Source organism: Zalophus californianus, chromosome 4 (assembly GCF_009762305.2).
Source record: "Zalophus californianus isolate mZalCal1 chromosome 4, mZalCal1.pri.v2, whole genome shotgun sequence".
Taxonomy (NCBI): Eukaryota; Metazoa; Chordata; class Mammalia; order Carnivora; family Otariidae; genus Zalophus; species Zalophus californianus.
In genome coordinates this window covers 190,672,440-190,783,653 of record NC_045598.1, presented here as the reverse complement: position 1 = coordinate 190,783,653, position 111,214 = coordinate 190,672,440, and the positions used below count along the sequence as shown (strand labels likewise).

Sequence of the window (111,214 nt, the reverse complement as noted above, 5' to 3'; positions counted from 1 at the left end):
TCACCACTCGGCGCATGCAAGTGCGTGCAGTGCAGGAAGCCCACGATGGGGCGCCCGTCCAGGATGCCCACCTGCGCCTGCAACAGGTGATCCCAGGCCTGGGAGTGGGGAGGGCAGAGAGGCAGGGAGCTCCTGGGCACACCCCCCAACCCTCTCCTTCCTGCATTCCTCGCCGGTTGCTGATATGATTCCTCTGTTCCCTCAGAGTCCTCTGGCTGGCACGCACTGGTGCTCCAGGAGCTTCCTCTGCTGGGCTCATCGTTCCCACCTCCTCAGCCCACCCTCTGCCTCCCATTGCAGCTCCAGCCTCCTTCCCTTCCTCAGGCAGGTCCTCTTCTGTTCCCCTGTGGGCCAGAGGCCACTCTGTGGGCTGCCCCCCCCCCCCCGCCCTTCTCTTGTCTCGCACACACACCCTCCCAAGGACAAGCATCCTGCCTACACTGCTTGGTTTCCTGCGCTGTCCACAGGCCCACCCTCATCCATTCTACAGGTTCCCCCTGCCGGTGTCCCTGGGTCCCGTCTTACAGCCCCCACCCCCACCCCATCTCTTTCCCATCCTGCCTGCGCCCCGCCCCTGCAGCAGGTAGGCTCTGCCCCTCCCGCTCAGCCTCAGAGCCCTGTGGAGCAGCTCTCTTCTTGCTGGGCCAGCAGTGCCTTAGGAATTGGCCCCATCTCCCTGGGCTGCCCCTGGGCTCAGGTTTAGGTGAGGCTACTTTCTCCTGGTTCCTTCCCTCCATCTAACATCCTCTTGCCTTCAAGGAGGGTCCAAAGCCCTCCCTGCCCCCTCTCCCACTCCCCTCCTCCCAGCTAGTACAGAGGGAAGGATTCCCCCATCCACATCCTGTCTCCTTCCCACTTCTGCCTTCCATTCTGCGCCCAGGCTTCAGCTCCGGGCACTAATGCTGCTGGAACAGCGCTTCCTGCTCTTCCCCCTCCAAGACTCGGGGCTTATGCTGCTCCCACTGCCAGGTGAGGGGAGCCTTGGGACCTTTGAACAGGACCCCCCCCCGCCCCCGCCCTTAGCCAAACAGCTGCCAAGCTTCGGTCTTGGGGCTCTCACCAAGGGCCCTGGGGTGGGCATGGAGCCCCAGAGCAGGCAGGATCGAAGGGGTGCAGGGGAGTGAGGAGCTGGCCAGCCACCCCGGAGGCCAGGCGGCAGCACTACCGAGTCCGGGCCCAGCGGCCAGCGTCTGTCGGAAGCTTTAATGGCCCTGCACCCGGTGGGGGGCGGGGCGGACCCAGGCCACAAGCCGGTGTCACCAGATGAACATGGGCTTGCCGTCGTCGTGTGCCAGCTGGCTGAGGCAGGAGAGTAGCAGCAGTGCGTCCGAGAGCATGCTGGGGTGCACCGTCTCCACCAGCACGCGCTGCAGGAAATCCATGGTGCAGGAGCCGCCTTCCGAGGCAGCCAGCTCTGGCCTCTCACGCAGGATGCCGTAGGCGTTCACGAGCTGCTCAGTCAGCGCCGGGTGCACCCGCCCATTGTAGCCCAGGCTTTGTAGCCGGTTCATGATGCTCACATAGCGCTGTGTGAGTGTCTGGCACAGCTCCTCATCCAGCTTGTGGTCGCCGGGGTTCAGGGAGGCCTGAGGGGAGAGCGGCTGTCAGGGTGTCTCTGCCCTGCACTGGCACACAGCCAGGAGAGGGGCAAATGTGGCTGAGGGCTGTGGCTGTGGGTGGGGGCAGGTGTCCTGGACCTCCTGGGGGAGAGGCTCCAAGGTGTCTAGGGGAGGGGGAAATTAGTGGGTTGAGCTGGAGGGGGGAGTTCCCCAGACCCCATCCCTGTCGCCTGCTCCAGCCCCCGGCAGGGAATTTGGACTGAGCTGAGGCTATATGAAATGCTGACAGAGAGCGTGGCTGGGAGTCTGGAGGTGAAGGAAAGAGGAGGGGGTCCCTGATGGCCATGGGGGTGCCTGGCCCATACCACTCAGGGGCTTTCCCAGGTGCCCTCCTGGCTCCCTGCCCTGAGACCTCCACCTCCTCTCCAGGTCCCTTCTCTGCCACCCCGCGCTGCATTCTCAGCACCCACCACTTGCACCCCTCCTTCAGAGAGGCCCTGTCCTCCCCTCATCCTGAACTGACCACCCCAGGCCCTGAGCCAAGCACCCTTGGTCTCGGCACTGGGGGTCCTGTTGCCCCTCTGGTGACCCCTCCTGGTACCTGGACCTGGGGACTGGCAGCAACCGGGTGAGTGTCCACCCACTTCTTCATGCCTGTGCCCCCCAACCAGGCAGTGACTGCATTTCTCAGCGTCCACTCCTGCCATTTCCTCTTGGGCATGTGACCTGTACATTCACTCAGGGCCCCCTGTTCAGAAGGACCCACACCCAGCTAATGCTCTGCTGAGCAAGGAGCCCATATTTTCATTTGCACGGAGTCCTTCAAATGATGTAGCTGTCACAGGTGCAGCTGTGCCCAGACCCACGGATTGACAGGTCTGAAGTGGTTGGAGGGGGTCTCTCCCTGCCTGAGCCCTCCTGCACTTCCCACTGCCCCACCTCTTGGGGCCAGGGCCTGATTTGGCCCTGCTCCCCTGCTTCCAACCATTCCCTGGATGCCCACCAGGCTGCTTCCTAAGCTGCTAGAACAAGCTGCTTAGTCTCACCTTCTCCAGGAAAATCCTCTGTCCTCCTCTCTGGTCATGTGAACAGAGCACTGGACTCATGGCTGGGCTCAGCTAAAGTGACCCCTGACCTCTGGCAGATGCACCCAGAGCCTTATGCTCAGCACTTTGGGTGCACAGTCAACACTAGAACAAGCCTGTCTCCTTGATTCTAGGCTCCTCTTGGCTCCTAAGCCCTCTCCCTCCATTTGCCTGTTCCCGTGCCCCCTGTCAGCCAGACTGCAGGAGCTCAGCCAGCACTTGTGGGTAAGCAGGTGAGCCTTCATGCTGCTGAATGGCACGAGGGCAGCGGGTGGATAGCTTTAAGCGTCGGCCCCCTGTGAGGCTGTCAGGACCCATCGTCTGCTCACCATGGGGCTGTGGCTGAGCTGCTGTGTGCTACACTGGGTGAATGGAGCTCCAGACAGGAGCAGAAGTCCTCCAGGGGGCACACTGCACCCACCCTGCCAGGGCGCTGGACTGGGGAGGGGAGTGCGGGTGCATTTACACTAAGAGACAAGGCCAGGCCTGCCCCAAAGAGGTAACCCCTTGAGAGAGGAGGGACAGGCGAGGAGATTGAGTGAGGAAGAGCAGGAAGGCACCCCACTGAAGCCAGGGAGCCATGGGCATGGGTCCCTACCACACCTTCCAGGCACTGAGAAGCCGGCAGGGCTGAGCAGAGAGCATGGCAGAGGGTCCTGTCCTAAAGGGTCAGAGATTTCTGGTCCATTGGCATTGTGGTTCTAAAAGATCATGCTGGGGCGCCTGGGTGGCTCAGTCGGTTGGGCGACTGCCTTCGGCTCAGGTCATGATCCTGGAGTCCCGGGATCGAGTCCCGCATCAGGCTCCCTGCTCAGCGAGGAGTCGGCTTCTCCCTCTGACCCTCTTCCCTCTCGTGCTCTCTATCTCTCATTCTCTCTCTCTCAAATAAATAAATAAAATCTTTTAAAAAAATAAAAAAATAAAAAATAAATAAAAGATCATGCTGACCATATAAGGGGGTGGATAGAAGCTGGGAAGAGAGGGTGAGGGTTCTGTGCATCCATCCCACAGATAGTCTCAGCCCCCCCCGCCCCCCCGTGTGGGGCACTGTAGCAGGTGATGGGATTCAAGTGTGAGCAAAGCCCTCTGGGTTTACAGTGATGACCAGGCTGAGCAGGAGTGCTGTGAGTGCTGCCATGGGGAGCAACCAGGCGGCCTGGGGGGGGCATTCTGGAGGGGAGAGGATGGCAGGGCTGACATCTGAAGGATGAGGGCAACAGGAGCAAAGGCACTTCCAGGACAAAGAACAGCACACACGGCATGGAAGGTGCCAGGAGGCAGAGTGCAGAGCAAGGGGCCCACACAGGGAGCCGGTTTCAATGGCTGCTTCTGTCATCATACTGGGTCTGAGCCTGTTTCCCTACTATGATATGAAGGAAACCAGACAGCCTGACAGCTATTTTGAAGTTGAAAGGAAATGTCTCTAGGGGGTGCTAAGCACAGCATCTGTGCTGGTCTGCACCACCACGAGGGGCCACCATTTCCACAGGACACATCAATGGGCTCTCACATTGAGCAGAATTGTGTTTCAAAGGAATAGAGGAGGGAGGGGCTTTCCCAGGATGTTGGAGTTGGCCAGAGTATAGGTGTGTGGGGGTGGGGGGGGGTGGGGGTGTGGAGACAGCAAGGCCAACTCAGTGCCTAGCTCCCACCCTCAAACTCTCCTGCCCCTCATAGCATGTATCACCCCCTGAACCTCTAGCACAAATATTTACTGAAGGCCTCCGGGGAATGGGTGAGCTCCCCGAGGGCAGAGATTGTCTATTTTGTATGAACTTGGCATGCACTGAATGCCCCATAATAGGAGTGAATTGATGGAGGGGGAGGGTAGCTGTGGACCAGTAAAGTGGCAGCAATTTGGTCCAGGGGTAGGCGACTGTAGATGCAGATGTGTACATGGGAAACATCTGTAGAGGGAGAATCAGCAGGGGAACCTGTGTTGGATCAGCTGTGGAGCACAGAACAGGTGTGACCAAATATGCACGCACCTCCAAGAGACGGAGCACAGGTGCGCACCACCCCGTCTTTCCATCCTGGAACACCCACGACATTGGCCACGTGTTCAGTGATAGGGAAATGGCGGCAAATGTAACAATCGGTGTGGTTCAGCCCTCGTTCTTAGAGCACAGGGCAAGTGCGTTAGACATCTGAACTAAAGAGACAGCTGAATGTCCCTCCGATGATGGAGACTGGAGATTCACCCTAACGGACTCGGGGGTTAGAGAGGAACTCCAACGCAGTTTGTGAAATATGTGGACCTGGACAGCTCCCCGTCCACCTCGGGAGCGCAGCCCGAGCGCCGCGGGGAGCCGGGCGGGGTCGGCGGCGGACGCCCGGGGGCGCTGCCGCATTTCCGCGCCCGCGCGCGAACAGCAGCGCCCTCTCCCTCTGCCAGCATCCACCCCGACTGGGATTCCCGACGCACCGCTGGTTAAATATTTTGCATATCTCCGCGACCTGAGGGAACTTCCTGGCCCCAAACGTACTTACCAACAAAAAACATGTAAAGTAAAATAGCTTAAGTGCTCAGCCCAAGAAAGAGAAATAAAGCCAATCTAAAGCAAGCAGAAGGAAAGACATAAGCAGAAAGGAGGAAACAGTATCCTAAGGCTCAAAAAAATCCTAAGACTCCACAAAAGGGCTCGTTCAGACCAGATGGAGGATAGGCCTCGCACTCGGCCTTCCTCTGCGCGGGCAGCTCCGGGCGGAGACCGCGCCCCCGCCCTCCTGCCCAGAGGCCTGACGTCACTACGGTCCAGCCAATGGAGTAAGAGTGAGGCTGTGAGCTCCGCCCCTGGGCTGAGTCCCGAACTCCCGACCCCCACGCGGCTAGGGGTTGGGCCGCAGAGTCCGACGGCCCGATGGGAAAGACACCTGGTTGCCTTTCTGTCACAGCTTCTGGGCGTGTTCTCTAAAAAAAGTAGCGAAGTTGCAGAAGACATAAATAACCGCAAACAGCATCTCAGGGCATTAAAACCACCAGGGATGAATGTGGTTTATGACCTGTATCTCGAGATGTTAAGAGAGCAGGGAGGGAAAACTCATGTGATCTTTTCAATGAAAGAAAAAAAACATTCTAAAAAAAAAAAAAATCAGGGACGCCTGGGTGGCTCAGCTGTTAAGCGTCGGCCTTCGGCTCAGGTCATGGTCCCAGGGTCCTGGGATCAAGCCCCGCATCGGGCTCCCTGCTCCGCGGGAAGCCTGCTTCTCCCTCCCCCACTCCCCCTGCTTGTGTTCCCTCTCTCGCTGTGTCTCTCTCTGTCAAATAAATAAATAAAAAATCTTCAAAAAAAAAAAAAAATCAGCATTTCTTCACGGTTCAGAAGCGCCCCCCGCCAACTCTCCATAAATGAGGGTGAGGAAGAACTTCTTAACCTGATGTGGCAGATGCTGAAGCGGGTCATCTGGCTTCTGTCCTAGCGCCTCTTTCCCGAAGTCGAAAGCCTTTTCGACTCTCCTGTGGCTTCTGCCCAGGTGGAAGCCGATGCCTGGGGGCCAGGTGCCCTCGGGTTTTCGGCAGAGTGCAGTGGCTGTGACCCCGTACCAACTTTTGTACCCGGTTTTTTGTCCTCGCCTAAACATTTATAAGAAATCTCTTTCTGTTTACATCAGCTAGCGTGGTTTCTGTTATCTGCAGCCAAAAGCTGTGACTTGAAGATCTGGCAAAAAGCATGGAACACACATCATACTTAACGCAGATTTGAAGTGTGTATTCCTAGTCGAATCAGGAACAGGGTGAGGTTGCCCTTTTGTCTGCTTCTGTTAAATAGTATACAATATGATCATCTACATAGTAAAGCCAAGATGAAAGGGTTTGGCACGGTAGCTGCAAACAAACCGTTATAGGCAAAACCCAAAACCATTGTCGGCAGGCCAGTGAATGAGGCCCCAGAGAGCACCAGGGGCACCAGGACCCAGCTGGACACACCACCAGGTACCACCCTCACACTGGTGCAGCTGGACTCCTGGTCTGCCATGACTGGGAGCGAACGGAAGGCTGGGAGCACCCCCGATCCCCAGCAGAAGGCCTTTGCAACTGGGTAAAAGAGGTGACAGGTTGGGGCATTGGGACAACTTTTAGGTGAGCTTAAAAGATGGCATAGGTAACTGTGAACTTTTAAAAAAGATGGCCAGATTCAGTGAAAATAGTCAACAAGTCCTCATTCAGCAATGGGGCTCTATCAGAGCTTTTCAGTGATCAACCTATACAGCATTCACGAAGCCAACGAGCCAGGTTTGGATACCAGGTTTGAGCAGGTTTAGTGGGTTTGGACAGAATTGAGGGATTCTAGCAACAACCAATGCTGGGGTTCAACATGCAGAAAAACAAGATGTTCTGAGGAAGGGAAACAGAAATTTGGGCAAAGTAGAGTTGGATGCTGATAGGAACCAGCAAATGGGCCAGCAAAGCAGGCAGGATGGTTGGCCTTAGGAGCAGGATGCATCTTTATGCTCCTCAGGTGGAACCAGACATCATCAACCTGCAGTGGGCTCTACAGAGGGCAAGGCAGACGGTGTTTGCCCGGCCCCGAAGGCAACTTCTGTGCAGGTGGGCTGCAGTGGGGCCGCTTCTCAGGAGCTTGGGCGGCAAGTGTATGGCCCCTGGCAGCACTGGTCATTGCTGATGGAAGGTGAATGGGGCCAGTGGCTCTGGAAATGGTGATGGAGGCCATGGGGCAGAATGAGCAGATGAGTATTTGGTGAAAGCCACAGGCCCCTCCCCAACCCCCCAGGCTGCCAAGATGGCGGCCGAGGCACTGGCCAAGGGGGTGCCGAGCTCCTTGACTTCCTCAAGACGCCAGAAAAAATTGCCCTACATACATCCCGCTCTCACCTTCCTGCCTCTTGTCCAAGAGTTGCCGTTTAATGCTGTGACTGTTACATTCTGCAGCATAGACACCAGACCTCAGGGGAAGTGAACAGGAGCCTGGAGTCAGCAGACTTGGCCGGCCAACATCAGTGGTTGATGGGCCTTTATCACCTTCGAACGGGCATTCTCAAACAGTAGAAAACCTCTTTTACTCCTTAATATCTAATTTCTATGTGGGCAGCTAGACTTGTGCTTATAATTAAATGTAATCTCTGCCAATTGGATATTAGACGTAACATTTTAGAGACATAATATTGTGCTTCTACTGTGTGGTTTGCCAGTTTTTAAATAGCCATGGCCAATGTGTGCTGGTGACACAGCAGTGGTGGCAGAGGTCCCTGGTTGTGAGTCAAGGATCGTCAAACCAAACATGACCACGGTGGGCCTGCAGCATGAGCAACAGAAACGGCAGGTGCGTAGGAACAACCAACATTGTGAAGATGGGAAACTTCCCTGGCAATGCAAAACTACACATTTGAACTAGGTTTTTCCTGGAGCTTGACGGATGATCCTAAAATTCACAGTGAGGAGTGAAGGACCCAGAGGAGCAGAGACAGTCTGGAAGAAGAGAGGTGCCCAGGCTCTGTCGCCGTCCCATGCGGAGGACACCGTGGGCTGGGGAGGGTCAGAGGGGCAGTCCCAAGAGCCCGCAGACGTGGGCCCAGGAGCGAGGACCGAGGCAGGGCTGGGCAGCCCCCCTTTGCCCTCTACCATTCTAGCCTTCAGGGAGACATGAGAAGGACAAGCGATAAAGGAAAAGTGGGTAACTCTGACCACATTAAAATTAAAAACCCAACCAAAGGACACCCTAAGCAAAGGAAAAGGCAAGCTCAAACCTGGATACAAACGAGCCCACTCTAATAGAAGTTATTCCTGCGGATCATGCACCAGGTCTATAATCTATAGGTAAAGACGCCTGAGAGAAAGTGGCCGGGAGCACTGAGGGCTCTTTCCCAAAGAAAGCCCAGATGGCCCACCTCCTCCGCCCCAAGGCGTGGGGTCCCACCCGGAGTTGGCACCTTGGTGGCAGAGGGGCACACATGCCATCACTCTGGATGGCTGCTTCTGGGTATCCAGCCAAGCACAGCCCAAATCCTGTGACTGCCCGCTCCCCCCGCCCCCCGCCATTGCCTTGGAGAGCTTCACATGCATGGTGGCAAGGTAGATGCTCCCAAGCATCTTTGGGAAGCATTGTCCTCTGCGTCCCTCATCGGAAGCAAGCTCAGTGAATGGCATGCTAAGAATATACTGGAATGAGCCAGGGCCTCAGGCCCCTGGCCATGAGGCCACCAGCTGGTCAGAGGTTCTGGGACCTGCCTCCCCTTTGCCACCCCAGTGACCCTTGAGGGTACCAGCGGGGTGGGGAAAGCATCAGCTCTGCTAGTCTGGGGAGGGCCCCTGGGAGTGAGGGCTGGCCATATGGAGACCATCGCAGTGGCAGAGGAGGAGAGTGTAGGCCTGACCATGCTAAGGACTCTCCCTTGCCCTGTCCTCCGGGGAGGGCATGTGGCTAAGGCCACAGGCTCCTGATGCCAGATGCCCTGGACACCCCCTGGCCACTTGGACTGAACACCGTGCTTCCTCCGTCCTCGGGGGTCCTCAGATTCTGACGTGCTTGGCCAGGCTGGAGGGCAGGGTCCCTCAGCAGCTCCTCCGAGGCCAGCATGCTCCCCATCCCTGACAGGTGAAAGGGGCAGGCCCTCTGAGTGGGAGATGGGCACCACACACCTGGATGATCTTCTCTGGAATGTTGGAGACAGTGAAGCCGTAGAGACGCGCGCGCTCGGGGAAGATGCTGGACAAGATCCTGCGGTCCAGCTGGAAGGCGATCTCCCCCACCAGCCTCTCGCAGGCTAGCTGCTTTGACTCTGGGGAAAGCAAGGGGTGGAAGCAGTGGTCAGTGGCCATGGTCAGCAGCCCAGGCTAGTGCCGGCGAGGTCCACAAGGGCGTCAGGGGAGACGCCCCCGTGGCGTTGGCCTTGGGTCACTGACCTCGGGGGCTCTCAGGGAACTTGCTGGTCTTTCGGTGGGCCAGCTTCCGTTCCAGCTCTAGGATGCTCTTCCGAGATGCCTCTGCGCCACGTGGACCCCGGGTGTGGTTGACTGTAGCCGGGGAGGATGAGGTTCGGGGCGGGGAGTGGGGGTTTCGTGGAGGGGAGTGGGGGGTGGGCGAGGGCTGGGTGGGGGAGTGGTGCGCCCGGGCGGGAGACTGGGGGGGGCACTGGACGATGTGGGTGGCGCTCGAGGGGATGTCGTTGGTGGGAGCTTGGGGGGCGGGCGTAGGAACAGGGACAAGGACTGTGGCAGCTGGAGAGACAGGTGGAGTGCTGGGGACAGGTGCAGGGACTGCCTGTCCCTGAGGGGCGCTGGGCTGGGGCTGGGCGTCTGAGCTGCCGTAGGAAAAGGTGGTCATGGGGCCAGGCGTGCCCCTGGCCCCGACAGGGGTGGAGGCCTGGATGGGTGAGTCCACAAACGTCCTGCTGAAGGGCTCCAGGTCCTGGGTCGGCTGGGGATGCTCACTGCAGATCGGGACTAGTGACATGGCAGAAAGCAGAGAAGTAGGGCCAGAGCAGGACCAAGGCCTGGCCTGGTGGTGGGGCGGGAGGCTGTTGTCCCTCCCTCTGAGCCAGTTACCTTTGGTGGTGGCGGCAGGCCCTGCTCCAGCTGAGGGGTGGGGTCCGGAGGGGCATCCCCAGAGCGGCTCTGACAGCCGCACCCTTGGGGCCTCCAACAGCACCAGATTGCTCATGGGGTTGGCCAGAAGGTTCTGAGAAACACCTAGAGGAGCAGCCGTGGAGGTGAGCAGGGGGCTGTTCAGAGAGACGGCCACTGTGCCTGTCATAGGGGCCATGAGGGGGCTGCTTGGAGTCAGGGGGCCAGTTGAAGGCAGACCCAGGGAGCTGGTCAGTGTGCCTGCTGGAGGCACTGCCATGGAGCCAGTCAGGTGGCTGCTTGGAGTCAGGGGGCCAGTTGAGGGCAGGCCCAGGGAGCTGGTCAGTGTGCCCCCCGGGGACACTGCCATGGGGCCAGTCAGGTGGCTGCTCAGGGGGCCAGTTGAAGGCAGACCCAGGGAGCTGGTCAGTGTGCCTGCTGGAGGCACTGCCATGGGGCCAGTCAGGTGGCTGCTCAGGGGACTGCTCAGGAGGCTGGTGAGTGGGATGCTCTGTGACATGGACCCTGGGCCAGGCAGCAGTGTGTTGAGGGGGCCCATCAGGGGGTTCACGATGGGGCCTGCTGCGGGGCTGGGCTGTGGGCTGTTCAGCATGTCGGCCAGGGGCGCCAGAGTTATAATCCCCACTTCATCCAGGATAGGCTCATTTGCTGCTGCAGGGGACGGGGGCAGGAAGACACCTGGGGGGGACACAGAGAAAGCACTGAGACCCCAGGCAGGCCCATTGAGGAAAGGGCCTAGGCCAGGGTGCTTGTCTGCCTCTGAGGAGCTGACCAGCTCTGAGCCTCATCTCTTAGGTGGGCCAGACAATGGCTTTCTACCTTAGGGGGTTCTGAGGGGCCCCTCCGCAGACCCCCTTTTGTCTCTCCGTCTGCTCCTCCAGGCTCACTTCTCTGAACACCTGTCCCCGGGTCATAGGGACCTTCCACAGCGGCCCACCCCTCAGATGTGCCCGCTGCTCTGAGCAGCTGACCCCTCACTGAGGAGCGTCTTCTGGCGGCTGGCCCCCCAGGTTGCCAAGTTGACCCATCCATTCCCTGGTAGGGAGCAGTGGGTCCCGGCCTCCTGCCCACTGTTGTTGTGGGGATAGCCTCCCCAGGTGGGGGGCCCTCAGGGAGGCCAGGGCTAAAATAGGCACAGCATCTCTGGGAACAGTAAATGCGGGTTCAAGAGTGCGGGTTGGCCCAGACATGCGGCTTCACACTCCTGGATTCCTGTGTCGGGGCCTGAGAGCCCATTTCCCTTGGGTTCCTGAGGACGGTGCCCTTGAATGAGCACTGTTGTGGGGGAGAAGACCCCTAGGGCCGCAGAAGCTGGGGGGAGGGTGCGGGGAAGGTTTTAATCGAAAACTGCTACCCTTGTTGTTGTTCTAAGAGCCATACGTGCTCACTGCAGAGAAAGAACGGGGCTACAGAAAAGTGAATGTAAGATTAGAAACCTCTAGTCCTCTCACCGCACTGTTAGTCATAATACAAAGCTCCGTGTTGCCTTGAAGACTTTCTCCACACGTTTTATAAACCAGGGGTCAGCGAACCTTTTCTATTAAGGGCTGGTGGTACACATTTCCAGTTTTGCAGGCCGTGTCTCGTCTCCGTTGTAACAACTCAGCCCAGCCGCTGTGTGGGCAAAGCGGCCGCAGGCGACACGGAAACAAACGTGGATCCGCAGCAACCAAACTTTATTCACAGACACTCATATTTGAATTTCGTGTACTTTCGGCATGTCTGGAAACACTATTATTTGATTTTCTTTCAACCATTAAAGATGTAAAATCTGTTCTTAGCTCCAGGGCCACGTACCAACAGGTGGCAGCCTTATCCCTCCTTGTCCTTACGTGTCCCCCCCCCCCCCCCCCCCCCCCCCCCCCCCCCGGGTTCTTGCGGGATGGCCTCCGGCCACCCTTCTCCGAGAGCAGCGCTTGCTGTGGCTGCCAGGCTCGGGCTCAGGCCTGTGCCGCGGTTCCTTGAGCCTCTTCCAATCCTTGGGCATGCAAATTGATTCCAGTTTTCCCAATGACAAATAATTCTACTGCATAAGACTTTTTTTTTTATTAGGTTTTTAATTTTAATTCCAGTGTAGTTAACATACACCGCAATATTAGTTTCAGGGGTACAATAGAGTGAGTCAACACGTGCACACATCACCTGGTGCTCATCAGGACAAGCGCAGCCTTAACCCTAATCCCTATCACCTGTTCCCCCTCCCCCTGCACTGGCGACCATCAGTGTGTTCTCTAGAGTTAACATGCTGCTTCCTGGGTGGCTCAGTTGGTTAGGCGACTGCCTTCGGCTCAGGTCATGATCCTGGAGTCCCGGGATCGAGTCCCACATCGGGCTCCCCGCTCGGCGGGGAGTCTGCTTCTCCCTCTGACCCTCTTCCCTCTCGTGCTTTCTATCTCTCATTCTCTCTCTCTCTGAAATAAATGAAATCTTTAAAAAAAATTAAAAAAAGATTCTGCTTCCTGGTTTGCCTTTCTCTTTCTTTTTTCTTTTCTTTTCTTCTCTTCTTTTCTTCCTTCCTTCCTTTCTTTTTCCATTTGCTTGCTTCTTAAATTCCACATGTGAGTGAAATCATACGGTATTTGTCTTTCTCTGACTTATTTCGCTTAGCATAATACTCTCTAGTTCCATCCACGTCATTGTAAATGGCAAGATTTCATTCTTTTTTTATACCTGAGTAATAGTCCACTCTGTGTGTGTGTGTATTGCATCTTCTTTATCCGTTCATCTGTCGATGGACACTTGGGCTCCTTCCATATCTTTGCTATTGTAGATAATGTTGTTATAAACATAGGAGGGGCGTGTATCCCTTTGAATTAGTGTGTTTGTATTCTGTGGGGTAAACACCCAGTAGTGCAATTGCCCGGTCATAGGGTAGCTCTATTTTCATTCCACGCTGTTTTCCAGAGTGGCTGCACCAGCTTGCATTCCCACCAACAGTGTAGGAGGGTTCCCCTTTCTCCGCATCCCCGCCAACATCTGTCGTTTCCTGTGTTGTTGATTTTAGGCATTCTGACCGGTATGAGGTGATATCTCGTCATGGTTCTGATTTGTATTTCCCTGAAGATGAGTGATGTTGACCATGATACCTACAAAAATCTTTATTATTGATTCTTCTCCCTGAAAACAGACATTCTAGCGGTCCTTAATGCACACTGCTAAATCTACCTTCTGTAAGACCCCTCAGAAACATTCTGACATTCCTTCGGAAGTTCCTGGGCTTGTTGCTTAAATCTATGCCCCTGGAACACTCTACAGAATGTGTGGCAAGATGTCCTGAAACTTTACTTTTTAAGATTTTATTTATTTATTTGAGACAGAGAGAGAGAGTGAATGAGAGCACGAGCCGGGTGAGGGGCAGAGGAAGAAGCAGGCTCCCTGCTGAGCAGGGAGCTGGACATAGTGCTTGATCCCAGGACCCTGAGATCATGACCCGAGCTGAAGGCAGATGCTTAATCAACTGAGCCACCCAGGCGCCCCAAGAAAATGACAAACGCTCTTGAAAGAAATTAAAGAAGACCTAAATAAATGGAAAAGCATCACGGGGAGCAATACTCCCCAAGTTCACCTGCAGATTCTATACAATCGGTCAGAATCCAAACTGACTTCTCTGTAGGACTGACAAGCTGGTCCTAAATTTCACAAGGAATTGCAAGGACCCAGAATGGCCAAAGCCACATTTTAAAAGAGAGAAGCCGTTGTAACAGGTGCCACTTAGCCACCCTGCACTTCTCCCTTTTACACTACCTAAGCAAAAAAAGAGACAGAGAGGGAAGGAAGCAAGGGAGAAAGGAGAAAGTTGGAGGACTCAGTTTCAGGTTTCAAAAGTTACTAAAAGCTACAGTAATCAGGATTACGTGGCACGGGCATAGTGAGGGACATATAGATCAGTGGAATAGAATAGGGAGTCCAGAAATAAACCCGTGTATCTATGGTCTGATTTTCAACAAGGGGCCAAGACAATTCATTGGGGGAAAGAATAATCTTTTCAAAAAATGGTGATGGGCCCTACTGGAATCCACGTGTGAAAGAATGAAGTTGGATGCCTACTTCGCACCATATACAAAAGTTAAATGGATCAAAGGCCTAAATGTAAGAACTAAAACTATAAAATTCTTAGAAGAAACCACGGGGTAAATTTTCAGGACCCTGGATTTGGCCATGTATTCTTATATGTGGCCCCAAAACTGTGAACAGCAAAAGAAACAATAGATGAGATGGATTTCATCAAAATTAAAAGCTTCTGTGTTTCAAAAGACACCATCAAGAAAGTAAAAAGACAACCCATGGAATGGGAGAAAGTATTTGCGAGCCATACATTTGATAAGGGACCTGTACCCAGAATCTCTAAAGAACTCTTACAACTCAATAATAAAAAAATAAGTTGCCCAACTTTAAAACGGGCAAAGGGCATGAACATTCTCAAAGATGATATACAAATGGACAATTAGCACAGAAAAGATGCTCAGCATTATTACACATCAGGGAAACGCAAATCAGAACCACTTCACCCTCACTGGGATGGGCTATAATAAAAAAGTCAGATCATAAGTATGGGTGAGGGTGTGGAGAAACTGGAACACGCGTACATTGCTGGTGGGGATGAAGAATAGTGCAGCCACCTTGGGAAACAATCCGGCAGTTCCTCAAACAGTTACACATACAGTTACCATATGACCCAGCAATTCTACTCTTGGATATATACCCACAAGAAATGGAAACATAAATCCACCCAAAAACTCGTATATGGTTGTTTATCGCTGTGTTATTCATAATGGCCCAGAAGAGGAAACAACCCAAAAGTCCATCAACTGATGAATGAATAAAATGTGGTGTATCCATTAATGACACATTATCCATCCATGAAACAACAACAAAACCCTAATACCAACTGGAAGTAGTGGTTTACTCTACAGCCTGGATCAACCTTGAAAACACTGTGCTGGGTAAAAGAAACCAGACACAAAAGCCACATACTTATGATTCCATTTAAAAGAAATATTCAGAATAGGCAAATCCATAAAAACAGAAAGTAGATGAATGGTTGCTGAGAGTGGTAGAGGGGTAGGTGGTAGGAACCTCATAGCTAAAGGGTTTCTTTCTGGGGTGATGAACATGTTCTAAAACTGTCGTGATCTTTGTAAAAACCTGTGAGTATATGAAAAACTATTGAATCACACACTTTAAATCCGTGAATTGTATGGTGTGTGAATTATATCTCAAAAAGTTATTTTAAAAAGGATTCACTGGGGTCATAGGCATTTAGGTTTCCAGGAAAAACATTCACGGTTCAGGGGCCAACTAAATGCACTCACAGAGCATGGAGGAGTGTGTGTCCACTGCTCAGGGCCAAGACTGTGGTGGCTGCAGTCGTAGACACAGTCTTCACAGGGTTTGCAATCCATCAGGGTCACCAATGAGAATCTCAGAAGCCACCTGGCAGAAATATCTGGCTGCGAGATGGGGAAATGAGTTTGGGGAGCACCAGTAATACTTAAACCATGACATGAGGTGTGAACAGGAATGTTCTACCCGGGGTCTGCAACCAGCCTCTGTTTAAGAAATTTCAGTCTCAAATACCATCTGATTTCACTCATATGTGGAATTTAAGAAACAAATGAGCAAAGGGGAAAAAAGAAAAAGAGAAAGAGAAAGGCAAACCAAGAAACAGACTGTTAAGGATAGAGAACACCCTGATGGTGACCGGGGTGGGGTGGAGTGGGAGGGGGGAAATGGAGTTTCCCCCTTAAGGGGAAATTAAGGAGTGCATCTGTTGTGATGAGCACAGGGGGTTGAATGGAAGTGTTGAATCAGTATGTTCTACACCTAAGATTAATATGACACCGTATGTTAACTAACTGAAATCTAAATAACAACTCAACTAGACATTTCAGTCTCATAGCTTTGTGTTCTAATGCAAGTATACATGTGATGGTTTAATCTTTTTATAATTTGCATTTAATTGATTTATTTTTTAAAGATTTTATTTATTTATTTGACAGAGGGAGACAGCGCGCGCGCTCGAGAGAGAGAGAGAGAGAGAGAGAGAGAGAGAGAGAGAGCGCGCACAAGCAGGGGGAGTGGCAGGCAGAGGGAGAGGGAGAAGCAGGCTTCCAGCCGAGCAGGGAGCCCGATGCAGGGCTGATCCCAGGACCCGAGGCAAAGGCAGATGCTTAATGACTGAACCACCCAGGTGCCCCTAATTGATTGATTTTTTAAAAAATATTTTATTTATTTATTTATTGGAGAGAGAGAGAGAGAGAGCACCATGCACCGATGCAGGGAGGAGCAGAGGGAAAGAATTTCAAGGGGACTCCTCCCTGAGCACAGCCCCACACAGATCCCACCACCAGAGATCATGACCTGAGCAGAAACCTAGAGTCTGAGGCTTAACTGCCTGAGCCACCCAGGGGCCTGATGGATTTTTAAAAAAAAGACTTTATTTTTAATCTCTACATCCAACATGGGGCTTAAGCCCACAATCTCCAGATCAGTCATGTGCTCCACCACTGAGCCAGCCACCAGCCCCCTGCATCTTTTTATAATTTATATTTAATTGATTTAGATTTGTAAATCTAAATCTTGAAATCTTCCCAGGTTTAGATACAGTATTAGAACCTTAAAGAGAGTTTTAGATTCACTGCGTTTATATTTATTTTACATGTAACAATTATTTAGGGTCCAGGAAGGTGTGTTACACTGGACAATTAAAGTTAGACAAGCAAATGTCTTAGATTTACAAATGCCCTTTACAATGTCTTTTTTTAAGACTTATTTATTTATTATTTATTTGAGAGAGCGAGAATGAGAGAGAGTACATGGGGGGAGGGTCAGAGGGAGAAGCAGGCTCCCCGCTGAGCAGGGAGCCCCATGCGGGACTCGGTTCGGGGACTCCAGGATCATGACCTGAGCGGAAGGCAGTCTCTTAACCAACTGAGCCACCCAGGCCCCCGCACTTTACAATGTTTTTAAACTGCTTTACTGAACTGCTGACCACCCCCAACCTGCTCCTCCCAGCGGCAGCCCCTGCTTCGCGCAGCCGCCCCACTTCGGTCCCGGGCTGGTGGGGGCGTGGTGGTGGAGCGCCAGGCCCCCCACAGGCCTCCCGCCCACCGCCGCGGCCCTCCGCCTCGGACCCCGCCCCCGCCCCCGCCCCGCCCACCGCCGCGGCCCTCCGCCTCGGACCCCGCCCCCGCCCCGCCCCGCCTACCGCCGCGGCCCTCCGCCTCGGACCCCGCCCCCGCCCCGCCCCGCCTACCGCCACGGCCCTCCGCCTCGGACCCCGCCCCCGCCCCGCCCCGCCTACCGCCGCGGCCCTCCGCCTCGGACCCCGCCCCCGCCCCGCCCCGCCTACCGCCGCGGCCCTCCGCCTCGGACCCCGCCCCCGCCCCGCCCCGCCCACCGCCGCGGCCCTCCGCCTCGGACCCCGCCCCCGCCCCGCCCCCCGTCGCGGCCCCCCGCCTCGGACCCCGCCCCCGGCGTGCAGACAGCGGGCTCGCGGAGTCAGGTTCCCGCGGGAGACCGAGGCGGAGGCGGGGCTCCGCGTAGGGGCGGGGCTAGGGCCCCGGGGCTGTGAGTTTTGACCCGGGAGGGTGGAGTGGGTGGCTGGGTGCACAGAGGGGGGATCGGTGAGCGCAGGGGCGCTAGCTGAGGGTTCCAAGAGCGCTGAGGCGGCGGGAAGGGAGAAAGAGCGAGGGGGGTTGATGACTGGTCCTGAGAGAGGGGACCGGCCCTGAGGGGTGGTGGGTCCTGGAGCGCGGGTGGGGTACCGTCCCGAGGAGGAGGACGGGCCCGAGGGGCACAGGTCCCGAGGGGGACGGGTCCTGGGAGGATAGATCTAGGGTGCTGAGCGTCAGCTCCTGGGGTGGGTTTGCGTCCTGGGGACCCTGGACCTGAGAGGGAGAGGGGTGTGAGCAGAGTTTTGGGGGGCAGCTGGGGTTCTTACGGAGGAGGGATGGGCGAGGGTTGGGGACGTCGGAGAAGGCCCTGAGAGGATGGACAGACTTTGAGGCAGGAAGGAAGCCCCTGGTTTGGGGGAAGCGCAGGGGCAGGGAGGTGGGGAGCAGGGGTGGTGAGAGGCCCTTCCGGAAAGAGGAAGTGGGCTGTCCCCGTCTCAGGAAGCTTCCCGCAGCCTGCAGCCCCCAAGAGAGGACAGAGAGGGCAGCAGGCAGTGGGGGCTGGGGACCAGAACGGCCTTGGGTGAGGGAGGAGTGGGGGAAGGGGCCAGGCGGAAAGAGCAACGGAGCCCCCCACCCCCGGGAGCCTGAGGCCTGGAAGTCCTAATCCCAACCTGGCTCTTCGCGCCGCCTGCCACGTTCATGGGGCCAGGCCTGAACCTCTTGGCTCCTGTTTTTTCCCTGTGAGGTTCCTGCGGCCACAGCCATGATGTCATCAATGTCATCGCGGGCTGTTCCAATTACCCACAGCCAGCGAGTGAGCGTCCCCGCCGCCCCTCCCCCAGCCCCAGGCAGGGCTGCTGGGGCAGGTTGGTGGCCACTGCCTTTAGGGTCCACAAGACGCTAGCCGCAGCATCGAGCTCCCCACCCGGACCCACAGAGGTACTGGGGTCGCCCTCAGTTCCTTCCACCGGGCTCACTCCGTTTCAGCCCGTTCTCCTCTTCAGCTCTCAGAGAATGTCATTTTTACCGGGAAGATGGAAGCCACGGTTCTGGAGCTTCCTCAGCCTCCTGCCCTCCTCCCCTCTGGGAAGTGTCCCTGTTCTCTTCCGCACCTTCCAGCGTCTTTCTGGGCTTCTTCCCGCCTCAAGGTAACAAGCTCCGGTCTCTGCTGGCTTGCGCAGCTTGACTGCAGCTCCTGGTCTAGCTGCCGCCCGCCCGCGGCCACGCTTCGGAAGCGGGCACCGAGCCCCTATCTGTCCCCTCTGGCACGCGTCGCTCTTGCCCTCACGGCGTGGGCCTCTTGCGTCTGGTGGGGCTCAAGTCTAACCAGGCTCATTCCCACCGGGTCGTCAGAGGCCCCCCACGTCTTTAGCGCTTCTCCTGCCTGCCCCCCTCCGCAGCTCGCACCCTGCTGATGCCCCGTCCCCTCGAAGCTGTGCCTCCGTGACCTTACACATGGAGGTTTTGTCTCTGTGCTCCCCTGCTGGCTGGCCTCACCCCTCCTGTGGCTTCAGGGATCAACTCTTGAACCTTCTCCCTCTGGCCCTGACCTCTCCCGGAGCGTCAGATTTGTGGTTGCTCCACGCAGGTGTCATGTGGGTTCCCAGCCAGGGTGGTCCTGGGCCGCTTATGAGCACCCACAAGCCCAGGCTGTGTTTCCTCCTGCAGCCCTTCTGGGGGGGGGGCGCGGCCAGAGCTGGGAACCGCAGGGTTTAGGAGGACACAGAGCACAAGGGATCCCAGAAAGAGGAACTGGAGGCTGAGTTCACAAGAGCAAATCAAGAACGGAAGCCTGATTCCACGAGAGAGGCAAGTCACAAGGAGTGGGCAGGGGAGAAGGCAGCACAAGGAAGTAGCCAGAGAAAGTTCCTGTGAGGCCACTGCAGGGGTCCTCCTGGGCTGGTAAGGGGACGGAGACTTCTGCGGTCTCAGGAGGTCACAGCACCCGTCACCTGGCCACCTCTGCCGGAACTCCCTCTTCCATCCCTCACATCCAGGCACTTCATTTTCTTAAATAACTCAAGTTGATTTCTCCGCACCCCGCATTCCCACCATGGGCTCCCACCCGGATGACTGTGAGAGCCTCCGCAGGCTCCCTGTCTCGCCCTGGTCCCCTTCGAAGCCCGTTCCCACTGCAGCAGGAGTGATCTTTCTGAAGCATAAAGCTGGTCACTCTGCCAGGAACCTCCCGGCACTGCTTGCTGCCTTTAAGAGCAAGTCCCCTGTTGTCCTTGCTGATCTGACCTTTGCTGACCTCGTTACCACGCTGTTCACCTCTCACCGGCCCTGACACCCCCACACTCACAGGTACAACCACCACACGGACACTCACACTCACAGGTACAACCACACGGACACTCATACACAGTACACTCACACACACGCAGCCTGGGCTTTAACCACACCGCTGTTTCAGGTTCCTGCAGGCCCCTGGTCCTACCCTTTGCATGAGGTGCTCTTCATCCTGTAATGTCTTCCCGTCACTATGGGGCTCACCTTCAGAAAGCCTTCCTAACCGTCTAAGCTGGATCCTCCAGGAGGTGGAAAACCTGAAGTGGTCCAAGGATTCTTTTAAGAATCAAGCCTAAAAGGAGAAGACTTACTTTTTTCTTAAACTTTGAGATTTCTTAAATTTTGTTCCTCCCCCGGTCTTTATTTTTCTCAGCCTGTTGTCTCCGTCCTTATAGGAAAGCCTTTCAAAGGAGAGGGGCCTGTGTTCTTGTGGTCAGTATGGGGGGGTGTGAGGGTGGGTTGGATGAACAGCCAGGTTGAATAGCAGGGAAACCAGTGGGTAGGGATCCGAGGGAGGCAGCTTTCAAGAGTCAGGGGAAGGAGGCCTCGAGCCGGAAGTGGCACTGTAGGGGCAGGAGCACAGACCTGACAGCGTTTAGCATCCTGGTGGAAAGGCCAGTTCTTAGTCAGAAACATTGTGGTTTAGACTGAGCTGAGTGCCAGGGAGTCGCTGGGCCTGCCAGACCCTGTGCAGGGACCTCCACTTCTGGTAGGGGACTGAAGCCAGTGGTGATAGGAGGGCTGGCGGTGGAGGGCAGGCCTGAGCCAACCTGGGAGCAGTGGGGCCTGACGCGAGCGGGGGGTGGATGCCCTGGCCGCGGGTGCTCTCGGAACTCAGCAGGAGGGGCGTTATCAGTCCCGAATCCCATGCAGAGCTTTGGAAGGATGTGGCACTTAGGAAGCCACCCATGACCCTTCTAGAACCACTACCACTGAGTGTCGGGGTCCGCTGTCAAGCTGCAGGGGCCCAGTCGGCAGGGACAGCGAAAGAGCGGAGTCCTCCTTTCGGGGGACAAGGGTAGTTCCAGGCCTGCCTGGGGCCAGAGGGGCCTGCGGAGGGCGGGCTGCAGGGCCTGTGACAGGAACGGCGGGCGCTCGGCCTTCTCTGGCACAGGGAGGACGCTGTAGGGAGGGGAGGGTGTGCTGTGACAACCACAGGATTTTATCACCTGCTCGCCACCCAGTGTGACCTTGGCTGATGCAGTCAGCCACTGACTCCTACTGCCTTGCCCTGGGACACGGCCACCGCCAGAGTCTCCCTCCGTTATCTTCAGTGCCAGCCGGTTTCCGCCCCTGCTTTCCGTCCCTCCCGCACCTCCCTGTTCCTATCGCCGCACCCAGCTGTGCCGCGTCCCTGGCCTGCTGGCCTCTGGGAGCCGTCCTGGCTCAGGCCCCACGTCTCACTCGTGGCTTCCCTGCCTCTTCTGTGTCACCCTGACCTGTAGATGTTCTGCGGCCCCAGGGCTCGGTCACACACTAATGCCTCCCAGAGCTCAGCTCGCACCCTGGCCTCTGACCCTGGCTCCTGGACCTGGGCTGTTGTCCGCCTCCTGGCCACCTCTAGGCGCAGAGGAATGGGGGTGCTGAGGGCGGGGAGGCCGAAGGGAGTGACGTATTGGGCCCAGTGGCGCAGCACATTTGGATTCCAGAGCTAGGAAGTTCTCAGTCTTTGGGGCTGCCTGGAAGTCCGGCTGAGGGGAGCAGAGGCCGGGCTCCGGCCATCGGGGCGGGGGGGACTTCCACCCCTGTGGCCCGTGTGCCCCCCCCCCACCGCCCACCTGCTGGGGCCCCTGTCCCAGCAGGTGGCTCCTGTCTGTGCCCTCTCTCCGGGGCTTCCTGAGACCCACCCTCCCTCCTCACTGTCTTACAGTTTCCCGGGCGTTGAGGAGGGCTGGCCGCCGCCTCGCCAAGCCCCGAGCTGAACCCGCTGATGCCCAGGCCACCCGCTTGTGTCTTGATCGCCGACTTGAGCTCGTGATTCTCCCGAAGGAGCCGTACCAGCTTCTTCAGCTCCTCATTCTCCCTCACCAGCCTCTCGATCTGATGCCGAAGCCCCTCGTAATTGGTGAGTAGAGACATGCCCCGGGGCAGTGGGACGGGTGCCGCCCAAGGGAGGGCACTGCACCTGGAGACTGCCCAGGGCCCCGGGCCTTGCCCGGGTTGGAGGAGGGCACCAGCGTTTGCGAGTCGCAAGGCGGGCCCAGTGGGCTCTGGGTATTGTGAGGTCAGAGGCTGTGCCCCCCTCCTTGATCTCTCCGCTCTGCCTGCCTCCAGGCTGTGCCCAGGTCCTGCCCTGGCCTGGAATCACCGACGCTTCCTCTGTTGGGCCACATTCACTCTGCAGGTGCCTGTTCTGTCCAGCTTCCTGCCGCCCCAGCAAGCTCAGCCCTGCTCTCTAGGCTTCCCTGAGGCCATGTCTCTACTGTGGCACTTGCCCGGCTCTGTGCTGGTAGCTGCTGGCTCCGTTTGCCTCACTTCACGGTGAGGCTGGGGGTTGGGCACTTCCCCAGCAGCCCGCAAAGGGCCCAGGGGCACAACAGGTAGGTGACCAGTGAGTAGCTGTTGAATGAAAGCTCATCGCGCACCTTCCTGGCCAGGGGGCCCTTTCCTTGGGAGGTTGGGCACACCTGGATTTAGCCTGTCAGTCTTCTCCTGGGGACATTCTACCTTCCATACCTGGACGCTGGCCCCACTTTCTTCCAACCCGGGTGCTCAAAGCCTTTCTCTGACTGCCGGCCCAGGAGCTCCCTGGTCCAAGCACCTGGCTCTCTATAGCTTGGACTTTCCATTTCTGGCGACTCAGGCTCCCCTATTCCAAGTCCCCCATGGCAGCCCTCTGTGCCCACACCTCTGTTCTCTGACTCCTTGAATTTTCGTGCCTGTGGTCCTTCAAGAACCCAAGACATGCCCCTCGTCAGGTTGTCAGGTTCCGAGAATTCAGACCTATGAGTCCTCACCACGCTCTCTTTTTAAAAAGCTATCTACACAGCAATCCTGGGGGGCCTGACCTTGGGAGTTAAGCGAGGCGGTGTCCCAGGGGTCTCCACTGGCTCTGTAGCCATCTGTGCTCAGGCGGAGGGGACAGCGAAGCCCAGGTCTAAGCCTGAGGGCGTGCTCCTGGTGGGCAGGTGGGGCGAGGATGGGCTTGGAGGCAGCCTGAGTTGAACATTCTACCTGGACCTCACAGTGGGGGCCTGCCCCCACCCTCCTCCGACACCCTACGCTGTGATCCTGGCTGAGTCGCCCTGGCCCTGGAGGCCTGGCCGGACGTCTCTTCACCACCCTCTGCTGTTTGTAGGACATCCCATCCTCTGGCGTGGGAAAACGAGCCTCTCTCGGCCTTCCGGGTCGCCTGTACCATCCAGCCTGGCTTCACTGTTGGCCTCTCCTGGGGTTGATGCATCTGGGCTGGTTAAATTGATGGCTCAGCGTGGCTGGGTGCCCACGTGCTTGGTCAAACCTTGGTTCAGACATTGCTGTGAAAGTGTTTTGTAGTGTGATTAACATCCACAGTCGTTGATTTTAAGTCAAGGAGGTCACCTTCAATCGTGTGGGCAGACCTCATCTAATCAGCTGAAGGCCTTAAGAGCAGAAAGCTGGGGTTTTCCAGGAAAAGAGCATGTTGGCCTCAGTGCTGTCCCGGAGGCCCTGCCTCAGTGTCCAGGCCACTGGCCTGCAGGTATGGACAATTGTATGAACCAGTTCCTGAAAATAAATATCTTCATACCCGAGAAATCTGACTGACGTGCCATCTATATCGGGTACCAGCGCTTCCGTCCTCTCCCAAAACTGTGTTCGGAGCCCCGGCTAGTGGCAGGTCCTGTGCTGGAATCACAATATGGTACACCTGAAACTAGCAGCACACTGTATGGTAACCACACTGGAATTAAAATAAAAAATTTAAAAAATAGAACAGGAAAAAAAGAAATTGGGGATTTAGCGCTGGTCATACTCAGGCGCTGTCCATGCCTTATGGGCCTGGCCCGGAGTGGGGAGCAGCTGGGCATCGATCACCGCGCGGTGCGGGGAGAAAGCCTGGCAGGCAGCTGGCCGCAGTGGGCCCAGAGCGGCCTCCTCTGGGGAAGTGGACGCTGGTGGAGGAGGGGTCGGGGTGGGAAGAGCCCTCTGGCCCCGCAGGGCAGGGTGCTCCACGGAAGGAGCTGCAGGTGGGGCTGGAGACGGAGGGGCAGTATGTGCGGGGGCGGGGGGCAGGTCCTGGCTCTGGCATCGGAGTTCGTTTTCATCCTGAGGGTCTTGCTCAGTCCTGGACGGGCTGTAAGGGAGGCAGCGCGGGGATGGCTCGGTGGGGAAAGAGCTGCGGAGCAGGCAGGAAGGGGGCCACTGTGGTCACCCAAGCAGCCGCGGGCAGTGCCGCGGAGGCAGGGAGACTGGGCAGAGCTGAGGGAAATTCGCGGCCACTGGACGGAGGGATTTGGGGCGTGGGCAAAAGCAGGGACAGCCTCCAGGCTTCTGGTAAGCACGCTGCAGCTGCTGGTTACAACACCAGCTTGGTAGGGAGGAAGTGGAGCTTTGGGCAAAGGTCTTGTGTCAAGGCTTGGGTGTGTGCTGCTGAGACGGGGAGCAGGCGCCCCATCCCCTTCCCAGACTGCAGGCCCCACCACCCGGTCCCGGGCTCTGGCCCCAGGCCTCTGCCCTAAGCCTCTTTGAGTACAGCTGCGGCAGCAGACTTGGTGAGCCTAGGTTCCTCTCCTGGCTCTGCGCTCACCTGCCCCGGCCTCTCCTGCCCCAGACTCTCCTGCCCCGGCCTCTCCTGCCCCAGACTCACCTGCCCCTGGCCTCACCAGCTCCCGGCCTCACCTGCCCCGGCCTCTCCTGCTCCCGGCCTCACCTGCTCCTGGCCCTCTCATTTCCTCTTCATTCCAATTTTTTTTTTTAAGATTTTATTTATCTGTTAGAGAGAGAGCACAAGCAGGGGGAGCAAAGCTCCCCAAGGAGCAGGGAGCCCAGCATGGGGCTCGATCCCAGGACCCCAGGATCATGACCTGAGCTGAGGGTAGACGCTTCACCGATGGAGCCACCCAGGCGCCCTTGTTCCAGTTTTCTTTTCTTTTTTTTTTTTCAAGATTTTTTATTTATTTGAGAGAGAGAGAATGAGAGACAGAGAGCACGAGAGGGGGGAGGGTTAGAGGGAGAAGCAGACCCCCCGCTGAGCAGGGAGCCCGACGTGGGACTCGATCCCGGGACTCCAGGATCATGACCTGAGCCGAAGGCAGTCGCTTAACCAACTGAGCCACCCAGGCGCCCTCTTGTTCCAATTTTCTTACCTTTTGGTTGTTCTGTCGAGTATGCGAGTGTCCTTTGGTGCCCAGATCTATTGGGCTTGGGTTTGGGGCCAGAGCAAGAGTTTGCAGAGAGCAAGAGCTTCACTCAAAGCTTTATCCACGTGACCTTGGAGGACGCGTTTGGGGAGCGGGAGCTGGGGACTGAGAGATGACGGGCTGTCTCCCCTGCCCTCTCCCTGCTCTTCCGTCTGAGCAACGGGACAGCAGCCTCACTTCCTGACCCCACGCAGGGTTCGGTCTGCATCCCTCACGGGCTCGTTAGGAACTCACTGCACACACACCTTCAGTGTCCCCACTTGCTTATGCTGAGTCAGGAGTCCCCACTTCTGGTTTCAGGTCACTGGCTTTGCATACTTTGTTCCCATTTGCATTTGCTTCCTGAGATTCAGCTCAGCACACCAGCTTGGCAAGCCCTCTAGGGAGTAAAAGCCATGTTTTCAAGGCAAAAAGTTTTTAAAGAACAGGGACCTTTAACCTGGAACCCGCTGCCCACAACCCTTCTGCCTCCGTCCACACAGACAGGCTGTTGTGTGCTGCCCCTCGGGGTGTGGGAGACAGACCCTGGGCAGGAGCCACGCCGCCCCTGGCCAGCACCTGGCCTGGCAATCTTGGCTGCACCATCATGTCCACACTGCCCGCTGTGGCCATTTACAACGTCGGGCCGCATCCTGTCGCTGGCCAGGAGCTCCGGGAGGGATCTGCCCAGTCTGCTGCTGCGGGCGCCTCCCTTCCCTCTGGTCTCCTTCACTTCAGACAACGAAATGGCCGTGGCCGCTCTTCGTGGGTGCTCCCTGTGTGCCAAGCACTGTTGTAAGAGTCCCTGGGATGGTTCGAGCCACCACCTCCTACCGCCCTCCGTGTCCAGCGCCGGGTTTCTCCCCGGGGCCCCTGGGTCTCCGTGGTCAGTCCAGTCTTCCTACCTTTCCAGCTCTCAGGCTTGGAGCTTGGTGCAGGCAGCCTAGTGTCTGGCCTGCTCTTCCTGCCTCCAGCCTCACCCCTTCTAGTGCAGCCTCTACCACGGCGCCCCCCCCCCCGCCCCCACGGGATCTGGGCTCCGCTCAGAGAGGATGAGGGCCACAGCGTACTTTGCTCTGCATCCAGCATCCAGCACGGGCCCTGGCTCATCGTAGGTGCTCAGTAAATAAATGAATGCATTTTTATTCAACCTTTATAAAAACATTTTTTTCTAGAGGAATTCTCACGGGGAAGCTGCAGAAGATATGATGCCTAGCCGCAGAAACAGCCAGGTGCTGACTGGCCTGCTGAGTGTCTGAGGATGTGCCCCTGGGCTTGGGCGGGGCCGCTGTCCCCTCCTGATGGAGTCCCCTTAGGACTGCGGATGGCCCTGGGACAGAGCAGACACATCTGCTGGTGGCCCAGGGCCCTGCCAGCCGGAGCCGGGAGCAGGGGCCACAGGGAAAATGTCTCCAGGTCTTGGCTAGAGGCAGAGTCTTCTGGGATTGTGACTTGGTCACCAACCGCAGGGGTCCCTTAGTCACCTCATGGAGGGCTGAGGGGAGACCGAGAGGCCTCTGTCGGTCTGGAGCTTGTCAGTTACAAATATTATTTGGAAGGTGGCCAGGAGGGGAGAGTGGGGCCGGCCTGCTGGCTAGGAACTCAGAGGCCCAAAGCGGGGGGCGCTGGAGGCGTGTGGTGGGGTTGCAGACCCCAGACTCCAGGGCTCAACCGCAGAGCCCCCAGCCCTGACCCTCGGTTGATTCCTCCTTCTTCAGACCTTGGCTCTGAGCCACGCGTCAGGGGCCTCCCCTCAGCAGCACTGAGGGGTCACAGGCCCGCTTCTGGCTTTATGCGCTTCTGTGCATCTAGTCCTTCGTCTGCTCGATGGGGTGATGCGGCCCCTTCGCCCTCCTGCCATCTGAGGCCTAGGCGAGCAGCCTGTGTAGTTACGCCTGAGTCCAGTGCAAGCACTTTCCATCCTTGCGGGGCCCGCCAGTGCACCCCACCTGCTCCCTCAGCCCCCAGGAAGAGTCCAACCTCTGCCGGCCCCTCAACAGCGACCCCCCCCCCCCCGGGGGCTCTGTGCCTTTGTGGACCGCAGCCCCTCCCCAGGCGCTGCCCCACCCCTCACCGGTCTCCTTAGGGCACCGTGTTCCTTCCACGCCCTGGGACGCTAGTGCCCCACAGCCCAGGGCAGACCGGGCTCCTGAGCGGATGACTGAATCAGCCTTTGCCCCAGCCCTTACTTCGCTCAGCACAACGGAACTAGATACTTCAAAAGGAGTTTTCATCAGGATTCTCTGAGAACACAGAGGAAAGTGGGGAGGTGCCGAGGGCCCGGTCTTGGGCCCGCTCTGGAGCTTGCCTTCTCGTGGCTAGGTGGCACTGGGACTGTGTGGTCACTGCAGGCCAGGCCTTGTCATCTGTGGACTGGGAGTCATCACACCCACCCTTGAGGGTCTGATGATCCCTGAGCGTCAGTGCTGAGGTCAGAGCTTGCACGTGGCGTCCAACACCTGGTCACGGTTCCAGACTCCAGCTGCCTGAGCCCGGTGCTGCCGGAGGACAGGTGGCCCTAACCATGTGCAGGAGCGGGACGGTCTCAGGATGAGGGCACACACTGGCTTGTACTGGGAAGGTCACCAGGCCGAGTGTCGGATATCAGGCTCGGCAAGGGACAAGAGCCCAGCCCCTCTGTGGTGGCACTCACGCCTCCCTTCCCTGGGCCCAGGGGCCGCCCTGGCTCTGGGGCCTGCAGCCTAGTCCCCAGCTGGGCACCTGGGCTCTGGACTCGGGGTCAGCTTTTCCAGCCTGCCTGTCCGCTGCCTGGACTCCTGCCAGATCCCAGTGACAGGCTTGCCCCTGGGGAAGCGTCTTCTTCTGCTGACGCTGTTGGCGAGCCTTTCTGCCTGGCTTGACGGATTGTCTTCTCTTGTCTCTCCTTCAGCTGCGTCGAAAACACAGAACTTCTCAAACCCGGTCTCCTTCGAACGTCCCGTGGGGGCCTGGGTTTCCCGACACAAGACCTTCCTCGATTAAGCTCATTTGCTGGGTGGGGGTGGTGGACAACTGCTTCGCCCTGAGCCGTCTTCTCGTCAGCCTCTTCCGCCACCCCCCGTTGGCCGCTGCGGGGAGCCGTAGGGCCCCAGGAAACCCTCTTCAGCCTGGGTCCCTGGGCCTCGAGTGGACGAACATTGCGCTTCAGGCACAGGTGAGTGGAGGTGCTCTTGTCTGGTGCAGCTGGGACCCTTAGCTTGTCATGTTGTCAAGCAGCTGGTTGAACAAGACAATCCTCAACGAACAGGTGTGCATTGTTTCAGTGGGATGGATATATTTGGGAACAATTTGAGCATAAGGCAGGTTTGGTTTGTTTATGTGCAAATATGTCCAAGGGAAATGTGAAAACGGCAAAAATTGCACCCGCTGAACAGACCACAAAACACACTGGCCCCGGACGGCTGCGTCACTGCCTCCTGAGCCACACCTGCTCATGCCCTGCAGGGTGTCACAACTTCCTCAACTCCAACCACCTGCTGCACACAGCAGCAAGCCCCACCCCCGCCCCACCCCCACCCTCGAAGGGCAGGTCTTCCAGTAAACACCACTCCCACTGCACTGTCTGCACCTCTTAACCCCTTAGCACACCTGGGCCGTGCCGCCATCATGTGTATTCGGCTCCTGCCATCTGTGGCTGGGGAAGGTCTGCATGGCCACCTCCTCCGTGTTTCTCACCAGTCTTTGGTTTTATTGCCTGTTCAGCCCCGACTCCACCGCTGCATGGCTCTGGCTGGTCATTAAATGGCCACAAGTCGTCAATTCCTCCCCTCTGCCACAGCCCCCTTGATCAGGCTCCCCCATCTGCTCATCCGTCCATCCAGCAGCCCATGACCTGGGCCTGTTCCAGCTGTGGGCAGAGGTGCTCAAAACCCTAGGCACACAGTGTGGGCAAGACAGGAGGGGTGCCTGATCCAGCCGAGTGGTCTTGTCCCTTCCCAGAGCACGCAGGCTAAGGGGTAGCCTCGTGGGCCTGCTTTGGAAACCTGCAGGTAGGGGCACCTGAAGGAGAATGAAATCCTGAGGGGAGGTGCCTGCACCAGGGCCAGGACTGGGAGGGAAGAGACCCTGGAGGGAAGGGGCATGGGGCACTGAAGCCAGAAGGAAAAGGAAAGGAGGAGTACAGAGGCTGGGGGAGTGGGACCTTCCAGGGGGCACGGTGGAGAGGCGGGTGGGCAGACGGACAAGGGGAGATGCTGTTCGAAACGGCACACCCAGGAGGAGGCCAGACAGGTGCTTGGTCAGATGCTGGTGGGAGCGAGCGAGTGAGCATCAGGGCAGCTGGGGTCCCCTCCAGTGCCCCAGGCCTCCTCTCGGCCACTTCTCAGGCCAAGCACCCCGATCTGAGCAGCTCACGTGTCAAGGGCTAGGGACACATGCCCTCAGCTCACTGTCTTCAGAGGACAGAGTGGCCAGCCTCGGGAAAGCCATCGTGCGGCCGCCGGGTGAGTGCACGGGAGCCAGGCGTGGGCGAGGATGGCTGTGAGGTTGGAGGCAGGGCTGGCCCCGTGGGACCCCGTAGCAGCCACAGCTCAGACCGGTGCTGGCCGCTACCACGGGCAGTTCGTGGAGGGCTTGAAGCCGGGAGTGAGGTCGTCCCGTGTTTGTCTGCTTCAAGACTGGACATGGGAGGCCAGTGACTGAGAGGCTCCTGCGGGGGGTTCAGTGGGAGGTGATGTGGGTCTCAACCAGGGCGGTAGCGCCCTGAGTCCAAACGGGGGTGCAGAAAAAAACCACCATCTTTCACACAAGGCAAAACTCATCAGTGTCCGTGAGCGAGTCACCTGTGGGAGGGCTGCTTTGTCTTCTTTGGGTGTCGCAGACCCTTCGAGGGGTCTTCCCCGCTCCCGCATGTACCTCCACGTTGGACTCGGGAATGCTGTGTGCTCTGTAACTCGGAGGGGCGCACAACGAGCGCTAGATTCACTGAGCGCCAGGCATGTGCCGTATGCCGTCTGGGCATCGAGGTGGCAATGGTCGTACCCTGCACGCTACAGAGAATTACAATGGAGTCGGATGCACGGACCAACGGACAGGAAGCCACCATGAGGGGGGTGAGGGCTATGTGGGAGGGGGCCTGGCTGGTGGGGGTCGAGGAAGCCTCCCAGGGGGATGACTTCTCACTATCTCTCGATGTCATGGGTAAGGAGGAGCCATCCAGGTTAAAGGAAGGTCAGGTGGCAACAGGACGGGGGCCATGCCAGGACCTGGAGCAGAGGGAGTGGGGTGCAGCTAGTGTGTGTGAGTGGGAGGCCAGTGGGGGAGGCAGCAGAGGCCTTGGTGTCCTATCGGAATGTGGATCTCATCCCGAGTGGCGAGGGCTGTGGCAGGGCTTGGTTCTCACCAGGGGCGGCACATCTGGAAATCTGTGTGGGCTTTTCCTGTCGTCACAGGGACTTGGGACATCAGTGCAGAGATGCTAAGGCCGTGTGCTGAGCGGTTCGGGGCCACAATCGTTCTGCCCAGACAAGGGAGTGTCCCTGCTGAGAAACACCACACCTTCACTGTGCAGCCAGCAAACAGCATTTTAGTCTCCCAATGCATTTTTTATTACCTTATTGTTAATTTTTAAATTGAACTACCTTGTGGTCCGAGAACAAGGCCGAGGGACCCTTGTCTTCCGTGCATGTGCCACAATCTCACTGGCAGAAATCGAGGTTGTTTATAGGCTTTTGCAGCGATGAACGATGACACTGTGAATTGAGGTGGGGCTGGATCTCACCACCCCGAGATCACAACCTAACAATTTTATGAGTTTTGACAAATGTACGTACCATATGACCACTGCTACAAGGTATAAAACATTTCTGTTACCCTAAAAGTTTCCTTGTGCCCTTCTCTAGTGATTCCGAACTCCCACCCCGGAGTTCTAACAGTCTTTCCCGGAGTTTTCATCACAGGTATATATTCTTTTGTGTTTGGCTTCTTTTGCTCAGCACAGTGGTTTTGAGATCCGTTCATGTGGCTGTGTGTAGGGTTAGTGTGTTGCTTTTTATGGCTAAGTAGTATTCCATCACATGACTATCACAGTGGGTTTATCCGTTCACCTGCTGGTGGGCATTTCTGTCATTTCCATGTCTGGCTATTATGAATAAAGCTGCTATGAGCAACTGTGTACAAATCTTTGGATAAAAATCTAGGAGTGGAATTGCTAGATCCTTAACATTATAGGAAGCTGCCAAGTTGTTTTCCCAAATGGTTGTACCATTCTGCTTTTCCACCAGCTGCTCTACATCCTTGCCAGTGTTTGTTATCATAAATCTTTTAGTTTGAGCTTTTCTAGTGAATGTAGATTGGCATCTTATTGTAGTTTCACTTGCATTTCCTTGATGACAAAAGATGTTGAAAATATTCATGTGTGGGATGCCTGGGTGGCTCAGTAGGTTAAGCGTCTGCCTTCGGCTCAGGTCATGATCCCAGGGTCCTGGGATCGAGCCCTGCATCGGGCTCCTGGCTCAGCGGGAAGCCTGCTTCTCCCTCTCCGTCTGCCTCTCCCTCTGCTCGTGTTCTCTCTGTCTGTATCTCTGTGTCTCAAATGAATAAATAAAATCTGTAAAAAATAAATAAATAAATAAATAATAAAAGTTTTTACAGGGGCACCTGGGTGGCTCCGTCGTTAGGCATCTGCCTTTGTCTTGGGTCATGATCCCGGGGTCCTGGGATCAAGCCCCGTGTTGGGCTACCTGCTCCGCGGGAAGCCTGCTTCTCCCTCTCCCACTCCCCCTGCTTGTGTTCCCTCTCGTTGTGTCTCTCTCTGTCAAATAAATAAGTAAAATCTTTAAAAAAAAGTTTTTATAAATTTAGCTTTTACATTTAGGTCTAGGATCCATTCCAAGTTAATTTTTGTGTGTGATGTGAGGTAAGGGTCGGGGTTCTATCTTTTTCTTTAATCATGGTATCCAATTTTCCGTTACCATTTGTTTAAAAAACATATGCATAGGTTTATTTCTGGATTCTCTATTCTGTTCCACTGATCTATGTGTTCCTCCATAGAATTATTTTCGCTTTACAGTAAGTCACAAAATCAGGTGGTGTGGGTTCTCCAGCTTTGTTCTTTTTTTTTCCAAAATTGTTTTGACTTTTCTACATCGTTTGCATTTCCATATACATTTTAAGATGTTTGTCAATTTCTACGATAAAGCCTGCTGGGATTTTGATTGGGATTGTGTTGAATTTCTATATCAGTTTGGAGAGAATTGACATCTTGACATTATTAAGTCTTCTGATCCATGAACATGGTACATCTCACTATTTAGGGCTCTTCCCGCCTGCCCCACCAGGGCAATCCGTACTGATCTGCCTTTACTCAAACCACTCCCAGGCTCTTCTCTGGAGGATTCCAGACCCTGGAGCTCCTCGGTTTTCCACACCTGGCCTTGACCACTCATGACTCTCTGTGCGTCTTCTCTTTCTTCCACTTGGTTTCCCCAGATGTGCCTCCATGCATTCTCCTGGGCTTTGAGTTTTGCTGTCCACACTCCTGAAATGACTTCCCGCTAATGTTGATGCTGAGCCAAAGTCCTGAGGTCTAAAGCACTCTCTGTCCCTGGTCCTGGAACATGAAGTTCGTTCATTTACTCCACAGTTGACACCTATGGTGTGCCTGGGCCTGGACGGGGTGCTGGCCTGGGTGTTCAGCAAGCCGGGGTCCTGTGCCAGCCTCTCAGTACGGTTCTCCGTGGCCACGGGCAGTGTTGCTTGGCAAGGAGTGTGATGGAGGCGTGCACGCTTTGTGTCTTTTCACCTTGAAAATTAGGACGGATTTAATGATGGCCTATGGAGATAAACATTTCTGTTGAAGAATACATTAGCCCTCTTTGGCCTGAGTATAGTTAGTAGCCATTTCAGTGCCCTCCTGTGGAAGCCCACTGGACACGCCAGCAGGTGTGCGGGCCGGGCTTATCACTCACCGCAGTGAGGGGACCTCAGGCAACAGGCAGCCGGGGCATCACAGGACTCTGGGCCTAGAAAGGACCTACCGGAGGTTGGGCTCCCTTGGGTGAACTGGGGACAACTACAGAGGCAGGGCTTCACTCTGGGTCACGTGCTGTCGGGAAAGGGGCTGTCCTGTGCCTGGGCGTCTCAACACCTCTTCTTTGGAAGGAGGGCAGACCAGAGGGGTTAGCTGTCTGCAAGCAGCACAGTGCACCATTGGTCTTTACGCCTGGACGTTGCCCGTGTCTTGTCTATGTCCACACGTGATTACGGAGGGAACTTGTCTGATGCTGGTGTTGTGTGAAATTGTTTATAATCTGACCAGCAGAACACCAGTGCCTGGATCTGAGTGCCGGGCCTGCTCCTAGCAACACTGGGGCTTTGCTCATAGGACCAGGCCAGCCCCCAGAGGTTGGAGGCTGTTTCCTTCCTCGGCTGGAAAAGCAACAGTGCTTCACCCACAATTGCTCCCTGAGTCAGCGTGAGCACCTTCTACAGACTCTTCCACCTGGTCAGATTCATAGCTGCCCCTCCTTCTCTAACCTGGGAAGGATGCAGCAGCGAGCAGGCCACGTTCCACCGGCAGAAATGCCCTGCCGGGCACGCCTGTCGGCTGAGCGTCCGACTCTTGGTTTTGGCTCAGGTCGTGATCTCAGGGTCGTGGGATCGAGCCCCGTGTCGGGCTCCCTGCTCAGCGAGGAGTCTGCTCGAGATTCTCTCTGCCCTGCCCCGCCCGGCACTCTCTCTTTCTTTCAAATAAAATAATCTTTAAAAAAGAAAGAAAGAAAGAAAGGGCGCCTGGGTGGCTCAGTTGGTTGGGCGACTGCCTTCGGCTCAGGTCATGATCCTCGAGTCCCGGGATCGAGTCCCGCATCGGGCTCCCTGCTCGGCGGGGAGTCTGCTTCTCCCTCTGAACCTCTTCCCTCTCATGCTCTCTATCTCTCATTCTCTCTCTCTCAAATAAATAAAATCTTAAAAAAAAAAGAAAGAAAGAAAGAAAGAAAAATGCCCTGCCTGTCAGCCTTGCCCTGGGCCCAGCCTGGTCCTTCTGTGGCGCTACAGGCCACATCCTGATGCCCATGGCCCTGGGCTCTGCTGTGGCCACTCTGAGCTCCTCTCTGGCACACCTCCACGGCCCCTTTCCTGCTTGCTTCACCTGTTCATACCTCATGCCTTCTCCTGGACATTCTGTTGCTGGGCTCCTCTGGGGTCCCCTTTACCTACAGGGCCTTGGCTGTGTGCAGCCCTGGGCTTCCCTCTGGTGGCAGGTGCCTCTTCTATCTCCTGGCCTCCTGGCTGTCGCTGTGCCCCTGCACCACACCTGCAGACCCTCGCTGCCTCCAGGGGGCCTCCCCCCAGGGTTAGCTTAGCGGAGAGTCTGCATTCCCAGAGCTCCTCGAGAAAAACACTGTCCTTGCCTGTTGCACTCAGCGGTATTATTCCTGAGCTCCCTCCACCTCAACTGATGTTTTTGTTCACCATGTCAACACTCTGGGGTTCTTCTCAGTCTGAAACCCTGATGGGTCTGTGAGCTGACATGGAGCAGATTCCTGCATGCTTAGAGCGTGGGCAGGGCAGGGAGTCCTGACCAGGGAGCTGCACCTGCTCAAGGAGCCAGCCACTAAGGGGTGGGGTGGGGCTGCATTTCCTGCCTGGTGCTTAGCAGGTGGACACAGCTGAGGGGCACGGTGCCACAGGCAGCCACGGGGCAAGGCAAGGTGGACCCCAGGAAGGGCCCAGGGGTGCATGCATCCCTGCCCCAGGGCAGAGGGGCCTGCCTGGGTCTCAGGCTGTGCAAGGTCAGGCCCAGGGGTTGAGCGACGAGGGGACAGTGAGAGGTCAGCTAGGCAGCCAGCAGGCAGATGGCAGGGCCCACGGGCCAGGCAAGGATGTGCACTTCATCCACTGGCAACTTTCAGAGGGTTTGAAGCAGGCAGGTGGTGGGTTCTGTGTTTGGAAATAAACCTAGCAGGCAAAGGGCGGGTGGGTGTGAATGGACAGGTGAGCATGAGGCCTTCCATGCTGCTGAAGGCGGGCAGGGCAGAGAGAAGATAGCCCTGGTTCTGGCCGGGCGGCCGGGGTGGAGACCATGGATGGGAGAGGGCGCGGCAGCAGCAGGTTTGCGGGGAGAATGGACTTGGGGCAGGTGGGCCACAGCAGAGGTGCCCATAGACCTTGGCAGGGATGCTGGCTCGCCATGTGTGAGTCCCTTCACGGATGCTGGGGTGATAGACCAGCTACAAGGGTGGGGGGTGAGGGGCAAGGGGCAACCCTCTCCTCCCAGGACAGGGTTCTCAAGCCACACTAGATGGAGGGTCCTGCAGAGGGGAGGCTGCAGTGAGCCAAGGGCAGGGAGGTCCTCTGACAGATCTGGGCCCTGGACAGTGCAGGAGCCCCTCTGTGGGGAGGGGGAGGATGTGGACAGCTAGCTGACCTCTGAATGTACCTCCTAGAGCCGGGGTGGGTGAGGCAGCGGGGGCGGGGGGGCTGGCAGAAGGTGTTAGAGGCAGGCTGAGGGACCCAACGGGCCAAGCCCTCAAGAGTCTTTGTCCAACTTCCCTCCAGAGGCTCCAGTCTGCAGGTTTCTCATGGGGGGGGGCAGAGGGATCTGTGGGGCCTTGTCTGAGCCAGGCCCAGGTGGCACGTCAGGTGCCCACTGACGGGCAGAGCCAGGGAGTCTGCTCTGGGGCAGGTCCATGGCCTACGGCGTCCCCAGACCCAGGGCAAGATGGTAAGGGTCTCATAAGACCCTCCGCCATGCTATGCGGTTCCAGGATCGAGTGGCAAAGTCAGGCCGTCTATCACCCTGTGAACCAGGCACCAGGCTTAAGCTCCAGAGGCCTCCAGGTCCCTGTCCGTGTCCTTGCTCGGTGCGCGCGGTGCCTACGACGGGGCAGGGGAGGCGGCAGGGAGGGTGATGGCGTGCACACGAGGAGGCCCGGCTGCCCTCCCTTCCTTGAGCTCCCCTCCCGGCAGCCTAACCTGCTCCCGCTCCCTTTGCCCTGGTGGTGCCACAGCCTCCCCCCCACCCCCCAGGAAAAGCGGCCAGGAGCAGGATCACAACGCGGAGAGCACAAGGTCCCATTTATTGGAATTTTAAAGACAGCAAGACGAGAGGAAGGCCTCCTACCCCCCTGAAATAGTCTCATCCTCTCTGCCCTAAAGGCTCAGCACAGGGACAGGGCCCTCACCCCTCAGGCCCCCCAGAGGGCAGCACTCCGGGGGGGGGGGACTCTATGCCAGGCTGGGGGTGGGGGCTGGAACAGGAGGGGAGACGTGCACCCTCACCTCTTGGCTCGACCCCTCTCCCCTGGGACCTGGTGTTGCCCCCAGACCCTGGGGTGGGCTGGCAGACAGGGCTCATGCAACAGTGAGTGGGCAGGAGGTGGCCTGGAAACCGGGCCCCCGCTGCCCTTTGGCAGGGCCGGAGGGCGAGAGGGGGCCATGCTGGCCGCAGCGGGTCCACACAGAAGTATCCGCAGTGTACACACAGGAGGGTCGGGGGGGCCCCTTGGTCCCGGGCTAGGCCCGGGGGGGTGCAAGGGGAGGTGTGACGGCATTGCCCTAGCAGGGGCAGGGCCCAGGCCAGCCATGCCGCCCGAGTGGGGCCCCGAGCGCAAGCTACTCCTTGGCGCGGCCGATAATGGTGAGGATGTACAGGAAGATGTTGATGATGTCCGTGTACAGGTTCAGTGCGGCAAACACGTACTCCTCCGGGCTCAGGGACAGCTGCTTGTTTCCCAGCAGCAGCTGGGTGTCCACTGCCAGGAACTGGAGGCGACGGGCCGCGCTGGTGAGGGACAAACCTGCCCGCCCGGCCCCCCGGCCCAGCCCCGCCACCCGGCCGCCCACCCCTGCACTCACGCAGGTGAAGAGCAGGGCGCCTAGCGAGGCGTACACGATCTCCAGGATGCGGTTCCGGATGAAGATGCAGAGGATGGCGAAGATGACCAGCACCACCAGGCTCACCAGCAGCACGCCCATGCACGAGGTGAAGTCGTAGCGGGTCTGTGGGCACAGGGGCGACAGGAGGCCCTGGGTGCCGGGCCCCCGAAGGCGTTTGGGCCCTGGGGGCCAGCAGCCCCGCCTTCAGGGGCCCTCACCTGCATAGAGAAGATGACCACCGTGAAGCAGACCGTCGTCGTGATGCCCACAGCCATGATGACCGCCTCAGTGTTGTAGAAGCTGGCGATCATGCCCACCATGTAGGACAGGCTGACGGTCAGGATCGACTGTGGGGACACGGAGCCTCGTGTGGGGGGAGCCGCTGCCCACCCCCCCACCCCGTGGCTGCAAAGTGTGGTAGCAGGGGGGGGGGGGGGCTGCAGGGCCCAGGGGCTGGGGTTACCAGGGCAACGAGGTTCCAGGGATGCTTTCGCCGGAAGTCTCCACAGCAGCTGAGGACAATGAGGGAGATGAAGAAGACAGCATAGGAAACATAGTACGTCCACACGTTCTCCCGGACGAAGCCCTTCACCTTCCCAACAAAGGTGAACACGGCCACAGTGGACAGCGTCACAGACAGCTGCAGGGTCAGCACCAGGAACACCTAAGGCGGGAGCCAGCTCAGAGCCCTGCCCAGTGGGACCCCTGCCCCCCTCCCCCAGCCTCTTTTGCCCACCTTCCGGATGAAGGCCTGGCGGATGCTCTTGTCATCCCAGTTGGTGGCAGGGAAGTCCTGGTTGTCATAGTAGGACGGGGGACCCTCTTCATGGTAGTTTCCATGCTGAGGTGCTGAGGAGCAGCACAGGCTGGGTCAGCACCACGGGAGGGCATCTGGAGCCCCTTGCGCCCCACCCACTCCCTCCCCTCTACTACTCACAGCCAGGGTCCTGTGCCGGGAAGGCCTGTGGTTGTCCATAGGGGTTGGGGGGAAAGGGGCTCTGCGGATACGGCCCCTGAGGGTAGCCCCCTTGAGGGTAGGGGCCCTGAGGGTAGCCCCCTTGGGGGTAGGGGCCCTGAGGGTAGCCCCCTTGGGGGTAGGAGCTGGGGCCCTGGGGGTACCCTGGCTGGCCATATGGGGAAGGCTGGAAGGGGGCTTGTGGGTAAGGGGCTACAGGGTAGGGAGGCATGGAGGGCTGGGGTCCCCCAGGATATCCAGAGTTGGGGGGAGGATAACTGTCTCCAGACACCAGGAAACTCTTTTCATGGGGCATGGCCTCAGATTCTGTGGTCTCCCCCTAGAGGAGAGAGAGAGAAGTCAGCTCTGCAGCGGCTCCCCGGAACCAGCCACCGCCGCCCCGCCCCACCTGCTGCAGGGAACCAGGACACAAAGGGGGGCATACAGGACTCTTGCCCCCAGGGCCGTTGGCAACCCCAGAGCAGAAGGACCAGGAGAGCCAGCGGGGACCCGTCAGCTGGGCCTGGGGCTTCGGAAGGAGCCGTTCTAAGACGACCCCGTAAGTGGAGGAGGGCACAGGCAAAGACGATGACTTCCGTCAGCTTCGGGGTTTTTTGGTCTCGGTCGTTTCTTAGGAGCAACTGGGGAGGTTTATGACCGCTGCTGGCGTCTCCCGGGTCAGAGCGCAGCCCGGATCGTGCTGGGGGCGCGGCCAGGGAGGTGTGGGGGTGTGCCCGGACCCTCCCCTTAGCCACCCTCCCCTTAAGCAGCTTTAAGGGGCTAGAGCCGGCGGCTATTTCTATCCCGGGAAATCCCCAGGCCATCTGTGAGCAGCGAGAGCCCTGACCCTTGTCCGAAAGCAGGCCCGACTGCCCCTCGCTCCCAAGGCGGGGGGTAGCAGGCCTGGACCGGCTCTCTGGAGTGCCTGCTGGAGGGTACGCCAGGAACAGCGGGGTGCGGGGGTGTGTGGGGGGATGGAAGCGACCAGAGGGCGTGCGGGGGAACAAAGCAGGCGAGACAGCGAGGCGGGTGGGGGCGGCGGCCACGGAACCCGCACCGAGGGCGGATGGGCCCCGCTGCCCGGTCGGGGGACTCTCGGGACACGGGTCGCTGCCGCCCCCGCCCCCGCCCCCCGCCGGCCCGCCGGCCGCCCGCCAGCCGCCCGCCGCCGCGCCTGGCCCAAGCGGGCCGAGCGGGCCGTGAGCCCCGGCGGGACCTACCGACTAGCCCACCGCGACGCCGTGGGGCTGCGCAGGGCCCGCGCGGGGGCGGGCGGCCCAGCGGCCGAGCGGGTAGCCACGCTGCTGCGCTCGGGCCAGGGACTCACCACTCGCGGGGCGCCTCCGGAACGGTGCGCACGGTGTCCGGTGCGCGACCGTGCGGTCGATGGCCGCTGAGCCCGCACCCACGCCCGCACCCGCTCGGCGGCCGGCTCGACTGGGCCTGCGCCTGCGGCTCCGGAGTCGCTGCGGGGCCTTGTGACGGGGCGGGGCCTGGGGGCGGGGCAGGGGCGCGGGGTGGGCGGGGCAGGGGCGGGGCCTGCAGCCGGGGAGACGCCGCGGGGTCTTGCGTCTGGGCGGGGCCTGGGGCCGGGGGCGGGCCGGGGCTGGCCCGGGGTGGGGCGGGGCTGGCAGGAGGAGGAGCGGGGCTGCGGGACCGGGCTCTACCGGGAACTCCGGGGTTCCTGCGGTTGGGTCCTACCCGCTGTGGCCGCCTTGCTGGCTCCTTTCCGAGTCCCAGGCCGGCACCCTGCGTCCCGCACTGTCCGCCGAAGTGTCGGCTTGGGCCGTGGGGGCTGAAGATCCTAGAGGCAGAGGCCTGGCCTGGCTAATTTGGTTCAGGGAGTTAGGAATGTATTCCCTAAATCTAGGATGTGCTGAAGCTGCCAAGGATCCTCTATGCCTCCATGGTCTTGAAACATCACTTTCCCTTTTCTCTCGGCCTTTCATCCGACTCTATCCCAAATCAAGAGGCCTGGTGGATTTAGTAGGGAGGGTGATTGGCCATTTTGAGGTTCCCAGGGAGAGGCCAGTGGGTGTAGAGGACCACCAGCGGCCTCTCTCCACACCCTCGCAGCCTGTGAGCTGGAGCTGGTGTGCTGGACTGAGGGGTCAGGCTTGGCCAGCACCTCCCGGTCGGCTAGGGGCTCTTTGTAGGCTCAGGGGCTGGGGCTGGGGTGGAAAACTCTGCAGGAGGGGCCTGCCCGAAGGAAGGAAAGCAGCGAGGAAGTGGTCCCCTAGCCCCAGCTCTGCCGGCCCCACAGTATCACTTTGGTCTCCCTGTCCCAGGCCTTCTGGCTGCAGAGCAGGCTCAGGAGTCCTGGCTGAAGGTAGGGGCTCAGGGCCTGCAGGGTGTAAGTTCTGAATGTGCCCCTCCCCCACCGTGATGGGGGGACTGTGGTGCCACTACCCTCCCCACCTGTATAGGCCTCAGGGTTGCCCTGGCCAAGGTGGGCGTGGGGGGGCAGCAGTGGTGCTCAGTGGGCTGCCCCCTGACATCCTGGAGGGGCTGCTCACGCCCTACTTCGAGGACGGCCGTCGCTCTGGGGGAGGACCTGTGTTGAGCTGGCAGAGCTTGGCAGAGGGGGCACACTCACTTTTCAGAAGTCTGCAGGTGAGGGGGCTGGTGGAAGGGCAGCCTGAGGGCCCTCTGCTGGCTATGGGCCCTGATGCCCCACTCCACCCCTGCCTGCAGGTGCAGGGAGGGTCTCGGCCTAGGAGGGGCATCTACGGCGCTGGCTGAGCCTTAGGCCAGCCCCACCATGTGCCCCTGCAAGCCTGCTGCTCCCAGGACTGCCCCCCGACACCGCCCCCCCCAGCACCTAGAGCAGCACAGCCAGACCCTGCTGCGTGCCACGGGGCACCCAGCGCAGCCCTGCTGTGGCCCTGACAGTCCCCGACCAGACTGGGTCCTGGCCCAGCTGCCCCAGCCCCTTTCTGAGGCAGGTAAGATGCAGGATTGGGGCGGATGTGCCTGTTAGGGGGGACGCTCGGGGCCAACCTGCACCCTCCCCCACAGAAGTCTGAGTCCTGGAGGAACAGGCCTGGGCCCTGGGCCTGGAAGGGACTGAGGTGTCCCAGGCCCGAGTCGTGCGTGTGGTGGGGGGTATTCCCCCTGAGGGCCTGCTGCTGCAGGAGCTGTACCTGGAGACTGAGCTCCGCAGTGGCAGGGGACCCCTGGGGGGCCTTCGCAGCCTGCCTGGGCACCTGGGCATGGTTACATCCTTCCAGCAGCGGCAGGGTGAGGGGAGTGAGGTAGACTTGGTAGGCTACCCCTCCCTACCCCTCAGAGCCCTGACGGGCCTTCTGCCCTTTCCTTTCCTCCAAGTGGCCGAGTGAGTCCTACAGAGGACTCCCAGGGGCAGTGCTCAGAGCTGAGCCTGGTCCCCCACTATGACGTCCTGGAGCCTGAGCAGCTTGCCAAGAACACCGGTGGAGGGGACTACCTGGTCAAGTTGGGGCCAGGGACCACCGAGCATGTGCTCCTGGAGGCTGGAGGGCCAGTGAGGGCATTGAAGGGTGCAGGGCTGGTGACACTGCGGAGGCTCTGAAGAGGAACCAGGGCAGACAGTAGCCTCTCTGGGGACGGGTCCCCTTGGGTCTCTTGGACAGGCTGAGCCAGTCAGCTTGGGCCCATGGAGTCACTGGGACAGGGGGCTGGTGAGCCGGAGCCCATGGGGTCTCCAGGCCCAGTGGGCCCAGGGAGATGGCCGCAGGGTCTCTGGAACAGGTCTCCCACACACCCTGCAGCCCCCAGACCATACAGGCAGTGACCAGGAGAAGGTGAGGCTCCCTGGGGACCCCAGCATATCCTGGGGCCCTTCCCTGACCTCGCCTTCTACCCTGCCCTATACTTGCACCTGTTTTGTGGCCCTGTGCCCTTCACCTTCTCTCCATCTTTTGCCCTGACTTACTCTGTACCCTGGCTGGGCTTGGCCCGTGAACCCGCATCTCTCCCGGCCCCCAGAGGAGGTGTGAGCGCTGCGGGCCACCCCGGAGGGCCTGGGTGGGAGGGCTGGCTGGCTGTCTCCAGAGCTGGGGGCCGGGCAGAGGACTCTGAGGAGCAGCCAGAGCGGGAGTTGGCCTCCAGGGCTGGGAGGGCCGCAAGAGGAGCTGCACACTGCGGTGAGCCCTGCAGGAGGCAGAAGACGAGCTCGTGGGCAGGGGAGCTGGTGGCCTGGCTGGTGGTGCCCGTGGCCTTTGGGCAGGATGTGGCTGAGCCGGACCGGGCACTAGGGACTGCCTTGGAGGTGCACGTCCAGGAGGAGATGGTGGGGTCCTGGGGTCGCATGTGGCCTGCAGAGCTGGGAGCCCGTCTGCAGCCATGCCATGGTGTGAGTACTGCCCCTTGGGGTGACAGCACCGTTCTCCAGGACTCTGGGACCCAGCCACCTGGCAGTGCCGCTGGCTGGCCCCCCGCATCAGAGTTTGGCCTTTCTCTTGGCAGCTTCAGGCCCCACCTGTGAGCCTGCACCCCGGCTTGGGGAGGGTGGGGTAGGCCAGTGCCCTAGGCATGGCCCGGACCCCCTTTGTCTGCCGGTGCCTCAGCAGAGGCTGAAGGGTCCTGGGATGGGCTGGGGTCTGGCCAAGAGTGGCAGGAGTCCCGGGTGGTGCTGCGGGTCTGCTCTGACACCTGGCGGCTGCTCACGGCGGGATCTGCATCGTCCGGGTGAGTCCACACTGTCTTCCTCAGACAGAGCTCATGGCAAGAGCCTGCGGACTGTCACTCTAGCCTATGTCAGGGTTGGGGGGCGAGGCCCCGTGGGGCTCGCTAGCCCTGGTCCCTGCTCTGGAGGGTGGAGACAGAAGGGCCTAGACGGTAGGGGGGCCCGACGATCTGACAGGCCCGAGCAGGGGTCCCCGTTTTGCTGATTACAGCTCAGTGAGGACGGAGGGTGGGACTGCAGACCGGGGTCCTTGTCTGAAGCATGGGGTTGGGGCGCCATCTCGTGGCCACTTTGAGGATTACTCTTCCCGCAGGTAAGGTACCTGGCGCAGTCCTGGGGGGCCCCCCCGCAGCCGCTGCCCCAGCCTGGAGAGGGCTTGCTGCACTATTTTTATTTGCTAAATGTTGCAACTTTGAGCATGGGTGTGTTTCATTTTTTAAAAACGCTTTTTTGAGATTTTATTTATTTATTTATTTGACAGAGAGAGGGAGAGCGCAAGTAGGTAGAGTGGCAGGCAGAGGGAGAGGGAGAAGCAGGCTCCCCGCTGAGCAGGGAGCCCGATGCGGGGCTCGATCCCAGGACCCCGGGATCACGACCTGAGCCGAAGGCGGACGCTTCACCGACTGAGCCACCCGGGCGCCCCTGTGCGTGTGTTTCAGACAAACACTGGAGCCACAGCAGGGGTGTGGGTGGTGGGAGCTCAGAGTGAGCCCCCGCCTATCAGGCAGGGGGAGGGAGAGGCTGCGGAGGGCCTCAGGAGGCGATGGCGGCGTGGGGGGTGCGTGGCACGAGCAGAAGGAGGGGCGGAGGAGGGGCTCTGCTGGCGAGTGAGTGTGAGGGCACTGCCTGGAGCGGGCGCCGAGCGGGTCGAAGAGTGACCGCCAGGTGGGGACGGGGACCAGCGCAAATGAGCTGGTCAGGAGAGGAAGGAGGGCAGGTTGAGTGCTTGCCGTGTAGACAGGCAGGAGGAAGGGGCGGTGCAGAGCCCAGGCCAGCCAGGCACCCCTGACTCTGGACGCACAAAGCTGGGGGTGGGCCGGGCAGCGGCAGTGACCCCCGGCGGGCGGCGGCAGAACTTCCGGCCCTCCCCAGGCTGCCCACACCGCTCTTTGACTGCAGGTGGTCGCTCCAACTTCAGAGGGGGTCCCTTTCCTCCGGGTTTGGACTCAGCAGCTCTCACTTATGCTCCTCGGAGACAGAGGCACCGACGCGGGTCGCCCGCACTCGCCTGGCGGGTTTTGTTAGCTACACGCTCTTGATTCCCCCAGTCGTTGCCTGCGCGAGTTCAGATGGCACACGTGAACTTGCTTTTCATTCACAGCTTCGGAGACTGTCTCTCGACTTGCTCCACGGAGGATGGGGAGAACAGGTCCCCCTTCTCCTCTCCCTCACAGTTGCGTCGGTTGCATTATTTTTATTAATGTCATCAAGGTTGACAGGTGTCATTTTCTATTCTGTGATTACCCTGAGGCTACGCGCTTGGGCCGTACTTTGGTGGATATATAATGATAATGGAAAAGCATTTACCATTGAACCATAGAGGAAACAAGGAAATGAAATCCTAGTTATTAAAACCATGTTGCATGAAAGAGAATTATGCGAGAGTTCAAAGACCAATGGCTCTTTCTTTCTTTTTCTTTACATAGGCTCCACACCCAGTGTGTGAACCTTGAACTCATAACCCTGAGATCAGGAGTCACAGGGTCTACTGACCGAGCCAGCCAGGTGCCACAGGACCAATGGCTCTTAATATTGATTGATTGGTTGATTGATTTGACAGAGAGAGACACAGCAAGAGAGGGAACACAAACAGGGGGAGTGGGAGAGGGAGAAGGAGGCCTCCCGCTGAGCAGGGAGCCAGATGCGGGGCTCGATCCCAGGACCCTGGGATCACCTGAGCCAAAGGCAGATGCTTAATAACTGAGCCACTCAGGTGCCCCTTAATTTTTTTTTTTTACTTTCATTTTTTCCCCCTGTGTTGGTACTCTTTATGCTCCCTTGTCCCCTTCCTGCACAGATTCTTTATCTGTTTAGTAGTGGAATCTCCTTGAGTGGCTAGTCAATATCTTGGAGTTTCACATTTATTTTGCCTTTTACCATTAGAGGTAATTTGCAACTGTAACTGGTGTAAACTTATTTTCCAAATGAAAGTTGCTGTGTGTTTGAGACATTTCTTCTAAGTTAAATAAGCACAGTGAGATCTTGCATATCTTAATATGTCCTTATTTTGTCCTCATTAATAGTTTATGTGGATATAGTGTTCAGGATCAAACTATGTTTTCCTTCCAATCTCTGAAAGACATTACCCTTTCTCTTTCCTCTTCTAAAACGTTGTTTTTGGAAAGAAAAAAAAAATCCATTTATGGTCTCTTAGCATCCAGTAGTATTGGTGGTGAGCATGTGGAGTTTTTCCAAGATTTTTTCCCCATTTGCATACTGATTTAGGGGTGTGTGTGTGTGTGTGTGTGTGTGTGTGTGTGTATGTGCGTCTGGATACTTTCAGAGTTTTCTTTTGCTTTGAAAGTGGGAGTTTCCCCAGCAGGTAGGTGCCGGGGATGTATGTTTTGCCATTGTCCTTCTGGGCCTTTTATGGATCCTTCCCACCAGCAGACACCCCCCTCAGGGCAGGGAAACTGTGCTCCAGGGCTCCCTCACTGGCTGGGGCTGGCCACCTGTGCGCTGCCTTCCCAAGGAGGTCCTGCGGGCAGACCGGGCACCCCTGTGCCTCCAGCCTCCCCATGGGGTCCTCCCAGTCCCCATCCCCTTCCTTTAGCTCTGCGCTGGGGGCCAGTTCCCTAACTTCACCTCCTGACCTCATCATCCGGCATACCCACTGGACTCCACTCCGAGATTCCATTCCCAGTGTTTTCAGACTGGTTCTTCTCACACAGCAAGTCCTGCTGCATGGATGTAATTTCTTTTGCATCCCCCTGAAGAGATGAGTTAGAATTTCTTCAGAAACTATTTGAGCCGCTGAACTGGCTCCCTCGAGGCTGGCTGTTGGTCTTCTCAGTACTGAGAGGTCCAGGGCATCTCTTGGTGTTTCGAGGGAAGTCCTGTGGGCTGTATAGGCACCTAGCTCAGCTTTGCCCTGCAGAGGCCTGGCTGTGGGTGCTCAGTTCTGGTGAGTGCTTGGGTTTGTCCACCTGCAGGCCTCCCTGGAAGGACCAGACTTCTCTGGAGGGAGCAAGGCTTCCCTGAAGCTGTTCAGTGCCACTTGGGGCCCCATCCAGGTGGCTAATGTCTGCCCAACGTCTGCAGCTGGACAAAGCATGACTGGAGCTCTGCCATCTCCCCAGACCCTGAACTCCACCAAGAGAAGGCTCTTGGTTTCCAGGCTCAGGTCTGCAGCGGGGTGCCGAGGGGGTAGGAGGGTCTCCTGATAGGCTGGCCCTGAATGGCCTTCCGAGTGTGGAGCATGTGAGTGTCTGCTGCAGCAGCAGGTCCGAACCCCACGGGGAGCACCTGGAACAGCCCCCTGAGAGGCGCCTAGTGGAGCAGGTTCTGTACCATGGCCCATCAGCCTGGGCAGTCCCCGACATCTGTGCGCAGGGCTTTGACCATAGCTAAGGAGGCCTTAACAGTGAGGCCACGCGGTGGTCTAGGGCTCTGCCGACCCCGGACGACCTTGGCCCTCGTCTGTCCCCCTGCAGGCACACTCTATGGGCAGGAGCCGCCTCCCTGTCCCTGAAGGACCACTACTTGCCCCCCAACGCTGATGGCCACAAGGTGGTGTTCGGAGCATGGGTGCTGACCGGTGACTAGGGGCAGGGTCCTGGAGGCCTTTGGGAGCCCCCACCCCGCCCCAAACTGCGGGCCCCTGGCCACGTGTTCCCGCGCCAACAGCGCAGTGGACTGCCTCCGCCAGGCCAGCATCTTTGCCATCTTTCATGAAACTGAGGCGCTGCCCACCCACCTCATTACTTGCAAGCACGTGCCCCGGGCTTCCCCAGGGGACTCCTCTGGGCACTTGGGCCACTTCCCAGCCTCCTAACCTCCCCTCCCCCCCACCTCGGCCCAGTCCCTGGCTGCCGGCTCCCTGGGCTCCCGCTGCGCACAGCCTTACCGCCCCCTCGGCTGCCTGAGTTGCCCCTGGGGGCGCCCCTTGCCTCTGGCTGCGGTGCGTGGACAGGCGGGTGCGGACCTGGAGGACCAGGGCTGTGTCCGTGCTCGGGGCCGGTACCCGCCGGAGCCGGCCCAGCCACCAGAGGTCAGCAGAGCCCGGGAGGAGGGTGGGCCCGCTCGACTCCGCCCGCCTCGGCCGGACCCAGACCGAGCGCGAGTCTGTTGTTTGAATAAACGTCTACGTGAAACTAGGTGGCGGGGCCTACGGGACCTCTGGGTCCGACCTCTGCTTGGGAGGTGGGGTACCTCGGCGTGGCTAGGGGCGAGCGCCGGCGGGCAGAGTCCGTGGCTCCTTTGCGGCAGCCTTGAGCAGCGGGCCGAGGCCGGACCCAGCGCGCACCCCTGCGACCCCACGTCGCCTTAGTGACACGCACGCTCCCCAACAACGTCTCCTTGCCGACCGGCCCGCCCTGTACACGCCGGGAGGGCTGCGCCTGGCGAGAGCTGCGAGCACTAGTCGGGCGCTGCCGGCCGAGCGGAAGGCGCGCTCCAGCCGGTTGCCTCGGAGAGGCCCCGGCCCGGCGCGCACCCGGGCGCTGCGACCGAACGGGCGGCGCTCGGTGGGGACCGGGGCGGGGCTCCGGGTTCGCCCCGCCTGCGCAGCCTCCGCGGCTCTCCCGGCCCAGCAGTCTGGCTGCGGCGGACGAGCCTAGCCGAGCTGAGCCACCAGGCACGTAGGACCGGGGCCGGGATGGAGAGGCGCGCAGCGTGCGGGAGCTGCGAGGTGGGGTTGGGGGCTCTACGGCCACAGGCGTCCCGGAACTAGGGGCTGCGTCGCGGCCCAACTTCCCTCCGGAGGACACCACCTCTGCGCGCCCAGGACTGCGGAACTGGACGGGCGGTGCCCGGAGTGTGGGCAGGAAAGGCTGCTGGGAGGCGCGGCTGACAGCGGGGTGCAGCCCGGGGGGCAGTGAAGCAGAAGTGCGGGTGGATGAGCTTGTGGGAGGCGGGGCGGGGTGACCCCCAGCTCGGTGCCCGCTGTCTCCTCTCTAGCCCTTAGCCCCAGGGCGGAGGAGGCACAGAGTCCACATTGTGCCCCCACTCTACCCGGCCCTGCCGGGACAGAGCCCCATTGACCTCTCGCACGCCAGCGCTCTTGGGGACCCGGAGCTGAAGAGCGGTCACGCGTGGGTGTGCGGGTGTGCGGGAGGCTCTGGGCGGAGGCTGGAGGGGAGGCCCGAGCTCCCGCGGCCCACGCCTCTGCGGCTACAGATATTTATAGGCCTTCACTGCGGAGCTCAAGGTGGGACTGAGCGGGACCGGGGGTGGGGAAGGACGGTGGAGAGTCCTAGAGGCTGAGACAGCTTGGAGGTAGAGTGCCAGTGTCCAGGCGATGGGGCCGGGACCCTTTCCTGATGGCGGGGTGAGGGAAGGGATGGCGGTCAGTGCTTCCTGCTGGTCGGGCTTGCCTGCTGGTCTGAGGTTTGCAGGGGACATCCAGGTTTGGGACAGAGCCGGGGAGGGGGGAGCGCGGTTGGTGTCTGAGTGACGGGGGGAGCCCCCAGGCTGACAGTGTGGAGGGGCCGGTGTCCTGGTGATAGACAAGGGAGTGAGGTCAGTGCTGGGGGGAGGGGTGTCTTTGTGTGGGTGTCCCAGGGGTGAGCTGGAGGGAGTGAGGCCAGTTGTGGGTGGGAGCAGAGCTGTCAATGTCTGGGTCGGGGGCGATCAGTATGTGGATGAAGCAGGACACAGGAGGGGAGTGGGTGTCAGTGTCTAAGTGATTAGGGTGGGAAGGGTGCAGTCAATGTCTAGATTAAGGAAGTGTCTGGTTGGTGTGCAGTATCCCCCTAAACACAGAGGTGTGACCCCCCTCCTGCTCCCTCTCCAGGAGGCCATGTCAGGTGAGGACCACGAGGGGCGGCCGGTGGCTGAAGATGCCAACGGAGGCAGTGGCTCGCCCAGCCCTGGGGACACACTGCCCTGGAACCTGGGGAAAACGCAGAGGAGCCGGCGAAGCGGAGGGGGCTCCGGGGGCAATGGGAGTGTCTTGGACCCTGCTGAGCGGGCAGTCATCCGCATTGCAGGTAACGCTGAAGGGCCTTGTCTGCCCAGTTTGGAAATTAGCACTCGCTTGTTGACTGAGCACTTGCTGTTGGCTACCTGCGGGTGTTAGGACTGGGATGGGAGGGTGATGTGCGGGTCCCCAGCCGACTTTTCTGTGGCAGGTGATTGCGGGCAGCACAGCGCCACCTGCTGGCCCCCTCTTGTCAGCTGCAGGAGGCCTAAGGTTGAGGCCTGAGGTTGAGTGCCCGGCCATGGCGCCATCATTGGCTCATGACAAGGAGGCTGTGCCCAGATGCCATGACACTTTCTTGGGTTTCTGGGGCAGAGCCGCCTTCCAGGCCCCTTGCTCTTGGTTGCCACCACTGGCAGTGTGGGGAAGCATACAGGAGCAGGAGAGGAGGGGCCACCGGGTTGGCTAGGGCCGCGGCAACGCCGTGAGCCACGGGCCTGCCTTGGCCTCCAGCAGCTGCCGATTTGTGGAGAAGGATGGGAAAGGCCCAGCCAGAGGCCCCTGAGAGTGCAGGGTGGGGCAGCGGGGGAGTGGGCCCTCCCCCTGGGAAGTGGGTGACCCAGGCTGGAGGCCTTCAGGCAGGCTGTGCTGGGAAAGGGAGGAGCCAGCTGAGGGTCCCGTGCCCAGGCTGCAGAGTGCTGATCCCACCCGCCTGAGGACAGAATGAGGGTGAGGCGCGTGGAGGGCAGGGCCGACCCGGCAGGTGCCTGGGCGCGCACACTGAGGCAGGTGGGCAGAGGCCTGAAAGGCCAGCTGCTGCGGGAGGGCAGGACTGCGGGCAGCGAGGGGCTCTGTGGGTGGGAAGACCGGCAACAGCTCAAGGAAATGCAGAGGCTCAGGACAGCTTGAGGGTTGTGTGGGTGTATCACATATGGATTTTAAAGGAGGATTTTTACCCACGTGAAAGGGAATCATGAGTGTCTTTCCGCCCCCCCGACCTTCTTCAGCATCAGCCCCTGCCCGGGGGTGGTGGCCTTCAGCTCTCCCTGCTGGGAGCTGTGCTGCTGCCAGGGCCCCAGCCTGGTGATCTCAGGACTGACCCCTAGCAGTAGGGTTTGTGGTCACAGCGTCTGCAGCAGCTAAGGTTAGAGACGGCACTGCCTCTGCGCTCCAGAAAGGAGGGCATCTGCCCGCGCTGGGACACAGGGTCTTTGCCCATTTCATGGGTGGGAAAGAATTTGTCTTTTAGTTTTGCCAAACCTTTTTTTTTCTTTTTGCTGCACATTGCCTATTTTAGTCCTTTTATGCTTACTTGAATTTTTTGTGATTTGAGGGCTCTTTTTATATCGAAGGTAGCAACTCTCACCTCCAGCCTCGCAGTGGGAGGATTCTCAGTAGCGGCGGAGGGAGGAGGGAAGGGGCGCGCCTGAGGGCGGCCAGGTGAGGTCGCCGGAGAGGTAGGGGCCGGCGAGGGAGGGGCCGCGAGGGACTGGGACCCGGCCGGGGGCGGGGACGGGGGTGCGCCCCCGGGACGCGCGTGGGGCCGCGGCTGGGAGCCTGCCCAGCCTGCCCGGCGCAGCCCTGGCCCCCTGGCCCCTCGCCCGGCCCCGCCCCGCCCGTGGGGCATCCTGGGTGCGGGGGCGGGGCGGGGCCGCCCCTTTAAGCGGCGCGCGGCCGCGGGGACAGTGGCCGCCCGGTCTGGAGGCCGCTCTGCGCCGCAGTGCCCGCCGCGTCCCGCGCCCAGGCATGGCCGCCCTGCTGCCCCTGGGCCCGCCGCCCGACGAGCTGGACTTCATCCAGGCCTACGAGGAGGTGCGGGAGAAGTACAAAGGTACGGCGCCGCCGGCCCCGCGCACCCTGAGGGCGACCTGCCGTTCGGCCGGGCCCTGGCAGGTCCTCCAGCCTGACAGCCCGGCCTCTGACCCCTTGTCCGCCGTGGCCGGTCCGATCGCGGCCCAGGCAGAGCCCGGCCCGCCGCCTCGCCGGTCCCCCTCGACACCCGCGGCTGCGGCGCCCGGGGAACCGGCAGGAGCGCCCGGCGGAGCCCCCGCGGTCATGCCCTTAATAGGGCATCGCGCGGCGAGGGTGGTGGGGTGGGCCGCGCCGCGGGCGGGGGCTCGCGGGGCCAGTGTCCAGTGTCCCCAGTCTGTGCCCAGCAGACACGTGGGTCAAGGCCGAGCCCTCCCCGTGCCCCTCAGCGGGGTGCCTCCCCCGTGGGGTGGGGGCCGCTGTCGCACCTGGCAGTGGGTCACATACTTGTGGCCTCTCCTCACATCCCCAAATGGGCCAGCCCCTGGGCTGCCACCCTCCCTTGGCAGGGAGCTCCTTACATCCCTTCTCTTTACCCTGGGCAGGCAGCTGTGTGCTGGGGAAGACAGGGCAACCCTCTCTTCCTTTTCAGAAGAAATGGCTCTGTGTCTCTGACAGACCCCCTTGCCCTGCTCCAGCGGCCCCCTGGGGTCTCTGGACCTACCCAGGCCCTCGCTGTTGTCAGCAGCCCGCACCCCAGCCCAGCTGCCCGGGTCCCTGGGCTCTGAGCAGGCACCATCACAGCCCTGGCTCCTGGCCCACACAGGCTTAGGGCCCTGACAGTGAGTTGCTGGAGAGGGTCGAGGCGGGGGCCTTGGGCAGAGCTGACCAGAGCTGTTTCCAGCTCCACATGGCTGGTTTTGCTGTCTCTGCCCCCAAGGGCAGTTCCGGGAGAGAGGTCCTGCTCAGGCCTTGCCTTGCTCTCTACCCACTGACCTCCCCCAGGCACGGAGAGGTTTCATAGGGCCTAGGGCCCTGCCAGGCCACCCTCCCCTAACAGCTTCTGCTTGATCTCTGGCAAGGTGGCTGTGCTGTGTGGTTCTCCTGCCAGGGCTGTGGTCACCCCGTTGGCCTGGTCCTACCAGAGATGCTCCTGGGACAATGGGCTCCTGAGGGAGGGAGCCTAAGTGTAGAGAGGGCCGGCCTGCTGCTCTTACCTCCCAGAGCTGGCCCAGCCTTGGAGGGCCCATCTGGACAGGTCCTGGGCAAGGAAGCAGCCGCCCACGTGAGCCACAGTTCTCCTGGCACACCCCAGGACAGAACTGTTTATGAAGTAGGGCCGCCCACACAGAATACATAGCGGTTTGTTCCAGAATCTTCCTTGGTGTGATCAGGGCACAAGGCTGCGTGTGGTCCAGAGCCTGTCCGGGGCATGCATCTGAAGCATCCTGACCTGAGTAGTTGTGTTCCCTCTACCCCCTCGGGTGGAGACCTGCCTCCCAGGAGGGAGATCTGACAGGCCCCTGGGGGGTTTCCTGTCTCGGTGCCTGCCCTTCCCAACCCAGCCTCCCTGGGTGCCAGGCTTGATGTTGGACACACTGGGCTGTCTTGGCCCATGTCCACCTCCTGGGCATGGTGGCTGGAGGCTGACAATAGGGCAGTGGGCGACTGGTGCCTGCTTCTTGCCGGAGGGTGCAGAGGGTGGACGTGTCAGTGCCGTGGCCCAGCTCCACGGTCGTGTGGCACTGGCAGCTGGCCATCACTAAGTAGGAGAGCAGGTGCTGGGGGCTTCCCACACAGGCCCGGGCGTCAGAGGGCTTCTGGGTCATACTGGGCACCCCCATGACTCCTCAGTTCCTTTGAGTAAGGGGCTAGGTTGGTGCCTATGGTCAGCCCAGGGCTGCTGCCAAGGCCAGGAGTAGTCTAGAGGAGGCCATAGGTGGCTGGGCTATGGGCCACAGGTCTGACCATTGTGCACCCCTTGGACCTACCAGAGGACCAAGGTCCTGGCCCATCTTGTCCCTGGAGGTGGAGGGCTCCCAGCGAGGGAGGGAGGGAAGGCATGGCCCCTGCTGTCAGCCAGTGTGCAGGTGGGGAGGAGGCTGAGCCCCCCTCTCTTGGGGCCCAGCACAGCGCTCTCTGGCTCTGCCTCGGGGACTGCCCCCCAGACCCGTCCAAGCACTCCTGGCCCCTCACTGGGCCCATGAAGGGCTAGCTTTCACCGCCCCCCCACCCCGGCCCTACCCATGAGAAGCTCCTTCCCCAGCTGCCCCTCCAAAGTCCAGCCACTCAGCCCCTCCCCCTAGTGATCCCCTCCCCCCCCACAACACCCCAGGCCCCACCCTGGACACGTCATTTATTCCCCGGCTCTCCCCCTGGAAATCCCCAGTCTTCCCTTCATGGTCACTGCTCTGCCCAGAACATTCTCAGTTTCCTGCCTGCCTGAGCTCCCCCCCCACCCCCGCCTTCTCTCCAGGGACGATTCCACGTGGGGCTGGAGCTACTGCGTCTATGGGGGGAGAGCTCTGGGTGCCCTGTGGGAGAGGGGCTGCAAGGGCTGTCCTGACTCCCAATTCCCCAGAGCCTGGCCTAGAGCAGCTCAGAGGCTGGGTGCGGGAGGGCAGGAAGGGTTAGGGGTGAGGGAGAATCCGCGTGGGCCAGGTGAATGGGGTAAGGGTGCTGGTAAAGGAGCAGCCCAAGTCCCTTGTGGTGCTGCGCGCATAGGGCCGGGGGCCTGTCCATGGGCCAGGAGGGCCTGGGGAAACCGGAATGGAGACTTTAAGGCCGTCCCGTGGGGCTGGGAGCAGGGTGGCCGCAGAGTCAATGTGGATCAGAGCGCAGTACCTGGGTGTTCTGACAAAGCCGCTGTGGTGGTCCCAGCTGGGGAGTGGCATGGGGGTGGGGGTGGGGGTGGGGGGCAGGGCCTCCAGGCAGAAGGTTTGGGTAGGGAGCCTGCATGGCCTGAGGAGAAGGCCTGGGGAGAAGGTGGGTCCAGAGAGGCCCTGGGAGGGGTGTCAGCATGTCTGCAGGGCATGGGCCCAGTGTCTGTGTTGTGTTTTCTTTAAGACTCAGCTGGAGGGGCTTCCCCCCTCCCTGGCAGGACTGGCATCATGCCTGGCACCCTCCTCACATGTCTCACCTTTTCCGGGCCTGGACTCTGAGCTGGGTCATCTGTGTCCCTGGCGCCACCCCAGGCCCTCAGCCAGCATTTGCAGGGGCCTCGCGTGGATGAGTGGGTGATCAGCATGGGGTGTCGTGTTTGGTGACCAGGGCTCAGCCAGCAGGAGCCAGGCTAGCGGTTATCTGGGCTCTTTGGAGAGGACTTTTGGTCTGTGTTTACTGTCAAAAGTACAATGTGCTCAAAGGAAACAAGACAAAACAAAACAATGACCACATTATGGAAGTACAAAAAAAAACTGTTATAGTCACACCTCTGGCCCCCAGTCTCACTGGCTGGGGTGACCACAGCGTGAGTGTGTGTGTGTGTGTGTGTGTGTAAGAGGGAGGGAGGGAGGGAGGGCAGTGGTTTTTAGCATATTAATAGACTTGTGAAACCATCACCACAGTCAATTCCGGAACACTGACATCCCCCCACCCGGCCCCTGGCAAACCCTGATCTACGTTCAGTCTCTTAAGGATTTGCCTGTATCAGACATTTCTTATAAGTGGAATCAAACCATTTGTATCTGGCTTCTTTTATTTAGCATGATGTTTTCAAGGTTCGCCTATGTCATAGCGTGTGAAGGACGTCATTCCTTCCATGGCAGAATCATACTCGACGGTACAGATACACATGTTCTGTTTCTCTGTGCATCAGTTGATGGACATCTGGGCCATTTCTACCTTTTGGCTATTACGAATAATACTGTTGTGGACATTTGTGAGCAAGTTTTCGTGTGGACCCATGTTCCCATGTCTCCTGGGTAAACACGAGGGAGTGCATTTGCTGGGTCATGTGGTAACTCTATGTTTAACTGTCAGAAGCACTGCCAGGCTGTTTCCCACAGCAGCTGCACCATCCTGCGCTCCTCACAATGGCGTGTGAGGGTTCCAGTTTCTCCACGTCCTCACCAGCACTTAGGCTTATCTGTCTTTTTGAGTGTAGACATTCAGTCCTAGTGGGTAGAGGGAGAATCTCATTGTGATTTTGACTTTGGTTTCCTGGTGGCTAATGATATTGAGGGCCCTTTCATGTGCTTACTGGTCATTTGTGTACCTTCTTTTGAGAAATGTCTGTCCAGATTCTTTGTCCATTTTCAAATTGGGTTTTTATCTTTTTGTTGTTGAGTTGTAGGTGTTCTTTATGTATTCTAGATATATGTCCCTTACCAGGTATGGGATTTGCAAAACTTTTCTGATTCTACGGGTTGTATTTTTACTTTCTTGGGGGTGTCCTTTGAAGCATTAAAGTTTTTAATTATGATAAGTCCAATGGGTCTATTTTTTTTGCTTGTGCTTTTGGCATCATATCTAAGAAATTATTGCTTATTCCAAAGTCATGACGATTTATGCCTAGGTTTTCTCCCAGGAGTTTTATAGTTTTAGCCCTCACATTTAGGTCTTTGATCTATTTTGAGTTAATTTTTAAGTGTGGCATGAGGTAAGGGTCCAGCTTCATGCTTTTACTCGTGGATATCCAGCTGTCGCAGCACCATTTGTTGGAATGGTTATTCTTTCCCCAAGGAATGCTCTTGGTCCCCTCAGGCTTTTGCATGGGCACTAAATATTCCATTACCCAGAAGCACCAGTTTATTTCCCTGGTCCCTTTACATGGACATTTGGGCTTATCGTTAAAAATGATTGTATTTCGGGGCGCTTGGGTGGCTCAGTTGTTGAGGGTCTGCCTTTGGCTCAGGTCGTGATCTCAGGGTCCTGGGATCAAGCCCCACGTCAGGCTCCCTGCTCCGCAGGGGCCTGCTTCTCCCTCTCCCTCTCCCCTGGAGCGTGTCTCTCTCTGTCAGATGAATAAAAATTAAAAAAGAAAATCTTAAAAAAAAAAGATTCTATTTCTAGATTGCCTTCTGGTGTACGTGAGTGCCGCAGATACAAGACACACTAGTTCTCCAATTCTTTGCCAACTGATTGATGAGAAAACCCAAACTGTTGTAATTTGCATTCTTTGATTGGTAAATAAAGTGAGCATCATTTTGTAGTTCTCAGCTATTTTCACTTTTCTTCTTTTATGAGTTGCCTATTCAAAAATGTTGTTCAGATCTAGGAGGCAGGCAGGTAAGGATCAGGGTTGGAAAAAAAAAAGCATTGTTCATTTTTCTGGAGGATGTGTTTCTCTTTGAATTATAAGAGCTCTTTCCGGGGCACCTGGATGGTGCAGTTGGTTAAGCCTCTGACTCTTGGACTCTTGGTTTTGGCTCGGGTCATGATCTCAGGGTCCTGGGATTGAGCCCCGTGTCAGGCTCCCTGCTCGGTGGGGTGTCTGCTTCTCTGCTCCTCCCTCTCCCTCTCTCCTCCCTGCTCGATCCTGCTCTTTCTCCGAAATAAATAAATAAATAAATAAATAAATAAATAAATAAATAAATAAATAAATCTTTTCAAAAAGCCTTTAAAAAAAAAAAGAGCTCTTTACATATTATGCATATTAACTTCCTTGTTTGTTATATATGTTTCAAATTTGTCTCCCAGTTTGTTACTTTTGGTAAGTAAACTTTTATCGAAATAAAACATTCCTCCAGAAAAGCCTACAAATTATACACACGTGGCTTACTTAAATTTCAAAGTTTCCTTGTGACCAGCACTGAGATCATGAAAATAGCTTCTTAGCCTCTTAAAAGGTCCCGTGTCCCCCGTTGCTGCCTTGACTTCTCACACCATGCGTGAGTTTTGGCTGATTGTCATTTAGTTCTGTCTATGGTGTCTTTAGCCATATCAACTTTAAAAAATTTCCCAGTCTTTTATTTTATGACCTCTGAATTTTATGTTCTGTTCAGGATTCTCCTCTTTTATAAAAACAGTTGCTGAGAGTGTCTTCAAGTTCTGGTGTGTTTGTGTTCTAACATCGTCCTGTTTCTCTGGAATTTGTTCGGGGCTGAAGTGTGTGGGGAGACGGGGTGTTGTGCTCAGGGTCTGGACTTGGGTTAATGGGTGACAAGGAGGATTTTGAATATCTCCTTTCCCATGAAACTCAGCTTCCTGAGGGCAGGGTCCGTGACCTGCTGCACTTCTGTTATAAGACAAGCATGGCTTAAGAATGAGTGGATGGATGCGAGGGAGAAGTGGACCCCGAGCCAGACCCCTGTGGGAATCCTGGTCTGGCATGAAGACTCCTGGGTGCCCCCAGAGCAGTTGCTGAGGAGAGACATAGTGGTGGCAGGAGGCAGGGTGGGAGCCGAGGAGATTCAGAGCAGCTTGGGAATGGAGCAGCATTTCTGCAACAGGGAAGGCAGAAGAATGGGAGTTTGCTTTTGGGCATAGGTGTTGGAGATGAGCAAGCCTACGGAGACTCCAAGATGCTGGAAAAGGCTGGATGAGCTGAGGGAGGCCAGTCTGGGGCAGTGCTCCGGGGCACTCACGAGGAAGAGAAGAGGCCCGTGCTCTGCGCCTTGGGGCAGCTGGGGAAGCAGGGGCAGAGCCATAGCACGGGGTCCTGGCAGCCCAGTGAATGGGAAGGGGTGATGAACCCAGGGAGGGCTACTTGGGCGGGGAGTCTCGAGCAGACGAGGCCCAAAGAGTGCCCAGCACTTGGTGATAAGGGACACCGGGGACCTTGGTGAGACCTGTTTGAAGGTGCAGATTGGAGGTGCCAAGGGCGATGTAGGGATAAGAAGAGGGGTGCAGGGCTGGAAGGTGTCCGGCAGTGTGGGAGAGAGGACGCCCTCCAGGACAGAGTGGTGGCGCGCAGGCGGAACACTGGCCGGGGCCCCTGGGGCAGGGGGGGGCCTTGGCCCAGAGGGGCGTCCGTGGCCATCGGGGGTACGGGCATGGCCGAGTGCTGGGCAGTCTCTCTCCTTTACCCATCTGCCCATGTTGGGGCTGAACGTGATCACCCCTTGCCACTGAGGGTGTTGTGGGGTGAGCAGGGCTTGGGGCTGTCAGGCCTTAGGGTGTGGGAAGGTGTGGGTGATGGTGCCCCCAGCCTCGGTTTCCCCATAAAGCCTGAGGGGAGCTGGCGGTAGGGGGCAGGGTCTGGGTGCCTTCAGAAGGGACTCAAGGAGGCTGGAGAGCGTTGATGCAAGCGGGAGCCAGTTGTAGGCCCACCACGGACAGAGAGACACGGTGGTGGGGGAAGCCAGTGTGGTGGGTGTTTGGTGGGGTTGTGGGTGGTGAGGCTGGGGACCCAAGAGGGGGCAGGCACTGGGTTATCTGGTGGGGGCCCAGGTTGCTGGTAGACCGGGTGGAGGGGAGGTCAGGAACTCGTTCTCAGGTGATGGGAAGAAGGTGCCCACTCAGAAGACATGGGACAGGAGCCTGTAGGGCTGGCCCTCTCCTCTGGGGGAGCCTGGGCTCTGCTTTAGCTGCAAAGGAGTTGTCCCAGCTGGGTGGTCGGCTCTTGGCAGGGACCTTTACTGCTGTCCTGATGCAAAGGGGATGTGGGGCCAGGAAGAGGGTGAGGGGACACTCTGCTGCCCACTCTGGTTCCTGGGGTGGGGACAGGTTGAGGGCCAATTCCGCAGGAAACGAAGGCCCTAGAAGGATGTCTGGTGTAGCTGGTCTGGAGTCTGGGTTCAGGCGGGCTGGTGGGGGCGCCGGTGCCTGGGACAGAGGGGGAGGGGCGGCCCCCTAGGACGCACGGTGCAGGGCTGGAAGTACGCCCCGCAGGGGGAAGGTGTGAGGCAGCCGGTGGGAAGCCAGAGAGAAGTGTCCACAGCAGGTGTCTCTGGGTGTGGGGCTCTTAGGGTCTTTATTCTGTTCTTTGTTTTGGTTTTTCAAATGAATGTGTATTTTGAACTTTTGAAATGTATCCTTTTTTCTCCTTTCTCGTTAAGTGGATGGCTACAGGAAAGCTTGTAGGACCAGAGTTAGCCTTGAGGGACATGGCTGAGCTTCACTGTGGTTATTACTATAACAACTCATGCCTGGCTGTGGAATACAGCCCCCAAGAACACCCCTCTCCTAGGTTCCTGCGGCAGCTATAACAAGTTGCCTCAATCTGGGTGGCCTGAAACAACAGAACTTTACTGTCTCACTGTTTCGGAGGCCAGAAGTCCAAGATCAAGGTGTCGGCAGGGCCACACTCCCTCAGAGGCTGCAGGGCTGCTCCTACCTGTGTCCCAGCTCCTGGGGGCCGTCAGCCCTCCCTGGGTGTGACTGCAGCTCTGTCTTCAACATGGCCTCTTCTCCTGTCTCTTGAAGGATCCTTGTCACTGGATTTAGGGCCTCCCCGAGTAATCCAGGATGATCTTATCTGAAGACTCTTAATTATAACTGCAAAGACCCTTTTTCCGAGTAAGATAACATTCGTGGGCTCTAGGGATTTGGAGGTGGACGTGTATTTTGGGGACCACCATTCAAGCCACTGTTGTCTGCCCTCTGTCCCCCTAAAACTCATGTCTGTCACATGCAGAATACATTCATCCCTTCTCACCATCCCCCAAAGCATCACCCCATTACAGCATCAACTCCAGTTCAAAACCTTACTTAAATTTCAGGAGCTCAAAAGCCCCACGTCTTGTCCAGAGTGTCTCAGTCTGGACTAGGAGAGGCTCTGGATACAGTCCACCCCGGGGGCAAAATTCCTGTCTGCCAGTGGACTTGTGACACTAGTGAGCTAGTCCTAGGCTGCCAGAATACAATGGTGGGGCGGGCATAGAGCAGACATCCCCCTTCCAAAAGGGGGAACTAGAAAGTGAGCACAGGCTCACAGTCCCAGCCAGTTTGAATCCCGCAGGGCAAATTCCTTACTCCTCTGTGGCTGGATGCTCTACTCTCTGGCCTCCCGCTCTGGGCCCAAGGCTCTGCCCCTGGAGTCCTGTCTCCTTTTCCTTGAAGGGCAGCACAGGATTGAAGCGGAGTAGCACTATCAGCCCATTTCCTGCCTGAAGAATCCCAGAATCCTAACCGTCTTTCCTCATTGTGTCCTGTCTCGGTCCCGTCCTGCAAGCTGGTGGCGTCTCTGCGGGTATGACATTCGCATACACCTCGTGGGTCTCCCGTGTATGTCACAGGGACCCGTGTCCTTAGACAAGAGCGTTCTCCCAGATCTTTTCTGGATGACCCCACTCCATTCCTAGCTTCTGCTGAGACGGCTGAGCGGACCTGTGGGTCGGACAGCTAATCTCTTCCGCAGAAGGCTGTCGGGTCACCCTTGGCCGTCTCTGCAGGGCATGCTTTCCCAGCATTAGCATATCCTGCGATCTGAACAGGCTGTGACTCTCCCGGGTCACCAGTGCTAACTGTCCCTTCCTCGGCGATGTCTGTCCTCCTGGACTTTCCTGTGAGCAGCAAGAGGAAGGCAGGTCACACCTCCCACACTTCACCTGAAATCTCAACAGCTAAAGATCACTCACAAGTTCTGCTTTCCCCCCAACAGTGGAAGGTGGTTCAGCCATGTTTTTGCCACTATTTGATAAGGATCGCCTTTCTTCTGGTTTCCAGGAATGTGTTCCTTACTTCCTTCTGAATCCTTACCAGCAACACGCTTAGCATCCATGTTTCTTTCTTTCTTTCTTTCTTTCTTTCTTTCTTTCTTTCTTTCTTTCTTTCTTTCTTTCTTTCTTTCTTTCTTTCTTTCTTTCTTTCTTTCTTTCTTTTTTTACGATTTTATTTATTTATTTGACAGAGAGAGACACAGCGAGAGAGGGAACACAAGCAGGGGGAGTGGGAGAGGGAGAAGCAGGCTTCCCACCGAGCAGGGAGCCTGATGTGGGGCTCGATCCCAGGACCCTGGGGCCATGACCTGAGCCGAAGGCAGATGCCTAACGACTGAGCCACCCAGGCGCCCCAGCATCCATGTTTCTACCAACAGTCTGTCCACGGCAGTCCAAGCTTTTTCTGCCATGCTCCTTGGAGTCCTCCAGCCTCTGTCCACGGCCCAGTTCCGAAGCCACATCTGCACACTCAGGCATTGATCACCCACCCCCAGTAACAAAATGTTGACTAGTTTCCTGTGTCTGCCATAACACTTGCCACACACAGGTGGTCTAACACACAGAGATGCATTCTCTCAGCTCTGGAGGCCAGAAGTCCAAAATCGAGGTGCTGGCAGGGCCATGCTTTCTGGGAACGCTCTAGAAGAGAAGCTTCCTCATCTCTTCTAGCTTCTGGTGGCTGTTGGCGTTCCCTGGTTTGTGGTTGCATCCCCTGTCTTCACATGGCTTCTCCTCTGTGGCTCTGTTCTTTTCTGTCTCATTGATTTTAAAAAATGTGTATAGCATTTTGTAGTACAATTTATTTATAATTTTATAATTTGACATTATAGAGTATTTTAGACACATGTAACTTCTTTTTACTTAATGTTACAACATGGACATCTTTCTATAACATTTACTTACAATATAACATAACATAATATTCCTTTGTAGGGTAACTATATCATTAAAAATTTTTTGTTGTTGTTAAGTAAAGTCTACCCCCAATGTGGGGCTCAAACTCATGACCCTGAGATCAAGAGTTGCTCTACTGACTGGGACAACCAGCCACCAACCATATCGTGTTTAAACTAATCTGCTCTCATGCAACGTTAAGGTTAGTATTTATTTATTTGATATTAGGGTGGCTGCAAGGAGCGGTTTTGTAGCTGGATTGTTGGGTGTATCTGTGACTACTGTTCAAAATAGAATTTCTGGATCAAATCGTGTGTAAAACGTAAGCCTTATCTACACCAAGATACTGTTTTTTACGTATCAGATTGGCAAAAATCCCAACACTTGGATTTCTGGATTGTGTTGGGGAAGCTGTGGGAACCAGGCCAGTGACGGTGCCTATCAGATGGGCGCCCAAGGGGACTGCGCTCCTCGGGGTCCTCGTGGCGACAGGGCTCCTGGGGGAGGGCCGAGGGCCCCGCTGGCAGCCGGGGGACGTCTCTGTGCTGTGGGCTGATGGCAAAGCAAAAGGGTCAGATGGTGCATGTGAGGTGTCACTTTTTGTGTAAAAGGAGGAAAAGTGAGAATCATGTTTGTATTTGCTTGATTTTCCATAAAGAAGTTGCAGAGGAATAAACAGGAAGCCAGCCCCAGCGACTGTAACACCGTGTGGGTGGGAAGGAGCCTTTCCCGCCAGAGTTCTGTGTTTGAGTCGGGGCAACGTTTCCCATTCAAACACGATATTTAGAGTTTCTGAGGTGTTTGCTAGGTATTGCAGTTGCTTCTCCTGCTGATCATGGGAGGCCTCACTCCCGACACCTGCCCAGCGCCCGTGTTACCCTTTCAAACGGCCGACAGAACCTTGCCCGTCTAGAACATCACATACGTGAGGCCGTGTTAACAGAGGTACCCAATGGGGCCAGTGGGAGGGCCAATCAGAATTGCAGGGTTAGCTTGGGGGGTGTTGGACCTCTGCACTGGGGAGCATGAGTCCCCCGGTCTTTCTTTATGCATGGGGGGCTTTCCGCACTTGAGTTCTGACGGATTTTTATTTATCTATATTTACATTGCTAATGAAGGTTTTTTTCCCCTTATGTTTTTCTTTTTCTTTTTTTTTTAAGATTTTATTTATTAAGGAGAGAGAGAGAAAGCACAAGCAGGGTGAGCAGCAGCAGAGGCAGAGGGAGAAGCAGGCTTCCCGCGGAGCAGGGAGCCCAATGTGGGGCTTCATCCCAGGACCCTGGGGCCATGACCTGAGCCGAAGGCAGACGCTTAACCGACTGAGCCACCCAGGCGCCCCTCCCCTTATGTTTTTCTAGTCCTTATTGCTGGCCTATAAGAAACCCCTTGGGTCTTTTAGAGGTATGGCTCAAGCCAGCCACTTCAGTGAGCTCTTTCAAGGGTTCTGACAGATGGTCGGCGGAGTCTGTCTTGGTGCTGAGAGGAGATGCCAGCGTGTGTAAGCGCTCTCTGTCCTGGGCTTCTCCTGCAGGGGCTCCTTTGCCCTCACATGCCCTGGACCAACCTCACGGGAGGAAGCCGAGGGGGAGGCAGTGGGTTTAGGAGGTGTCCCTAACCACTGCCCCGAGGGCCCTGCAGTGTGGCTTGCTCCTTGCAACACTCCCTGCCCCACCACATAATGTCCTTGTGGGACCAGGCGGGGGCCTGGGAGGACAGCCCCGACGAGCCTGTCTGGTCTCTTGTAAACAGTGTGCGCCTTTCCTGGTTTACTGGGCCACTTTTTTTTTTTTTTTTAAATCAGAACTGCTTCTGGGTTTTATCAAATGAGTTGTCAGCGTTTTTGAGATCCATATACAGGTTTTCTTCTTTAATCTGTTAATGAGGCAAAACTATATTAATAGAGGTCCTGGGAGTACCTCATCCTGGCACCAGGAGAGATCCTTCCCTTTCTGCCCCCACGGCCAGGCCCACGTGTCCAGGTCTGGGGTTTGGCGATGCTGAGGCAGCCACCGGGGCCACCCAGCTAAGTGTCCCTGCATTAGTTCGCTTGTCCCTGCTGGGAGGGACTGGCAGAGGGGTGCATGCAGTGAGACACCGGTGTCTCCCCTGGCCCGGAGACAGGGTCCACCACGCTGCAGGGGGCAGGGCAGCCCAGGGTGGGCGGTGCCAGCAGGGCTGTGGTGGGACCTGGTGTGTGCATGGCCGTGTTCTGGGGGCTGCCAGGACCAGCCTGCTGAGAATGGAAGTGGCGTGGCAGTGGCTGTGCAGATGAGGATGGGTTTGAAAGCTATTTGGGGGCAGAATGACGGAGCATGGGATGTGGGGGCTGGACCCAGGATCCCCCACCAAAGTCTCTGGCAGGCGCCTGGTAACAGCGCTATTCTTGAAGGGGGCTGCACGGAGACAGCTGGATGGGGCCTGAAGAGGTGACCTCGGTGCTGCCCAGGCCTTGCCCAGGATCCGCAGGAGCCGGTGTAGTGAGCCTAGACCTCCCAGGAGCCGCCCAGAGCGGCTGGTCGGGCCGAGTTCCTGCCGTCATCCAGCAAGGGGTGGCCTCCCAGGCAGAAGGTTCTCCTCCTGCCCCAGCCCAGCTCCAAGGTGGAGGTGGACCCTGGGCTGTGGCTGTAGGGCGAGATGGCCCCCGTGCTCCTGCTGCGGGCGCGGTCTGTGGGTCGCACCGGGTCAGGTCCTCCCTGGGTGATCGTCCACCTAGGTGGAAGGTGTCTGCTCACACAGCTACAGTTGTTGCACGTGCCCCCTGCGTGAGATCACCTGAGTCACCTGCTGGGAGCCCCAGCAGCACAGGCTGCCATGGGGGTGGGGGACAGCTTTGAAGCTCGGGGGGACCATCGGGAGGAGTGCCGTGCCGAGGGCAGGCAGGGTCTTGGGGAGCAGTGGGACTTTCTGAATGACAGATGAGGGTGTGTGGGGGCAGGGGCAGGGACCCCTCCTTGCGGGTCCTAGGGATTTGGAGGTGGATGTGTATTTTGGGGACCAAGCTAAGGTAGCCAAGCCTACCAGGGTCTCACAGGTCTTGTGAGGAGGGCTTTGTCTCAGACAGAGGGGCTGGGAAGAAGGGGGGACCTGGTTGTGGTGCCAGGGCTCAGCTCAGGTTCCAGGGACCCCAAGGGCATGAGCTGGCTCCTGGAATTTGCAGAAAGCTTCACCATTCAAGGTCTGAGCTCCTGGCCCGGGTGACCTGATAAGGCTCTAGCAGGCATGAGAGAGCCATGCTGCCGGGTGAGACCATCCGCCCTCCTGAGGACCTGCGTATGAGGCTTCGTGGGCAGTGAGGCCGGTAGAAGCTGAGGGTGTAGGGTGGGCCAGAGCCTTCAGTCTTACGCACTGGATCTGGGGAACCTGCTTCCTTTCCTCCTCACTGTACCTCCTGCCTCCAGGCCTTGTCCAAGGTATTCTGAGGGGACCCCCAGCTTGGTGAACCCCCGTGAAGCCCCTCCCCGCCTGCCCCAGCGGTCTCCACATTCTCTGGGACTGGCCCTTTGCACGAGGGGCCATCTTCCTCTGCTTGCTAGCTGCAGCCTGTCCTTTGGTCCTCATGTCGCTGCCCCTTCCTCCGGGAAGGGACCAAGCAAAGGGCTCAGCGTGTCCCATGGAGCCTTGTCAGGGTCCGCGTGGCTGCTGCCCACTGCTGAGGCCGTACCACGTGGCTGCTTTTGGGGGCAGATTCGGCGGGGCAGGCTAAGAACACCTCCCCACCTGGCCTTCCAGCTGCCGCCGCTCTGCTGAGAGCGGCCCAGGTTGCTAGTGGCTGCAGTGACCACTTACGGGCGGGCAGCCCAGCTGGTGGGGACCAGGTAGGGACACTCCTCTGAATGGTTGACCCCCAGAGTGGGTGTGCAGGCTGTAAGGGTGGGTGGCCTGGCCTGGAAGGAGACTGAGTCAGGCTGGCCACATCTTGTGGGGGCTGTGTCTCTCCCCCACAGCCCAGCGCAGAGGGCCAGGGTGGAAAGGCAGGGCGCAGTCCTGGGGTGGGCACCCTAGGTGTGAGCAAGGCTCCTGCAGTAACTGATGGCTTCCCGTGGTGCAGTGAGTGAGACGGGCCGCACCCTGAGCCCACCCCGTCAGTGCCGCCAACATTTGCCCCAGGACCAGGTGGTGATGGTCAGGAGACTGAGCGCTCAGCATTCAGGCTGCTGGTGGGGACCCTGCAAGGAGATGTGCTGGGGCCTGGACTGGAAGTAGCAGTTGGTGGAGATGCTGATGAGTGGACAGACTGGACGGTGGAGCTGCCAGGGCCTGTGGGGTTGGCCACGAAGGGGGGGGGTGCAGCAGCCCCAGGGGGGTGGCCTGCACCACTGCATAGTGGGTAGAGATGTACCCACTGAGCTGGGAAGATAAAAGCATCCCAAGACAAGCATGACTGGAATTTGCTCAGTGGGAGCGGCTGAGGCTGGGGTGCAATTTAGAGTCCTGCGGGACATGAAATCTTAGGAGTCAGAGTATACAGAGAGCATCTTGAGCCAAAGGAGTGGGTGAGGTGGCCCAGAGGAGCGGCTGGCCACCCAGGGAAGAGGGTGGAGTGTGGGTAGGGGCAGAACCGTTGGGGCAAGGGAGGTGGTGAGGTGAATAGTGGTGACGTGATCAAGGGGCAGGTCCAGGGTACTGGGGCCTCCCGCCCTTGCCCTGGTGGGATCCGCCTACCCTCCACAACCAGGGTGCTGGCTGAGGAGGTCGCCAGGTGGCCCAGACCAGTGGGTACCTCCTGCAAGGAGTGAGTGGCCGTGGCTTCGAGTTCCGGGAAGCCACGTGCACGAACGACCCGAAGGTCACTCTGAGGGTGGCAGAGGCCAAGGCCCAGGGACTGTGGGTGGGGAAGGGTGGGCCATTGGAGCGCACCTGGATCCGGCCTGGTGACCCGGCAGTCTAGCTGGAGTTAGCAGGGTCAAGCACCACGAGGTGGAGGCTGGAGGATGGGGGCGGGGCGGCGGCCTTGCCTTGCGCATTGATCAGCCCAAGCCCCGCCCCGAGCTGGCAAGCCCCGCCCCAGGCCTCCCGGCTCCTCCCCCAGGCTGCGGCTCTGGCCCGGGCAGTGAGTTGCGGGGCTGGACTCTGCGTGGCGGCGGCGCCGCCGCCCTCAGTCCCGGTGGAGACATGGACCCTTCGCGAGCTATCCAGCAGGAGATCAGCTCCCTCAAAGGTGCGGGCCGGGGACGGGGCCCAAGCCAGGGTGCGAGGACCAGGCAGTGACCTCTATCTGGGTGCAGCCCTGCGGAGGGCTGCGGTCAAGGTCTGCCGTCCCGGGAGTAGCCTCGGGGCTGGGGAGCCGGAGCCTCGGGAGACCCCAGGCCCATGCACCGCCAGGTCTCCACCTGGGCGGGGGCTGCCCTGGGCTGGCCGGGGGCTACTCTTGCCGTGCCGCAACCCTGCAGCCTTGCAGCCTTGCAGTCCTGCAGAGTGTCGGGGGGCGGGGCGGGCTGCTGCAGCGGCGGAGGCGGGTCGGAGGTGAGAGCTGGCTTTTGTGGCGGGTCCGCCCCTTTTCCTCCCGGCCTCTGCGGAGCCCCCGCCCCGCCTGCGGCCCTGCCAGCCTCCCTGCCGCTTTGCAGCCCCGCAGCTCGGCGCCCGAGGGGACCGGCCAGGGCAGTGGGTATCACTGTGGGGAGGCGCCAGGCGGGCTGGCCCCGGGCAAGTCCACACTGCGGCTCTTTGTTCTGGGGTGGGGGGGCTGGGGGCTGCCCAAGGGCTCCGACTGGTTGCCCTGGAAACCTGGAGGGCCCGGGAGGGCTCTGGAGTGTGAGGGGAGGAGGCCGCCCTGCTCCCCCGCCCCACCGACCCGCCCGCCCTGGCCCTCCCGGTGCCGAATCAGCGACTTCGGCTGCGGTTCTGCAAGGGTGGGGGCGGGGCAGAAAAGGGCATCCTTCCAGCCCTGGGACTTTGGGGCGGGGGCGCCCCCATCCTGGCGCAGAGAGGGACAGGGGGAGGTGTGCAGGAGCAGACGAAACTGCCAGGAACAGCTTGCTCCAGGCTCCTACCTGCCTCTCCCCTCATTCACTGAGGGCGCCTGGGCCGGTGTGTGTGGGGGAATTCCCTACCATGCCCCGCCCCCTTGCTGAGGTTCCCCACGTTGCTGCCAACGCTAGTGCAGGCCTGTGTAGGAGGAGAGACCTTAGGTCCAAGTGTTTGGGAGAGCTTGGGGGTGGCTTGGAATCATTTTGGGAGGGGGCATCGGTTGGTTTGGGGGGCGGCTTGGGGATTTGGGGCGGGTAGGTCGGGAAATCATGCGGGAAAGATGGCCTGGATGAATGGGGTAGGCATGGAGGGAGAGCAGGAGGTGAGTGAGGCGCTGTAGGGTGGGCAGGGGGGAGCGCAGGAGGCCTGTGGGGAGGGCTGAGGAGCACACCAGGAGAGTGGGCGTTTTTTGGACACAGGGCTGGGCCCGGCCACTGTCTGAGTGCCGTCCTGAACCACAGCTGGTGCTGGTTCCCGAAGCCACAGCCCCGGCGGCGGGGAGGGTCCTCAGGCGCTACTGGGCTGAAGGGGCGTGGACGCCGTCCACTCCCGCGCTAGCGGTGCGTCCTCCCGGAGCCGGTCTCCCAGTGGGCTGGCCCGCTTCCTGCCCGCCAGGCTGCAGGGGAATGGCGGAGGGCGGAGGGCGGAGGGCGGGCGCGGCAGGGAGCTGGCGGGCGGGGCCGTGGGGGCAGTTGGCTGTACCTTCAGTTTCCACCGCCGCGTCCGCCAGCACTGGCGCACGCGTGTGTGTGTCTAATGAGTTTGTGTGCGCGCGCGCGTGTGCACGACGGCGAGAGAGAGAGAGAGAGAGAGAGAGAGAGAGAGAGAGAGAGAGAGAGAGAGAGTGTGTGTGTGTGTGTGTGTGTGTGTGTGTGTGTGTGTGTGTGTGTGTGTGTGTGTGTGTGTGTGTGTGTGTGTGTGTGTGTTGGGGGCGCTGTTTGGAGCTGGCGCTGCGGTGCCATGGCAACGGCCCCATAAACCCGCCCCCACCCGCTGCCAGTTGGCCGCTTGCCCGCGGGCGCCTCCCACCTCGGGATCCCCCACCCCCGCCCTATTTGCCCTATATTTATAATCAGTTCCCGGCCTAGCTGCGCTTGGTGGGAATGGGTGTGTCGGCCTGGGGGAAGGGGGAGAGCGCGGATCTGGGTGCGGGTCGGTGGAGTATGGGGTGAAATAGGGGGAGGCACGGGATGTCCATTCTTAGAGCCTCAGCTATGGGAGCCTGGAAGTGACTGATGGGTGTGGCCCTGCCAGGCCCCAGGGCCCTCACGTGGGACCCGCAGCCCGTTGTGGACCCCGCTGCTGGTCCCCCTTTCACTTGGGCCCCTGACCCTCCTCTGTTGTGCTGCTCCTCTCCCCTGCATCTGTCCAGCTTGTCCACAGGCGGACACTCCAGCCACCCAGGGCAGGGTGTCTGTGCAGCAGTAGGGGCACCAGGCCTGCCTGGGGTGGCTGGGACTTGGTGACTGATTTTCTGCGGCAGCTGAGAGTTTCTGGCTTCCAACAGCTGGCCTGGGGGTTGGGGGTGGGGATGAAGGCCTGCCCAGAGCCCCCTACTCTGTTCCCTGCTCAGAGTGTTTTGGGGTCCCAGCAGGCTCTGTGTTCCTGCATCCCCCTTGATCTGGCTTGGCAAAGGAAGTGTTAAATGGGGCGGCTGCGGTCCTGGGCCTGGCATGTGGAGGTGGGGGCTCTGTCCCTTTGCCTGTTTGGGGACAGCAGCCAGTGGTGTCCCACGCCTGCCTGTCCATGTTTCACCCCTGCTCTACTACCATCCCCCTCAGGCCTCTGCTCCCCAAGACCCCACTTCCTGCCCAGATTCGGCCCCCCTCCCCGGGCCCCAGCTCTCCCCTCAGACCTCAAGTGCCCCCCCCAGGCCCAGACAGCCCAGCTCCCACTTTCAGACCCTTGTAGTTCCACAAAACCCTGAGACCACAGCCCTGAGTGGGGCCCCCAGCCTGAGGACCCCTCCTGTCATCTCTGCTCCCCGCTTCCCTTCGGCTCTCTGCCACCTCTTCAGATTCTTGCTCTATGGCTGCCACCAACTCCCTCCGCCTCGTCTTGAGAACCATGAAGGAAGTGTTTAGAAACTGATGTAATTTATGACGTCGGAGCTGTGGGGCCCGGGCAGGGACGGGGGCTGTTGGGGTGGCTGCCGCGGCAAGGTGCCCCCCACTCTGCGAGGGGCCCCGGCGGCTGTGGGTGGGAGGGGCCGCCCATGCTGCTGAGTCAGAGGGGGCCGGCCTGGGCGTCCCGGAGGGAGGGCGGGCCGGCGGGAGGCTCGCGCAGCCGGCGGGCAGGCGGCAGTGCCGGCCAGAGACTCACTGAGCCAGGGAGCCAGGCGCAAGAGCCACAAGCCCCAGAGCCCGTGCCCTGGAGCTCAGTGTGGTGGCCCGCCAGCCCGTGTCTCACCCTGCGCCGCGGGTGCCTCCTGGGCCTCCTCCCTGTGCCCCGCCCGTCCCCGCGCCTCACAGGCTCCGTGAGGCAAGTGAGCTCACCAGCAGCCATGGTGGCAGGTATGCTCATGCCGCTGGACCAGCTGCGGGCCATTTATGAGGTGCTTTTCCGTGAAGGCGTGATGGTGGCAAAGAAGGACCGGCGACCCCGCAGCCTGCACCCTCACGTCGCTGGCGTCAGCAACCTGCAGGTCATGCGCGCCATGGCCTCCCTGCGGGCCCGAGGCCTGGTGCGAGAGACCTTCGCCTGGCGCCACTTTTACTGGTACCTCACCAATGAGGGCATTGCCCACCTGCGCCAGTACCTGCACCTGCCGCCGGAGATCGTGCCCGCCTCTCTGCAGCGCGTGCGCCGCCCTGTCGCCATGGTGATGCCTGCACGGCGCACCCCCCATGTGCAGTCTGTGCAGGGCCCCGTGGGCTGCCCGCCAAAGTGGGGGCCACTGCCAGCCGAGGACCCTGCCCGTGAGGAGCGGCGGGTCTACCGTCGGAAGGAGCCTGAGGAGGGGGCAGCTGAGCCCCCTGTGGTGCCTGTCACCGTCCCAGGGAACCTGGTGAGGCCTGGCCTGGAGGCGGCCCCAGCCACAGGTCAGCTGCATCCTGGCCCCAGCCATGGGGGATGGGAACGGGGTGCCTGGGCCCAGGCCTGGCGGGCTGCGGTCGTGGGAACGTCGCTTACGCCGGCAGGTGGTGCTCTGCCTGAGGGTGTTGGCTGCCCCGCTGGTGGGACCCACGTGGCTCCTCCTCCTGGCTTGAGGACCCTGGGCTGGGTAGGCCGAGGAGGAGCCCGCTGCCAGGCCATCCCCAGGCTCCCCTGGGGCTAGGGGTGGGGCTTGCAGCGCCTGGACTGGCAGGACCAGCTGTGAGCACAGCCCTGCCCCACACCAGCTGGTCGCTGTCCTGGCACTGCCTTTGGCCTGGGCCTTCTCAGCGCGTCCCTGTGGCCTGGTTGCCCCTAGGCCCTCTCTGCGTGAGGTGGCAGTGTGCAGGGGAGGAGCCAGAATGGAACGGGGTGGGGGCGGGTGTACCGGTCTCTAGTAGTGTGGCCCAGGTGGACTGCCTGACCTTGCCGAGCCTCGGGTCTGTCCAGTGCGGGTGACATCTACCCCCATGGTTTTGTGGCTCACATGGTGGTGTGATGTGGTATTGTGACGCGGAGCGTGGCTGGAGTGGGGTTGGTGATGGCCCCGGGGGAAGCCCTGGGTTGGGGAGAGAAGAGCAGACCCCAGGCAGGAGCATTGCCAGCAGACCAGAGGCCAGGGTGTGGTGGGCGCTGGGCCCAGGCCTGGGTCTGTGCGGATGGTGGAAGGTGGGTCCCAGAGGGTGGAACAGGTCCTGTGGTCCCAGGGGTTGCCAGGTGACCCTTCGCAGTGTCCTTCCTCTGTGGCATCCCTCTGTCCCTAAGCAGCTGTGCTGGCAGGACTCAGATGGGCAGGTGACTTGTGTCCCATACAGCTTGAGGCTCACACGTGTGCTTTCAGAGCTCACTGGCCTTGGTGCTGACTTGGGGTGGCCCTGGTGCCCCAGCAGAGGTCGGGCTTGGCTGCTGTTAGCACCTTTGTGTCTTGTCACCTGGGGAGGAACCTGGTCTCTAAGGGTCTGGGAAGGGGGCCTGCCATGAGGCTGGCAGGGTGGGCAAGAGTCTGCCAGGTGAATAGGGGCCCCTATTCAAGTTCCGGTGTGGTCTGGGTTGGACCCACTAGGGCTGTGCCATGGGAGCCCATCTGGGAGGATCAGTGAGGTGGTGGGCCAGAGGAATGGTCTCTGGGCTCTCCCCATGGCCGTGGACAAGTTGCATGGCCTCTTCAAACTCCTGTCGATGGGGTGACAGTGTCTCCCACAAGGGGACGGTGAGTGCTTGGCCGGGTGTTGGTCAGCACTGACTAGCATCCAATGGCCAAGTTCCAGCCCCGGGACCTTCGACTCTTGCCACCGGCACCCCAGCCAGCTCCCTCTCGAGTCATGGGTGTGGTGAGCGTGAGCTCCTCTTTCCTTTTCTCTTCTCCTTCCTTGTCTATGGCCAGGCTGGGTGGCTGGGCAGGCACATGGTAGTGGGGCCAGGATGGGGGACTGGGTGTGGCTGCAGTGGGCAGAGCGGAGGGCACCCCCAGCCCTGATGGAGGTGACTCAGTGTTCCCTCCCAGCGGCAGCCACAGGCGGCAGCTCAGAGTTTCCAACAGGAAATGAACTCCAGCTCCAGGCTGAGTCAGGCCTGCGGGTGTGGGCTTCCCAAGGGCTGAGCGCAGGACCAGAGAGCCAACCTTACTGGGGGGCACCTAGGGCATGCGGGGTGCTGGCTATGGTGCAGGCACATCCTCATCTCTGGGGTTGCGCCTAGAATCACCGACTTCTCAGAGAGACCCCTTCCTCCCCGGCTCTGTCCTCTCCAGTCTGCTGCTGGAAGGTTGAAGGCAGGAGTGTATGGGGCCAACTGCACTGATCACCAGAATGGACTCGGTCAGTGGGTCACCTCTGTCTGTCCAGCCTTGGTCAGGGAGCCACGGACGCTGTGAGGCAGTCAGATGTGCCTGCTATACCTCTGTCCCCACCTGTGAGCCCTGGTGGTCTGCTCATCTGTGTGGGAAGGCATCTGGGGATAGCCTGAGATGAGGGATGAGCGACGGGGCAATCAGGGAGGACCCCTCTGAGGAGGTGCTCTGAGCTGAGCCTGACTGCTGAGGAGCACCTGCTCCACCAAGAGCAGCCCAGTAGAGCGAGGGACGAGGGGAGGGTGGGGGCTGGGAAGCCGAGGCCATGGGCTTTTATATATGAAGTTCGTCTACGTTTCCAATATTGATGCTTTGCCCAGCTCAGAACTCCAGATGACCCGAAATGCTCATAAAGGAAAGGTACCGCCTGAGTGCTCCCAGCACCGTACACAGAGCCATTCCATGCAGCAGGTGGCCCACCCTGCCGTGTACCTTGACTCTCCCGTGTGGCACTCGTGTCCCAAGGGAACCCGGGGTCAGCACACAGAACCGCCTTGCTCTTTTTCATGGCTGCTCAGCGCCACGTGGTGCGACAGGGTTTTGCAACAACACTAGGTCTGTGTCTGGTCTGTGCGTGTTTGCTGGGATAGCTGTAGAGCTCTGGCGGGTTTTTAGAGCAGGTATGGCAGGATTAGATTCGTCTTTCCTGGGTCCTGTTCGGCTGCGTGGGCAGAAGCATGGAGGATGGCAGAGGCAGGGGCACAGTGTGGCATTTGCCCAGGCTAGAGACCACGGGGGCTGGGACTGAGCCGGTTGTGGGTTCTGTGGTGGAGGAAGGGGCTGGCCCTGGGGGCTGGGGGAATGAGGGTGTTGAGGGGGCTTGGGGGAAGGGCAGGGCGGGGGGGTCGTTGTGGGGAGGCTGCTCAGGGCAGGCATTAAAGACTGGCGGGCCCCGTGGGCTGCGCTGAGGCTCAGGGATTTCGGGCAGGCCTGTCCACTGTACCACCTAGGCTGGTTGGACCCGTTTGTCCACTGGGCTTCAGCTCTGCGGGCTTCAGCCCTGCTCAGCTCACTGACTAAGGGGTGGCCATGAGGAGGAGTCACAGCTCCCAGAGCTGGGTGGGGAGGCCAGGGCCTGAGCGAGCCCTCCCTCTGCCTCCCACCCTTCCGCCCTCCCTGCCGTCCCTGCCTTTCCTCCCTGCTGGCTCCGTGCTCAGCCACCATGGACAGGTACAGCATGGAGGAGCTGATTCAGCTGGGCCAAGGTAGGGCAGAGCTCCAGTGGGAGGGGGGTTGTGGGCATGTGGGCTCCAGCTGGGCTGGACTGGGATCTCCCAGACAGCCTGTGGCTGGGGCCCTGGGGGCGCTGGGGGTGCCCGCCTTGCCTGGGACATCAGAACGCAGAGATGCAGGAAAGAGCTGGTCTCCCTCTCAGAGTTGCCTGGGAGTGTGTCTGGTGTGGGGATGGATGAACCTATGGGTACCTTTCATCTGGAGGTGAAAGGCCCTGTCCTAGGTGGGCGGTGGGGGGCTACCCACTGCCCTGGAAGGGCCTCCTGGCCTTCAGGAGCCAGTCCTCTAGCTGGCTGTGGAGTCGCGGGGCTGCTCTGAGGCTCCCATGAGAGCCAGTGGCTGCAGGTCATTTTCTTTCAGAAATGAGTTTCTGAGATGCAGGATTGGCCAGCTGGAGGCTTGGGGGCCGGCCCCCGACCTTCTCCTCATAGCTCCTGGGCTCCGCAAATGGACCATGGTGCCTATAGCCCAGCGGTCAGAGGCCGAGCGTCGTCTGCTGTGCTTTGTTGCAGGGTGACCTCACGTGCCGGACGCTGCGTGGGCTCCAAGGGCAAGCCCCTCACTTTCCTCAGGCTCCTCATCTGTACCACGCAATAATAGCATAGGACTTCCTTGATGGGGTTGAGATTGAAATAGAATGGTGTTTCACACACAGGAAATGCTACAAAGTAGGATATAAATCCTTCCATCTGGGCCTTAACTCTTTGTTGACCAGGACCGGAGGAGCACCTGGGAGGAGAGGGTAGCATGGTGACCCCCCCATGTCCTGTTTACTGGCCACGCTGAGCTCTGGGGTCTCCAGGATGTGGCTTGGGCATGCCTGCTGACAGGGACCTCCAGCACCAGACCTTCTGCAGACCAGAGGCTGCAGGGGCTCTGGGGTGGGGTCAGGGCAGGCATCAGGAGCAGCCTGGGGCAGGGATGCAGGGCCGTGTGCTGGAGGGCTGGCAAGCGTTGTACCTGCGGCTCAGCCTGGTTTGGGACACCCCGGGTGGTGTGACCTTGGGGAGGCTACTCTGTCTCTCCTGGGCTAGGTGTTGTGTTGAGTGACTTGTGTGGGGCCCTCTGGGAGAAGGGGAGCTGAGCCCCCTGCCCTGTGGCCTTCCCCGAGTGTGCCTCCACTACTTCCTGCATCCTGAGTGGCAGGGCGGGGCGGGGCCCGGCTGCCTCTCCTCCCACGGGCACGAGCCCCCCAGCTTCAGTGTCAGTGCTGGGCCTGGTTCCGAGGTGGACTGACACCAGGTGGCTTCTTATTATTAGAATCATGGGCAGGGGCCTGGGGGTGAGTGTCGGGTGGCGCCGCCCAGCCAGACTGGGCCCCAGTGCCCTCGCTCTGCACGTCATGTTCTAAGTCTGGACGAGTGACGGGCCTCGCTTGCCCTCCTCAGATATTTATATCCCCCCCCCCCCGCCCCCTGCCCAGCCCTCCCCTCCCCCATGGACACAGGCTCTGCTGCCGACAGCGGCTCGGCCAGCCGTGCCCTCCCGCCACCACCGCCTCTGCGGGGCTCGCGGCCGCCTCCGCGGGCTCTGTGACCCTCTCCAAGCCTGCTCCCACTCCCTGTCTGCCCCCTGGGCTCCCGCTGCTGTCCCTAATGAAGATCGTGCCGGGTAGGTGGCGCAGTCTTCAGAAGCTCTGTGAGAGCCCACAGGAGGCCCAGGGGTGGGGGTGGGGTGGGGGTGGGGGCAGTGGGCTGGAGGCTCTGTCCTTACTTCCCTGCACACACCCTGCCCTCCCAGGCCATCACCCCAGCCCTCCCTTCGACCCCGTTCGCTGTCCCACATGGGGGTGTTGGGGCTCTGTGGGGTGCTTATCTTTGGGGGTGGTTGGGTCAGCTGCAAGCCTGGGGGGCCAGTGGGGGCTGGGGCGCTGGCAGCCCCTCCCCCCCACTGGGCACCTGGCAGCTGTCGCCGGAGGGCTTCTTGGAGGCAGAGTGGGGTGCTGGGACACTGCAGTCCCCCTCCTGGGGAGGCATGGGGGGCCATGCCGAGGCTGCCTGGGCCGTGCGTCACCACAGGCCCCTCCTCCCGGCGGGTGTGGCTGTGGGTAAGCAGGGGTTAAGGCTCCCGCTAACCTTGAGCGTGCTAGCTGTGTAGGGACAGCTGAGCTGGGCGCCACGGGAGGTGGGTGGGGAGCTCCGAGTGGCCGGGAGGGAGGAGGGAGAGGAGGTGGGAGGGAGCACAGTCAGTGCCGTGTCCGGGACTAGTCCCCGGGGTGCCGGGGCGCCGGGCAGACGGTGCAGTAGGGCGGTCCTGCAGGTTGGGCGGTCCCAGGTCCCGAGGAGCTACCCCCCACCGTCTTCCAAGCAGGAAAGGGAGGGGTCTCCCCGGTCTCTCGCAGCCGGTTCCGAAGGGCAGCTCCACCCGCTCTGCCCACAGCCGTGCAGCCCCAGAGCCATGGAGCCCTCGGGCAGCCTGTTTCCCTCACTGGTGGTCGTGGGCCACGTCGTTACCCTGGCCGCCGTGTGGCACTGGCGCAGGGGGCGCTGGCGGGTGCAGGATGTGCAAGGTAAGCGCCTCTGGCAGCTACCACCTGGGCCGAGCCCGGCTGCGGCCAGCAGCCACCGCCCCTGCCCGGTGGCTGGAGGCGGGGCGGGGTGAGGGGCCGCGTCCCTCCCACTTCTGAATTTTCCTGTCTCCTCCCCTTCCTGTCTCGGAGCTAAGCACCAGCACACAGTCGGAGAGCGGAGTTCTCTCCCCTGTCTCTTCTGCATTGAGGACGCTGCCTGTTTCCCTGGGGGTGGGGCGAGGGTTCAGTGGCTCCTGCATCCTGGAGCCCCGGCTTGGGCAGGTGGGTACAGAGGAGTTTGGGGGCGGAGGCTCCAGACCAGGGCCACGAGCAGTACAGGAGTGCCTCCTTTGCCAGGAAGGCCTCTTCCCTGCTGCCAAGGACAGAGACTGTCAACACAGAAACCACAGCCGGCAGGTGCAGGGCAGGTGGAGGGCAGGTGCAGGGCTGCTGCCCTGGAGCAGGTCTTGGGAGATGCTCCTGCCCAGGACTGAGGTGGAGCTGGGCCTTAGCGCCCTCAGCTGGGGCACAGGACTGCCAAGGGGCAGGCAGCCAGGCTGCGCTCTGCCCACCCCCTGCTCAAAGTCACCCGCTCTGGGCACCAGCCCACTGCAGGTGTGGCCTGCCCAGCAAGGACGGGGTGGGGCCTGCTTCCTCCGGTGAATGGAGCAGGGTGGGGCCCTGGGGATTGGGTTTCTGGCCTGAGGGGCTACCCTAAGGGATTTGGGGTTGTGCTCTGGTCTGTGCCTGGGTGCACCTGGGGTGCAGGGACTTGCCTGTGATGAGGGTGGCCAGAGCTGCCCCTGGAGGGTCTACCAATCTCAGTTTGGGTGCCAGGCTCGCTGGACCTGAGGTCTGAGTCAGGATGGGGTTTCTAGGCGTGGCTTTGGGGACTGGGGAGCAGAGGGTGACTCAGCTACAGGGGCGTTCAATAAAATGCATGGGACCAGCCCTTCTGCCCCCCTTGATTTGACTTTTCCTCCCTCCCTCGGCGCGCTTTGTCCCCTGTCCTCACGTGGGGAAGGGGCTCCTGTTCCGTTGCTATCTTGGGGTGCCCCTCTCCCTGCCCTGGCAGCGCCCCTTGGGGCTTTGATGCCTCGGTTCTGTTCTTGGCTGTTCTCAGCCCTCTGTTCCCGGCACCGTTCCCAACCGCCAGCCTCTGGGAACGTCAGTCCGTGGGCGTCAGTCTAGGGGAGTTTCCCGGCGCCTAGGCGTCCCCCGAGGCTCCCCTCCGCGGGAACCTGGGCATCCCGCGAGTTCCCATGCCCCTTTGTTCTGTCGGGCAGCCTCCTTCTGCCGCCAGTCCCCCGGGCCCAGTGGGGTCCTCTCCTTCCAAGTAGGGGCGCGGCTTTCCGGCGCGCGCTGGGCGGGGCGCCCCGCCAGGGGCAGGTTCTTTGGGTCTGGGCCGTGCGCCCGCTGCCTGCAGCCTCAAGGCGTGGGCTGGGGAGCAGAGGCTGCGAACCGTCCTCCCTTCTCCTCTGTGGGCGACCCCAGGACGCCCAGGCTCATGGCTGCGGCCGGCACAGGGCGGGCGGGAGGCGCCTTCGCCCTGCAGGAGGTCGTGCTGGAACGGCCGCGCTGGCTGGACGGGGGCTGTGAGCGGGCCCGCAGGCGCTACCTCTACGGGCAGCTGTGCTGCGTAGGTGGGTGCGGCTGCGGGGGGGGTGGCGAGGGGCACCGTCTCCGAGGGAACTGCCGGGACCGGGAAGGGGGTGGAGCCCGGCCCAGGTGCAGCCCCTCCCCCCCCGCTCCGGAAACACCTGGGAAGGAAGGAGGCGAGGTCCCCTTGGCCTCATTTGTTCGTTATCTGGAGAAGGGGGATGGGAAGGTGGGCGGGGCCGGCTTGGGCTTTGGCCAAGGTTTCTTTCTGCCTTGGGCACCAGGCAGTCGGCAGTCGGGACGCTGCGGGAGGGAGGGAGGGAGGCAAAGAGGGCGGCGCTCCAGGCCTTCTGCCGTCTTAGAGCTCTCCTTGGCCAGCGGGTACCCTCCGTATGAAGGAGCGTCTTCAGTAGCTGTGGAACCCCCAGCCTTAATTTCTACATCTGTAAAAGGAGGACCCTCAGAGGGTCGTGGGCGGCTCTAGGGGACGCTGGCTGGTGGCAGAAAATGTGTTGCTCTGGACAGTACAAGGGTCAAGCAGAGGTGCAGGAGCACCAGTGCGGGAGAGGGAGGGCCTGCTGAGGTCGGCAGCACTGGTGGAGGCCAGTATGCCTGGCTGAGGGCACACACAGGCTGAGCCAGCCTGGGAGGGGTTGTCTGTTGGTTTCAGGGTCTGAATCTGATGGATAGGGGACGCAGCCTGTACAGGGGCAAGGGGCAGGCAGGCGGGGCTGGGAGGAAAAGGCTTTGGAGGTGGAGGGAGAGGAGGAGCTCCGAGGCAGGAGAGCTTCCCCTGGGGAGCAAGTGCTGGAGCTGCCCACCCACTCAAGCATCCTTGGAGACCCCGAGTGGCAGAAAGCTGGAGAAGGGGCTTGGACTGGGGACTAGGGCGGGGGGCCTGGCTCCCGGTTCCTGCTTGTCCTGGAATTCCCTGTTTCCCCCTCCTGACCCTTTCCCAGGGACCTGAGAGGTCCTCTGCCCCTCACCAGAATGACAGTGGGGACCCCGCCTCCCTGCTAGTGCTGGACTAGCCCAGGAGCTGCACATTGTATAGGCTTCTGGAACTCTGGGCGGCTGCTAGGACAAGTGGTACTCTGAAGGGCCATTTCTGCAGGCTCCAGAGGGGGAGGGGGCAGGTGGGTGTATTGTGGGGTCGGATTTGGGATTTGGGAGGGCTTTGGGAGGGTGAAGAGCTGATGTCTGCTGCGGTTGTGGGGACTGCTGAGCCAGGCCCAGCCAAGCCTCCTCAGGTCCCCAGGCCCTGCATCAGGGTGTGGGGAGTGTAGAGCTGGATGGCCTTCCTGCATCTCGAGCCAGGTTCAGAGTTAGAGCTCCAAGCCTGGGTGTCTGGTTGAGTCACTTAGATGCGGGGAGCAGGGGGTGGGGGGGTTGGGGGTGTTACCAGCTCTTCCTGGCTGGCGCATCCTTTGCCCCATGGTGTTTGGGCGCCCTCCTGTGGCCACAGAGGGGCAGCATGGATGGGGGTGGGGTGAGCTTTTCCGGGAACCTTGGCCTGGAGGCTCAGGGTGGGGGGGGGGCAGCGGCTCACAGCTGGATCACATCAAGCCAGATGCTCTGACTGGAAAATTCTTGTGGCTGCTTGGGTGGCTGGGGCAGGCCCAGTGCTGGCCATGGGTGGGTCTGTCCGTACCGGAGGAAGCCAGGCCGTACCCGGACCCTTTGCTCCACCTCCTACCTTTACAACCCTGAATAGCTGCTATCTGTGAGCCCCACCCAAGTGCAAACAGCCCCCAGGTGTGGTTTCCTTTCCTGTGAGTCACTGCACTAGGGCCCCCTCCCCAACCCTGATTCACTGGCCTGCCCCCCGCCCCCCCATGCTCCCCACTGCCCCCTGCACCCCTCCTCCCCCTAACTCGGGCCGAGTTCCTGCAGATTGGGGCTGGGCGGTCCTGCCTGATGAGTCAACGCTCAGCTATGTGCCCACTCCTGCCCCGCCGTGTGCTGTGCTTCTGGATGGGGGAGCACTGCTCCAGGACGTGCCTGGTGGGCAGCTCAGAAGGGCCAGGCCAGCACAGGATCATAGTGGCCCTTGAGCAGGGGCATAGCAGAGCCTAGAAGGGGGCGGGGGCCACAGGCATAGGGCACACAGGTCTATCAGGAGGTGTGAGTTACGGGGCTGCAAGAAAGAGAGTCTGCTCATCCCCCCAGCTCTCTGTCACTCAGCCTGGGGTCCCAGCTGGCAGGGTGGGCAGGCTGAGGGCTGGACCTGGGCTGAAGCCCTGAAGGGAGGTATGGCTTGGGGGGCACCCTGGGCCCAGCCACACGCAGGTACCCCTCCCTGTGACGGGGTGGCCAAAGGGATGGTGTGTGGTCCTGGCAGCGTGGATGCGCAGTGGCGTGCCAGGTCCCGTGGAGCCCCTGGCTGTCCCTTTGCGACTGTGGCGGGCCGGGTGGGTGAGGAAACCCCTGGGTTTCCTGTTTCTGTGGGGCCCTGGGTGTGGCCGTGGGGGAGGGGCCACCTTCCTCCTTCCCTCTGTGGGGGGAGGGGGGTGGGCAGGGAGGGGTGGGGCTCCCGGGGCGGGGACAGCCGTGCGAGGGAGTCCAGCGGGCAGGGAGTGGTCACGCCAACTCTGCTTGGAGCCGAGCAAGCGAGTGAGTCCCGTGCGGCACCAGCCTAAAGCCGCCCGTGTGCCACGAGGGCCGGAGCTCAGCACCTGGGGGCCTCAGGACCACGCGCTGGACGGGCGGGGCGGCACCATGTCTCAGCACCGGCTCCGTGTGCCTGAGCCTGAGAGCCTGGGCCACAAGAGAACCAGCTCGGAGGACAACCTCTACCTGGCTGTGCTCAGGGCCTCGGAGGGCAAGAAAGGTAGTAGGCACCCCCCGCTGGGCAGGGCCCACTTCCTGCCGCAGGAAGCCTGGCACTGGGGGGGGTGGGGCCCCGCTTCGAGGGTCTGAAGGTAGGGACAGAGTCTGAGGCGGGTAGGGTGCCGGGCCGCGCGAGCGCCGCGTCCGGGCCCAGGTGCAGAGCTGGGGTGGGGGTGGGCAGCCACGGGTGCCCAGCATGGAAAGGGCTGGCCTGTGTTGGCAAGGCTGGCACTAGCCGCTGGATCTTGAGTATAGGGCTGTGGTGGGTGGGGGCGCTCTGTGCCCTGGGCAAGTCTGCTGCCCTGTTGGGACAGTACAGCTTTCCTCTCGCCCCACCCTTGGCCTGGGTCCTCGCCGGGAACCTTTCTGCCCAGGTCTCCCCAGGCAGTGTGTGTGGGGGTGGGGCCCGCTGCGACTTGTACTCTGGTTTTTGGGTGGGGCTGCGGGCTCTGGACCCTCCCATCTCCAGAGGGAGACAATAGGGGAGTGAGTGGTGACACCTGTGTGCCTAGCACCCCGGAGCCCCCACTGCAGGGGCAGATGCTGGGTTGCCCTGAACGATTCTGAGGTGCTCTTCAGGCACCACCCACCGTGTCTGCATGGTGGTCACCTCCTGGGGGCCCCTGTGGCTGCTCCCAGGCCTCAGGTCACCTGGCTTTGTCTCTCCCAGATGAACGGGATCGTGTGCAGAAGAAAACCTTCACCAAGTGGGTCAACAAACACCTCATCAAGGTTGGTGGCGTGTGTGCACGTGTGTGCGTGCGTGTGCAGGGTCGTGGGGTGGAGGAGGGTGCCGCTGGCCCTCCAGCCGAACAAAGGCTGTTTCTACTGTTGGCCTGGGGGCTCACTTTTCGTCTCTGAAGCCTGTTATTCTCTCTCCTCCCGGCCTCCCCCTCGCTGCTCCTGCCTTCCTCCTCCTCCCTCCCCCTCCTCCTCCTCCGGCCTCTCCTGCTCTGCTCTAGCACTGGAGGGCAGAGGTAGGTGCCTCCGTGGGGGTGGGGCATGTTCTGGGTTAGGGCCTGTCCCCCCTGCCAGGGCCCATTGGTGGCTCTGGGGGACGTGCAGCAGCCCAGTACCTCTGTCCCCACAGGCCCAGAGACACATCAGTGACCTGTATGAAGACCTCCGCGATGGCCACAATCTCATCTCCCTGCTGGAGGTGCTCTCCGGGGACAGCCTGGTGCGTGTACCTGCCCACCTGCCCCCTCTGGGGCCCCGCCCGCCTTTCACCCGAATACCCCTGCCTGCCTTCCTTTCTTGGGGCTTTCCCACACGCCCACTCCACCCACGTCCAGCCTGGCCTCGGCCCCTCCTGTATTTCCCGGCCTGGAGTGTTGGGCCCGGCCCGGGAGTGGGCCGTCCCCCGTGCCTCAGGCTCGCGGCCCTGCTGCTCGATGCGTCGGAGCCCTGACGCGGTAACCTCACGCTCTGCTCTGCTTTGGTTTCTCTGCTGCTTGGACTGTGAACCTTGGCCTCTGCCCTTTACCCTTTGCCCTGCTCTGGCCGGGCAGCCAAGAGAGCGGGACGTAATCAGGAGCTCGCGCCTGGTGAGTGGTTGTGCGTGCTGGCTCCGGCAGCGCGTGGGCTCCCCGAGACTGGGAGCCCGGCTCACCTGGGGCTGGTGGTCAGTCTGGACCCACCTGTGCCTGGCGCTTGGGCAGGCAGATGGCTGTGCATCCAGCTGCCTGAGGTCTTGCCTGTTGCAATGCCCAGGGCTGGGCCTGGGACCCACCAGGGCTGCCGCCGCTGTCCAGGAGGACCCCTCCCCCAGTGCCCTCCACCCGCGGCTTCCTGGCTATTGTCCCCTCCCACCCCTTCCTTCCTTCCCACAGCCTGGGCCTGGCTGCTGGACTTCCAAAGCCCCTGCTGGGCCTGGCCCTTGGGTCAGTGGCCCCCCTTTTCTAGCTGGGGAGGGTGAAGCGGGGACATGGGAAGACCCTTGGTTGGTTCACTTAGCCCAGATGCCCTGAGGGTTCTGAGGGCAGGCAGGGGCCGCAGCTGGAGGTGGGACCGTGCCTCTGCTCTGGGGGTACTGACCGGCCGGGCCTTTCCACAGCCCCGGGAGAAGGGGAGGATGCGCTTCCACAAGCTGCAGAACGTTCAGATTGCCCTGGACTACCTCCGACACCGCCAGGTGAGACTGCCTGGCTGGCCCCTGGCCCAGGGCCCCCTTCGCCGGCTGGCCACAGGTGAGACTGAGGGGCGTTTGCTCACAGGTGAAGTTGGTGAACATCCGGAACGATGACATCGCTGACGGCAACCCCAAGCTGACCCTCGGCCTGATCTGGACGATCATCCTGCACTTCCAGGTAGAGTCTGGGGGCCGGCCGGCCGTCTGACTGGGTGTATGGCCCAGGAGCCGGGGCCCTTGGCGTCCTGGCCCCGTGGGACCTTCCTGCCGGCCCCAGCCTTGATGGCGCCTGTGCCGTGTGCTAGCTGCCTGGCCTGAGGGCTCAGGTCTCTCTGTGAGGCCTGGCTGGGCAGGGCCCCAAGAGCCTCCCTGCACAGGAATGCATTCTCTGTGCGCCGTGCAGCCTCCTGCCCCGGGAGGGTTGTGGAGAAGCACCCGCTGCACTGGCTGACTCATCCGCTGCCCGCCCTGGCTGCACAGGAAGCCACAAATCTAAGAGCTGAGCAGGCAGAGCCTGGCTGGCACGGCAGCTGAGTCACATAGGCTGGCAGGCCGACAGACAGACAGCCGGGGACAGGCAGGCCGCCAGCCAGACCATGCCACCCCCTGGAGACCCCACCCCCATCCTGCAGCCAGAGGGGCCGACCCAGCCCCCACCCCCGCTGGGACAGCCTTTTCTAGGCCTGAGGCTTCTGGGCAGGCGCTGGTGTCCACAGCTGCCCTCCTCGGGCCCACCTTTGGCAACTCAGGGAGGCATCCGTGGTACCCACCGTATAATGGTAGCGGGGACTGGGGGCTCTCACTTCTTCCATGGCAGCTGCCGGTGAGAGTGGCCTGGGCTGTGGCACTGATGGGGGAGGGACCCCTGGAGGCCTCACCCTGCCTCAGCTGGCCTGGGGGCTCCTGTGCACCCCGCATCTTGGCGTGGACTCAGATGAGAGGTGGTGGGCACCGGGCAGGGCGCGTGGCTGTGGCTGAGCACTTGCCCGCTGTGTGGGGCAGATCTCCGACATCCAGGTGAGCGGGCAGTCAGAGGACATGACGGCCAAGGAGAAGCTCCTGCTGTGGTCCCAGCGCATGGTGGAGGGTTACCATGGCCTGCGCTGCGACAACTTCACGTCCAGCTGGCGGGACGGCCGTCTCTTCAACGCCATCATTCACCGGCACAAGTATGTGGCCCGGGGCGCCCCAGAGCACCTCAGCCAGGCGGCTTCGAACGAGCTGGGGCAGGAACGGCGGCGGGAGGGGCGTGTGCCCCTGACAGGAACCTGCTGCCCGGGGGACGAGCGCCTGTGCCGGCCCACCCCCACCCTCAGCCCGCCCTCCTCTGCCCAGGGCCTTTCCAGAAGCTTCGCTGGCTTCCTTGAGGCCAGAATGGCCAGTGGGCTGTTGGCTCTCAGAGCCTGGAGCCTCAGCCCCCACGTGGATGCCCCAGAAGGGGCTGGGGCGGCCAGGCCACGGTGGGAACGGCTCTCAGTGGAGCTTTGCCCCCACCCAGTGGGGGCCTGGTGGACAGGGCGTCTGCAGGAATCCTCCAGGGACTAGTAGCCTCTACTTGGTGTCTTCCAGCCTCTGCGTCTGTGCCCAGCGTAGGCCCCTTGAGCTCCAGGGGGTGAGGCCCAAAGTACACAGCATTTGTACGCAGTGTCACATCGGTGGGCGGTATTGGGTGCTCGTGGTGGGTGGTGTAGTTTTCAGGGTGTTTGCAGGTGGAGGAATCTGTGTCCCCGTCCCCATGCTGAGCTGCCCCCTGGGCCTCACCGTCCCTCCGCCCCTCTGCCCACAGGCCCATGCTCATTGATATGAACAAGGTGTATCGTCAGACCAATCTGGAGAACCTGGACCAGGCCTTCTCTGTGGCGGAGCGGGACCTGGGGGTGACACGGCTCCTGGACCCTGAGGGTGTGTGCCCCGTCCCCCCTCCCCGCGCCCCTCCCCTGCCCCTCGCTGGGTGCCTCTGACGCCGGTCCCTCCCCGCAGACGTGGACGTCCCTCAGCCCGACGAGAAGTCCATCATCACCTACGTCTCCTCCCTGTACGACGCTATGCCCCGAGTGCCTGACGTGCAGGATGGCGTGAAGGCCAACGTGAGTGGTGGCTGGCAGCCGGGGGGGCTGGGGGGCCGGGGGAACGGATGGCTGCATGGCCCCTCACACCCGCCCACCTGCAGGAGCTGCAGCTGCGCTGGCAGGAGTACCGGGAGCTGGTGGTCCTGCTGTTACAGTGGATCCGGCACCACACTGCAGCCTTCGAGGAGCGCAGGTTCCCTGCCAGCTTCGAGGAGATTGAGGTGGGCCCGGCCTCTCGCCCCAGCTCCTGCGCCCCGTGTGGCCCAGGCCTGGCGGCTCACACCTGCTTCTCTGCAGATTTTGTGGTGCCAGTTCCTGAAGTTTAAGGAAACGGAGCTTCCGGCCAAGGAGGCGGACAAGAACCGGTCCAAGGGCATCTACCAGTCCCTGGAGGTGAGGGGGGGTCCTACACAGAGGGGACGGGGGCCATTGCAGAGGTGAGTGAGGCCGTCCACAGGCCTGGAGCCTGGAGGCCCTCTTCAGCAAGCTGGCGTGGCCTCGTGGCTGAGCTTCTGGAACCAGGGCTGTTCCAGGTCGGGTGGCTGGGGGGCCTGGGTGGCTTGCCTCCCCCTCTGGAGCTCGGCCCCTGCCCACAGGGTGCGGTGCAAGCAGGCCAGCTCAAGGTGCCCCCCGGCTACCACCCACTGGACGTGGAGAAGGAGTGGGGCAAGCTGCACGTGGCCATTCTGGAGCGGGAAAAGCAGCTCCGCAGCGAGTTTGAGAGGTGGGCGGGTACAGGGCTGGGGGAGGCAGCTGTGGGGTGGGGCCCCGTGGCAGTGGGAAGCCACCCGAGGGTGAGTCACTGCCTGGGGAGGAAACCACCCCCCAGGCTGGGAATCCCACACTGGGGCCAGCTCCACTGTGGGCCGCAGGCAGCCAGGGAGGCCGCGGCGAGAGGGGTATATGTTCTGGAACCCCACGCCTGGTGGGTGGACCCCACTCACGGCGGCTCCCGTGGGTGCTGTGAGCTGCAGGCTGGAGTGTCTTCAGCGTATTGTGAGCAAACTCCAGATGGAGGCTGGGCTGTGTGAGGAGCAGCTGAACCACGCCGACGCCCTGCTGCAGTCGGTGAGGGGAGGGGCGGGGCGAGCAGGGCCACTGGGCAGGGAGGCGGGAGGGAGGCGGCAGGGAGGCGGGAAGAGCCAGGAGCCCGCCACGCCCTGTGGCCATGGGTGGAGAGCAGGCCCCAGCTCCTCTCCTGGTGTGCTGCCAACTCTGATAGATCCCTTTGGGCAGAGCTGGTTTCTGGGCACCAGGCAGGACATACAGGAGGCCAGCGTCCCCGGTTCCAGGCCTGAGAGGCTTGCTGGCCAGAGGGGGTGGTGGGGAGGGCCCCAGGGCCCCACACCCATAGGGCCCAGCAGGGGTGGGGCTGTGAGCCTGGGCAGGAGCTTGTGGAGGGAGAAGCTTAGTCGGGGAGGATGGGACACAGGAACCTGGGCAGGAAGCCCTGGGGGCTCTGGCCCCTTAGACCTAGCAGAGTTCCTCTAGAGAGCCAGGGGCTGGGGCTCTGGCCAGAAGTGCGTATCAGGATCTTGGGCAGGGTGGGGGGCGGGGCAGAGGAGGGGCTCTGGAGGCAGCCCGCCTGCAGGCCCTAAGTTGTGGGTACCCCCCGTGCAGGATGTCAGACTGCTGGCAGCAAGCAAGGCGCCCCAGCGGGCAACTGAGGTGGAGCGGGACCTGGACAAGGCAGATGGCATGATCCGGATGCTGTTCAACGATGTGCAGACGCTCAAGGATGGGCGGCACCCACAGGGAGAGCAGATGTACCGCAGGTGGGCCACGCCCCTTGCTGGGGGGGGGGGTCTTGACGCAGCCACATCCCAGCTCATCTCTCCAACGCCCCCCGCAATGTCCCCAGGGTGTACCGCCTGCATGAGCGCCTGGTGGCCATCCGGACCGAGTACAACCTCCGGCTGAAGGCAGGTGTAGCTGCCCCCGTGACCCAGGTGTCGGTGCAGACCACGCAGAGGCGCCCCGAGCTTGAGGACGCCACGCTGCGCTACCTGCAGGACCTGCTGGCCTGGGTGGAGGAGAACCAGCGGCGGGTGGACAGTGCTGAGTGGGGCGGGGACCTGCCCAGTGTGGAGGCCCAGCTGGGCAGCCACCGGGGCCTGCACCAGTCCATCGAGGAGTTCCGGGCCAAGATTGAACGGGCACGAGCTGACGAGGTGCGCGGGCACCCTGAGGCAGGTGGGCAGTGGGGGTGGGGGGTGGACCCTGGCTGCGGTAGGTGTCACGCCTTCCGTTTCCCACAGGGCCAGCTCGCCCCGGCCCCTCGGGGCGCCTACAGAGACTGCCTGGGCCGGCTGGACCTGCAATACGCCAAGCTCCTGGTGAGTGCTGGCTGCGGCTGGGCTGGGGGTAGGGGCCTGGGAGCAGGGATGGGCGGACAGCTCCTGTCTCCCTGCAGAACTCCTCCAAGGCCCGGCTCCGGTCCCTGGAGAGTCTGCATGGTTTTGTGGCTGCCGCCACCAAGGAGCTGATGTGGCTCAGTGAGAAGGAGGAGGAGGAGGTGGGCTTCGACTGGGGGGAGCACAACTCCAACATGGCCGCCAAGAAGGAGAGCTACTCGGTGAGGCCGCCTTCCAGAGTCTTCCAGGACTGTCCTTCCCCCGTTGGGCCCCGGGGTGCTGGCTGGCCTCCCACCGGGAGCCTTGGGGGGCTGCTTGCGGGAGACTGATGGACCCTGGTGTGGCCCCGACACCCTTCCTGAGCCCCGCTGCCTCCGTGTCAGGCCCTGATGCGTGAGCTGGAGCTGAAGGAGAAGAAAGTCAAGGAGATTCAGAGCACCGGGGACCGGCTGCTGCGGGAGGGGCACCCTGCTCGGCCTGCAGTGGAGGTGGGGTGGGCTGGGGGGGGCGGGCGGGACGTGGGGGAGACCGCCCGGGGGCCCCAGTGGCCATGGGGGGGCGGGCGGGACGTGGGGGAGCACCCGGGGGCCCCAGTGGCCATGGGGGAGACCGCCCGGGGACCCCAGTGGCCATGGGGGGCGGGCGGGACGTGGGGGAGCACCCCAGGCCCCTCGTGGCCATGGGGGGCGGGCGGGACGTGGGGGAGCACCCCAGGCCCCCTGTGGCCATGGGGGAGACCGCCCGGGGGCCCCAGTGGCCATGGGGGGCGGGCGGGACGTGGGGGAGCACCCGGGGGCCCCAGTGGCCATGGGGGAGACCGCCCGGGGACCCCAGTGGCCATGGGGGGCGGGCGGGATGTGGGGGAGCACCCCAGGCCCCCTGTGGCCATGGGGGAGACCGCCCGGGGGCCCCAGTGGCCATGGGGGGCGGGCGGGATGTGGGGGAGCACCCGGGGGCCCCAGTGGCCATGGGGGGCGGGCGGGACGTGGGGGAGCACCCCAGGCCCCTCGTGGCCATGGGGGGCGGGCGGGACGTGGGGGAGCACCCCAGGCCCCCTGTGGCCATGGGGGAGACCGCCCGGGGGCCCCAGTGGCCATGGGGGGCAGGTGGGGTGTAGGGGACCGCCCGGGGGCCCCAGTGGCCATGGGGGGCGGGCGGGACGTGGGGGAGCACCCGGGGGCCCCAGTGGCCATGGGGGAGACCGCCCGGGGACCCCAGTGGCCATGGGGGGCGGGCGGGACGTGGGGGAGCACCCGGGGGCCCCAGTGGCCATGGGGGAGACCGCCCGGGGCCCCAGTGGCCATGGGGGGCGGGCGGGACGTGGGGGAGCACCCCAGGCCCCTCGTGGCCATGGGGGAGCCTGCCCGGGGACCCCAGTGGCCGGCCGGGAGCCTGAGTGGGGTGACTGTGGTGCATAGTCCTTCCAGGCAGCCTTGCAGACCCAGTGGAGCTGGATGCTTCAGCTGTGCTGCTGCATTGAGGCACACCTAAAGGAGAACACAGCCTATTTCCAGGTGAGAACTGGGCTCCTCCTCCTGGCTCGGCTGCAGCACCCCGAGGAGCCCCAGACCACTCCTGGGGGTGCAAGGCCCCTCCCTGTGTCCCCTTGTGCAGGGCTAAGCAGTTTCTGCACCATCCTGCGGAGCTTGTGTCAGAACCCTCTGCAGCCTGGGGCCCCACCGGCCCCGTGTGACCCCTTCTGACTTCCCAGTTCTTCTCGGACGTGCGGGAGACTGAGGAACAGCTCCGGAAGCTGCAGGAGACCCTCCGCAGGAAGTACACCTGTGACCGCACCATCACCGTCACGCGTCTGGAGGACCTGCTGCAGGACGCCCAGGTGAGTGGACTGCAGGCCTCGGCTGGCCCAGGGCTCTGCAATAACGAGAGGGGTACTGCGGCCTGGAGGGATGAGGGCAGGTGGCAGTCAGATCCCGGGATGGAACGGCCCAGGCAGGGGCGGATGTGGCGGTGGTGGGGTTGCAGGGCCAACCGGGAGCCAGGAGGAGCTGGCGCAGCATCTGGGCTGCGCGGCCGTTCGTGACGGTCCCTCTGCGGGTGGAGACACAGCGACGAGTGGGGCTGGGGTGCTGGGGAAGACATGACGGAGGTCGGTCAGCACCGTGGGATGGGGGTGTGGGGGAGCTGCGAGGTCAGTGGCAGGGTCCTGGAGTGAGGCGGGTGGCTGCCAGAGCGGATGTGAGCTCCCGACACCAGAGCTGCTGACGCCCCGGAGCAAGCAGAGCCCTGGGCCTGCCCCCCCACTGCTGGCCCGCGCAGACCGCCGCATGGCATCTCGGGCCTGATGTGTGGGGCAAGCACAGTCTGAAGGGCTGCATAGGGAAGAGAGGCAGCTGGGTATGGCGCCTGTGTGCCCTGGGGCAGGGGAGGGCTTGGCGGGAGTGCTGGCTGGGGGCCCCTGGGGGCAGGAGCGGGGTCAGTGAAGGCTGGAGAGCCGTTTTGGGGGAGGCAGGAGAGATGCAGGCAGTTTCAGGGTAGACTGATCGCGGCCTCCGACAGCCCTTACTGGGGTTTGGCCCCTTGGAGGGGCAGGACGGGAGGAGACGGATGACCTTCAGCGGAATGAGGACGGTGGAGGAGAGGACATCGGGTGTGGCCACGAGCGCAGCTGGGGCTGTTCTCCTGGGGGCTCAGGGGCCCTAGGGAGTGGGGGCGCGCGTAGTCTGGGCCAGGAGGGAAGGGGGGTCAGTGGGATCGGTTGGGGGCTGAGCCCTGGGTCGCTGCCCCGGTCACACCTCCTGCTTCCAAGTGCCCAGTCCCGTTGTGCCCCAGGGGCAGCAGGAGGGTCCCCTTGATCTTGGGCCAGAGGCAGGGTACCAGGGGGCCTGCTCATTGCCTGGGGCAGGACTGTGGGTCTTCATAGGATCTCATCTAGGCACATGGTGTCTGGACGTTGGACCGTGGTCTCTGAGCCTCCTCTCCCTGGCAGGATGAGAAGGACCGACTGAATGAGTACAGGGCACACCTCTCAGGCCTGGCCAAGCGGGCCAAGGCCATCGTGCAGCTGAAGCCCCGAGACCAAGCCCACCCTGTGCGGGGTCGCGTACCACTGTTGGCTGTGTGTGACTACAAGCAGGTGGAGGTGAGGGCCAGGCTGAGTGGACCGGCACCCTGGGTGGGGGCAGGGCCCGGCCGCTCTGTGACCACTCTGGCTGCCGTAGGTGACCGTGCACAAGGGGGACGAGTGTCAGCTGCTGGGCCCCGCACAGCCATCCCACTGGAAGGTGCTCAGCAGCTCCGGCAGTGAGGCCGCCGTGCCCTCCGTGTGCTTCCTTGTGCCCCCGCCCAACCAGGAGGCCCAGGAGGCCGTCACCAGGTGGGTAGTCCAGGGCTGGCGGCTGGAGTGGGTGCCGTGGGCTGGCGCCCCAACACCTCTGACCGTGCCGCTGACCTGCCAGGCTCGAGGCCCAGCATCAGGCCCTGGTCGTCCTGTGGCACCAGCTGCACGTGGACATGAAGAGTCTCCTGGCCTGGCAGAGCCTCAGCCGCGACATGCAGCTCATCCGCTCTTGGTCCTTGGTCACGGTAGGACTTACCGCAGGGGGCCGCGCTGGGGATGGGGGGGCTTCTCGTGGGCCGGGCGCCCCTTGCCCATGCTCAGCCCTGAGTGCTGCCCGCAGTTCCGGACACTGAAGCCAGAGGAGCAGCGGCAAGCCCTGCGCAGCCTGGAGCTTCACTACCAGGCCTTCCTGCGGGACAGTCAGGATGCCGGCGGCTTCGGGCCTGAGGACCGGCTGCAGGCTGAGCGCGAGTACGGCGCCTGCAGCCGCCATTATCAGCAGCTGCTGCAGAGCATGGAGCAAGGTAGGCGGTGGGCAGGCCCTGGGGTGGGGGGGCTGCGGGCAGGCGGGGGGCGTGTGGTGGGCAGGTCCCGGGGGGTGGGGATGGTGGGCAGGCCCCTGGGGGGGAGGGGCACTGGGCAGGCCCCGGGGCAAGGGCAGGCCCTGGGGGGAGGTGGCAGCGGGTGGGCAGGTCCTGGGGGTGGTGGCGGGGGGGCGGCGGGCAGGCAGGGGTGGTGGTGGTGGGGGGTGGGCAGGCGGGGGGGCAGGCGGCAGGCAGCGGGGGACATGGCGGGCAGGTGAGGGGGCAGGTGGCAGCGGGGGGGTGGCAGGCAGGCCCCGGGGCGGGGTGGCGGACAGGCTGAGAGCAGTGGGCAGGTCCTGGGGGGGTGGGAAGTCAGGGGGGTGGTGGGCAGGCGGGGGGGGGGTGCGGCCCCGTGAGCAGGATGTGTCTGCAGGCGTGCAGGAGGAGTCCCGCTGTCAGCGATGCATCTCTGAGCTCAAGGACATCCGGCTGCAGCTGGAGGCCTGCGAGACCCGCACTGTGCATCGCCTGCGTCTGCCGCTAGACAAAGAGCCTGCGCGGGAGTGTGCGCAGCGCATTGCTGAGCAGCAGGCAGGCACCTGCCCGGCCCCGCTGCCCTCCCTGGCCTGCCCTCCCCAGCCTTCCCAGGGTGCTGGGTGCAGGGCTCCTGAAGTAAGCTTGTCCCCTACTTGGTTTCTTCTCAGAAAGCACAAGCTGAGGTGGATGGGCTGGGCAAGGGTGTCGCCCGGCTCTCTGCCGAGGCCGAGAAGGTCCTGGCCCTGCCCGAGCCGTCACCCGCTGCCCCGACTCTGCGCTCAGAGCTGGAGCTGACCCTGGGCAAGCTGGAGCAGGTCCGCAGCTTGTCTGCCATCTACCTGGAGAAGTGAGTGCACTTGCGGGTGGCTGGGGAGCCGTGATGGTAGGAAGGTTCTGAGCACGGGGTGGGGGGGCCTGACCACTGTCTGCTGGCAGAGGACAGGCTGATGGAGGCCAGGAGGAAGGGTTTGCTGAGCGGTCTGGCCAAGAGGTGGGTGTGGACCAGGGTGGTGGTTGTGGATGTGGTCAGAGGGGTCAGCCCTGATGTGCCCTGAAGGTGGAACTTCTTGGTGACCAGACGTGGGAGAGGGGTTTGGTGCAGCTCACCGAGGTGTTGGGGTGTGGGGCCCCGGGGCCCCAGGGCCTGGGGTGTGCAGGCAGGGGAAGGAGACCAAGGAGGAGCAGGGTGAGGAACACCAGAAGGGGGGGGTGGCCCGTGGCCAGCGAGGTTCAGACAAGGGGTTTGGCCAGGGTTGGGGGGGCACTTCTTGGTGGAGGGTGGGCATGAGGAGCTGCAGGGGGCAGGCAGGCGGTAGGGCAGGGGATGAGCAGATCTGAGGCCGAGGTCTTTTCAGGGGGCCAGCAATCCCCCCACCCCCAGCCCATGCTTGTTTCAGTGTGTCCCTGGGGAAAAGCAGCCCTTCCCAGGCCCCTTCCTCTGCAGGCCCCTTGCCACCCACCTACAGCACGTACGTTCCGGCACGTACGTTCACGTGGTTCAGACTCTTTTGGAAGGATCGTGTGCCATTTTCTACCCCTTCCCTCAGTCTCGTCACTGGGCTCTGAGGGCCCACGGTCCTTCTATAACGTCTGTGGTGTAAATAGCACATCCAAATGTTAGCCTTTCTTTTTTTTTTTACAAAGCCAGATTTGTCAGGAATGTCATTATCTGGTTCAGGGTGTCACCCCTTATCCAGTCTTGGGCCTGGAAGGCTGAGAGCTTCTCCTAGGCTCTGGGGGCGGCAGACTGAGGATCTCTTCTGCTGTTTTTCTGGACAGCACAGCTGTCTCCAGAACTCAGTCCAGAGCTGAAGTGTCCCCGGGTCCCAGAGGTCGCCAACCACCCTCTCCCCGAGGCTTCTGTTCTCCCTGACGCCCGGACTGCAGGCATCAGCCGAGCACCAGGGTTCTGGTTCCTTGCATGGGACTTGGTGTCGCTCAGCCCCGTTCTCCCCGCAGGCTCAAGACCATCAGTCTGGTGATCCGTAGCACACAGGGGGCGGAGGAAGTGCTCAAGGCACACGAGGAGCAGCTCAAGGAGGCCCAGGCCGTGCCTGCCACCCTCCCAGAGCTTGAGGCCACCAAGGCCGCGCTGAAGGTACTGTGGGGCCTGGGCCTCGCCATGAGGGCAGGGGCTCTGGGAACCAGAGGCGGGGCCCTGGGGCTGAGACCGCACCTGCCTCTGCAGAAACTCCGGGTCCAGGCAGAAGCACAGCAGCCCGTGTTTGACGCCCTGCGGGACGAGTTGAGGGGGGCTCAGGAGGTGGGTGAGCGGCTGCAGCGGCAGCATGGCGAGCGGGACGTGGACGTGGAACGCTGGCGCGAGCGGGTTGCCCCACTGCTGGAGCGCTGGCAGGCCGTGCTGGCCCAGACCGACGTGAGGCAGCGCGAGCTTGAACAGCTGGGCCGCCAGCTTCGTTACTACCGTGAGAGTGCGGATCCCCTGGATGCCTGGCTGCAGGACGCCAAGCAGCGACAGGAGCAGATCCAGAGCGTGCCTCTGGCTGACAGCCGGGCCGTGCGGGAGCAGCTGCGGCAGGAGAAGGTGAGTGCGGGCTGGGCCCCAGGGGCGGGGGGCGGGGGGCCGCGCCCTGTGGCCGCTGACCGCCCTCCCCTCCCAGGCCCTGCTGGAGGAAATCGAGCGGCAAGGGGAAAAGGTGGAGGAGTGCCAGCGCCTCGCGAAGCAGTACATCAATGCCATCAAGGTGAGGCTCCCGGGTTTCCTGCTACCCTCGTGGAGGCTGGCCTCTCTCCTTGAGAGGAGGTGCCCCCAAGCCCAGGCCACCCTGTTGAAAGCCTGGGGCACGTTCAGGCGCAGAGTGAGGGGAACGCAAAGGTGGTGGCTGACTGTCGTGTCTTCACAGGATTATGAGCTCCAGCTGGTCACGTACAAGGCACAGCTGGAACCGGTGGCCTCCCCAGCCAAGAAGCCCAAGGTCCAGTCTGGGTCTGAGAGCATCATCCAGGAGGTAGGGCCGGGGCTGGGGCTGGTGGGCTGCCTGGGGTGTGTGGGCCCTAGGGCTTAAGGCAGGCCTGACCCTGGCTGCCGCCTCCCACCCCCCCCAGTATGTAGACCTGCGCACAAGGTACAGCGAACTGACCACACTCACAAGTCAGTACATCAAGTTCATCAGCGAGACTCTGCGGCGCATGGAGGAGGAGGAGGTATGGCCTGCTGGGGGTGGGAGTGTAATTCTCCTGCCCACCCCCGCCCCCAAGATGCTGCCCCTGGGAACCTCTCTGAGACCACTGAGTCCAGCTCTGCCCCCTCCCCTGCAGCACGGCCTGCCCCACCTTGGCCTGGCGCTGCACTGCTCTCCCCACGGTGGCTGGCACCTCCTCTTTCTCCTTTGTTGGCACGTGCCCCCACCAGGTGTCCTCCTGGCTCGCTCGTGTGTGTTCCTCCTTGGGATTCCATGCAGCCTCTCCGCTCGGCCACTTGCTCTGGAAGAGCTGAGGAGTAGGAGATCATGAGGGTGGGGAGGGAGGGTCCCAGGTGGCTCCCTGTCCTGTTCCTCCTGCTTCTTGGTGGGCTCGCCGTCTGGCCTACCTGCAGCCTCCCCTCTGCAGGCTTGCAGTCCCTCAGGGCTGCACTGCTGCGTCACGCTGGATGGCCTGCCCTGCCGTGCTGCAGGGACGGGCCTAGGCCAGGGAGAGGGGCCCTGTGGCCAGAGCCAGGCCAGCAGGTGCCCAGCGGGGCACGGGCAGGGCTGGGTGGTGGGCGCGGCTCGCACGCCCTGCGAACTGCCTGCTTTGCTCTCTCTCTCTCTCCCCGTCTCCGTGGCCCGTCTGCGGGAAGAGGGGAGGACGCCTGGGCCTCCTTCCCCAGGCTGGTGAGCATGGTGGGGCCAGGCTGCGCTCACTGCCCTGAGTGCCCTGGGCGGGTGCACGCTGTCTCCTCCGGCCGGGCTGTGACCTCTGTCGTTCCCCGCCCCTGCCCCCCGCCTCGCGCTGTCGGAGTTAACTGTGGTGGTGCCGTGTCCTGTGCGTGCCCGGCGGCCCGCTCCGTGCTCACCGCTCTCTCCGGTTCTCTTCCCCCACCCGGCCGTGGCCACAGAGGCTGGCTGAGCAGCAGCGGGCAGAGGAGCGGGAGCGGCTGGCCCAGGTGGAGGCTGCGCTGGAGAAGCAGCGGCAGCTGGCCGAGGCGCATGCCCAGGCGAAGGCACAGGCCGAGCGCGAGGCCCAGGAGCTGCAGCAGCGCATGCAGGAGGAGGTGGCGCGGCGGGAGGAGGCGGCGGTGGACGCGCAGCAGCAGAAGCGGAGCATTCAGGAGGAACTGCAGCACTTGCGGCAGAGCTCGGAGGCTGAGATCCAGGCGAAGGCCCGGCAGGTGGAGGCGGCCGAACGCAGCCGGCTGCGCATTGAGGAGGAGATCCGCGTGGTGCGCCTGCAGCTGGAGACCACCGAGCGCCAGCGTGGCGGGGCAGAGGGCGAGCTGCAGGCCCTGCGTGCGCGGGCGGAGGAGGCCGAGGCACAGAAGCGGCAGGCGCAGGAGGAGGCGGAGCGCTTGCGACGGCAGGTGCAGGACGAGAGCCAACGCAAGCGGCAGGCGGAGGCCGAGCTGGCCCTGCGCGTCAAGGCGGAGGCCGAAGCGGCCCGGGAAAAGCAGCGGGCCCTGCAGGCGCTGGAGGAGTTGCGGCTCCAGGCGGAGGAAGCGGAGCGGCGCCTCCGGCAGGCGGAGGCCGAACGGGCGCGCCAAGTGCAGTTGGCCCTGGAGACGGCGCAGCGCAGCGCCGAGGTGGAGCTGCAGAGCAAACGCGCCTCCTTCGCAGAGAAGACGGCACAGCTGGAGCGCACCCTGCAGGAAGAGCACGTGGCAGTGGCGCAGCTGCGGGAGGAGGCCGCGCGGCAGGCGCAGCGGCAGGCCGAGGCGGAGCGCGCCCGGGAGGAGGCCGAGCGGGAGCTGGAGCACTGGCGGCTGAAGGCCAACGAGGCGCTGCGCCTGCGGCTGCAGGCGGAGGAAGTGGCACAGCAGAAAAGCCTGGCGCAGGCAGAGGCGGAACAGCAGAAGGAGGAGGCAGAGCGCGAGGCCCGGCGCCGCGGCAAGGCGGAGGAGCAGGCCGTGCGGCAGCGGGAGATGGCTGAGCAGGAGCTGGAGAAGCAGCGGCAGCTGGCGGAGGGCACTGCCCAGCAGCGCCTGGCGGCGGAGCAGGAGCTGATCCGGCTGCGGGCTGGCACGGAGCAGGGGGAGCAGCAGCGGCAGCTGCTGGAGGAGGCGCTGGCACGGCTGCAGTGCGAGGCGACCGCAGCTGCGCAGAAGCGCCAGGAGCTGGAGGCGGAGCTGGCGATGGTGCGCGCGGAGATGGAGGTGCTGCTGGCCAGCAAGGCGCGGGCCGAGGAGGAGTCGCGCTCCACCAGCGAGAAGTCCAAGCAGAGGCTGGAGGCCGAGGCCAGCCGCTTCCGCGAGCTGGCTGAGGAGGCTGCCCGCCTGCGCGCCCTGGCCGAGGAGACCAAGCGGCAGCGCCAGCTGGCTGAGGAGGATGCGGCGCAGCAGCGGGCCGAGGCGGAGCGGGTGCTGGCTGAGAAGTTGGCCGCCATCAGTGAGGCCACGCGGCTCAAGACCGAGGCGGAGATCGCGCTCAAGGAGAAGGAGGCGGAGAACGAGCGTCTGCGGCGGCTGGCGGAGGACGAGGCCTTCCAGCGGCGGCGGCTGGAGGAGCAGGCAGCCCAGCACAAGGCGGACATCGAGGAGCGGCTGATGCAGCTGCGCAAGGCGTCCGACAGCGAGCTGGAACGACAGAAGGGGCTGGTGGAGGACACGCTGCGGCAGCGGCGGCAGGTGGAGGAGGAGATCCTGGCCCTCAAGGCGAGCTTTGAGAAGGCAGCTGCCGGCAAGGCGGAGCTGGAGCTGGAGCTGGGGCGCATCCGCAGCAACGCCGAGGACACGCTGCGCAGCAAGGAGCAGGCTGAGAGGGAGGCTGCGCGGCAGCGGCAGCTGGCGGCGGAGGAGGAACAGCGGCGCCGCGAGGCTGAGGAGCGCGTGCAGAAGAGCTTGGTGGCAGAGGAGGAGGCCGCGCGGCAGCGCAAGTTGGCACTGGAGGAGGTGGAGCGGCTCAAGGCCAAGGTGGAGGAGGCGCGGCGCCTGCGCGAGCGGGCGGAGCAGGAGTCTGCGCGGCAGCTGCAGCTGGCCCAGGAGGCTGCCCAGAAGCGGCTGCAGGCGGAGGAGAAGGCGCACGCCTTTGCAGTGCAGCAGAAGGAACAGGAGCTGCAGCAGACGCTCCAGCAGGAGCAGAGCATGCTGGAGCGGCTGCGCGGCGAGGCAGAGGCCGCGCGGCGGGCGGCCGAGGAGGCGGAGGAGGCCCGGGAGCGCGCCGAGGGGGAGGCGGCGCAGTCCCGGCAGCAGGTGGAAGAGGCAGAGCGGCTGAAGCAGTTGGCGGAAGAGCAGGCACGGGCCCGGGCGCAGGCGCAGGCCGCCGCGGAGAAGCTGCGCAAGGAGGCGGAGCAGGAGGCAGCCCGGCGGGCGCAGGCCGAGCAGGCGGCCTTGAAGCAGAAGCAGGCGGCCGATGCCGAGATGGAAAAGCACAAGAAGTTTGCGGAGCAGACTCTGCGGCAGAAGGCGCAGGTGGAGCAGGAACTGACTGCCCTGCGGCTGCAGCTGGAGGAGACTGACCACCAGAAGGGCATCTTGGACGAGGAGCTGCAGCGGCTGAAGGCGGAGGTGACGGAGGCGGCCCGGCAGCGCAGCCAGGTGGAGGAGGAGCTCTTTTCTGTGCGCGTGCAGATGGAGGAGCTGAGCAAGCTCAAGGCGCGCATCGAGGCGGAGAACCGCGCGCTCATTCTGCGTGACAAGGACAACACCCAGCGCTTCCTGCAAGAAGAGGCCGAGAAGATGAAGCAGGTTGCGGAGGAGGCCGCCCGGCTGAGCGTGGCAGTCCAGGAGGCAGCCCGGCTGCGGCAGCTGGCCGAGGAGGACCTGGCGCAACAGCGGGCTCTGGCTGAAAAGATGCTCAAGGAGAAGATGCAGGCAGTGCAGGAGGCTACGCGCCTCAAGGCCGAAGCGGAGCTGCTGCAGCGGCAGAAGGAGCTTGCGCAGGAGCAGGCCCGGCAGCTGCAGGAGGACAAGGAGCAGATGGCGCAGCAGCTGGTGCAGGAGACACAGGGCTTCCAGCGGACTTTGGAGCTGGAGCGGCAGCGGCAGCTGGAGATGAGCGCTGAGGCTGAGCGCCTCAAGCTTCGCGTGGCCGAGATGAGCCGGGCGCAGGCCCGTGCCGAGGAGGATGCCCAGCGCTTCCGCAGACAGGCTGAGGAGATCGGCGAGAAGCTGCACCGCACTGAGCTCGCCACGCAGGAGAAGGTGACACTGGTACACACACTTGAGGTCCAGCGGCAGCAGAGTGACCATGATGCCGAGCGCCTCCGAGTGGCCATCGCTGAGCTGGAGCGAGAGAAGGAGAAGCTCCAGGAGGAGGCTACGTTGCTGCAGCAGAAATCCGAGGAGGTACCGGCCCGCCCTCCACGAGCAAGTGGGTGGGCCCGGGTGGGGGCCCCCGACGTCCCTGACTGTCCCCCTCTCCTCTCTCCAGATGCAGGTGGTGCAGCAGGAGCAGCTGCTGCAGGAGACGCGGGCGCTGCAGCAGAGCTTCCTGTCGGAGAAGGACCGACTGCTGCAGCGGGAGCACTCCATCGAGCGGGAGAAGGCCAAGCTGGAGCAGCTCTTCCAGGACGAGGTGGCCAAGGCGCAGCAGCTGCGTGAGGAGCAGCAGCGGCAGCAGCAGCAGATGGCGCAGGAGAGGGAGCGGCTGGTGGCCAGCATGGAGGAGGCCCGGCAGCGCCAGCGCGATGCGGAGGAGGGTGTGCGGCGCAAGCAGGAGGAGCTGCAGCAACTGGAGCAGCAACGGCAGCAGCAGGAGAAGCTGCTGGCCGAGGAGAACCGGCGGCTGCGCGAGCGGCTGCAGCGCCTGGAGGAGGAGCACCGGGCCGCGGTGGCGCATTCCGAGGAGATCGCTGCCTTGCAGGCCGTGACCACCAAAGCCCTGCCCAACGGCCGGGACGCGCCTGATGGCCCGACTGCAGAGGCGGAGCCCGAGCACGCGTTTGACGGGCTGCGGCGGAAGGTGCCGGCCCAGCGGCTGCAGGAGGTTGGCGTCCTGAGCTCAGAGGAGCTGCGGGGGCTGGCTGAGGGTCACACGACGGTGGCCGAGCTTGCCCAGCGGGAGGACGTGCGCCGGTACCTGCAGGGCCACAGTGGCATTGCCGGGCTGCTGCTGAAGCCCGCCAATGAGAAGCTGAGCGTCTATGCGGCCCTCCAGCGGCAGCTGCTGAGCCCAGGCACGGCACTCATCCTGCTCGAGGCTCAGGCCGCCTCAGGCTTCCTCCTGGACCCCGTGCGGAACCGGCGGCTGACTGTCAACGAGGCCGTGAAGGAAGGCGTGGTGGGCCCCGAGCTGCATCACAAGCTGCTGTCGGCCGAGCGCGCCGTCACCGGCTACAAGGACCCCTATACCGGGCAGCAGATCTCTCTTTTCCAGGCCATGAAGAAGGACCTCATCGTCCGCGACCACGGCATCCGCCTGCTGGAGGCCCAGATCGCCACGGGCGGCATCATCGACCCCGTGCACAGCCACCGCGTGCCCGTGGACGTGGCCTACCAGCGCGGCTACTTTGACGAGGAGATGAACCGCGTCCTGGCGGACCCGAGCGACGACACCAAAGGCTTCTTCGACCCCAACACGCAGGAGAACCTCACGTACCTACAGCTGCTGGAGCGCTGTGTGGAGGACCCCGAGACGGGGCTGCGCCTGCTGCCCCTCACCGATCAGGCTGCCAGGGGCGGTGAGCTGGTCTACACAGACTCGGAGGCTCGGGACGTGTTCGAGAAAGCCACCGTGTCCGCACCATTCGGCAAGTTCCAGGGCAGGACGGTGACCATCTGGGAGCTCATCAACTCCGAATACTTTACGGCAGAGCAGCGGCGGGACCTACTGCGGCAGTTTCGCACAGGCAAGGTCACCGTGGAGAAGATCATAAAGATCGTCATCACCGTGGTCGAGGAGCACGAGCAGAAAAACCAGCTCTGCTTCGAGGGCTTGCGCGCCCTCGTGCCTGCCGCCGCGCTGCTGGAGAGCGGGGTCATCGACCGCGACCTCTACCACCAGCTGCAGCGGGGCGAGCGCTCAGTGCGAGAGGTGGCGGAGGTGGGTGCCGTGCGGCGGGCTCTGCGGGGCGCCAACGTCATTGCAGGTGTGTGGCTGGAGGAGGCGGGGCAGAAGCTGAGCATCTACGAGGCCCTGAAGAAAGACCTTCTGCCTCCAGAGGCAGCCGTGGCTCTCTTGGAGGCTCAGGCCGGCACCGGCCACATCATTGACCCTGCCACGAGCGCCCGGCTCACCGTGGACGAGGCAGTGCGTGCCGGCCTGGTGGGGCCTGAGCTGCATGAGAAGCTGCTGTCAGCCGAGAAGGCCGTCACCGGCTACAAGGACCCCTACTCGGGGCAGAGTGTCTCTCTGTTCCAGGCCCTGAAGAAGGGCCTCATCCCCAGGGAGCAGGGCCTGCGTTTGCTCGATGCCCAGTTGTCCACAGGTGGCATCGTGGACCCGAGCAAGAGCCTCCGTGTGCCCGTGGACGTTGCCTGTGCCCGGGGCTATCTGGACGAGGAGACTAGCCAAGCCCTGTCGGCCCCCAGAGATGAAGCCAAGACCTACCGCGACCCCGGGTCGCAGGAGCCAGTCACCTACAGCCAGCTCCAGCAGCAGTGCCGGCCCGACCAGTTGACAGAGCTGAGCCTGCTGCCGCTCTCGGAGAAGGCCGCCCAGGCCCGGCGCGAGGGGCTCTACTCCGAGCTGCAGGCCCGTGAGACGTTTCAGAACACTGCTGTGGAGGTACCTGTGGGCAGCTTCAAGGGCAGGACGGTGACGGTGTGGGAGCTGCTCAGCTCCGAGTATTTCACGGTGGAGCAGAGAGAGGAGCTGCTGCGGCAGTTTCGGACGGGCACGGTCACCGTGGAGAAGATCATCAAGATCCTCATCACCATCGTGGAAGAAGTTGAGACTGTGCGGCAGGAGAGGCTGTCTTTCAGTGGCCTCCGTGCTCCAGTGCCAGCCAGCGAGCTCGTGGCCTCCGGGGTCCTCAGCAGGACCCAGTTTGAGCAGCTCAAGGACGGCAAGACCTCGGTGAAGGACCTGTCGGAGCTGAGCTCTGTGAGGACGCTGCTACAAGGTAGCGGGTGCCTGGCTGGCATCTACCTGGAGGACTCCAAGGAGAAGGTGACGATCTACCAGGCCATGCAGCGAGGCCTGCTCAGGCCCAGCACGGCCACTCTCCTGCTTGAGGCCCAGGCGGCTACCGGCTTTCTGGTGGACCCCGTGCGGAACCAGCGCTTGTATGTCCACGAGGCCGTGAAGGCAGGTGTCGTGGGGCCCGAGCTGCACGAGAAGCTGCTGTCGGCCGAGAAGGCCGTCACCGGCTACAAGGACCCCTACTCGGGCAGCACCATCTCCCTCTTCCAGGCCATGAAGAAGGGCTTGGTCCTTAGGGACCGCGGCATCCGCCTGCTGGAGGCCCAGATCGCCACGGGCGGCATCATCGACCCCGTGCACAGCCACCGGCTGCCCGTGGACGTGGCCTACCAGCGCGGCTACTTCGACGAGGAGATGAACCGCGTCCTGGCGGACCCGAGCGACGACACCAAGGGCTTCTTCGACCCCAACACGCACGAGAACCTCACGTACCTGCAGCTGCTGGAGCGCTGTGTGGAGGACCCTGAGACGGGGCTGCGCCTGCTGCCGCTCAAAGGCTCTGAGAAGGCAGAGGTGGTGGAGACCACGCAGCTGTATACCGAGGAGGAGACCCGTAGGGCATTCGAGGAGACGCAGATCGACATTCCAGGCGGCGGCGGCCGCGGCGGCTCCACCATGTCTTTGTGGGAGGTGATGCAGTCGGACCTGATCCCAGAGGAGCAGCGCACCCGGCTCATGGCTGACTTCCAGGCCGGCCGGGTGACCAAGGAGCGCATGATCATCATCATCATCGAGATCATCGAGAAGACCGAGATCGTGCGCCAGCAGAATCTGGCTTCCTACGACTACATCCGCCGCCGCCTCACTGCTGAGGACCTCTATGAGGCCCGGATCATCTCCCGCGAGACCTATAGCCTCCTCCGGGAGGGCGCCAAGAGCCTCCGAGAGGTGCTGGAGGAGGAGTCGGCTTCGCGCTACCTCTACGGCACAGGTTGTGTGGCTGGCGTCTACCTGCCAGGCTCTAGGCAGACGCTCACCATATACCAGGCCCTCAAGAAGGGACTGCTGAGTGCCGAGGTGGCCCGCTTCCTGCTGGAGGCACAGGCGGCCACGGGCTTCCTCCTGGAGCCCGTGAAGGGCGAGCGGCTGACCGTGGACGAAGCTGTGCGGAAGGGCCTGGTGGGCCCCGAGCTGCACGACCGGCTGCTCTCGGCGGAGCGGGCTGTGACCGGCTACCGCGACCCCTATACGGAGCAGACGATCTCGCTCTTCCAGGCCATGAAGAAGGACCTGATCCCCGCAGAGGAGGCCCTGCGGCTGCTGGATGCCCAGCTGGCCACGGGCGGCATCGTGGACCCACGCCTGGGCTTTCATCTCCCCCTGGAGGTGGCCTACCAGCGTGGCTACCTCCACAAGGACACGTACGACCAGCTGTCAGAGCCCAGCGAGGTGCGCAGCTACCTGGACCCCTGCACAGACGAGCGTCTCAGCTACACACAGCTGCTTCGGAGGTGCCGCCGCCATGAGACCAGCGGCCAGCTCCTCCTGCCCCTTTCAGACGCCCGCAAGCTGACCTTCCGCGGCCTGCGCAAGCAGATCACAGTGGAGGAGCTGGTGCGCTCGCAGATCATGGACGAGGCCACGGCGCTGCAGCTGCAGGAGGGCCTGACTTCTGTGGAGGAGGTCACCAAGAACCTGCAGAAGTTTCTCGAGGGCACCAGCTGCATTGCTGGCGTCTTCGTGGATGCCACCAAGGAGCGGCTGTCAGTGTACCAAGCCATGAAGAAGGGCATCATCCGCCCTGGCACGGCCTTCGAGCTCCTGGAGGCACAGGCGGCCACTGGCTACGTCATCGACCCCATCAAGGGGCTCAAGCTGACTGTGGAGGAGGCTGTGCGCATGGGCATTGTGGGCCCCGAGTTCAAGGACAAACTGCTGTCAGCAGAGCGTGCAGTCATCGGCTACAAGGACCCCTACTCTGGGAAGCTCATCTCCCTCTTCCAGGCCATGAAGAAGGGCCTGATCCTGAAGGACCACGGCATCCGCCTGCTGGAGGCCCAGATTGCCACGGGCGGCATCATTGACCCCGAGGAGAGCCATCGGCTGCCCGTGGAGGTGGCCTACAAGCGTGGCCTCTTCGACGAGGAGATGAATGAGATCCTGACGGACCCGAGCGACGACACCAAGGGCTTCTTCGACCCCAACACAGAGGAGAATCTCACGTACCTGCAGCTGATGGAGCGCTGCATCACGGACCCCCAGACGGGCCTGTGCCTGCTGCCCTTGAAGGAGAGGAAGCGGGAGCGGAAGACGTCCTCCAAGTCCTCGGTGCGCAAGCGCCGCGTGGTGATCGTGGACCCGGAGACGGGCAAGGAGATGTCTGTGTACGAGGCCTACCGCAAGGGCCTCATCGACCACCAGACGTACCTGGAGCTGTCCGAGCAGGAGTGCGAGTGGGAGGAGATCACCATCTCCTCCTCGGACGGCGTGGTCAAGTCCATGATTATCGACCGCCGCTCGGGCCGCCAGTACGACATCGACGAGGCCATCGCCAGGAACCTGATCGACCGCTCGGCGCTGGACCAGTACCGCGCCGGCACGCTCTCCATCACGGAGTTCGCAGACATGCTCTCGGGCAACGCCGGCGGCTTCCGCTCGCGCTCGTCCTCCGTGGGGTCCTCCTCGTCCTATCCCATCAGCCCTGCTGCCTCCAGGACCCAGGGGGCCTCCTGGTCGGACCCCACGGAGGAGACGGGCCCCGTGGCCGGCATCCTGGACACGGAGACGCTGGAGAAGGTGTCCATCACGGAGGCCATGCACCGCAACCTGGTGGACAACATCACGGGGCAGCGGCTGCTGGAGGCCCAGGCCTGCACGGGGGGCATCATCGACCCCAGCACCGGCGAGCGCTTCCCCGTCACGGACGCTGTCAACAAGGGCCTGGTGGACAAGATCATGGTGGACCGCATCAACCTGGCTCAGAAAGCCTTCTGCGGCTTCGAGGACCCGCGCACCAAGACCAAGATGTCGGCCGCTCAGGCCCTGAAGAAGGGCTGGCTCTATTACGAGGCGGGCCAGCGGTTTCTGGAGGTGCAGTACCTGACCGGCGGCCTGATCGAGCCCGATGCCCCAGGCCGTGTGCCCCTGGATGATGCCCTGCAGCGCGGCATGGTGGATGCCCGAACCGCCCAGAAGCTGCGAGACGTGGGCGCCTACTCCAAGTACCTCACCTGCCCCAAGACCAAGCTCAAGATCTCCTATAAGGACGCGCTGGACCGCAGCATGGTGGAGGAGGGCACGGGGCTGCGGCTGCTGGAGGCCGCCGCCCAGTCCAGCAAGGGCTACTACAGCCCGTACAGCGTCAGCGGCTCGGGCTCCACGGCCGGTTCACGCTCTGGCTCGCGCACTGGTTCCCGGGCTGGTTCCCGCCGAGGGAGCTTTGATGCCACCAGCTCTGGCTTTTCCATGACCTTCTCTTCGTCCTCCTACTCTTCCTCAGGCTATGGCCGCCGCTACGCCTCAGGGCCTGCGCCCTCCCTGGGGGGCCCCGAGTCTGCAGTGGCCTGATCCGCTGCCCGCACCCTGCCCTCCCGCTCTGCATGTGGCCAGGTTCCCTGCCCAGGCGTTGGGGTCTTTTCGTGTCTAAAGGTGTCTTCCTCCCAAGCGGTGCCTAAAGTTTAACCAAAAAAAACCGGACTAACGTATTAATATGTTTGCTGTCCAGATAGCCTGTGTCTTGGGGGATGGGGCCGGTCCAGCCCCTCGGACCACCTCATCCTGCAGGCCTCCCTGCTCCTGTCTACCTGCCACTCACCACAGCCAGGTGCCTTGGAGGGTCCCAAGCCAGGCCCCCAGCCCAGCCCTCCTGTCTTCAGGGAGGGTTTTGTCTGGGCCGGGTTCCCCCAGCCCTGCTCGCTGGGCTCCCTGACACCCAATCACCGGTCCTAACTGCTCGGGGAAGCAGGGGTCGGCCCCCATCATGAGCAGAGCCCTCAGGACCAGCTTTCTTTCCTGTTTCCAGGACTGACTTTAGCACTCAGCGGGCCTTATTGGGGAGGGCGGGGGGGGTCCTGGGTCAGCCATCTCGTCCCGCCTGCCCGGAGAAGCACCTTCCCCGCGGGAAGATGAGGGTCCAGTCTACAGAGCCAGCTGGCCCCTGCCACGCTGCGGACTCTGCCCCCAGCCCCTGACACTCTGCCAAGACCCCAGGCCTCTGGCTTCTGCCTTCCAGCCTCAGCCCCCTAGTAAGTGCCTTCAGTGTCCTCCCTCCCACCCCAGGCCCCGAGGACCCAGATCTGGGGTGGGAGGTAGACCCTCTGGTGAGACTCCCCACGGCCCAGCTCCTGGGCACGCCAGCCCCAGGCCAGGCTGGGTGTGGCTGGGGCTTCTGCAGGACTCTGCTCCCCTGTGGCCCCACCCTGGGTGCTTCCTGCCTGTCTCTTCAAGGGAGACTGCTCCCTCTGGTCCTGGGGACGGGCCGCCCAGCCCAGGCCCAGCCCCTCCTGTCCCACCTTGGTGCCCCGTGCCCCGCCTCCACCCTCTGACTAAGCTTTGCATGTTTCACTAACCCAGGCAGGCGGCGGGTGGAGGCACCAGGCTTCCGGCTGCCTCTGTGAGGGCAGAACACTAACCCGACCATGGGTGGGTCTGCAGTGCTCACCCCAATAAAAGCAATTCCAACCTTCCTATGCGTCCTGCCCTGCTTTTTTGTTCTGGGGTCCAGTGTGCGTTGGGGTCGGGTGGAAGCTGCTGCCTTAGGCTCGGAGCTTGGCCAGGGGCAGAGGAGCAGGGCCTCAGGGAAGATGCTGGCCTGAGGCTGCATGTCTCAGGGAAGAGAGAGCCAGACTGAGCAGCGGCCTGGTGGAGGCCAGCCCTCTGAGGCCTGCTCCGGGAGGTCCCTCAGCCCCTGCCGCTGGTCCCGCCGGCCTCCTGACACTCTGCCAGGCCCCTAAGACTCCGTTCATGGCTGCAACTTATCTCTGAGGCTGGGGCTCCATGCTCCTGTATCAGCTAACTCTGGCTGCGCGCCCCCGTGGTCCGTCGTTTGGAGGGAGCAGATTACCGCGCAGCTAAGTTGGTTCCTGTTGGCAAAGGGTGACGCTCCAGAGGCAGATGCGGTCGTGAGTCTCAGCAGCTGGGCCTCTGCTGCAGCCTGTCCACCCCTGTCCCTCCAGGTCCACACAGCGCCCCTCACACCTGCTGGAGCCCAGCTTCCCGGGTTCTTTCTGGAAAACCTACGAGAGCAAGGTTGAGTGGGGCCAACTACAGCCCCACTGAGCCACTGGCCCTGAGGCTGTGACCGATGCTCATCTGCCTGCTTTGCCCAGAGTGGGGGCAGCTGACCGAGAGCCCCGTCCCTGGGGGTCTGAATCCTGGTGACCGGGTCCTTGTCAGGCTCTGCTCTTCCACTTAAAACGGCCGTGGAAATACCAGATGCCATGACAGGGCCGTCCCTGCCACGGTGGCCCCCGTTGACTGCTGGGCTCCTGCAAGGAGCTGCCGTGGCCAGGTGGCAGCCACAGAGAGCCAAGTGAGTGGGACACTTGTCACTGTGCCCTGGGTGGCGGTTCCTGGGCGCTGACCCTCCTGGGAGCCAGGACTGGTGGTTTCTCACAGCCTACTGTCGCAGGCCCGAGAAGCGCACATGCCCCGGTGGGTCCCTGGGAGCGTGGTGGGTGGGCCACTTCTACTCCTTGGTTCCCAGACCCAGACAGCCCGGCTACTGGGACCTTCGACTCGAGGAAATAGCCACGTCCCGGGCTGTAGTCCTGGGTGGCGTCCAACCTTCTGCCAGGCCAGCTGCATCTGAGGGGTGGTATCCTGGGTGGTGCTGGGCCCTGCTGTACACCCTTGCTGGAAGGGGGTGTGAGCGCCGGGGCTGCGTCCCGCAGAAGTGCACACTAACGGCTGAGACTGAAGCGCCGGGAGCACAAGTCCGAGGTGAAGAATCCCCACTGAGCTGCTGGCTGGTGTTGATCTGGGGTCTCTGCAGCGGGGGGCTGAGGGGCAGCGTCACTATGAGGCACCAGAGCGGCTGGGCTGGCCTGGGAGAGGAACCTGTCTGCTCCCGGGCCACTTGGGTTGTGAGCCTGCGTGGGAGCCCTGGCGGCCAGTGTCCACCTGCTAAGCCATCCTGCCCACTGGTGGCTCAGCGGATGTGGGCACGCGGCCCAAGACCAGGATCCCTGTGCCCATCAGCACCTCCTTCCCCCAGGCCCCTGTCCCAGCCCCTCGGGCCCTGGGGAGCCCGCCACGCCATTCCCCCACCCCGCCCAGCCGCAAGTCCCCGTGGGCCCTGACCGTGAGCTGCTCTCCGTCCCAGTGTGGCAGCCACTCAGGCCAGGCGTTTCCCTCGTGGCTCCCGAGCAGGGCTGTGGTCTGGAGGGCCCAGTGTACCGTGCCCGCCCTTGTGAACCAGGCACAGGCTTGGCCTCTAACACCTCACCACTGGGAGCCTCCCCAAGGCCTAGTGTGGCTGTGGTGGGTGACAGGGTCTGGGCCGCCCGCCCAGGTAGCCCTCTGGCCCTGGGTGAGCCTCAGCCCGGGGGTCCGCTCCACCTGACCCTGGACCTGCGCTGAGCCCGCCCACCTCCTGGCTCGGGGGGAGGGGCGGCGGCGGCTCCTGCTGGAAGCCAGGTGCACGGTCACAGCTGCCCCTGGCCAGATGCTCTGTCTCTAGCGAGTCTCATTCTCTGTTGCAGACCCTCCAGCCTCACTCTGGGATGTAGGGTCTGTGTGACAGTTGTCCTGTGCGGCCTTGCTGGAGACGCAGCGTCACATTCTTACCCGCCTGCTGCAGGTGCGTCTGGCACGTGGCCTCAGTGGCGGGACCTTCCCAGCCTTGTTGCCTTCCTTCCTCTGAGCCCACTGGCGACCAGAAGCCTCCATGTCCTCTAACAAACGGACCGAGGTCCCACTCCCTGGTGTGCGAGGTGACAGAGGCCTACCAGGCGTAGTGCTTTTCCTTAGAGGCAGGAAAAACAAGGCTCCGAATTTGTCCTTTACCTTGGAGAGGAGATCCTAGCACGTCCCAGACCTCTGGACTCCTGAAAGCTTTCTCGAAGTGACCGGTCCCTGAATGTCCAGCGTGTAGCCCACGCTCTGGCACGCACGGGTCCCACCGGGACACTCAGAATACTCGCCACTTCCTGCTAGTGAGGCCTGGCGACATTGTCCGTTCGTGGGCCGCTGTGTTTTTCTGTGCGTGGGTCGGTCTATACGGGGACAGAGCCGGGAAGCTGAGAGAGCCTGGGGCAAAGCATCTATACGGTCCCTCTCACTGACCTACCGGTATCGGACAGAAACCTTCGCCAAGTCAAGAGCCACAGACCACCTACCAGAGGCCATGTTAATCCGTTCTAGAAAAGACCATCACCCCTGCTAATCTCTGCCATTTCAACCCAGATGCAGTGTTTTTTGTTATACTGGCTGGTGACAGGAGGAGCGTCCGGGGCCCCCATTTGATCTTACCTGCTACAAGAAGTGTTTGTTCTGTAACCCAAAGAACCAGGATGAGGGTACCGCCAGTGGTTATGTCCATTCACGTACTGATGACCGTCTGCCCGTGGCTGTGTGGACTGGATCCTCTGAGTGGGACCAGGCTAGGGGTCCATTCGTTCGCAGACCCCCGTGTTCCTGACTCGGGCAGGGGTCCGGGCTGCTCTGGGCTCCCAGGAGTCTATCAGCCCAAACTGGGACCTGGCAGCTCTGCCTTCCTCGGGCTCGCTCGCCCAGAGCAGCGGCTGTGTGAGATTTAGAGAAGGCCTCGGAGTCTTGCTGCCTCTACTTCAGAGTCTCTCGGGGAGACCTAAGAAATCTTCCAGTTTGTGGGTTCTGGGTCTGAGAATTGGCTCAGGTAGGGAAGCAAGTCAAGTGACTATATTTTCCTCTGGGGCAGCGGACATCGACCACCTCATTCATCTTAAGATTTCCTTTGATTCTGTGTGATAAACCACTGTTCCTCACAGTGTGGCACCGGGGCCTCTGGGAGCTGCTGAAACGCAAAGTCTCGGCCCCTGTTGAATCAGAAATGCTGGGGCTGTCTTAGTGCCGCCCGTGACCGCGTGGCCGGGTTTGGGAGCCCTGCCGTCAGCAGCCCCCATCGTCCCTCCCACCTGTCGGAACACCGTGTTGGGGGCCTCCCTCACCTGCTCTGTCGGCTGCAGCTGCTGTAACAAGTACCACGGACCAGCCGCTTCAACAACACGGTGTACTTCCTCACAGCTCTGACCACTCTGTTGTCAGGGCTGGTCCCGCAGACAGCGTCTCCTCCCGGCTCCTCACGTGGTCGAACCCCTGCAAGTGTTCGTGTCCTGGGCTCCTCTTGGAAGGACGCCAGTCAACTTGGATTAGCCCCCCCCGCCCCCCCCAGTGGCCTTTACCTTCGCCACCTCCGTGAAGACCCACCTCCAAGCCGTGAGAATGACGCCCTTCCGTGCGCAGCCTGCTCGCACTTCCCTACGCCCCAGTGTCAGCCCCCACGCCGCAGAAGACGCCGGGGCTAACATTATCCACCTGCCACCAGAGGCGAGTCCCACGGCCAACTGGCCAGTGGGCGTTTTGGCCACAGAGTGTGCGTCCCGGGACCACACCGGGACCAGCTGTCTCAGGTCCGGCCCCCAGAAGCAGAGCCTGTGGTTGTGGTTCAAGTGCATCAGGCTTACGAAGTGATGCCCTCAGGAGAGGGTCTGAGGACGGCCGGCCAAGGGTGTGTGTTCAGCTGAAGTCTGGCCATAGCTTGACACCACGGGGAGCTCAGGAGGATGGATTTCACCTGAGAGGTTGTTTCTCCAGCGACAGGCATCTGAGCCGCTACCCCCCACGTCAGCCATGGGCTAGCGGCTGCCCTCAGGGTGGGGCAAGGGGCTCCCAGGCATCTCTGAATGGGGCCGCTTCTCAGCCGAGGGCCATCCTCTGGCTAAGGGTGCTTGTGTGAGTCTACAGCAGCTGGGGGTGGGCATGCCGAGCTCCCAAAGGGCCTTTGAGGGGATCACCAGCAGCACCTGCTTTAACCAGCAGCGGCAGCAATGTGACAGACCTAGATACCCTGAAAAACCCTCCCACTCTGCATTTCCTAGGTAAAACCTAACAAATACGTTCTCAGATAGCTGAGGTCACAAAACAGAAAAGGAAATCCCCAGGGGGTGAAAAAGCAGGACTCAGCCAACACCTCCTGCGCCATTGGCTGGCTCTAGAAACCCTCCCGTTGGAACAGGTCCTAGGCCAGGAAAAACCCTGCCCACTGGCAAATGGCGCAGAAAGGAAACCCCCCGGCCTCTGGGCTCTGCAGGAGAGCCACTAGACAATTTTTTTTTTTTTTTTTTTTAAGCCCAGTGTGGAGCCTGACTCAGGGCTTGACCTCACGACCCTGAGATCAGGACCTGAGCTGAGATCGAGAGTTGGATGTTTAACCCACTGAGCCACCAGGGCCCCTTCCACTGGGCGTTTACAATTCAGGTCCTCCCCTGTGTATTTGGGGGAACCGCATGCAGAGAAACTGCATCAACATGGCCCCAGATGGATTACAAGCTGGTGCCTGGCGTGAACCAACAGAATCTTCTCTGGAGGTCTTGTCCCCAAGATCTCACGGGACTCCCAGACTGAAAGCTCGGGCCTTCAAACATGGTCTCGCAATTCGAAATTCAGAGGATGGAAATGCGGTGTGCCCGTGGTTGGAGTCCTGGCAGGAAACAGGGTGGCTGACGCGAGTGTAACAAAGGGGCCATTTACAAGGACGTGGGCCGGGAGGGCGGCCAGAGCAGGCGGCTGCTACGTCAGGCACATCCCGGTGAAAACAGCCAATCCTGTTGGGTAGAACGGATATCTCTTTCCCCTGTTTCCAAGAGTGCTTTTTCTTTGGTTTATTTACTGGGTTCTCCAAAGTCCCCAGGTGACAATATTATAAATTTTATTGTCCAAACCGCTGACCCCAGGCAGGTGCGTTCTCGAAGCCCAGCGACTATCACACTGGTGCTGCTGACAAGCACAGGCTGCTCCGGGGGACGACCAGGCTGCCCCGGACCACTGGGCTCTGGAAGCAGGTAATTCTTCGCGGCTAAGGATGGATGAAGGTGTGCCCCACACAGGGGCCAGAGCGCCTGGGGCACATGGGTGTCATGGTTCAGGGACTGAGAAGCTGAGCCCCCCAGTCCCGGGTTGAGGCCCTGTGGGGACCACATCCAAGGAAGGCAGAGGGCTGGGCATGGGAGACGGGACACACCCACGGAGCCCGCATCCATCTGCTGAGGGTCTCAGGGACAGCGGCAGCACGTGTGCGTGGGGCCTTGGGGGCAACACGGGCGTGTCCTACTTGTTTGTAGGCAGGCAGAACCCAGGTGTCCTATCTCCTGAGCTCTCACCCCTTCCTGTTTGCCCTCCAGGATCCAGAGACAGCCCTGTTCCCAGTCTCCTTGTCCCCAGGCTCAGCACAGATG

General features: G+C 61.4%; 4 protein-coding genes and 1 long non-coding RNA gene across 35 annotated transcripts; 3 read left to right on the top strand and 2 right to left on the bottom strand.

Annotated features, from left to right (window-relative positions):
- Positions 1-1,168: 1,168 nt before the first annotated feature.
- SPATC1 (spermatogenesis and centriole associated 1) lies at positions 1,169-22,410 on the bottom strand. Of its 2 annotated transcripts, XM_027582923.1 has the most exons (6): positions 21,964-22,410; positions 10,613-10,865; positions 10,149-10,504; positions 9,507-10,046; positions 9,243-9,382; positions 1,169-1,586 (listed from the first exon to the last, which is right to left on the bottom strand). In XM_027582923.1, exons 1-6 carry the CDS (start codon positions 22,172-22,174, stop codon positions 1,257-1,259), a joined length of 1,830 nt encoding a protein of 609 aa, XP_027438724.1. In that variant the 5' UTR covers positions 22,175-22,410; the 3' UTR covers positions 1,169-1,256. The 2 variants fall into 2 exon arrangements, with proteins under 2 accessions (XP_027438724.1, XP_027438714.1); XM_027582913.1 differs by lacking the exon at positions 10,613-10,865 and having other exon boundaries at positions 10,149-10,292.
- LOC113916494 lies at positions 17,767-23,939 on the top strand. The gene is made up of 3 exons (XR_003517957.2): positions 17,767-18,951; positions 21,966-22,160; positions 22,440-23,939. It is a non-coding gene; the product is annotated as an uncharacterized LOC113916494 (long non-coding RNA).
- Positions 23,940-36,412: 12,473 nt separating this feature from the next.
- Positions 36,413-39,658, bottom strand: GRINA (glutamate ionotropic receptor NMDA type subunit associated protein 1). Of its 3 annotated transcripts, XM_027609706.2 has the most exons (8): positions 39,513-39,649; positions 38,631-38,826; positions 38,168-38,525; positions 37,967-38,079; positions 37,694-37,894; positions 37,449-37,577; positions 37,210-37,353; positions 36,413-37,116 (listed from the first exon to the last, which is right to left on the bottom strand). In XM_027609706.2, exons 3-8 carry the CDS (start codon positions 38,499-38,501, stop codon positions 36,967-36,969), a joined length of 1,071 nt encoding a protein of 356 aa, XP_027465507.1. In that variant the 5' UTR covers positions 38,502-38,525; positions 38,631-38,826; positions 39,513-39,649; the 3' UTR covers positions 36,413-36,966. The 3 variants fall into 3 exon arrangements, with proteins under 3 accessions (XP_027465507.1, XP_027465497.1, XP_027465506.1); XM_027609696.1 differs by lacking the exon at positions 38,631-38,826 and having other exon boundaries at positions 39,513-39,658; XM_027609705.2 differs by lacking the exon at positions 38,631-38,826 and having other exon boundaries at positions 39,406-39,642.
- A 912-nt stretch (positions 39,659-40,570) lies between these two features.
- Positions 40,571-46,845, top strand: PARP10 (poly(ADP-ribose) polymerase family member 10). Its single transcript, XM_035727085.1, is given in 14 exon segments — positions 40,571-40,754; positions 40,757-40,798; positions 40,880-40,995; positions 40,998-41,130; positions 41,204-41,425; positions 41,513-41,542; positions 41,545-41,722; positions 41,724-41,805; positions 41,915-41,967; positions 42,152-42,582; positions 42,733-42,853; positions 46,289-46,450; positions 46,505-46,684; positions 46,686-46,845. Coding segments are annotated over 14 exon segments (2,094 nt in total).
- A 690-nt stretch (positions 46,846-47,535) lies between these two features.
- On the top strand, positions 47,536-105,465 carry PLEC (plectin). Of its 28 annotated transcripts, none has more exons than XM_027609526.2 (35): positions 47,536-47,646; positions 48,805-49,000; positions 80,865-80,926; positions 81,157-81,171; positions 81,285-81,374; positions 81,706-81,741; positions 82,251-82,328; positions 82,411-82,503; positions 83,328-83,494; positions 84,112-84,227; positions 84,306-84,412; positions 84,496-84,615; positions 84,692-84,787; positions 84,991-85,118; positions 85,369-85,462; positions 86,015-86,169; positions 86,256-86,565; positions 86,653-86,730; positions 86,808-86,969; positions 87,132-87,236; positions 88,167-88,262; positions 88,460-88,585; positions 89,696-89,848; positions 89,928-90,082; positions 90,165-90,291; positions 90,387-90,570; positions 91,004-91,161; positions 91,275-91,453; positions 92,566-92,704; positions 92,795-93,151; positions 93,228-93,311; positions 93,471-93,575; positions 93,673-93,771; positions 94,664-98,044; positions 98,130-105,465. In XM_027609526.2, exons 2-35 carry the CDS (start codon positions 48,811-48,813, stop codon positions 104,346-104,348), a joined length of 13,764 nt encoding a protein of 4,587 aa, XP_027465327.2. In that variant the 5' UTR covers positions 47,536-47,646; positions 48,805-48,810; the 3' UTR covers positions 104,349-105,465. The 28 variants fall into 28 exon arrangements, with proteins under 28 accessions (XP_027465327.2, XP_027465337.2, XP_027465302.2 ...); XM_027609536.2 differs by lacking the exon at positions 47,536-47,646 and adding an exon at positions 48,262-48,287; XM_027609501.2 differs by lacking the exon at positions 47,536-47,646 and having other exon boundaries at positions 48,641-49,000.
- Positions 105,466-111,214: the final 5,749 nt, after the last annotated feature.

What these genes read in the sequence shown, in the direction of transcription:
- SPATC1 (XM_027582923.1), bottom strand. Translation starts at nt 22,174, where the DNA reads ATGTCTCTACTCACCAATTACGAGGGGCTTCGGCATCAGATCGAGAGG. An exon ending in GCCTGCCGCCACCACCAAAG is followed by an intron (nt 10,047 to 10,148) that starts GTAACTGGCTCA and finishes CCATGTCACTAG; the next exon opens with TCCCGATCTGCAGTGAGCAT. An exon ending in GTTCCCTGAGAGCCCCCGAG is followed by an intron (nt 9,383 to 9,506) that starts GTCAGTGACCCA and finishes TGCTTTCCCCAG; the next exon opens with AGTCAAAGCAGCTAGCCTGC.
- GRINA (XM_027609696.1), bottom strand. Translation starts at nt 38,501, where the DNA reads ATGCCCCATGAAAAGAGTTTCCTGGTGTCTGGAGACAGTTATCCTCCC. An exon ending in CCCGGCACAGGACCCTGGCT is followed by an intron (nt 38,080 to 38,167) that starts GTGAGTAGTAGA and finishes GCTGCTCCTCAG; the next exon opens with CACCTCAGCATGGAAACTAC. An exon ending in TGGTCATCTTCTCTATGCAG is followed by an intron (nt 37,354 to 37,448) that starts GTGAGGGCCCCT and finishes CTGTGCCCACAG; the next exon opens with ACCCGCTACGACTTCACCTC.
- PLEC (XM_027609469.2), top strand. Translation starts at nt 69,586, where the DNA reads ATGGTGGCAGGTATGCTCATGCCGCTGGACCAGCTGCGGGCCATTTAT. An exon ending in AACGGGCACGAGCTGACGAG is followed by an intron (nt 86,566 to 86,652) that starts GTGCGCGGGCAC and finishes CGTTTCCCACAG; the next exon opens with GGCCAGCTCGCCCCGGCCCC. An exon ending in AGCGCATTGCTGAGCAGCAG is followed by an intron (nt 91,162 to 91,274) that starts GCAGGCACCTGC and finishes GTTTCTTCTCAG; the next exon opens with AAAGCACAAGCTGAGGTGGA.